General features: G+C 42.6%; 2 protein-coding genes across 3 annotated transcripts; both read right to left on the bottom strand.

The window, feature by feature from the left end:
- Positions 1–17,625: 17,625 nt before the first annotated feature.
- On the bottom strand, positions 17,626–61,412 carry LOC124033203 (hypermethylated in cancer 2 protein-like). 2 transcript variants are annotated; one of them, XM_046345169.1, is made up of 2 exons: positions 61,340–61,412; positions 17,626–20,359 (listed from the first exon to the last, which is right to left on the bottom strand). In XM_046345169.1, the coding sequence occupies exon 2, from the start codon at positions 20,323–20,325 to the stop codon at positions 18,577–18,579; it is 1,749 nt and encodes a 582-aa protein (XP_046201125.1). In that variant the 5' UTR covers positions 20,326–20,359; positions 61,340–61,412; the 3' UTR covers positions 17,626–18,576. The 2 variants fall into 2 exon arrangements, with proteins under 2 accessions (XP_046201125.1, XP_046201126.1); XM_046345170.1 differs by having other exon boundaries at positions 60,756–61,396.
- A 19,239-nt stretch (positions 61,413–80,651) lies between these two features.
- si:dkey-88e18.2 (interleukin-12 subunit beta) lies at positions 80,652–88,203 on the bottom strand. The gene is made up of 8 exons (XM_046345171.1): positions 88,017–88,203; positions 84,284–84,365; positions 83,727–83,963; positions 83,371–83,473; positions 82,831–83,021; positions 82,328–82,476; positions 82,107–82,217; positions 80,652–80,869 (listed from the first exon to the last, which is right to left on the bottom strand). The coding sequence occupies exons 2-8, from the start codon at positions 84,363–84,365 to the stop codon at positions 80,738–80,740; spliced, it is 1,005 nt and encodes a 334-aa protein (XP_046201127.1). The 5' UTR covers positions 88,017–88,203; the 3' UTR covers positions 80,652–80,737.
- Between the last annotated feature and the right edge of the window lie 44,726 nt (positions 88,204–132,929).

Raw genomic sequence — 132,929 nt, forward strand, 5'->3', positions numbered from 1 at the left:
AAAAAGAGTTTTAAAAACTTGTGTAAGCAGTTGGAAAAAACTGTAAACCATTTCAAATGATAAAACACAATTTGCAGATCTCACTTAAGACTTTTCAGCAAAACTCTAAACGCATTCTCATTCTCAAAACACATTCTGCACTCTAATGCACATGTCATCCATACTGGTAAACACAAGTGGCAACAATCAAATACAAATCGAGAACATGTCATTGATTGAACACCATTCAAAATGGATTTAACCTGTTTCAAATGATGTGACACACCCAATATAAGCCAGTTCAGAGAGCAAACCGGTTGAAGGAGAAAGTCTGAGAATGGATACTGTAGTACAGTGCATTGTAGGCTGTATGCTGTACAATGGATGAATTGTATGGCCCTGACGCTTTGTGCTTTCCATTTATTAACAGTACTGACAGCTCAATAGATTTTGACTGGTTGCAGGTTCATATCAACAAAGAACATTAATTACAGTATCACAGAGACAACGGACAAGTTTGTGAGATGCAGGGTACAGTATTGTAAAAATAGGGGTACAAGGAGGAGGAAGAACAAAATAGCAAAGAGCAAAGCAGAGTAGTAATTTCTGATCAATTTTGAGCTACTATGATAGAACCTGTTTTCGTTCATCAAAAGACAATTTCGGAAAAATATGAATATTTTTTTAGATTGAAAATGTACTTCTCCCTGAGAATTGTATGTTTTGAACAATGTGTTTTCTATTTTTCGGTGTATTGTTTACTGACTGCTTGAGAGTGTATATCGTTTTGATCACTTTGTTTATGATTTGAGAGCACAGTGTTTGATTTTGAACACAGGTCAAACTGTTTTGAGGCGAATGTTTAATTTTGCAACAGGAGTCAGAGGATATGTAAATAGTGCTTGAAGATGAGGTTTTGTGTTTAATTTTTCAGGAAATGGAGCAAGGTTTCAGAAATTGTGTTTTAGCAATTGAGAAAAACTGTAACATCTCTTTCTCAAGTGAGCCCTGGAGACCTGAAGCAAACAATAAGGTGCCTTTTCAATTGAGTGAAAGAAACATTGTGTCCCAAGTGGCACCTTATCCCCTATATAGTGCATTAGGTCCTGGTCAAAAGTAGTGCACTATATAGAGAATAGGGTGCTATTTGGGACAGTCAACCATCTGAAACACTTCTGTAGCCAGCATCCAAATAGGTTAATGATGATAACCACAACAATTACTGAGATGGATGACAAACTATAGCCTCCACTGTCTTTCACTAAGAGCAGAAAAATTATGTGCAATTTCATGTAGTGTGAGTGAGAGAGAGAGAGAGAGAGAGAGAGAGAGAGAGAGAGAGAGAGAGAATGTAATACAGTACCTTTTGGTAAATTAGCTGGCATTAGCATCCTCTGAAAGACACAGATAGCTGGGGAGAAGGAGAGCAGGTGAAAAAGCTCCCTTTGAATCATTTTGCCTCCATTGTTGCCGTTTTCACCCCCGGCAGCAGAGAGAGAAAAGATCCCATTATCCCAGCCCAAGCCTGTTCCCTCCGTTTAGCGTTTAAAGAAGGGGGAAATGAAGGGGTAATATTCTGATGGAAAGCAGGGCCTCTCTGTGGCAGCCTAGCGGTTTTGTGCCCACTGAAAGGAGTCTGCAGGCTGAAGATTCGTGGCGGTGCCCACCACCTGCTGAGCCTTTTCTCTCCCTCCTCTCTTTCTCTCCCTTTCACCGTCAAGCGCCGTGAGTCAGCAGACTATGGGTTCAATTCAGCCAGAGTCCTCAGGCAACAACAGAAAACAAGTGTATGACAAAAGAAGAAAGAGGAGAGAGAGAGAGATGGAGACATAGGTACTGTATTTTATTTTGCATTGAATTAAAGGGGCTACGGGGGGGGGGGGGTAAGCTGCACCTGGTTGTGTCTTAGAGGGGGTGCTTTGGGGGTTCAGTAAACATATACCCCGTTGACAGTGTTGTGTAAAGTGTCACATTTCATCTAACTTCTATGTGTAACACAAGGCCTTATTTGTGCGTTGTGTAAAGCCAGGAGAGGCATGTTGATAATTAATGTGTGTGCCTGTGTGTGTAAAATAAGTGTATTTAAATATGTGTTTGGTAGAGGGAGTATGTTTCGACCTTGTTTGTGGTGTGTAGAGAGAAAAGTGATGTTGGCCAAGACGGGTATGTGTGTGTATCGGCCTTGTAGCCCCCTCTGCCTGAAAAAAGACCTTGAGCTATCATCCGCCCTCAGCTCCGGACTGAGAACCCAGTGAATGTTTGTGACCGCCCATCCATGCCTCTGGTTTATTGAGGAGGGACTCAACTTTTATATAATAATCTCTCAGGATCAGGCCTGTATGAGGAGACTCAACTGCTACATAATTAACACTGTGCAATGCCACAACACACACAATCAATGAAATATCATCCAGCTAGAGATACACTGCCTGCAGTGCTTCATCTTTGTGCCCAGGAAAGTGCCTCCCTGGGGCATGCTCCACTCTCCCTCTAGGAGCACCAAGATAGTGGAGAGAGAGATAGTTGGATGGATGTAGAGCAGTGTTTCCCAACTGCGGTCCTTGAGTACCCCCAACAGCACACATGTTTGTTGTAGCTCTGGATAAAAACACCTGACTCGACTTGTCCAATAGAATCATGTGTGCTTGTCCGGGGCCACAACAAAAATATGTACTGTTGAGTTGAGAAGCACTGTTGTAGAAGGATGATTGCATTGATAGAGCAGAGCATGTGTCAGAAGGAATGGCCCCAGGAGCTCCATACAGGAGAGCTGAGGCATGGAGGGAAGGAGGGAGGAAGAGAGGAGAGATGAGCTACAGCTGGGTCTACATTTCTACTTCAGTCTGCCCTACCAGGGGTGGGATCTGACTCACACCATCACAGAGATAGCTGCTTCAGGTCTTATGCATTAATTAAACACCGCAATCAATAATTGATGGAGAGTACAACATAAAATATGTACTCTATACACAAGAGCAGAATATCAAACATCTACTTACGAATGATTGGTGCTGTCGAGCAGTTTTCCTTCAATTATAAAGGCAACTGGCTCAAACTGACTCAGCCTGTGTTGACCAATAGTGAACCATCTTACTGACCACTCAGCCTGTGTTGACCATAGAAATGTACAGAGGACTCTAGTGCCCGAAAGCCCGTTTCAGCATGGCTGAGTTGAGGACCTTCACCATTTTGAAGTAGTGATCCGGGTAGGACTTCCTATGGGTTAAGGAATGATCACATAATTCCATCCAGGTCATCAGGAGGGATCAGCCAGTGAATGATAGCCTACTCGTGAGCAAACATTCCATAACTGCAAGTGGCAGTTAACAACCTTGGCTTTTTACCTGTACAAACAACATACTACAGGTGGCAGTATGCACCCTTTTAGTTGGTTTACCAACTCGTAGTAGAAGAACTACTTCAAAATGGAAATGTCCTCAATGGTGCTGTCCGTGTGGTCACAGACGCCATAATGGGACAGATAAAACCTTGCGATCTCTATACACTGAGTGTACAAAACATTATATGCTCTTTGCATGACTTAGATTAATCCAGGTGAAAGCCATGGTCCCTTATTGATGTCACTTGTTAAATCCACTTCAATCAGTGTAGATGAAGGGGAGGAGACTGGTTAAAGAAGGATTTTTAAGCCTTGAGACAATTGAGACATGGATTGTGTATATGTGCCATTCAGTGGGTGAATGGGCAAGACATACGATTTAAGTGCCCTTGAACAGTGTATGGTAGTAGGTGCCAGGCGCACCGGTTTCTGTCAAGAACTGTGTCAAGAACCTGCTGGGTTTTTCACGCTCAATAGTTTCCTGTGTGTATCAAGAATGGTTCAGAATGGGCCAGCATCCTGTGGAACACTTTCGGCACCTTGTAGAGTCCATGCCCCAACGAATTGAGGTTGTTCTTGTCCACAAAAACAAACTGTACTTGGGAAAATGTAAGGGATTTAAATATTATCAGACACTTCTATACAAAGCCTACAGTTCCACTACCCTACATACGTATATACAGTACCAGTCAAAAGTTTGGACACACCTACTCATTCAAGAGTGTTTCTTTATTTTTACTATTTTCTACATTGTAGAATAATAGTGAAGACTTCAAAACTATAAAATAACACCTAACACCTGTAGTAACCAAAAAAGTGCTTAACAATTCAAAATATATTTTATGTTTGAGATTCTTCAAAGTAGCCACCCTTTGCCTTGATGACAGCTTTGCACATTCTTGGCACCAGATGGGATGGCGTATCTCTGCAGAATGCTGTGGTAGCCATGCTGGTTAAGTGTGCCTTGAGTTCTAAATAAATCACAGACAGTGTCACCAGCAATGCACACCATCACAAATCATCCTCCTGGGAACCACACACGTGGAGATTATCCATTCACCTACCCTGCATCCCACAAAGACATGGATGGAACCATAAATCTCAAATTTGGACTCATCAGACCAAAGGACAGATTTTCACTGGTTTAATATCCATTGCTTGTGTTTCTTGGCCAAAGCAAGTGTCTTTTTCTTATTGGTGTCCTTTAGTAGTGGTTTCTTTGCAGCAATTTGACCATGAAGGCCTTATTAATGCAATCTCCTCTGAACAGTTGATGTTGAGATGTGTCTGTTACTTGAACTCTGTGAAGAATTCATTTGGGCTGCAATTTCTTAGGCTGGTAACTCTAATGAACTTATCCTCTGCAGCAGAGTTAACTCTGGGTCTTCCATTCCTGTGGCGATTTCATCATAGCGCTTGGTGGTTTTTGCGACTGCACTTGAAAAAACTATCAAAGTTCTTGAAATTTTCCGGATTGACTGACCTTCATGTCTTAAAGTAATGATGGAATGTCATTTCTCTTTGCTTATTTGAGCTGTTCTTGCCATAATATGGACTTAGCCCTATTTGGTTAAAGACTATCTTCTGTATACCTTGTCACAACACAACTGATTGGCTTAAACGCCTCAAGAAGGAAATGAAATGTTAATGTATTCTAGGTGGCTCATGAAGCTGGTTGAGAGAATGCCAAGAAGGTGATACCACCCCACAGGATGCTCTCAACAGTGCATCTGTAAAAATGTATGAGGGTCTTAGGGGCCAAGCCAAATTTCTTCACCCTCCTGAGGTTGAAGAGGCATTGTTGCACCTTCTTCACCACACTGTGGATGGGGGTGTGCCCCCTCTGCTGTCTCCTGAAGTCCACAATCAGCTCCTTCGTTTTGTTGACGTTCAGGGAGAGGTTATTTTCCTGGCACCACTCTGCCAGGGCCCACACCTCCCCCTATAGGCTGTCTCGTCATTGTTGATAGTCAGGCTGTTGTGCCATCCATAAACTTGATGATTGAGTTGGAGGGGTGCGTGGCCATGTAGTCATGGGTGAGCAGGGAGTACAGGAGAGGCTTGTCCGGGAACAAGATATCGGTGTGACTGGTTTTCCCTTTTAAATCCGTTATTGTCTGGAGTCCCTGTCACCTACGTCTCGCATCTGAGCCATTGAATTGTGATTCCACCTCCTGTCTGTACTGATGTTTTGCCTGTTTGATTGCCTTACAGAGGGCATAAATGGACTGTTTGTATGCAACCATATTCTCAGTCACCTTACCGTGGTAAATGCCGTGGCTGAATTGAGGCTGTTCTGAGGCAGGGACATCACCAGAGTTTCATAACATTTGAGTCTCAGCCCTGAAGACCAGAAATGCCTTTTCTAACATAATTTCCTGCAATTGTAAGTCATTTTACATGACTGGAGACATTACAAGAATTTCATTAGGCCCATTATCCAAGATTGCAGTAGGATGTGTGTATTTGTCTTTGTCTTGTTCTGTGTCTTATCCCGTGTAAATACACAGTCTTTTTCATAAATATCTTAATCTCACTTTCTATCTATGAACTAAATATACTTTCCTACAACCCGCCTCACCCAATGTGGTACGGATCTGCTATTTTTATTCCTCAAAACTGGAACTTCCATCAGTAGCTAGCCAGCTACTAGTCTTTTTTAGCCACGGCTAGCGGTCTTCGCCTTTTTCCCGGTCATCAGCCAGTCTTAGCTCGGACAACACCTGCCAGTCTGCACAGCACGATATCAACCCAGAGCATATCGGACTGCTTCTCTCTACCACATCACCGGATTCCTGCCTCTCTGGATCATTACACCGGATCATCACAGCTCGCTCGCTGCGAACGAGTGGCTACTGTTAGCTAACGCCTCTGTCCCGAAGCAAGCACCAGCTAACCTTGAGCTAGCCTCGAGCTAGGCCCATATACCAGCTAATTCTAGGGCTACAATACCTCCTTTGCCAATTGGCCTGGACCCTTCATTGTCGACATGGAGCCTAGCCGATCCATCACAACTGGACTGCCGACGTGATCGCCCGACAAGCTATTCTGTTACAATGTCAACAAAGAACCTACTAGCCCCGGGCCAGCTAGCTTTTCTGAACGATGTGTCCCCTGCTCGTCTAGCGTAGCAGTAACTACCGAACGGCACCCTGACTCACCTATTACTGCTTTTTTGACCCTATGATCACTCGGCTACACAGCTGATGCCCCCTGGACAGTTTCAATAACATGGTACATCATTTTGTTTACCTGTCGGCCCCAGCCTCAAACTCAGCTCCTGTATGTACCTAACTGACCCGCTCGGTCCATTCATCTCAATTTACATGTTGTTGTCTTAGCTCTCCTGATCAACACCTGTGATTGCTTAATGCCTCTCTCTAATGCCAATATGCCTTGTGTACGTACTGCTGTCTTGGCTAGTTCTTATTTTATTTTTTCACTGTAGAGCCCTCAGTCCCGCTCCCACACACATGCAGAGACCTCACCTGGCAGCCAAGCCTAACAACACCCCTAATCAGCCGCGATCCCAAATAATACAAACCCCAATACGAATACAACATATAAACCCATGTCACACCCTGGCCTACCCAAACATATAACAAAAACACAAAAATACAATGACCAAGGCGTGACAAAATAGATCATTTCATTTGCGATTTTCATGAATAGTTAACGTTGCGTTATGGTAATGAGCTTGAGGCTGTATTCACGATCCCGGATCCGGGATGGCTCGACGCAAGAAGTTAAATAAAGGTGATGTTTTAAAATCTATCGATTTCACATGACTGGCCAGGGGTGCAGCCATGGCTGGACCTGGGAGGGAGCCAGGCCCAGCCAATCATTATGAGTTTTTCCCCACAAAGGGCTTTATCACAGACGGAAATACTTCTCAGCACGCCACTTTCTTGCTCCTGAGACGATCCCGCAGGTGAAGAAGCCGGATGTGGACTGGGCTGGAGTGGCTGCAGTTGTGAGGCCCATTGGATGTACTGCCAAATTCTCTAAAACAACGTTGGAGGTGGCTTATGGTAGAGAAATTAACATTCAATTATCTGGCAACAGCTCTGTTGGTCATTACTGCAGTCAGCATGCTAACTGCACGCTCCCTCACAACTTCAGACATCTGTGGCATTGTGTTGTGTGACAAAACAGCTAATTTTAGACCGGCCTTTTTTAGCCCCCAGCACAAGGTGCACCTGTGTAATGATCATGCTGTTTAATCAGCGTATTGATATGTCTCACCTGTCAGATGGATGGATTATCTTGGCAAAGGAGAAATACTCACTAACAGGGATGTAAACAAATTTGTGTCCCCCCAAAAAATGAGAAATATGCATTTTGTGCATATGGAACATGTCTGGGATCTTTTACTTCAGGAAGTCTGCAGATGCAGGTTGCATACAAAATACACCTATTGACTAACTGGAATGTTATTGCTGTCTGAATTATGTTTGGGATGCTCCAGTAGTGGAATGGTTGTTTTTCTGGTCGTGAAGGAGAGTCTGTGAAAGGGCTATCACAAACAGACCTGCCTTTAGATCTTTCCAATACCTCATTGGACTGTGGGCAGAGTTTCTTATGTTGAATGTGTCAAAAAGTAATGCAGGTCACACACCACATACTTATTTTTATTCATTTGTTAATCAGGTAGGATGGTAATTTGCAGCATGAGATGTGGATAATGATCTCAGGTTACAGTAAATGTTATTTAAAGTGTAGCTAGGTCATAGACTATGACTAAGACGTGTTTGTTGTGAGGGACATAGTACAGCTCCACACACATATACAGTGGGGCAAAAAAGTATTTAGTCAGCCACCAATTGTGCAAGTTCTACCACTTAAAAATATGAGAGAGGCCTGTAATTTTCAACTATGACAGACAAAATAAGGACAAAAATCCAGAAAATCAGGATTCTTAATTAATTGATTTGCAAATTATGGTGGAAAATAAGTATTTGGTCATCTACAAACAAGCAAGATTTCTGGCTCTCACAGACCTGTGACTTCTTCTTTAAGAGGCTCCTCTGTTCTCCACTCATTACCTGTATTAATGGCACCTGTTTGAACTTGTTATCAGTATAAAAGACACCTGTCCACAACCTCAAACAGTCACACTCCAAACTCCACTATGGCCAAGACCAAAGAGCTGTCAAAGGACACCAGAAACAAAATTGTAGACCTGCATCATGCTGGGAAGACTGAATCTGCAATAGGTAAGCAGCTTGGTTTGTAGAAATCAACTGTGGGAGCAATTATTAGGAAATGGAAGACATACAAGACCACTGATAATCTCCCTCGATCTGGGGGAGATTATCAAGATCTCACCCCGCGGGGTCAAAATGATCACAAGAACGGTGAGCAAAAATCCCAGAACCACACGGGGGGACCTATTGAATGACCTGCAGAGAGCTGGGACCAAAGTAACAAAGCCTACCATCAGTAACACACTATGCCGCCAGGGACTCAAATCCTGCAGTGCCAGACATGTCCCCCTGCTTAAAACAGTATATGTCCAGGCCCGTCTGAAGTTTGCTAGAGAGCATTTGGATGATCCAGAAGAAGATTGGGAGAATGTCATATGGTCAGATGAAACCAAAATATTACTTTTTGGTAAAAACTCAACTCGTCGTGTTTGGAGGACAAAGAATGCTGAGTTGCATCCAAAGATCACCATACCTATTGTGAAGCGTGAAACATAATGCTTTGGGGCTGTTTTTCTGCAAAGGGACCAGGACGACTGATCCGTGTAAAGGAAAGAATGAATGGGGCCATGTATTGTGAGATTTTGAGTGAAAACCTCAGTGTTGCCCAGCAACAGCCCCAAAACATCATTGCTCTAGAGGAGATCTGCATGGAGGAATGGGACAAAATACCAGCAACAGTGTGTGAAAACCTTGTGAAGACTTACAGAAAACGTTTGACCTCTGTCATTGCCAACAAAGGGTATATAACAAAGTATTCAGATAAACTTTTGTTATTGACCAAATACTTTTTTTCCACCATCATTTGCAAATAAATCCATTAAAAATCCTACAATGTGATTTTCTGAAATTTTTTCTTCTCATTTTGTCTGTCATAGTTGAAGTGTACATATGATGAAAATTATACAGGCCTCTCATATTTTTAAGTGGGAGAACTTGCACAATTGGTGGCTGACTAAATACTTTTTTGCCCTACTGTACATTTGATGATCCCTAGGCTTTGATGGACAGTAAAAGGGTTGAAGAAACCACTATCAAAGACCACTTGCAAAGACCACTATCTCACAATCAATCCCCAACCACCACAAACAATTGCATACAGCAAGTTTTACCATCCTAAGGTGCCTCTTGTTTGCCATAAATGGCATATGTCCATATACGGTTGCTGGGATTACTGCCTAGACCAATGCATGAGTCACCCCAGCATGAAAGCTCATTCCTCACATGCAAGTCCTTTTTAGGTGTCACATATGCTGTCCAGCCAATAGGTATATATGAGGGCAATGCACACAAGCAACTTCCAGACTTCATTTTGGATGTCAATTGGCCTCCTGACATGTGGCAGTCCAGTTCTATGGTGTCTCTGTCTCTAGTAACTGCCTGAGGGAAGGACTGACGGCTTAGTGGGCTTATCAAGGACAGTTCTGGGAGATTCCGGATGGCATTGACATTGGAGAGGTACAATTCCTCTGACATGTGAAGGCCCACTAAGTTGATGGCATTTATTGTCAATGAGTGTCAAGTTGCGTTGGTTCATTGTAGTGAACACCTGCCTTATGCACTTGTCATGTGTGGTTGCATCCTACTCATACACCATAACTGTCTCCAAGTCAACATATACAGTAACTTCAGGGCAGACAGCCAGGATAGTGGACATTATTGTCCGGAAGAAGCAATGTGCCAGCTCAACCCAAACAGGATAAGAATGTTCATCCCAAATGAAGGTCATGTTGGATTCAGGCAGACATATTGTACTAGCAATGAATCAAAGCTCACTTCTAAATGATAAGGAGGTTACTTAAGAGCTCAACCCTGGAGAGGCAAGTTGTAGAGCTAGTGAGAGGGTGTCAGAGCCGAGGATTGGATTCTCTTTCCATTCTTTTGAGCCTGCCAGTTGCCTCATTGATCCTCAAGCAGTCTGCTGAGTTTTTATACGGGCTATACAAAGGTGTTTGAGTGTATATGATGGGCATATTGGATTCCAAAAATCTGAAAAAAAGTCTAATTTAAAACATGTACATATACAGGTGAATAAACCACCATTTAATGGTAATGTGGCAGACATATTGGATTTGGAGTCAAACCTGAGGGAGGACCTAACATAATTGCAAGGGGGGCTAAACATAGAAAATCCACTGGAGAAAATACGTTTTAGTGCCGATTACAACATCAACAACAAAACAAGTGTAACTGTATGCCGAACCAATGAGAGCTTATTTGACTTGCGAAGTTGCCTATTGAACAGCTACTAAAAAGTGAAGTTTGCATAACAGTGAACTTTAACACTTTTTTTCAAAGCAACTGTTTTGATTATGCAAAGGTTGTTGCTTCTGCTCTTCACATGTCCTCAATATCAGCCCTAGCTATGGAAACACAATTACCCTAGTATAACACAAGGGTGAATACACTAGTGTAGCACTAGTGTTATAGTCGAAAAGCAGCATAAGTGTAGTGTTGAACAGCCATCCATCTCCTTACCCACCCAGGGCAGCCATCTCTATCACATTCCCCAGTCTGGCAGCTCCTCTGTAGGCCTTCCCAGACAAGCACAGGCAAGCCCTGACCCACCTGGGCAGGGCATGGAAATTCCACTAATTCCCACAGCTTCCTCCTAATGGGAACACTGGTGAGACACGTTGAAGATTAGGTTGCCCCCAAACACTGATACTGAGTCAGTTATTTGTAGATGCCTCTATTGGTCATGTTCAGAATTGGAGGTAGGGCAATCTGATCCTAGACCTGCACTTCAACCAAACTCAATGAAAAACATTTAGAGTTTGGTGCTTTTCACGGTTTTAGGAAATCGTCTTGAAAATTGGGAATATGATTCCAAATGAAAAGCCTGGGATCCAAACGTGCGCACTTGCCATGCAGAGGATAATTTGTGTATAAATCTTGAGTGCCCGGCCACCCCCTCCCCACACCCATTCCACTTCACACACATTGTGTTAGCTTGGCACTGGTGCTAGGTGGGGGCAAGATAGAAGGCTGGAGGACAGTGCAGGGGTATCGACAGAGCCATTGTTGCTCCCTGAGCCCATTCAGGGTTATTTAGCATATGACACCTCCAGGGGCACCACATTACAAACGGCACATATACAACAGCCATAAAAGTGCCAGCTCTCCCCTCTCCTCTTTTATTAAAAGAGGGAAGAGCAAAAAGAAAGAGGATGAAGGAGAGATGGAAAAAAGAAATAGCTGAAAAATTAAGGTAGGAGAACAAGCGGTTTGGAAGAAGGGAATGTGGGATAGAGAGGGTGAAACAGAAGAGGTGAGAGCCAAAGCCAGAAAGGAAGGCATGGAAGTCAGGAGGGGACAGAAAGAGTAGAAGAGAAGAGAGTTTGATTTCAGTGAATGGCCTTGCAGGCAGCCAAGAGCATGTGCCACACCTTTTCCATCAACCTACCACTGGCTTTATCTGATAGACCAGCCAATAGCCCTCAGCTATGACAGCCACACCCTGCCTGGGAAGTATAATGTGTGTGTGTACGGAGATAGGCCAGGTATACATACTGCAGCAGCTTCCATTGGAAGCTAAAGATCTAGCTTGCATCCAGGTTTTTATGTGCCACTTCTTCTTAGCTGACATGGAGAGGTCATAACTGTCATAGATGTAGGCCATTTCAACATTCTCTCCATGTCAGATAGACAAAAGCAATAATGGGGCTTTCAGAAATGGCTCCTAGTGAACACACACAGGTCCTTGGACTGCACACAAACCTCAAACCCTGAGGCAACGATCATTTTCTAGGTAGACAGAAAGACGTACATATACTCTATAGGACATATTGTTGAGTCCATATACATAAGTACATACTTCCCAGACATGTGCGTGCATACACATGCACAAAAACACAGACACACACACACCTTTAAATAGACAAGCCCACAGACAACAACAGTTTAAGACATACGACAACAACTTGGTTGGCTTTTCGATCAAGCTTTTAATGAAAAGATCATAAAATAACAGTTTATTTTTCTCACCACTGTATATTAAGACTGCAAGGTTGTGAGTGCTGAGGTCAGCTGTATTACACTTTTATGACACTGAGTTAGCGAGCCCCATCGCCGTAGCGACAGCTCTGACCTGAATACGAGCTCTCAGAGGAGTGGAGAGAAGGGCTCAGCCTGGGTGCTGCCGCTAGCAAGAGGTGGTCATGGCATTAGGCCGTGTGTGTGTGTGTGTGTGTAAGGGGGGAGGGAATGTTAGCCCTCAATTATTTATAGTCAAAGACCCTACATGTCCATTCCAGAACCTCTGAGCCCCTGGATCCTGATACATTATTGAACAGTGGCTGTTCATGGATCCGAGAGAAGCTTGATATACCTGCTTCATGGACAACTTCTTTAATCAAGTTTTCAAGTACTAGTTTAGCAGCTAATAATGTCTTTCCATCAACATGGAGTCATTTGACAAGACTAACAAACACTATTTCAAAAATAAGTGATATTTTGGTTACAACTGGACCGTAAAAAAAAAACGAGTAAAAAATACATTTGCATCTGCAGAAATGCTGAGATGTAAATGGCAAGTAAACACAGAGTTGAGGTAATCATTTTTTGTCCCTGGAGGTAAATACTAATGTCGAATATGTGGAACACACTGAAGTCACAGATATATGGGGAGAAATCACGATCACTAGCTTCGTTAGCCGCAGAGTCACGGAAGCTAAGGATGGGTCAAAGGGTGGTTGGTGTAGGGTTAGCTACATTGTGGGTATAGCGAGTGGTAGTAAAGCTTAGCGGTTAAAGATACACCTTGGCTTTATACACACTGTGGTGTGCCAGACGCCATTTTCAAAACTAGCTTTGGTTTAGTTTGATTCGGTAAATTGGAGCTACTCCGTAGACACAGCGCAGACCGGACCTGGTGAATTGACAGGGGACAACATCAACAGGGAGGAAAAATGTGAAACTAGACAATCGCATGGGTGAAACTACAGTAATACAAAGAGAGGTAACTCAGACAAGCTTTGAGTAGGGAAAACATCATGGTTTGAATTCCCAGAACTTTGTATAGTGTTTCTTAAAGCTTTGTAACACTGCATAATGATACTATATTTTTGAAACGCACAGAAACACTACAATGATGAGGTAAGAGAAACAGTAAACTGCAATTAATGTGAACCGATATGAGCGCGCCTGGACCTTCCGAGAGGGTTAAAAAAAACACTCTATAGACACAAACAAATCAAAAAGTCCAAGAAAAATGATAAGTGGTGAGTGGTTTAAGACAAAAGAAATGTACATCATAGAGATGACTCTATCGTTTGGAGAAAGAAAGGGGTGAGGTTGGTGAGGAGGAATAGGTTTTCTAAATGGCAGTGGCTTGGCAACACCCAGGCAGAGGATGTTTGTGAAGAGATACAATATATGGCCCACAGATGAGCCACGATGCCCGACAGACATCAACAGAGGTACACAAGGGGTTAAAGTTAATTGTTTAAACCCCTATGTCCAGCCAAACAGTGAGTAACTCCTCTTGACACCCAAAACATGTTGTTTGTTTTAGCTGAGAGAGAAGATACAAAAATGCCGTCGTCGTCATTTTGACATAAAAATGAATCTGTTCACCCCAAAACAAAAAGTCTACAACTTCACAGATTGTGGTTGATGGCTATGTTTTGTGTTTCATTTTTGTTTCTCCGCTTGAAATCCTCAAAATAAAATACAACCAAAAAGGGTCCTGCCTGAACCTCAGTCTCACACACTGAGAAAAGTCTTAGCGGAGGCAAGTGCAGGACCAGAGAAATAAATACATTCATCACTGACAACAATAGACATTTGATTAAAAAAAGAACACTGTCAATAAGTGTTTGCACCAACTTTGTATGAGGCAAGGCCAGCCATAAGATTGTGTTGCTTTTACAAATAGGCAGAACACAGGCAGCTAAGAAATCATCATCATCCTTTCCAAACATCAAATAAGCAGAAACATCAATAACATTCACAGTTAAAGGAAAGATTCACTCATTCTGAATGTTATATCGTATTTGTGCATCTCTGAGAAATGTCATTTAATGTGTATCGGACCTATTCGCCGTTCTAGTTTTGCGTCATATGATGAAAAACTATCCATACCGGCAGTATTTCTGCCTGCTTGAACAGTGAATAGCTCAGATACACATTAAATGACCTCGGGAATCCATAGAATATCGGTCAGAGATACACAAATACGATATAACATTCAAAGTGGATGAATCTTTCCTTTAAGACCCTAGCAAATAGACCTGCTCACATGCAATTAACAAATCCCAGTCGCTATAGTTTTCAATAATGTTTTTAAAGTCCCGAGGTACAGTAAGGCTGCATTTACACAGGCACCCCAAATTCTGATAATTTTCTCACTAATTTGTCTTTTGACCAATCAGATCAGCTCTTTTGCCAATAATTGGGCAAAAAAACCTGAATTGTGCTCCCTGTGTAAACGCAGCCTAAGAGAGTTCTAACGTCATCCCAGCCCTTCGCGCAACAGCAACACCCCCCCCCCCCACCCCCGTCCCGTCCCAACCCCCCAATCCCATCTTCTGAAGACGGTTCATAGGGCAGAGGGACAAGGTCACCCCAAAGCCAGCTGGCAGAGGGGGGCGATGCACCCCTAAAACTGCAACCCCCTCCCCAATTTAAATATGAAGTAGTCTGCCGCAGGGTTGACGCTGACACTGAAGCTTTTGTTTTGGCAGCAAAACCTCTGTGGAAAAAGCAAAAAAACACATACAACCACACCTCTGACTGGCCGAGCCTCAACTGAGGTCTGTAAAACTGTAAAAGTTTATGTAAACAATGAGATAAATACATATGTATCTTTTTTTGCCACACACTGTTCCATAATCATTCAAATGTGCTTTGGTTTAAAAAATAGTTTGTGGATTTGGGTATGAGCTTTTTTTTAGGTCTTAGTTCTTTGTACAACTTTGCGACTATTTCGGAACATATTATGATACTAACTAAAAAGTCGACTTTTGTATTGAGCTGCCCCGCCTTTTGTTAAGGCTCTTTGTGTTAGTTGAAAAAGTACCCCCCATTTTTAAAAATCTTTTAAATATGAAACTAGTGTTTTGGTTTTCCCATGAGTAAAATACAGAGAAATTGATACAATACTATGTCTTACAAATGTAGCTGAGAGTCCTACATTCATAGACGCAGAACAATCCCTGAAGTATTTGAGTATTAGTAGTAGTAGTAGTAGTAGTAGTAGTAGTATCGCAGTTTTAGTTCATATTTTTTTTGTTTTCGCCAAACTAATAAACGCTAGTTCGGCCGCAGCTGCAAAGACTTTGCAGAGATGGCTAGAGATCTTGCTGTACAAAAAGACCTTTTGAGCGTCACAGACATTACGCTGTACTGCTTAAGTGCTGACAAGAACAATAGCGTCTGAAGGCAATGCATCGTGGACTCCCGAATAAGTAAGAAGAGGTCACAGGAAAACAATTAATTACATGATGGATTTGAGGTTGGAGGGTGGGTGGTGGTGGTGAGGGGGTGGGCGTTACAAATACACACGTACCATGCAATCACTCAGCAGTAACTGCTTTTACCTCGGCGAGAACAGCAAAAAAAAAATTAAAGTAACATCTCAGAGTCCAAGACGCAGTTACCTTGAAACGATAACGATGCTTGTATGACTGCAGCTGCATCCCTACATGATGACATACCATTTCACAGACCAACCATGAGGATGAAGGAGGAATAGAAATGTTAAAAAAGATAGGTAAAAACCAAAATAATAGAGGAATGCCTATACCAAAAACTTGCACTGAAGTTTTCTCTCCCCCATAGTTTACCATAAGAGTCGGGACACACCGGACAAGCTAAGACAGACAGCTTGGGTTTCAGTGGAGAATGATTACAGTAGAGGGACATGCATGCCTCTTGTAGTAGTGTTTGTAATTTGTAGTACTATGCTAATAAATAAATATTCAATAAGAATGGCCCATATGGGAGGCAACTGGGAGTACAAAAAAAAGTACTAAAATGTATGCACTCACTACTGTAATTGGCTCTGGATAAGAATTGAGCTGTCCAGTGCATCCTTGCCTCTCCCTTTCTAATACAAGCTTTCAGAAGTCTGGCTCAATAAACTAACAAGCAAACTTAGAACTTCACATAAAAAAATGTCATTATTATAATTTCTATCATTTTTTCTTCTTTTTTTTTTGGTCTGAACAGAACACATAAAATGTAATCAAGTCCTGCTTTTAGGTCAGGGAATATAAAGTGATGAGAAGGACCCTTGTTACAAATAAAAATAAAGTTCAGGTAACATTGTAAACTCTACAGTTACTTTACATGTAAAGTTGATGTTAACACCAGCCCACCAATCAGCACAAGCTTTCCTCGCAAACCACACAGAAACTCAAGTCTCAAGAGTCATTGGTCAATAGTCCAACACAACTGTGGGTTTCAATTGTCTGGACCTAGAATACAATTCTTAAATGTTTTTTTCATACAGTAAAAAGACAAATCAAAGGTGAAATAATAAAGTATGCTATATATCTTATATCTTTTTTTTTTAACTTTGGTTATGAACTTGTCGAGCAAAATGTGTTAGTCAGCTCTGTTCGCCTTAACATTCATTAGATCTTTGGAACACTGTGCATCTAAACTCACTAACCACTATTTGCAAGAAAATACAGTACATTGTGGGGTGGGGGCCTGTTCATTGAGAAGAGCACCCGGAAAGCTATCTTTATGACAAGAAGTAAAAAAAGACAGTGTTGTTAACATAATGTTATGTTAACATGTACAAATCTAAAAAGCATGAAAAACCTGTGTTGAGAGATGGGCAGGTTAAAGCAGGTTAAAGCATTAGGGGAAAAGTTACTATCTACACACTTTATACAATTAATTACATTTAGTAACTTTCAACTAATCAACGTAGAGTTCATAAGAGTAATCAGAGGTAGCGAGTTCACAAGCCTATCGAAATAAGCTTTTCTTTTTTGTAAGGGGAGGAAAGCTATACTGACAAAAAATAAACGTACCCACCAAACGAGAAGTTCAGCCTACACCGACCCCCCCCCCTCCCCCACCCGTCTCTTCCCTGTTCAACTAACTGCCCCAACCCTCACCCCATATCCCCCTCCCCCAAGACGAAACATCCGAAGACCTTCCAGTTTAAACATTCACTGAAACATTACAGGTTCTTTGAGTAAAACAGGTACCTCCATTTAGTTTTGTTGTTATCCCAGGATGAGCTTTCATGGGCAAAATGACTAACCCCACCTCCCCTCTTTCTCTTACTCAGAGACCAGCTGTAGAGTGGAGACTTTAAGGTCAGTGTGTGTCTGGAGTAAATGAAATTGAGCCCCTCATCTGGAAACTCAGACATCAAACTTTTAGGTAAAGCATGGATATGACCAACAACATCGCTCCACCCGAATGCAGACATCCCCACTATCTTCAGGTTCACTCACATTAGCATTGGACATATACAGTAGCTGCTGTTTGGTTACAACAAAAACACATTCTTTGAAATTATTGCCTGTAGTGTACATCATTGACAGAGTGAATAATATTAGACCTGTCTAAATTAAAAGGAGGAATGGCGTAGTTGTTTGACGAATGAGGTTGGAGTATAGAGGGAACCCTGAATACCCCCAGAAGGGATCAGTTTGAAAAAGTCAAAGGCCTAAATACTCCCAAGTAAAGGTGTTGAGGGTGTATGAGAGGCATGAGGTGGGCCTGAGGTTACAACAGTACCCCATTCACATTTACAAGATATAAGAGAGACAACCACCGGTCCATGCCCTTATATCCACCATAGGTGACTTCAGAGAGAGAGGGGGAAGGGGAGGTACACTGCCCGTCTAGACTTCCAGAGGTGGTGGACATGCTGGGGTTGTTTTCCATGACCATCCTGCCACATGCTGACTCTGGACAACCACTACACACACTAAGCCAGGTGGTTGTGTATAGAAATCTATGTTTATGTGTGTGTGTGAGAGAGAGAGTGTGTACCTGTGTTTCTGCATGAGTGTACTTGTGCATTCGTTCAGTTGTGAGGTGGGGAAAAAAATGAAAAAGCATTCTTTGGCTTGATGTTGTGTTTTAGGAGGGTGAGGTGTGCATTCTCAGGTGGCTGATGAGGTTGCGTTGCTGGGTGAACTTTCCACCGCACAACTGGCATTCGTACGGCTTCTCTCCCGAGTGGACGCGCATGTGCTCCGTCAGGCGGTACTGGCGTGTGAAGCGCATGCCACACTCATCGCAAGCAAACGGTTTCAGGCCCAGGTGGCTCCGCATGTGGCGCGTCATAGTGCCTCTCTGGGTGAACATCTTCCCGCAGATGTTACATGGGAAGGGTCGGGTCAGCCAGTGGCTCTTCTCGTGCTGTCTCAGGGTCGCCGGGTCTTTGTAGCTCTTACTGCATACGGTGCACTTGAAGGGCCGTGGCTCGGAGATGCCGAATGTGGTGGGAGCCACGGGGGCCGAGAGGTCCTCAGCCTCTTCCTCTTTCACAAAGGCCCCTCCCTCCTCTTTGATGTAGAGCTCGTCCTCTGTGTGTGTCTCCACATGGGCGTTAAGCTGCTCCGAGCTGGGAAAGCCCTTCCCACAGGGGATGCACACATACAAGTTGTCCCCAAACGCTGGCTCAAACCCTTCCTGCCGGTACACATAGTTGGCGCTGTGGTGCCCTCCTCCCCCACTCTCTCCATCACTATGCCCGCTCTGGTCACTGTGCTCTTGCCCATTCTCCCCTCCTTCCTCCTCCTCTTTACACTGGAAGGACTGGTCTGAGGGAAAGCTGCACCTGCTGTCCCTGCCTACACCCCTGGATGAGCGGCCCTCTTTAGGTCCCACGATCACACCATTGACCAGGGGCGGGTTACGATCCTCAGCCTTCAGGCCAGAGGCCTCTCTCTTGGGCCACTCCTTTTTGCGGGCTACCTGGCGGGAGCTCTTGCGAGGCAGGGGAGCGTCTGGATGGGCCTGACTGTCTTCAGGGGCTTTGGGGGTGGGCATGAGCTCCATGGGCTCTGGGCCGGTGGTGTCCAGACCGGGCAGAGTGATGGTGGAATCATCCAGTGAGGCACCGTTGGTTGTGGATACAGAGGCAGATTGAGGGGAACCCTGTGAGTTGCTGTGAGGGCTGAGTGCGTCTGTTGTGGTACACGCCGATGGAGGGCTCTTCTTGGACAGGTCCAGCCCGAGATCTGTCTCCCTGCTGCTCAAACCGTTACTGAGGTTTCCATTACTACCACTCCCGCAGGTCCCATTCTTCACGGCGGTGCTCCCGATGAACATCTCATCATCCGAGAGCTTGTCCCCGAGGCCATCATCGGGCTGTGGCTGGTCTGCGTCGGAGGGGGCGAGGACGTAGTGGTTGTGGGAGGCGGTGAGGGCGGAGGACGAGAGGCGCTCGTTGTTGTGGCGCAGTCGGCTGAGCGGACCCGAGGTGGAGAGTTTACCCGGCAGAGGCTTGCCACCGCTTCGCTTGAGCTTCTTCCTGCACAGCGCGGCGAGGTCATGGAGCTGGAGGTAGCTGGCTGCGGTCAAGAGGGCACTGTAGTTCTGCTCATTACTCTGGTCCAATGAGGACAGGAGCTTCCCCGTGTAGATGAAGTCCAGGACTTGTCGGAAAACAGAGGGATTCACCATCTCTGTGTCCAGGTTGATGAGGTTGTCGTGGAGAACCAGGGACTTGAAGTAGATACTGCTGGCTGCTAGGATGTTCTTGTGGGCTCGGAACAGAGCGTTCTCCACCACGATGATGACGTCACACAGGAAGCCCTTAGCCCTCTGCTGGTTGAGTTGCAGTAGTATTTGTTTGGCATGATTTGGCAGTTCCATTTCCATCTTCCTTTTCTCTCTCTTCCTACACAAGCAACACCTGAAGGGGAGAGAGAGAAAGAGAGAGAGAGAGAGAGGCATGTTAGTGTTATCAAAAATAGGCCTAAGACCAGGGACGTTTTCCAATGCCAAAAAAAAAACTGAACAAAAGAAGCACACATGGAATATCTGTTTGAGCATGGTATAAAGTTATCAATTACACTTTGGATGGTGTATAAATAGACCCAGTCACTACAAAGATACAGGCGTCCTTCATAACTCAGTTGCCGGAGAGGAATGGTGACTTTAAAATAGTTAGAGTTTAATGGCTGTGATAGGAGAAAACTGAGGATGGATCAACAACATTGTAGTTATTCAACAATAATAGCCTAAATGACAGAGTGAAAAGAAGGAAGCCTGTTGTAACGTCGTTCTTCGTTTGTCGAAAGAGAGTCGGACCGAAATGCAGCGTTGTTGTTACTCATGTTCTTTAATGAATGAAATGACGATACATGAAAATAACGTAATATACAAAATACAAAACAACAAACGGAACGTGAAACCTATTACAGCCTATCTGGTGAACACTACACAGAGACAGGAACAATCACCCACGAAATACAAAGCGAAACCAGGCTACCTAAATACGGTTCCCAATCAGAGACAACGAGAATCACCTGACTCACCTCTCCTCTGCTCTCATCCTTCTAGATCTATCGGCTGCCTTCGATACTGTGAACCATCAGATCCTCCTCTCCACCCTCTCCGAGTTGGGCATCTCCGGCGCGGCCCACGCTTGGATTGCGTCCTACCTGACAGGTCGCTCCTACCAGGTGGCGTGGCGAGAATCTGTCTCCTCACCACGCGCTCTCACCACTGGTGTCCCCCAGGGCTCTGTTCTTGGCCCTCTCCTATTCTCGCTATACACCAAGTCACTTGGCTCTGTCATAACCTCACATGGTCTCTCTTATCATTGCTATGCAGACGACACACAATTAATCTTCTCCTTTCCCCCTTCTGATGACCAGGTGGCGAATCGCATCTCTGCATGTCTGGCAGACATATCAGTGTGGATGACGGATCACCACCTCAAGCTGAACCTCGGCAAGACGGAGCTGCTCTTCCTCCCGGGGAAGGACTGCCCGTTCCATGATCTCGCCATCACGGTTGACAACTCCATTGTGTCCTCCTCCCAGAGCGCCAAGAACCTTGGCATGATCCTGGACAACACCCTGTCGTTCTCAACTAACATCAAGGCGGTGGCCCGTTCCTGTAGGTTCATGCTCTACAACATCCGCAGAGTACGACCCTGCCTCACACAGGAAGCGGCGCAGGTCCTAATCCAGGCACTTGTCATCTCCCGTCTGGATTACTGCAACTCGCTGTTGGCTGGGCTCCCTGCCTGTGCCATTAAACCCCTTCAACTCATCCAGAACGCCGCAGCCCGTCTGGTGTTCAACCTTCCCAAGTTCTCTCACGTCACCCCGCTCCTCCGTTCTCTCCACTGGCTTCCAGTTGAAGCTCGCATCCGCTACAAGACCATGGTGCTTGCCTACGGAGCTGTGAGGGGAACGGCACCTCAGTACCTCCAGGCTCTGATCAGGCCCTACACCCAAACAAGGGCACTGCGTTCATCCACCTCTGGCCTGCTCGCCTCCCTACCACTGAGGAAGTACAGCTCCCGCTCAGCCCAGTCAAAACTGTTCGCTGCCCTGGCCCCCCAATGGTGGAACAAACTCCCTCACGACGCCAGGACAGCGGAGTCAATCACCACCTTCCGGAGACACCTGAAACCCCACCTCTTTAAGGAATACCTAGGATAGGTTAAGTAATCCCTCTCACCCCACCCCCCCCCTAAGTTTTAGATGCACTATTGTAAGTGACTGTCCCACTGGATCTGGATGTCATAAGGTGAATGCACCAATTTGTAAGTCGCTCTGGATAAGAGCGTCTGCTAAATGACTTAAATGTAAAATGTAATGTAAATGAGAAACGCCTCAGGCAGCCAAGCCTATACAACACCCCTAATCAGCCGCGATCCCAAATACTACAAACCCCAATACGAAAATACAATAACATAAACCCATGTCACACCCTGGCCTGACCAAATATATAACGAAAACACAAAATACAATGACCAAGGCGTGACACCTGTACAGAATAAAACAATTCCAAAACGCATCCTGTTTGCAACAAGGCACTAAATACTGAAAACAATGTGGAAAATGAATTCACTTTTTATATCCTGAATACAAAGTGTTATGTTTAGGGCAAATCTAATACAACACATCACTTAGTACCACTCAATATTTTCATAGTGGTGGCTGCATCATGTTATGGGTATGCTTGTAATCTTTAAGGACTGGGGATATTTTCATGATAAAAAATAAAAGGAATGAAGCTAAGCACAGGCAAAATCCTAGAGGAAAACCTGGTTGAGTTTGCTTTCCACCAGACACTGGGAGATGAATTTGCCTTTCATCAGGACAATAACCTTAAAGACAAGGCCAAATCTACACTGGAGTTACTTACCAAGAATACAGTGAATGTCCCTGAGTGGCCAAGTTACAGTTTTGACTTAAATCTACTTGAAAATGGCAAGACCTGAAAATGATTGTCAAACAACCAGTTTGACAGAGCTGGAAGAATGTTTGAAAGAATATCGTGTAAATTTTGCACAATCCAGGTGTGGAAAGCTCTTATAGACTTAACCAGAAAAGGCGCTTCTAAAGCATGTTCTGATTTAACCGTTTGAAGCGTACAAGAACATGGGTGTGATCATTCCACAGTGGTCCCTGCAGCATCTACTCAAACGGTTGTGATTAGATTACTTTATTACACCAATAGCAACAGAATTTGGAGAATGAATAGAGTGCATTTTCTGGACCCAAAATGTATTAAATACATAAATGAAACAATAAAGACCTTTACCATTACAAATGTAGACAGAGGACAGAAAAAAAGCTGACACCTGATATAATTTCGGCTGCCATTAAGGCGTACATTATAAAAACATACTACATTATAAAATCCATGTACACTAACAACAAAATGGCAGTGCAGAATGCCTCGTGAAAAAGGATAGAAAAGGATGTCCCCAAAACATGACCAAATAATAATGCACATTTACGCTGATCTGCTCACTCGTGGGCAACAACATTCAAACTGGATAATAACTAATTTTATAGATAACCACTACCAATGCAGTAAGAAAACATGGCAGAGAATAAACACAGAAAGAATGAAGAACCGTACTCTAAAAGAAAACTAAGACTTTTTGACTGACACGGATTACCTATTCTCTCCACCCTGTACAGTAAGCGTGGAAACCGAACTGCTAAAATCTATAAATTATAAATGAGGCGTGCTTGAGTTAGACCTTAAAGATAAGATGAAGGCAAGCCTTGAAATGAGTGATGAGAAAGCTGCGACACAGGAAAAATCAACTGTAAAGCTGAAGAGTACAGTCAATGTCATCGACACAGACGTTAATGAACTGAAAAGAGAGAACCAGTTGTTAAGAGAATACCTACTTGATATACAAACTGGAACAATGCGAAGAAAAATCTGGTGCTTTCCAGAATTAAAGAGGATGAAGATTCAGAGAGTATGGTGAAAGAATTCATGGTTAAAGAACTACAGATTCCAGGCGACACTGTCGACCAAATTAAACTCGAATGCGTACATTGTTTTGGATAGAGAGGACAGCGATACAAGTGCCCAATCATTGCCAAATTTGCATAATTTAATATAAAATAATAGATAAAAGCCTGGGAAAAAGACTGACCATTAAACTCGAACACGCACATCGTTTTGGACAGCGATACGAGCACCCAATCATTGCCAAATTTGAATCCTTTAAAGATGAAATAACGTTTAAAAGCCTGGGCAAAAGACTCGCCTGGCTTAAAATAGGCATGAACGATCAGTTCCCAAAGGAAATCGCAGAGCGACGCAAAGTACTGTATCCATTATTCAAAGGCAATAGACTGAAAGGGAGACGTGTAGTAGCTCTCGTTATTGACAAGCTATACATTGATAACCAACTGTTTTGAAACACCAAAACCACTCCATTGCTATTCTAAATCAAATGGAACATTCAATAATATTAATGGCAGGGATTGTAATAAAAAAATAATAATAATAATAAATAATAAAATACAACAATTAATAAAGAAACTATAAATACAGTATATTATTCAAGTTAGGGAATGTTGTAAAAAAATAATTGTATTCTATGTTTTATGTATAATACTTATAAATAGATAAAAGATATGACAATTCATGAAATAATAAATCCCCAAATACAAGGAACTGCAACACAAAATAACCCAAAGCCCAAAATTAGGCAGGAATCAACAAGGTAGAAATAAAAACACAACAAACAGAGGACATAAAAGACACAGTATGTGGGTATGTACTTTGGGCTTCGGGGTACTTTTGTGTTCCAGTTCCTTGTATATGTGATGGGAGTAAGGGGGTGTAGTAAGATGGGGTACCTTGTGTGTTTTGTATGACTGGAAAAGTGTGATGAGTTAAGTGAAAAGGTAAGGAAAATGGTTGCAAATGCCAGAGCCCATGTGTGTCTGCGAGCAGGAGTTGTGACAGACTGAGAGTCTTCATATTTGTGCAGATAAGGGACATACATTTTCAAATTAAAATACAAATATATAGTTTGTTTACTTTTGTCCTATCATGATGGAACGGTGTCAACCCCATATCCTAGATACCGATCTGAGCGACCTACCTATTAAGGAGAAGTCCTTATCCGTTTTATAGGTCTACTGCAAGTATCCTACGCAGCCATGACCGAAAGGTGAACACGGTCAGGACAAAGCAGCACCGCCCCCTCAAGAGTCTGAGCCTGCCTGGCAAGGTTGGTCCAAAAGCCAAAGACCCCGGATGGGTGAGCATAATGTACAAGGATTTTCTCAAAGCTGCTAATGAAAACCTTGATGACCTCGTACCTAGCCGGTAGGAATTCCAGTGGAGTACTCCACCCAGGTAGTGGCAGTGCTGGTAACACTGGCTGCAGTAACCCATGGGGAGGGAGTGACACTCTGACAATCAGAGAGGGGGCATATCATATTATTGTGGCCCTGGGGGCAAAGAATAATCAAACGGTCTGACTGCACAGAGGTGCTAGGGAAGATGGGTCTCAACGGGGGACCAGCGTGTGTGGGTGAAGAGGGTTATCCGAGCTCCATTAGCTAGTAGTAGACATTGGTTAATCAAATCTCCACATTCCTGCTCAATTTGGTAATTTGGCATGCCTTCTTAAACAGCCCAACTATAGAGAATTCACACAACAAGTGTTTTCTTGAGTTGGGCTCGGGGACGGAACAACTGTTGAACATTTAGGCTTGTGCTTGTGCGCGCATGTGTGTGTGTCAGGGGAGGGGTGAGTGAGCGTATGCATCCCACATATGTTGACAAAAATGTAGAATTCCTACTACCGGCCGTTGTTATGGGTAACAATCCTTCGTAGAAGTGCTTATATTATTACTTATATTATCTGTCAATTCTAGGAGTTTTTATGTATATACAGTGTCTTTGCCTAATTATGAAATATATGTATATATATATATATTTAAATCCTCAATCAATCTACACACAATAACGCATAATGACAAAGCAAAAACAGCTTTTTAGATATTTTTGCTAGTTTATTCAAAACTTAAACTGAAAAATCACATTTACATACAGTACCAGTCAAAAGTTTGGACATACCAACTCATTCAAGGGTTTTACTATTTTTACTATCTTCTACAATAATTGTGAAGACATCAAAACTATGAAATAACACACATGGAATCATGTAGTAACCAAAAAAGTGTTAAACAAATCAAAATATATTTTACATTTGAGATTCTACAAATTAGCCACCCTTTGCCTTGATGACAGCTGTTCAAAATGTTGTATCAAGACTGCCCCAATGTGCCTTATTGGTTTATTAATACATTTTCAAGTTCATAATTGTGCAACAATAGCATGGTATTTTAGCTACTGTAAACTGGACAGTGCATTTAGATTAACAAAAATTTAAGCTTTCTGCCCATATCAGATATGTCTATGTCCTGGGAAATGTTCTTATTACTTACAACCTCATGCTTGTCACATTAGCCAACATTAGATTAATCGCGCCGTGGGAGGGAGACCGATTCTGTAGAGTTTAAAGTAATGATGGACTGTCGTTTCTCTTTGCTTATTTGAGCTGTTCTTGCCATAGTATGGACTTGGTCTTTTACCAAATAGGGATATCTTCTGTATACCCCCCCCCCTACCTTGTCACAACACAACTGATTGGCTCAAATGCATTAAGAAGGAAAGAAATTCCACAAAGTAACTTTTAACAAGGTACACCTGTTAATGGAAATGCATTCCAGGTGACTATCTCACGCTGGTTGAGAGAATGCCAAGCGTGTGCAAAGCTGTCATCAATTTATATTTGTTTAACACTGTTTTGGTTACTACATGATTCCATATGTGTTATTTCATTGTGTTGATGTCTTCACTATTATTCTACAATGAGGAAAATAGTAAAAAATTAAGAAAACCTGGAATGAGTAGGTGTGTCCAAACATTTGACTGGTACTGTATGTAGATAGTGGACATGCAGAAAAATCTGGAGATTTTTGTCAATTCTGAATGAGTCTCAATAAGAAAGTGAGGAATCCGATTCTGAAAGTGACAGTGTGGAGCTGCCCCTTGCCCACCGACGAAGTCCCAGGACCCTCTGAAGATGCTGGTGGGGGCAGTGGATAAGGCGGACATGATTAACAGCTTTATGGTACAGTTGAAGTCGGAAGTTTACCAACAATTAGGTTGGAGTCATTAAAACTCGTTTTTCAACCACTCCACAAATTTCTTGTTAACAAACTATAATTTTGGCAAGTTGGTCAGGACATCTACTTTGTGCATGACACATGTAATTTTTTAACAATTATTTACAGACAGATTATTTCACTTATAAATCACTGTGCCACAATTCCAGTGGGTCAGAAGTTTACAAACACTAAGTTGACTGTGGAGAAGAAACAGCTTGAAAAATTCCATCAAATTATGTCATGGCTTTAGAAGCTTCTGATAGGCTAACTGACATCATTGGAGTCAATTGGATGTATTTCAAGGCCTACCTTCAAACTCAGTGCCTCTTTGCTTGACATCATGGGAAAATTAAAAGAAATAAGCCAAGACCTCAGAATTGTTTTTTAGACCTCCACAAGTCTTGTTCATCCTTGGGAGTAATTTCCAAACCCTGAATGTACCAAGTTCATCTGTACAAACAATAGTACGCATGTATAAACACCATGGGACCACGCAGACGTCATTCTGCTCAGGAAGGAGACACGTTCTGTCTCCTAGAGCTGAACGTACTTTGGTGCGAAAAATGCAAATCCCTCCCAAAAAAACAACAAAGGCACTTGTGAAGATGCTGGAGGAAACACGTAAAAAAGTATCTATATCCACAGTAAAATGAGTCCTATATCGACATAACCTGAAAGGCCGCTCAGCAAGGAAGAAGCCACTGCTCCAAAATCTCCATTAAAAAAGACAGACTACGGTTTGCAATTGCACATGGGGACAAAGATCATACTTTTAGGAGAAATGTCCTCTGGTCTGATTAAACAAAAATAGAACTGTTTGGTCATAATGACCATCATTATGTTTGGAGGAAAAAGGGCAAGCTGAAGAACACCATCCCAACCGTGAAGCACGGGGGTGGCAGCATCATGTTGTGGGGGTGCTTTGCTGCAGGAGGGACTGGTGCACTTCACAAAATAGATGGCATCATGAGGAATAAAAACGATGGGGATATATTGAGGCAACATCTCAAGACATCAGTCAGGAAGATAAAGCTTGGTCACAAATGGGTCTTTCAAATGGACATGACCCCAAGCATACTACCAAAGTTGTGGCAAAATGGCTTAATGGCAACAAAGTGAAGGTATTGGAGTGGCTGTACTTGTGGGCAGAATTGAAAAGGCGTGTGCAAGCAAGGAGGCCTACAAACCTGACTCAGTTACACCAGCTCTGTCAGGAGGAATGGGCCAAAATTCACCCAACTTATTGTGGGAAGCTTGTGGAATGCTACCCAAAACGTTTGACCCAAGTTAAACAATTTAAAGGCAATGCTACCAAATACTTATTGAGTGTATGTAAACTTCTGACCCACTGGTAATGTGAACAAGCTGAAATAAATCATTCTCTCTACTATTATTCTGACATTTCACATTCTTAAAATAAAGTGGTGATCCTAACTGGATTAAATGTCAGGAATTGTGAAAAACTGAGTTTAAATGTATTTGGGTAAGGTATATGTAAACTTCTGACTTCAACTGTATGTGCTCGGAAAACCACCAAATATTTGTCCATCTGATCAATACTGCTACCCTCAATGGCCACATAGTTCATTGCCAGCTAACAAGTGAGACGATTACTGAATGAGGTTTTTTGGAATTGGACATACAGTTCACATACAAATCAAATACAGCTCCAATTTGCAATTATATTGACAATATATCACCCACATCCGCACTGCCTCATCCTCCCCAATCCCTCATCCTCCCCAATTCCTCTCCAAACAGTATGTTGCTAGCATACAAAACATGGCTTCAATCTTCGGCAAGAAAGGTGTCCAGTTCCAGTTATGATATGGTTAAGTTACATATTGTTTGTGTATGTGATATCTGAAAGTACAGAATTAAAAGGAACTATTAGTAATTCAAATACAATCAGTATACAGCAATAAAACAATAGTATAAGGAAGTAACATAAAATATATACAAAAAATACGTTGCATTGACAATATGACACTTATGAATGATAACTGAAGAGCTCCACAAGGGGGCAGAAGTATGCTAAACAGGCCAAATGATTACACAGGCTAATGCAATGATCACGATAAGGCCAGGGCAGCTTCAAAAGATATAACACAAGCTAACACCATTAGCATTGTTTTACAGAACTAATGGAAGAATGTAGCTACATAAGAACAATTGTGTATAACAACACAAAGGTTATTAAATTAATACCATACGTGTCCATGGTTGTAGATGCATCCACACAAAATACATTAGGCTCCATAAATACAGTGTGCTACAGTAGAAATTACATTACACGATATACAGAAACTGTATTATGATAAGGTAATAAAGCACTTACTTTGATAGGAACGCACACATGTACAAATCTATTGTTAGTAATCTGTTCTGTTCTGACTGGAGATGGGCAAATGTCTCCATACTTGACCTTGGAAAACACTCGGGGAGTGCTTGGGCTCTCATCTAATATTTTCCTGCTCATCTAGCTAATCCACGCCATACTGGCTGGCTAGTAAGCTAGTAGTTTGACCCAGTGTAACAGAGTTCCCCATAGCATGCCTCATACGTAAATTGTCCGCCACAGTGTTATGGGCTACTTCGATGTGAATTAATGAGCCAGAAACGCACATCATTTCAAACTGTTCTATGAAAAAATAAATAATAATAAATAAAGTTGAAACATAGCCTATAGATAATTAGCATGGTTTGATAAGGTAAGATAACAATGTATACAGTAAGTCTAATGTCTGAACATCTCATGTTTGTTTAACATTTACATGTTTTGCACTCCATCTGAATGTAGAGAGCTAGCTAGCTAGCTAGCCAGCTAACTTTTGGCTAACGACTGATTTAGTTAACGTTAGCTAATATCAGCTAACCAGCAGGGACGAATAAAATGTATTTATAGCTAGCAGGAGTTTAGGGTTGTTGCTAGCTAGTTAACTAGTGTTTGTCTGGGAGTTCCATTTGTTGATGAAGCTAGCTAGCTAGATGGCTGGCTAGTAAGCTAATAGTTAACAACCCCAGCTAGCTAGCTAGTAATGAATAACCCCAGCCAGCTAGCTAGATACCTAACTAGCTAACAAGTTAACTAGCTAGCTAACACCTTGGCTAACATTCATCAGGCAACTGTGTCGTAGACAACTAGGAGTAGGCAAGGCAAGCCACTACCAGCAGAAAGGAGCCCGTATTTCCACAGTCAATATCGGTTGCTACCAAGCTACATTAATCACATTTCTCTACTCTACTTATTTGGTACAGGGCTCCTGTCTTTTGACCCAGTGTAACAGAGTTCCCTAAGGTGGATTTCATAGCTACATAGCTAGCTATTGAAATTGTGTTTTAATTCATGTTGACCTGGATTTACATTCATGCGTGTTAGGTGACATCTTGTGGTTGGTCGACAGTATTGCACCCCTTGACTTGACCGAATAAAACAAATTGAAAAAGCTACATCATCACGTGCTTTCTTTCCTGTTGCCTTCAGAGGGAAAAACTAGGCAGTTACACCATTTTTACAATTTTAAATGTTACCTTTAATTTAACTGGGCAAGTCAGTTAAGAAAAGAGTGTTATTTACAATGACGGCCTACCGTGGAACAGTGGGCTAACTGCCTTGTTCAGGGGCAGAACGACAGATTCTTACCTTGTCAGCCTGGCCCAACACTCTAACCACTAGGTTACCTGCCGCCAGCAGAAATCTAATTAGCATAATAATACAACAATCGCCACAAAAAGATGCTAGTTTAGCTACTGTAGCAGATACTGTGTCTGTTTAGTTTTTTGCATTGGATGTGTCTCAATCCACCGCATAAACCTATGTCGCCCTTCCGCATCTGCAGTGAAAGGTGACAGAGCTAGAGCAGAGTTTGTCAGACCATGAGACATCCCGAAAATTGGTCTTCTCACAAAATTTCCCTACAAACTATTATGAACAACCACTCTATGGAAAGATGAGACACTCACAAACACGGTCGTTTTTTTCTCTACGACGCTAGGCGCGTCTTTGGACTCGTCTGACGTCGGTACAGCCGATCTGCCAACTACTGTCTTGTAGCGTCTGAACAGTTTGGGCTACACACTAATATGACCCCTCCATGTACAGGTGAGACTCTCACAAACCTCTCAATTCTTATTAACCAATGCCAGTCACGTGATCGGGTCCTTCTCACAGGCCTCACAATGCCAAGTACAGGTGAAGACAGACACATTGTAGATGCAACGCCGACATTGTAGATGCTACTAGCTTATGTCAATCTACTACCCCCCAAAGTAGAAACGTTTACCTATTCTATTACCTTATTGAATTCCGAGGCGCAATTCAAAGATGTGGGGCTCCTGAGTAGCGCAGTGCATCTCAGTGCTCGAGGCATCACTACAGGTGAGACTCTAAAGGTAACCAGTGCCTGCAACCTGGCTCAGGTTTTCAGTCAACCTACCAGGGTAATTACAAACAGCACAGGAATTAAATCATCAACATGTATTTAACACATTTTTACTAACGCTGCAGATATTTGCTTTAAAGCAGTATCCAAATCCATAGGATGTAGTGATCACAATATATTAGCCATATCTAGGAAAACCAAAGTTCCAAAGGCTGGGCCTAATATAATGTACAAGAGGTTATACAATAAGATTTGTAGTCATTCATATGTTGATGGTGAAAAGAATATTTGCTGGTCTATTGTGTGTAATGAGGAGAACCAGACGCTGCACTTGACACATTTTTGAAACTACTTATTCCATTTACTAATAAGAACTGTAAAAACTGCTGTAAAATGGCTGTAAAAAGGTTAAATCACCTTGGATTGATGAGGAATTGAAAAATGGTATGGTTGAGAGGGATGAGGCAAAATGTATGGCAAATAAGAAACCATGTGACTTAACTAAATTAAAATTAAAATAAACTACACTATGAAACAAAGATAAAATATATAAAGAACAATAGTAAAAAGCTATGGGGCACCTTAAATTACATTTTTGGGGAAAAAAAGCAGACTCGGTTCCTTCATTCATTGAATCAGATGGCTCATTCATCACAAAGCCCACTGATATTGCAAACTACTTCATCACAAATGCACTACAGAAACACTGAAAACAGTAACTACACGAAATAAATCTACATTTCTCAGATGTTTCCAAGACCTCAAAAATGGTTAAGCGCCTAACATAAGTATTGATATTATTTGGCAGAGGTCTTTACTTCAACATGATTGTGTTTTCCCACATCCAAAAAATACTACAGTTTACTGTAGATTTATTTAACTGTAGTACACTGTCGAATACTATACACACACTGTAGTATCCCTCGATCATGTGTAGTACTTACTATATAATGTTGTAGTATACTGTAGACAGTATTATCCACAAAAAACACTGTAGTAAATACTACTGTAATGTCCGCAAAAAACACTACAATTTTAAAACTATAGCACATACTACAATATTTAATTTGCCCATCTCCCTTACCCATGTACCAAGTTGTGTCAATCATAAGTGAGAAACCTCCATGCCAAGAATAAACCATATATTGTTTTCCCTACAGGTTAATGAAAAGAGCAGATGCTCTAAACTACTCTGAACTATCTGATCCAGACCCCAGTTCTATTTACCCACAGGTTATGGAACATTTGCTCTTGTAGTATTTCTCCAGTAGATTTACTCAAACCTCCACTACTAAGTCAAAGAGAATAAAACCAAAACACCATTGTAAATACTAGTTATTTCTGCAAAAACACTACAGTAAATACTACCATATACTACAGCCTGCAAAAACACTATGGTAAATACTACAATATACTACACTCTGCAAAACACTAGATTAATTACTACATTATATACTAGTTATTTTACTACAGTATTTATACTATAGTTACCTGTAAATAAAATACTATATTACAGTAAATACTACAGTATTCACTGTAGTTTTTTGCTGGCTTTAGTCTGCAAAAACACTACTGTGAATACTACAGTAAAGTGTGCAAAAACACTGCAGTGAATACTATAGTATTTATTTAATGTGGGTTGATGTATTCCTAATACCTGGGTTGATATATTCTTCAGACTTTTTCTGGTATATGTTGTCTAAGACCTCTTTTCCACTAGCTTCACCACAAATCAAAGCCTTGAAAATGTGTATATGCCTTAATAAAAAATGTGACACCCAATTTGACATGCTCCTATGAACATTGCATGTTGGTGTTCATGGGTCCTTTTACATGGAAATGCCCATCTGCTTTCATACTGCTTTCTCTGGATCCCCTCCTCCTTCTCTCACTCTCTCGGTCCCTATGATTGTCGCCTCGCAGTTGGCCAATGCGTCAGTTACCCTCTGCCCCTAATGACTGAGCTAGGATCAGTTAACCCTACCATTAGGTATAATTTCAATATTCGAATAGTATCATGATTCATGATTTTTGTTGGTTATCCGGATATTTGAAACACAACCTGAGCACTGCTGCACGAAGGAAAGAGGCTGGAACTCTATTGCTGTGTGTGCAGCGAGCAGATGGAGAGAGAGAGGGAGAGACACCTAGCCAACTTGGCTACAGCCACCATGCTATTTATCATGCCATATAACAGTGCCTGTCTTGACTGGAATAACATAGGGAAGCTAGCTATCTAAGTTTACCAGGTAGCAAGGCTAACACATACTGCACTTTCTCCCCAGATAAAACAACAATCTGCCTGTTGGTTGCTCGTTGTAGCCTACTTCCTTCTCATTTGCCAATTTTTAATTCCATAATTTTCCTCAATCTTGTATTGCATCAGTGAACTTTCGCTACACTTGTTACACATTGAGTCTCTTTGCCGCTTTGATTGGCCAAATTAAACAACAAGCTACATGTGAATGGGGAGCACCGTGAATGACATAAATCAGGAGCACCGGGCATGTCATAAAAACTACATTGAAAAGTTTAGTTGTTATATTAAATTAATAATTGCATGGTATATCCTTGTATGTAATCCTTGTATTTTAATTTAATTTAAAAAAAAAACATTTTCAGTGTTAATCAGGCTATAATAGTATTTTTGCACAAAAATGAAAACTCACACAAATATTTGAATACTAACTTCCATTCAGATATTCTAACATAAAACATTATAAGCTACTCAGGGCCCTGGATCGGCAGATAAAAGTGATGTGATAAAATGATGTCCAGTACTCAACTCACTGACAGGGTGAAGCAGAGAAAGAAATATGGCTCTGCAATGATGCCAGCCAGGTCTCACTCACACGCAAACATGCACACACACCTCTGCAGGTTTTATGGGGGAATTCAAGAGGATATACTATGTAAAAGGAGCTGGGCTCATAGTGCAGAAACCAGCTCAGGAGAAAAAAAAATAGCCCTCCGCCACCCCCCTCTCATTTTCCCCCCTCCCTACTGGCTCTCCCCCTGGTCCCCCCCCTTGCTGGATTCCAGGGAGCTGGTAATGGAATACGGCTGATCTATATGCAGCAAAGGTGGGACATGTGTAGACCAAGCTCCCTCTCTCTCTGGAGCTGCCCAGGGAAACATGGTTTATTCCTACCACTGGGGACTGAGGGGAGCGGTAGTAGGCCAGCACCAGAGCAGCTACCATTTGTGAAGACAATGCATATACACTACCGTTCAAAAGTTTGGGGTCTCAACGTCAACAGTGAAGAGGCGACTCTGGGATGCTGGCCTTCTAGGCAGTTGCAAAGAAAAAGCCATACCTCAGACTGGCCAATAAAAAATAAAAGATTGTGTGTGCTGGCCTACAAGGCCAGCATTCCAGAGTTGCCTCTTCACTGTTGATGTTGAGACTGGTGTTTTTTGGGGTACTTTTTAATGAAGCTGCCAGTTGGGGACGTGTGGGGTGTCTGTTTCTCAAACTAGACACTTAATGTACTTGTCCTCTTGCTTGGTTGTGCACTGGGGCCTCCCACTCCTCTTTCTATTCTGGTTAGAGCCAATTTGCTCTGTTCTGTGAAGGGAGTAGTACACAGCGTTGTACGAGATCTTCAGTTTCTTGGTAATTTCTCGCATGGAAAATAGCCTTCACTCAGAACAAGAATAGACTGACGAGTTTCAGAAGAAAGTCCTTTTGTTTCTGGCCATTTTGAGCCTGAAATCGAGCCCACAAATGCTGATGCTCCAGATACTCAACTAGTATAATGAAGGCCAGTTTTATTGCTGCTTTAATCAGTACAACAGTTTTCAGCTGTGCTAACATAATTGCAAAAGGGTTTTCTAATGATCAATTAGCCTTTTAAAATGATAACCTTGGATTAGCTAATACAACGTGCCATTGGAACACAGGAGTGATGGTTGCTGATAATGGGCCTCTGTACGCCTATGTAGATCTGCCAGTTCCAGTTACAATAGTAATTTACAACATTAACAATGTCTATCTACACTGTATTTCTGATTGATTTGGTGTTATTTTAATGGACAAAAAATTATTTCAGAAACTAGGACATTTCTAAGTGACCCCAAACTTTGAACAGTAATTTATATACTGTTGAAGTCGGAAGTTTACACACACTTAGGTTGGAGTCATTAAAACCCGTTTTTCAACCACTTCACACATTTCTTGTTAAAACCACTTCACAAATTTCTTGTTAACAAACTATAGTTTTAGCAAGTCAGTTAGGACATCTACTTTGTGCATGACACAAGTCATTTTCCTAACAATTGTTTACAGACAGATTATTTCACTTATAATTCACTGTATCACAAATCCAGTGGGTCAGAAGTTTACATACACTAAATTGTATCGCGCCAGTCTGGTTTTTTCACCCTGGGCATTGCCTGTACCCTATTGGGGAAATTTTGGTGAAATTTATGGTTGTATTTCTTGACGGTATTTTGCGCTTGTCACTTTTGCCAGCTGGCTTGAGTTGTAACTGTTTGCGCCCGTCTGTTATTGCTCTTGGCAAACAATGTCGCCTGATCACCTATCTCTGCTCTCCTGCACTTGACTCGAATGACCAGCAGCGAAAGCTCTGACAGATAAGCTGTAGATAGAATATATTAATTTATAAGACTTGATCATAAAAAATATTTGTTCATAAGAAAGGCCTGAGCTCAAAGTCAATATTCAGACCAAAGTTTGTAAATAGCATATCCAGTCGGCCTCCCTCTATAGGCCTCCATCTAGGATTTTGATGTTACCGCCTCTCCTTGGCAGAGCAACATGATCAATGAGAGGGAGAAGGATGGTTAGCTTCAACAAAATGAGCTGCTATATTCAGTGTTCTTCTTTTTGTTTGTTTTTTCTCCCCAATTTCATGGTATCCAATTGGTAGTTACAGTCTTGTCCCATCGCTGCAACTCGCCTACGAACTGGGGAGAGGCGAAGGTCGAGAGCTGTGCATCTTCAGAAACACAACCCAGCTTCTTGACACAATGCCCACTTAATCCGGAAGCCAGCCACACCAATGTGTCAGAGGAAACACTGTACACCTGGCGATCGTGTCAGCGTACATTGCAACCGGCCCGCCACAGGAGTTGCTAGACCACAATGGGACAAGAAGATCCCTGCCGGCCAAACCCTCCCCTAACCCAGACGATGCTGGGCCAATTGTCCACTGCACCATGGATCTCCCAGTCAAAACTGGCTGTGACAGAGCCTGGACTCAAACCAGTCTGTCTAGTGAACAGCTAGCACTGCGCCACTCAGGAGGTGCTGGACAGTCAGTGTTCTTACACCTGATAGAACTGCGTTTTTCTATTTATTTTTATTTTACCTTTATTTAACTAGGCAGGTCAGTTAAGAACAAATTATTATTTTCAATGACGGCCAAGGAACAGTGGGTTAACTGCCTGTTCAGGGGCAGAACGACAGATTTGTACCTTGTCAGCTCAGGGATTCAATCTTGCAACCTTTCGGTTACTAGTCCAATGCTCTAACCACTAGGCTACGCGTTGAGTCTACTACTAAAGAGGGAGGCCTACTGGATATGCTATTTAAAAACATTGAAGTTGTCCTGATATTTCTTATACCTATCCATGCCTTACACAATCAATAAATGTGCAGCCTTTCAACATGAATAAGCTACAATCTTTTCTGCAGATAATCCAATGGCTATCAGTCTACCGCACACGGACAGACACACAAACATGAGCAGGTAGCCTAAATAAACTAGTAAATTGAATATATAAAACCATTAAATGAAATAGCTCAGGTCTTGAAAATATGGGCAACCTTTTTCCCCTTATTATCCACAGTGTGCATTAATGAGGTGATTTGAGGATTTGACTGTCGGTTTTTCCTCCCTGTACTCTCTTTCATTCAGTCTATTTTCACATGAGCAAAGAATGACTCAATGTTTCAGAAACTCACTTTATATAGAGTAAGGGCCATCACCCTTCCCGATGCATCCTCCTCCTCTCCCACAAGTAGCCTATTGTACCCCGTGGCATGTGCAGTGTGGCTCGTTTTCAGAAAGGGAATATGTATGCCCTTTTGTCACAAAATGATATTGGAACATTTGGTTTGATGAAAAGGGACCCCCCTGACAGCCATTTAAGATAATAAAATGTAAATGTATGACATTTTCATTTATGTTGGTCAGGAACTAAACCCTTCAAATATTCACAGAACAAAAAATATAAACACAACATGCAACAATTTCAAATATTTTACTGAGTTACAGTTCATATAACGAAATCTGTAAATTGAAATAAATAAATTAGGTCATAATCTGTAGATTTCACATGACTGGGAAAACAGATTATGTTGGTCACATATACCTTAAAAAAAGGTAGGGGTGTGGATCAGAAAACCAAGTCAGTATCTGGTGTGACCACCATTTGCCTCATGCAGCGCTACACATTTCCTTCGCATAGAGTTGATCAGGCTGTTTATTGTGGCCTATGGAATGTTGTCTCACTCCTCTTCAATGGCTGTGTGAAGTTGCTGGATATTTGTGGGAACTGGAAAACTCTTGTACACGTCCGTCCTGAGCATCCCAAACTTGCTCAAAGGGTGACATGTCTGGTGAGTGTGCAGGCCATGGAAGAACTGGGACATTTTCAGCTTCCAGGAAGTGTGTACAGATCCTTGTGACATGGGCCCGTGCATTATCATGCTGAAACATGATGTGACTGGGGCTAATTAATGACACGACAATGAGCCTCAGGATCTCGTCATGGTATCTCTGTGCATTAAAATTACCATCGATAAAATGCAATTGTGTTCGTTGTCCATAGCTTAATAAGCTTGCCCATACCATAACCCCACTGCCAACACATTACATTTACATTTAAGTCATTTAGCAGACGCTCTTATCCAGAGCGACTTACAAATTGGTGCATTCACCTTATGACATCCAGTGGAACAACCACTTTACAATAGTGCATCTAAATATTTTAAGGGGGGGGGGGGGGGGGTGAGAAGGATTACTTTATCCTATCCTAGGTATTCCTTAAAGAGGTGGGGTTTCAAGTGTCTCCGGAAGGTGGTGATTGACTCCGCTGTCCTGGCGTCGTGAGGGAGTTTGTTCCACCATTGGGGAGCCAGAGCAGCGAACAGTTTTGACTGAGCTGAGCGGGAACTGTACTTCCTCAGTGGTAGGGAGGCGAGCAGGCCAGAGGTGGATGAACGCAGTGCCCTTATTTGGGTGTAGGGCCTGATCAGAGCCTGGAGGTACTGAGGTGCCGTTCCCCTCACAGCTCCGTAGGCAAGCACCATGGTCTTGTAGCGGATGCGAGCTTCAACTGGAAGCCAGTGGAGAGAGCGGAGGAGCGGGGTGACGTGAGAGAACTTGGGAAGGTTGAACACTAGACGGGCTGCGGCGTTCTGGATGAGTTGTAGGGGTTTAATGGCACAGGCAGGGAGCCCAGCCAACAGCGAGTTGCAGTAATGCCCCGTCCACAACACGGGGCACTCTGTTCACAATGTTGACATCAGCAAACCGCTCGCCCACACAACGCCATACATGTGGGTCTGTGGTTGTGAGCACGGTTGGACGTACTGACAAATCCTCTAAAAAGACATTGGAGATGGCTTATAGTAGAGAAATTAACAATTATCTGGAAACATGTCTGGTGGACAATCATGTAGTCAGCATACCAATTGCAAGCTCTCTCAAAACTTTAAGAGATTGGTGGCATTGTGTTGTGTGTGACAAAACTGCATATTTTAGAGTGGCCTTTTATTGTCCCCAGCACAAGGTGCATCTGTGTAATGATCATGCTGTTTAATCAACTTCTTCATATCCCACACCTGTCAGGTGGATGGATTAACTTGGCAAAGAAGAAATGCTCCCGAACAGGGAAGTAAACAAATTTGTGCACAACATTTGAGAGAAACAAGCTTTTTGTGCATATGGAACATTTCTGGGATCTTTTATTTCAGCTCATGAAACATGGGACCAACATTTTACATGTTGCGCTTATATTTTTGTTCAGTGTATATATGGAGGCTGTTTATTATAAAAAATGAAGGGGTTAAATACATGTAAAAATATATATATATATTCTAAATGAAATAGTAAAATTATCCTTGGTATGACCTTCTAAAAATAATTCCATATAGCTTAGTAGAACGCCCCTCCCCCGCCCCCGGCTTAGACAAGGCTTAGAGTCTTATGGGTTAAACATTATTATTGCACACAGAGTGAGTCCATGCAACTTGTTAAGCACATTTTCACTCCTGAACTTATTTAGGCATGCCGTAAATACTTATTGACTCAAGGCATTTCAGATTTTAATTTAAATCACTTGAAAAAATGTCCAAAAACTTAATTACACTTTGACATTATTGTGAGTGGGCCAGTGACACACAATCTCAATTTAATCCATTTTAATTTGTCTGTAACACAACAAAATATGGAAAACATCAAGGGGTGTGGATACTTTTTGAAGGCAATTGACACAGGTATTTAATACGCAACATAGAGTGTCATTGACTGGAACAAAATATAATTGTATGAGCTATACATCTGTGTACCAGCATTTTTGTAGTCCCCTACTAGCTAGCTAGATAGGGCTGTCCAGTCCCAGAGAGGCAGTCCATTCTGCATGCCCTCCTGACTTCGATACAATGTGTCATCATGTATTTGTGCATGCACGCGGGTAACTGTCACAGCTATCTTGCTAGCTACCTTAGCTAGCTCATTATTTATGGATTATTTATGGATTTTTAAAATGTAAATTGTATTATATTTATGAATTAAATTATGACTAGAAACGGAGGAGTTATGTCACATATGCAGCCAGGGCTGGGCGATATGGCCAAAATCTCTTATCCCAAAATAGGTCATTTCATATCCTGATAACGATACATATCACAATATTAAGTGTGTAACAAATATAAAATATTAATGCATAAAATCTAAAAAGGTAAATTGAAAACATCTCAACCATCTTAACATCTTAACCATTTGGTTACCTGTTCAGGAGTCTTATGGCTTGGGGTTAACAATTTTCAGGGCCTTCCTCTGGCACCGCCTGGTGTAGAGGTCTTGGATGGCAGACAGCTTTGCCCCAGTGATGTACTGGGCCGTACGCACTACCCTCTGAAGTGCCTTGTGGTCGGAGGCTGAGCAATTGCCATACCAGGCAGTGATGCCATCGGTCAGGATGCTCTCAAATGTTGCAGTTGTCGAACGTTTTGAGGATCTCAGGACCCATGCCAAATCTTTTTAGTTTCCCGAGGGGGAATATGCTTTGTCCTGCCCTCTTCACGACTGTCTTGGTGTGTTTGGACCACTCTAGTTTGTTGTTGATGTGGACACAGAGGAACTTGAACTTGAAGCTCTCAACCTGCTCCACTACAGCTCCATCAATGAGAATGGGGGCGTGCTCCTTTTCCTGTAGTCCACAATCATCTCCTTATTCTTGGTGACGTTAAGGGAATGGTTGTTATTCTGGCACCACTCGGCCAGGTCTCTGACCTCCTCCCTATAGGCTGTCTCATCGTTGTCGGTGATCACTGTTGTGTCGTCTGCAAACTTAATGATGGTGTTGGAGTCGTGCCTGGCCATGCCGTCGTGGGTGAACAGGGAGTACAGGACGGGACTGAGCACGCACCCCTGGGGAGCTCCAGTGTTGAGGATCAGTGTGGCAGATATGTTGCTACCTACCCTCACCACCAGTGGGCAGCCCGCCAGGAAGTGCAGAATCCAGTTGCAGAGGGGGGTGTTTAGTCCCAGGTTCCTTAGCTTAGTTATGAGCTTTGAGGGAACTATGGTTTTGAACCCTGAGCTGTAGTCAATGAATAGCATTCTCACATAGGTGTTCCTTTTGTCCAGGTGGGAAAGGGCAGCGTGGAGTGCAATAGAGATGGCATCATCTGTGTATCTGTTTGCATATATATTAGGCCTATATATTTTTTTCCCATTATAGTTGAGATCGACGTGTCTCCTGTCACGGATGCCATGGTTGCCCTTAGTTTGAAGATGTAATCTGGCGACAGGTGTTTTTTCCATTTCCTTAGCTAACATACTCAAATTCCACTGAACTCTGTCCTCCAGAAAGTGGAGAGCAACACTTATGCAGTTGTACTACGCGAAACATAAAAAAATCTGCGTTAGACAGGATTACCAACACATACTGGTCAGCTCAAATAGACAGAAGAAGGTAATGTGGCAGACCAATCCAAACTCATCTCTCGGCACGTCCAGCCAACTCAATATCTCAGCCAATTATGTCTAGCTGGAGGGTTGCCTGCTTTTTCTGTGGCTAAACCAAGTAGACTCGTAATTTAACCATTTTATTCATATTTACAGATTGCATACAAGTTTGTTATTAAAGTATCCTGTAGCACAAACTCAAAAATGTTCTGGGACACTGTAAAGTCCATAGAGATATAGAGCACCTCCTCCCAGCTTCCCAATGCACTGAGGCTAGGAAACACTGTTACCACCAATAAATCCACTATAATTGAGGATTTCAATAAGCATTTTTCTACGGCTGGTCATGCTTTCCACCTGGCTACCTTTAACGGTCAACTGCCCGACACCCCCCACAGCAGCTCGCCCAAGCCTCCCTCATTTCTCCTTCACCCAAATCCAGATAGCTGATGTTCTGAAAGAACTGCAAAATCTGGACCCCTACAAATCAACCGGGCTAGACAATCTGGACCCTCTCTTTCTAAAATGATCTGCCAAAATTGTTGAAACACCTGTTACTAGCCTGTTCAACCTCTCTTTCGAATCATCTGAGATTCCCAAAGATTGGAAAGCTTCTGCGATCATCCCCCTCTTCAAAGGGGGAGAAACTCTAGACCCAAACTGCTACAAACTGCTACCCTAACCTGCCGTTCTAAGTCTTCGAAAGCCAAGTTAACAAAAAGATTAGCGACCATCTCGAATCCCACCCTGCTATGCAATCTGGTTTCAGAGCTGGAGGCAGTGCATTTTGAAAACATATACTTGGCCTCCTGATTGGGGCGGCAGCGTAGCCTAGTGGTTAGAGCGTTGGACTAGCAACCAGAAGGTTGCGAGTTCAAACCCCCGAGCTGACAAGGTACAAATCTGTCGTTCTACCCCTGAACAGGCAGTTAACCCACTGTTCCCAGGCCGTCATTGAAAATAAGAATGTGTTCTTAACTGACTTGCCTGGTTAAATAAAGGTAAAATAAAATAAAAATATAAAAAATTGGCTCAGCGGTCTAAGGCACAATTGTGCACCACCCATGAGGTGGTGCACAATTGGCCTAGAGTTATCCGGGTTAAGGGAGGGTTTGGCAGGCCGGGATGTCCTTGTCCCATTGTGCTCTAGCGACACCTTGCGACTGGCCGCGCACATGCATGCTGACTATTGGTGCGGCTGGCTTCCGGGTTAAGCGAGCAGTTGCCTCTATCGAGGCCGTACGGGAGTTGCAGCGATGGGACAAAACTGTAACTACCAATTGGATATCATGAAAAAGGGGGTAAACATACTTAATTGTTTGAAACCTGAAAGTTTTACTACATACACTATAGGAACAACAGTATGTGGACACCTGCTAGTTGAACATCTAATAAATAAAATCATGGGAATTAATATGGAGTTGGTCTACCCCTGTGGGGACTTGCTTCCATTCAGTCACAAGAGCATTAGTGAGGTCGGGCACTGATGTTGGGAGATTAGGCCTGGCTCACAGTCAGCATTCCAATTCATCCCAAAGGTGTTCGATGGGGTTGAGGTCAGGGCTCTGTGCAGGCCAGTCAAGTTCTTCCATACTAATATTGACAAACCATTTATGTAGGGACCTCACTTTGTGCACGGGGGCATTGTCATGCTGAAACAGGAAAGGGCTTCGCCAAACTGTTGCCACAAAGACTTAGGCACAGAATCGTCTAGAATGTCATTGTATGCTGTAGCGTTAAGATTTCCCTTTTCTGGAACTAAGGGGCTTAGCCCGAACCATGAAAAACAGCCCCAGACCATTATTCCTCCTCCACAAAACTTTATAGTTGGCACTATGCATTCGGGCAAGTAGCGTTCTCCTGGCATCCGCCAAACCCAGATTTGTTTGTCAGACAGCCAGATGGTAAAGTGTGATTCATCACTCCAGAGAACGCGTTTCCACTGCAATGGCGGTGAGCTTGACAACACTCCAGCCGACACTTGGCATTGCGCATGGTGATCTTAGGCTTGTGTGTGGCTGCTCGGCCATGGAAACCCATTTCATAAAGCTCCCAACGAACAGTTATTGTGCTGACGATGCTTCCAGAGGCAGTTTGGAACTCATTAGTGAGTGTTGCAACTGAGGACAGACTATTTTTACGCACCACACGCTTCAGCACTTGACATTCCTGTTCTGTGATCTTTCGCGTGTATTACCACATCGCAGCTGAGCCGTTGTTGTTCCTAGACGTTTCCACTGCGCAAAAATAGCACTTACAGTTAAGTAAGCTCTTGCAGGGCAGTAATTTGACGAACTGACTTGTTTTGAAAGGTGGCATCAATTTGATACACCTGTCAGCAACGGGTGTACCTGAAATAGCCGAATCCACTAATTTGAAGGGGTGTCCACATACTTTTGTATATGTAGTTTATTATGAGGCATGTCTAATCTCGCTTCAAAGTCCAACCAAAGGTGCAGGCAACTATTTTATAAAGAGGTTTTCAAATCGAATTTCTTTCATTGTCCAGTAGCCATATTAGTCATATTAGTAACACATGCTAGTTGTTGCAAATTTAGATCTCCCCTTTGTCAAAATTTCTAACTAACATTCTGTCAGATTAAATGCTAATTACATTATGCACATAGCCTACTGCCTTGTGCGCATTGCTTCACTTATAATGTGAAGAAATAATAGTTGACCAATATTGTATGCTAAACGTTCTGATCTGTTACATAAGCCTCGTTGGTTTTTAATGTTTTTGGGATATAGCCTAAGCCTAATGGTTGTATGAATTTGGGATATATCATCCCACAACTGCCCCAGAGTCCTTTTGGAATAGGCTTATCGAGAACAACACGCTGACCAATAGAATAGGGGGATAGTAGATTCAACTAGGCTAGTGATTTTGCTGTTTGTTTACTCGTCTTGTTGGCTGAGGAAAAGTAAATGTGGGCAAATATTCTAACATAGTTTCCATTATCATCTACCTGCGCCGTTACTTCCTCTATTTCCTTTATTAGTCTCTTTCGAACTAAACTGCTTTTGTTTTAATGAGTATTGTTTTGAATGGCCTTCAAAAGCACATTTAAAAGTGTCCCATAAAATGAGGGGATCTGCTGTACCTATGTTGGGCAAAAAAAAAGTCAATAATGAATTATTTTGTCTTAGTTAAGAACAAATTGTCATCCAATAGGCTTTGATTAAATTTCCAACATCCCTGTCCATGTGGAAATTCTGTAAGACTTATATGGAGGCCAATTAGCTGTGGTTGCTAACAGGCAGTCGCATGCACCCTCCCTAACACACTCCCTAACCAGGCTCATCATTGATGACGTTATCAGAGCGCGCAACAGAACAGTGTACTGCCTTCACTCGGTTCGTTGATTTTTTTGAAGTAGTTTTCATTAAATAGGTTATTGGTTTAATTGTATAGTAAGATGGAGGACTCATTGCACTATCAACGCTGCAGGAGCTGTATATACTTTGCCTTGTTCCGGGATGAAGTCGAAAATCCTGGCTTTCAGTGCATCAATTGCCTGCTCACGGAGGGCTAAAGAGAAGAAGTCGCTATGCTGGGAATACAAATAGCTGATATCCACAGGCCACTGGGAAAGCCAAGATCTGCTATTTTCTCGTTTTCCTCCACTCTGAGGGCTGTGCTTCACGCTGGGAACGATTGGAGTCTCGCCTTCGGGCAGTTTATCTTCAGTGGACTGGCCGCTGCTCGGAAGTGATCGCTCACCGACGGAAAATGGAGTCAGATGGACCTTTGTTTCTGAATCGCGGGATGATCCTCTCCTTTCGTCCTCCTTTCGTCCTCCACTTTCTGAACCCTCTGTGGTGACGGGTTTCATGAATACCTGTACACATTGTTTTCCTGGAGCTAGGGTATTGGATTTATTAGAAGTCATGCCCACCATCAAGAAACAGATTCCTGCTTTGAAAACGGTTGTGTTGTTTATTAGGTCTAATGATATTATGCGTGTGAAATCTGTAAAGCTAAGAGACAATTTCTTACAACTCTTGAAGAATACTCAGAAATTTGCAGGAGTGTTTTAGCCGTCTTTGGTCTAGAACAGTGGTTAATGTGTCTGACAAAGGACTTGGGCATGTCCTTCGTCAACAATTTGGACTTTCTGGATTAGGCCTGGCTACTTTGTGGAAGACTGAATTCACCTGGGTGAAAATGGCTCCTGACTGTTGTCATGAAACATTGGAAAGGTTGTTGGTCAACTAAATTGATATAAAGACAATATTAGCATTACATGTAAGTCAGTTTTTACCATCTACTCTTTGGTCACTGTGAGAGTTCCACATGTTTTATCTGAAAGTGGTGACATACCTAGTGGTACTAGCCGGAGAAATGTCATTGCTATTCCTACTTTGTTACTTTTCTTAATGGGTATAATCCAATATTTGAGTATCCTGTTGTTCTGAAATCTCAAAGTATTGAAGCTCTGTACTGTACGTACTAACAAAAGGAGGTATTTGGACATAAATGACGGACATTATCGAACAAACAAACATTTATTGTGGAACTGGGATTCCTGGGAGTGAAGATCATCAAAGGTAAGTGAATATTTATAATGCTATCTCCGACATGGCAGATATCTGTTTGGGTTGTTTGGGTCTCTGAGCGCCATACTCAGATTATTGCAAGGTGTGCTTTTCAGTAAAGTTTTTTTTTTAAATCTGACATAGCGGTTGCATTAAGGAGAAGTGTATCTATAATTCCATGCATAATAGCTGTATCTTTTATGAGTATTTCTGTAAATTGATGTGGATCTCTGCAAAATCACTGGATGTTTTTGAACTACTGAATGTAACGCGCCAATGTAAACTGAGATTTATTTACATACATATGAACTTTATTGAACAAAACATACATGTATTGTGTAACATGAAGTCCTATGAGTGTCATCTGATGAAGATCATCAAAGGTTAGTGATTAATTTGATCTATATTCCTGCTTTTTGTGACTCCTCTCTTTGGCTGGAAAAATGGTTGTGTTTTTCTGTGACTTGGCTCTGACCTAACATAATAGATTGGTTTGCTTTCGCTGTAAAGCCTTTTTGAAATCAGACACTGTGGTTGGATTGACAAGAAGTGTATCTTTAAAATGGTGTAAAATACTTCTATGTTTGAGGAATTGTAATTATTCTGTTGTTTTGAATTTGGCGCTCTGCACTTTCACTGGCTGTTTTCATTTCGATCCCCGTGAGCAGGATCTCAGCCCAAAGAGGTTAATATTCGTAGTTATTACCTAAAATTGATAACGTGCCTCTCAAGCAGACCCTGATATTGTTAATGTATCTGAGACCTGGCTAAATGATCGATCCTGGACTCTGACGTTGTTATGGATGGTTACAATGTGTTTCGCGCTGATAGGAAAGGCAAAGTTGATGGTGTTGCTATTTACACAAAGAATCCTCTTTCTGCGTCTCTGTTAATTAAAGGCTACTTCCATTCCTAAACCATTTCAATTGTTGGCGTTAAGTCTTCAGTTGTGTTCAAACTCAAAAATAACAGTTCTAGGAATCTATCGTCCACCTTCCACCAAGAAGTGTGTACTCAACGAACTCACTGATTTAATTGCCATTTTTATTACCCCAGAGGTGTTGATCGCTGGAGATTTTAATCTTGCATGGGGAACGCAGGATGCAGATTGTCTAAATTATTTTTGCACTAATCTAAATTTGACCCAGCTGATTTCAAGCCCACTCGTCCAAACTTAAAAGGACCTACAAAATCGACTTTGATTGACCTCATATTTACAAATACTCCAGAGAAATATGCTGGGAGTGGGGTATTTGCTTTGGATATTAGTGACCACTGTCCCATTGCATGTGTCAGGGATATACGGATATCCAAATCTCATTTTATCACCAAGATACATTTTTTACATTTTGATGAATAGGTCTTTTTTTGTGACCTTTATTTTGGTGACATTGATTGTATTGCATCTATACCTGACACAGAGTTGGCTCTGAACCACTTCTCAAATGTTTTCAATTGTATTAGGCGTACTAGTCGGTCATATTCTAGATAAACATGCTCCCCTTAAAAAATGTCGAATTATAAATCGGTCTTGCCCTTGGTTCAGTCCAGAGCTATCTGAAGTCATACTCAACAGAGATGCTGCCTTGGCCAAAGCTAGATTCACAGACTCGGGCCCAGACTGGCAGTCTTTTAGGCGGTTGAGAAATCTGTGTATACCCCCAGTTAAAAAAGCTAAATCAGATTATTATGTTAATACACTATCTGAATGTACAGGGAACCCAGCTAAATTTTGGAAAGCTGTTAAATCACTGAAGGGTTGTAATCTCCTCTTCTCTCCCACAATAAATTAATTTAGATTCTGGCCCTATTACTGATGAAATTGATATCATTAATGCATTTAATCACCATTTTATCTCTACAGGCTTTATATTTGAATGTATTTCAAAGCCAGCTCTTGAAAATAGTAGTTTGGATGTAGATGGTGAAAATCTATTGAATGATACTAAAAATGCTAGTCAGGCGTTTTCTTTTTCAGAAATTCACTGATAAAGAGGTCCTGGATGCTTTGTTAACATTAGAGAAAAGAAATCCACAGGGGCTGATCATTTGGATCCTGGTCTGCTTAAGTGTGCAGCACCCCGTATTACTGGCTCAGTAGCCCACATGTTTTATTTAACGTTGTTGTCAGGAAGTATTCCAAAAGCATGTAGATCTGCATATGTGCTGCCACTGCATAAGGGGAGGATACAAATGATCTGGACAACTATCGCCCCATTTCAAGGCTACCTTGTTTAGCTAAAGTTCTTGATTCCTTGGTTAATGTACAAATTCATTCCTTTTTATCTGATAATTGTATTCTTAATATAAACCAATCAGGGTTTAGGCCTGGGCATAATACTACCACAGCAACCAGGCTAGTTGTTAATGATCTTGTCAATGCCTTGGATGCTAAAAAGAGCTGTGCTGCCTTTTTCATTGATCTGTCAAAGGCGTTCGACACTGTTGATCATTCTGTTTGGCTGAAGAAATTATCAAGAGTAGGCCTTGGATATACAGCCTGTTTATGGTTTCAGAATTATCTTAGCGACAGAACACAGGTCATCTTGATAGATGGGGTTAAATCACAATTTCTTGAGATTCAAAAAAGTGTTCCTCAGGGTTCGATTTTGGGTCCATTACTGTTCACTTTATATATTAATGACATAGAAAACACTGTTAATTCTTGTAGCTTTCATCTCTATGCAGATGACACTGTTTTGTATTCCTGTGCGACCTCAGCGCAGCAGGCCATTCGTGAACTTCAGCATTACTTTGATTCAATTCATCTGAGAAGCTAAGATCCAAGATTGTTTTTTATATCGAAATAAATCATGCCTTAGTATTAAAAATAGAAGAAAGATTGTTCAAGCAATGTTTCTCCCTGTATTGTATCTTGGGAAATTGTTTACATTCATGCGGCAACCTCTGTTTTAACCTCCCTGGGCTCGAACCAGCAACACAACAACAACAGCCACCATCGAAGCAGCGTTACCCATGCAGAGCAAACAGCCACTCCAAGGCTCAGAGTGAGTGAGGTTTGAAACGCTATTAGCGCGCGCAAACTAGCTAGCCATTTCGCTTCGGTTACACCAGCCTCATCATCTCGGGAGTTGATAGGCTTGAAGTCATAAACAACGCAATGCTTGACGCACAACGAAGAGCTGCTGGCAAAACGCACGAAAGTGTTGTTTGAATGAATATTTACACGCCTGCTTCTGCCTACCACTGCTCAGTCAGATACTTAGATACTTGTATGCTCAGTCAGATTATATGCAACGCAGGACACGCTAGATAAATATCTAGTAATATCATCAACCATGTGTAGTTAACTAGTGATTTTGATTGATAGTTTTTTATAAGATAAGTTTAATGCTAGCTAGCAACTTACCTTGGCTTACTGCATTCTCATAATGCAGTCTCCTTGTGGAATGCAACGAGAGAGAGGCAGGTCGTTATTGCGCTGGACTAGTTAACTGTAAGGTTGCAAGTTTACATCCCCCGAGCTGAGAAGGTGAAAATCTATTGTTCTGCCCCTGAACAAGACAGTTAACCCACCGTTCCTAGGCCGTCATTGAAAATAAGAATGTGTTCTTAACTGACTTGCCTAGTTAATTAAAGGTATAAAAATATATATAAAAAAATAAAAATACATTTAATCGGCGAAATTGGTGTCCAAAAATACCGATTTCCGATTGTTATGAAAACTTGAAATCGGCCATTCCGATTAATCGGTCGACCTCTAGTACAAATCATCTCTAACTTGTTAACAATTTCTGCTAGTTAGTTTTTGCTATCATGTGAGTTTTAGCTTGCTTGAGCCTGCTAACTGAGGAGTGTTAAATTCACCTGTTTCCATACATGTTTCATTTTAAAACATGTATTATACAAAGGAGGTGTTTAATCTAACTGCTTAACTATGTATCTATACATGGAATTGTGTTTGGTTTATTTTTTACTCATTTTTTTCTAATCTTTACAGGAAAATACCACGGGCACTATCTGATGTGTGGAGATATGTCACTGCAGCTAATGTAGATGGATAAGCTGTGTACATTTGAAAATACTGTGCCAAATTATATGTGAAGAATGTAACAAAGAGGCAGTATCATCTGGCCAAGTGCATAAAGTTCCCTCAGTGCTCACAACAAGCAACCTCTGACAAAAGTTCCTCTACTTCTATTTGAGGTGAAAATGATGAATCAGACACCTTATTGACAGCAACAGTTCATGGTCCTCCTGGAATCAGTAGTTTTTTTGACTCCATGGAGGAACGTAGTCAGAGAAATGCTGATGAATGTCTTGCTCGAGCTGTGTATGCAAATAAGTTTCACCTCAGGCAATGTGTATTGGAATGTGTATTGTTAGGGGTTTGGACAATTCACGATATATATATATCTCGATTTCTTGTTTTACTCTAAACAAATTTAAAAAGGCTACGACATCATTCTTAATTCAATTTTCTTTATTAAATAAAAAAATATACAAGTCCTCGAGGCCTATTTGTGCAACACAAATGCACACCACATACCCACACGTCTATTCTATTGTTTAGGAATGTTTTGACCACTAGCTGTTAAATATTTTGATTGAAAATGTATTAATTAAGTTCATTTGTTGTTATAACTAAAACTGCCTGTGGTTATTTGCTATTGGATTGGCAGAATGACACAACTACTAACACATTAGCCAACAGCTGGCCTGAACATAACTTTTTTGAAGGCACTTTATTCATCCAATGTCACACTTACCAATGGCGAGGTGAAGCTGTGCCCAAAGCACTGCAGGCGGGTCCAGTTTTTCAAGCGCAATGCTTTTATCATGTTGCTCCCGCTGTCACTTGTCATGCACACCAGTCAGTTATCGATCATCTTCCACGATGCCAGAGAGTCATTGAGACCCTGGGCTATTACTTCACCCGTATGATCATTGGGGAAGTAAGACGTCTGAAGGCAGACATTTTGCAATTCCCAGTCTTCCCTTATGTAGTAGACTGTCAAACTTAGGTCTGGCTCTGCCGTTCTGCTCGACCATAGATTGGCTGTGGTGGAAAAATAAGAAACACTTGCCAGCTTCTCTGCGACTGTTTCGTGGGTAGCAGTGTATAATCGCGGCAGGGCTTCCTCCGTTAAATACTTGTGGCTTGGCAGCTGATATTTCTGGTCAACTGTACCTAGCAGCTCTTTCAAGCCTGGCTTTTCTACTGTAAAGATTGGGACCATATCTTTCGCTATGTAATAGGTCATTGCATCCGTTATCTCCTTCCACCTCAAACTTTTCTTGTCATAAGGGATTACGTTTGAAAAGGATGCGGCTATGGTAGTTAGTCTTTTAGCAGACATTTTGGGAATCGGGCGACTGGAATCGGCATTGCGTAATCTCACACATTTCTCTCTTTCCACCGCGTGTTTCAGTTGCAGGTGATTGAAGAGGTTGGTTGTGCTGCTGCTTTTTGTAGCAATTGTCTTTCGACACATCTTGAACATGACATTCGTTTGCTGAACCTCAGACCTCTTAAACCCGAACCACTTCCATATTACTGAAAAAACATTGCTGCCCTCTTTGTTTGTGATTTCATCCTCAAGAGAGGCTGAGCTGCAAGCATTTCGCTACACTCACATTAACATCTGCTAAACATGTGTATGTGACCAATACAATTTGATTTGAGATGGCTTTCCCTCTTTCCATTTTGGTGAAACTCTTACTGCCGCTACACTTCTCTGCCGTGGTTACAATTTGTGAAAGGCTGTCTAGGGTTATGATTGGTGGATAACCTCTGTGCACGTGTTGGCATGCAATTGGTACATGATTTGACATTGGGCTGACAGAGAAGAGACAGTGTGACGCTGCGTTTGTAAAATGTTACAACACTATAACAGAACCTTCATTCCTGTGATACAGGCATTTTAAAACATAAACTTGGTATCGTACAACTTCGATATATCGCCCAGCCCTAATTGGAAGAGATTTCTGAATGTTCTTCGCCCAGCATATACCCCTTCAACCAGACTTGCTTTATCTACTCATTTGCTGGATGCAGAGTTCAACAGAGTTCAAGTGAAGTTCAAGAAAATCATAGAGAAAGCAGACTGTATTGCAATCATCTCTGATGGGTGGTCGAATGTTCGTTGGCAAGGAATAATTAACTACATCATCTCCATCCCTCAACCAGTATTCTACAAGAGCACAGACACAAGAGACAACAGACACAACAGTCTCTACACTGCAGATGAGCTGAAGGCAGTCATCAATGACCCTGGACCACAGAAGGTATTTTCACTGGTGATAGACAATGCTGCGAACATGAAGGCTGCTTGGTCTAAAGTGGAGGAGTCCTACCCTCACATCACACCCATTGGCTGTGCTGCTCATGCATTGAATCTGCTCCTCGGGGACATCATGGCACTGAAAACAATGGATACACTCTACAAGAGAGCCAAAGAAATGGTTAGGTATGTGAAGGGCCATCAAGTTATAGCAGCAATCTACCTCACCATGCAAGGTGAGAAGAATAAGAGCACCACATTGAAGTTGCCCAGCAACACCCGTTGGGGTGGAGTTGTCATCATGTTTGACAGTCTCCTGGAGGGGAAGGAGTCTCTCCAAGAAATGTCCATATCACAGTCTGCCGATATGAACAGCTCCATCAAGAGGATCCTCCTGGATGATGTATTTTGGGAGAGAGTGGTAAAGCAGCCTGAAACTCATGAAACCTATAGCAGTAGCCATTGCATGGATTGAGGGAGACAATGCCATCCTGTCAGATGTTCAGACTCTGCTTGCAGATGTAAGATAAGAAATCCGTACTGCTTTGCCCACTTCACTGTTGCTCCAAGCAGAGGAAACTGCAGTTCTGAAATACATAAAAAAGCATGAAGACTTCTGCCTGAAGCCCATACACGCCACTGCGTATGATCATCCTCACGCTGAGCATCCTCAGTTCAGCTCAGTTCAGAAGAACCCCTGGTCACTTTAATAATGGAACACTGGTCACTCCAAGTATGCTGGCAAGAGCATCCTGTCTGGTGCAGAGATCAACAAGGCCTATGGTGTCATCAACACTGTGTCTCACCACCTTGGCCTGGATGAGGGCAAGGTTCTTGGCAGTCTAGCGAAGTACACTTCCAAGCAAGAGCTTTGGGATGGAGATGGCAGTCGTGCCAACATATCTGGAAGGGACTTTGTGGATCTGAGGATCTTTTCTCTGTTGCCTCCATCATCCTCCAAATCTCACCAATATCAGCTGCCTCAGAGCACAACTGGTCCTTGTTTGGGAACACACACCAAACCACTCAACAGGCTAACCAATACAAGAGTTGAAAAATTGGTGGACATCCGTTCAAATTTGATGCTTTTTGAGTCTAACAACAAGCCATCCTCAACAAGGTTGGAAAGTGAGAGTGAAGATGAGGCCTCAGAGTCTGATGTTCAAGAGGTGGACATTGAGGAGATCCAGGGAGAAGAAATTGAAGCCTGAGAGTAAGACAACCAAAACTTTAGTTTCTAGACAATAATTTTACAGATGTATGTTGAAAAAGTTTTTATGAGATGCGATGGATCATTGGGGATAATTTAATATTCATTTTCTTTTGATGTTCAGTGAAATCATCCCGTGTGAAGTGTCAACTCATTTAATTAAAGTTAAATTCGTTACTACAATTTTTCTCTATTGGAATGATTTAATCATTTGCAATTATGTCTACTTATGATAAGGTAAAAAGTTTATGTTTCTGTCTCCATGTGATATGGTAAATATATCCAATGCAAAAAACATCTTTATTTAAACTGTATTAATATTCATTTGCATATATTTCCATAAATTCCCATATTTATTTATTATTATTATTTATTTATTTTTATTTTTTTTACCTTTATTTAACCAGGCAAGTCAGTTAAGAACACATTCTTATTTTCAATGACGGCCTGGGAACAATGGGTTAACTGCCTGTTCAGGGGCAGAACGACAGATTTGTACCTTGTCAGCTCTGAGGTTTGAACTCGCAACCTTCCGGTTACTAGTCCAACGCTCTAACCACTAGGCTATTCCTGTTAATTCCCACAGAAAGTTTCCACTTCTGAATATTCTGAATACAACCCTATATGGGAACTCCTGTTGGAAAAGCATTCCAGGTGAAGCTGGTTGAGAGAAAGATGTCATCAGGGCAAAAGGTGGCTATTTGAAGAATCTCAAATATAAAATAGATTTGGATTTGTTTTACACATATTTGGTTACTACATGATTCCATATGTGTTATTGTATAGTTTGGATGTCTTCACTATTATTCTAGAATATGCTAAATTTGAAAGGGTGCAAATACTTTTTCACAGCACAGTACATTCAGTGCTGTCAGAAAGCATCCATTCCCCTTGACTTATTCCACATTGTGTTGTTCTTTTCATTTAGGTCATTATTTCTGAAATCACTACAATGTTGTTGATCCATCCTCAGTTTTCTCCTATCACAGCCATTGAACGCTGTAGTTGTTTTAAAAATCACCAATGGCCACATGGTGACATCCCTGAGCAGTTTCCTTGTCCTTGAAGCTCAGTTCAGAATAACCCCTGGTCACTTTAATAATGGAACACTGGTCACTTTAATAATGTTTACATACTGTTTTACTCATTTCATTGGTATATACTGTATTCAACTGTATTGTAGTCAATGCCAATCTTAACATTGCTCAACCTAATTTTTATATATTTCTTAATTCCATTCTTTTATTTTTAGATTTGTGTGTATTGTTGTAAATTATTAGACACTACTGCACTGTTGGAGCTAGAAACACAAGCATTTCGCTACCTCCACAATAACATCTGCTAAATATGTGTATGCGACCAAAAAAATCTGATTTGATTTGAGGGCTATTGTAAACGGGCTATAAAATCCTTCATAAAATCCAAATCCTTAAGAGGAATTGTATAGCATTTGGGAGAATAAATACTAGTGAACAGGTGCAGTGACCTCAGTGTTTTACTCCTGGGGGGGATCACTTCATTTACAGTGCCTAAGCGCTGGTCCGGGTGACACCCCTCCAATTAAGCCCCCGTTTCCAATATGGTCAGCCACGATGAACACAAATAGAGAGAAGCCCACCACAAACAGAGCCCTGCCCAGGGAGGAGCAGGCAAAGAAAGGAGCCCCATCCATTTCATCACCGCTTATTCGTAAACCCCAGACAGATGTGCCACGTGGTTCAGCGAGAAAATAAAGGATATGCGTGTCCCCTCCCATTTTTCCCTCACACTCACACACACAGAGGGGTGACCCAGATCTGAGATGTGGGGGTATGTCACTGCTTGATTGACCCCAAAATCAGTTTGGAAGAAATGTTCATGCCTCAAAAAGGCATGCGCCGACATCGAACTCGGCCAATCAAGAACATTCACTGTCTTCCTGGTAAACAACTCCAGTGTAGATTTTGCGTTGTGTTTTAGGTTATTGTCCTGCTGAAAGGTGAATTCATCTCCTAGCAGACTGAAACAGATTTTACTCTAGGATTATGCCTGTGCTTAGCTCCATTCCGCCTATTTTTTATCCTGAAAAACTCCCCAGTCCTCAACGATTACAAACTTGCTTGAAAATATGGAGAATGGTACACAGCAATGTGTTTTATTGGATTTCACAATAATTGTATTGTATTCAAACATAATGGATTCAGGACAAAACGTGAATTGCTTTCCCACATTTTTTGCAATATTACCTTAGTGCAGTTTTTCCCAAACTCTGTCCCCGGTACCCCAAGGGGTTTTACCCTAGGAGCCATTCAAGTCTGTAACTGTTTTAAGTTACCGTTGGCCTCTTGGTGAAATCCCTGAGCAGTTTCCTTCCTCTCCGGAAACTGAGTTAGGAAGGACACCTGTATCTCTGTAGTTACTGGGTGTATTGATACACCATCCAAAGTGTAATGAATAACTTCACCATGCTCAAAGGGATATTCAACGTCTGCTTTTTTCATTTTATCCATATACTTTTTTAAATTGTCTTTATTTCACCTTTCTTTAACCAGTTAGGCTAGTTGAGAACAAGTTCTCATTTGCAACTGCGACCAGGCCAAGATAAAGCATAGCAATTCGACACATATAACAACACAGAGTTACACATGGAATAAACAAAACACAGTCAATAATACAGTAGGAAAAATAAAACAAAGTCTATATACAGTGAGTGCAAATGAGGTATGATACGGGAGTTAAGGCAATAAATAGGCCATGGTGGCGAAGTAATTACAATATAGCAATTAAACACTGGAATGCTAGATGTGCAGAAGATGAATGTGCAAGTAGAGATACTGGGGTATCTACTTGAGGTCGACCGATAAATCGGAATGGCCGATTTTCATAACAATCGGATATCTGTATTTTTGGGCGCCGATTTGCCGATTTAAAAAAAAATACTTTTATTTAACTAAGGCAAGTCCGTTAAGAACACATTCTTATTTTCAATGACGGCCTAGGAACGGTGGGTTAACTGCTTTGTTCAGGGGCAGAACGACAGATGTTCACCTTGTCAGCTCGTTGCACTCCACAAGGAGACTGTCTGTTACGCGAATGCAGTAAGCCAAGGTAAGTTGCTAGCTAGCATTAAACTTATCTTATAAAAAACAATCATAATCACTAGTTAACTACACATGGTTGATGATATTACTAGATATTTATCTAGCGTGTCCTGCGTTGCATATAATCTGACTGAGCATACAAGTATCTAAGTATATGACTGAGCGGTGGTAGGCAGAAGCAGGCGCGTAAACATTCATTCAAAGAGCACTTTCTTGCGTTTTGCCAGCAGCTCTTCCTTGTGCGTCAAGCATTGCACTGTTTATTACTTCAAGCCTATCAACTCCCGAGATGAGGCTCATGTAACCGAAGTGAAATGGCTAGCTAGTTAGCGCGTGCTAATTGTCATATTGTCAGTACATATAAGAACATTCAATAGTCAAGGTTAATGAAATACAAATGGTATAGAGGGAAATAGTCCTATAATTCCTATAATAACTACAACCTAAAACTTCTTACCTGGGAATATTGAAGACTCATGTGGGCCGAACCGACCCACTAGAGAGACGGGCTCTGGTGCTTTAAGGAATACCTAGGATAGGATAAGTAATCCTTCTCAGCCCCCCCCCCCCTTTAAGATTTAGAATCACTATTGTAAAGTGACTGTTCTACTGGATGTCATAAGGTGAATGCACCAATTTGTAAGTCGCTCTGGATAAGAGCGTCTGCTAAATGACTTAAATGTAATGTAAATGTAAATGTAAAAGGAACCACCAGCTTTCATATGTTCTCATGTTCTGAGCAAGGAACTGAAACGTTAGCTTTTTTACATAGCACATATTGCACTTTTACTTTCTTCTCCAACACTTTGTTTTTGCATTATTTAAACCAAATTGAACATGTTTCATTATTTACTTGAGGCTAAATTGATTTGATTGATGTATTATATTAAGTTAAAATAAGTGTTCATTCAGTATTGTTGTAATTGTCATTATTACAAATAAAAATAAATAAATAAATTGTCTGATTAATCGGTATCTGCTTTTTTTTGGTCCTCCAATAATCGGTATCGGCGTTGAAAAATCATAATCAGTCGACCTCTAGTATCTACCAATAGGTTCCCTTCTTTGTGAGGCATTGGAAAATCTCCCTGGTCTTCGTGGTTTGAAATCCACTACTCGACTGAGGGGCCTTACAGATAATTGTATAAGTGGGGCACAGAGGTGAGGTAGTCATTAAAAAATCGTGTTAAACACTAGGTAACTACACATGGTTGATGATATTACTAGATATTATCTAGCGTGTCCTGCGTTGCAACTTATTATGTGACCTGTTAAGCTCATTTCTACCCCTGAATTTATTTAGGCTTACCATAACAAATTGGTTGAATACTTATTCACTCGAGACATTTCATTTTTAATTATTTTGTCAAATATTTCTAAAAACATAATTCCACTTTGGCATTGTGGGATGGTGTGTGTATGCCAGTGACACAACATCTCAATTTAATACATTTCAATTCAGGCTGTAACACAACAAGATTTGGAAAAAGTCAAGAGGACTTTCTGAAGGCACTAAAGAGTTTTGTTCATGAAGAAGGATTTGTTTGTTAGGTTGACTTTGATCATGTGCACCTGCTCTTTAGTTTTCTAGCTAGTTAATGTTAACTTGTTAACTGAGCCAGATAGTCACACGCACTTCATATGAAACGACTGGAGTGTTAAGTGCAGCACAATGCACACATGTTTACAAATGCTTTACCAAGCTAGCTAGCTAGCAAGATGAAGAAATACTTGAATTAACTCTCCATTAGCCCATACTGCCAGTGCCAGTTAGTTAAACGATTAGCATCGCCACTTTTTTACATCTTATTAAAAAATAGTTTTTTAGGAACTCAGTCTGGGTTCCAACTTTGTGCCAGTTGCACATCTCTGATTTAAATGAAGCAAATCGGATGTAAAACCATTGTGAACAACAAAAATGAACTGCCGACACTGGGCAGAGGTGCTAAGTATTGTCTGCAGTCAGATTTCTCAGTGTGTCTGAATCCTTAGTTAAAACATTGATGTTTCATAAACCAGTCTTCAGCAGAATGCCATCCCTCATATTGAAAACCATAATGCCAGATTCAGCCTTATAGCACTTATTACAAAGCAAAGAACAGTAAATAGCACATGATGCAAAACACATAATTGAGGTGGTTTTCGCTCTATCTTGAAAACTTGACTGCTGACATACACAATTCTTAGGAATTGTATAACATATACTTTTTGTGTAGTATTCCTTTAAGTTTGTCAGAAATAATTCAGGCAGTAGAGATGTATTTAATGGACAGCTGATGTGTATCCATGCAGTGTTGCAATCAATCGACAAAGTTATTACCTACAGTGTATCCGCTACACACTAATGTGTGTGTGTGTGTGTGTGTGTGTGTGTGTGTGTGTGTGTGTGTGTGTGTGTGTGTGTGTGTGTGTGTGTGTGTGTGTGTGTGTGTGTGTGTGTGTGTGTGTGTGTGTGTGTGTGTGTGTGTGTGTGTGTGTGTGTGTGTGTGCGTGCACCCACGTGCACCCGCATGACCAGCGCTGCGATATCCACAGTAAGGGACAGAGGGCACGTTAGGGTAAAGATTCTTATGGTCCCACTAACAGATTCCTCTCCCCTTTACCTGCCTTCAAAGACTGCACACCCTGCAGGCTATCAGCACAACATTCCAAGGACTGTTTCCTCTCCTTAAACAACAACCCTTCCCTGAGGAGGTTTAGCCACTGAACAAACCACACGACCCAGGCAGGAACAAATACAGTGTTGCACGCACCAGCTAAGCACAATCCATAAGTCCCAGGCCAACATGTCAGCAGAACATATAGCCTAAGTCCCCTTCTTACAGCCCCCACACTGTAAACCATGACCACAATGTACACAGAACACACTGCCTGCCTGTCTGCCTGTGTGTGTGTGTGTGTGTGTGTGTGTGTGTGTGTGTGTGTGTGTGTGTGTGTGTGTGTGTGTGTGTGTGTGTGTGTGTGTGTGTGTGTGTGTGTGTGTGCGTGTGCGTGTGTGTGGTGGTAAGTTAAAACAGAAAGTACTAGCAGCAGTAGCCGGTCAAAAGGAGTTTGTGCACGCAACACCCACCCACCAAAGCCACTTCATGGGCCTCTGTATAACTACACAGTAATAACCCTATGTTACTCAGGAGAGATGACCTAACTTCCTGTCCACTCACTATCAATGAAGAATCAGCATGCAAGCCTGTAGAATAGATGCATCATCAGCTACATTGTATTTTTTTGTTCAGAAAATGCAGCTTTACATGACCACATCATGTATACCTCGTTGCAATTATACACCATGTATAGCCTACCTGGGACAGGCAAAATCTTAGTTTGCTTAAAATGAAAACAGCTACCAGAACGCAATAGCTGACATTCCAGCTATTGATTATCTCCGTGCCCCTTTAACAACACAAGTCACCTGAGTAGGCAGGGCTCACGGTGCACACATATTAGCCTACACAACTCAAAAATATCTCAGAAGAACTGGTAGCATAGCCTAGATACATTGGCTATGATTAAACAACATTTAAAAAGTAAACAACCCATTTTGTTTGCTTTAAAAAAATAAAAATAAAAATAAATGTTCAATTGACTGAAAGGGTGGTTAGACATTATGCAACATAAGCCTGGCTACGGTAAAACAACGGAACCTGCTTGGCTACAATGTAAAGATATACATTCGCGGACTGCCACAAAGCTTGTCGATGTATGCAGCTGTAGAGCCTTCACATCATCATAAAAGCTTCACTAGTGTAGCCTATTTATATAGACAACACTGCGAGTAAACGTAATATGTGTTATCGTTCATCAATTAAAGTGCAATGTTGTATCAATAAATGGGCTATAAGATAGATAATGTAAACAATGCTGTGTTTAGCATCATGTAAGGCATGGGCCTACATAAAATGTACAAACGTAAACAGGAATGATAAAAGCTCGTCAAAATATAAATCTGCCACCAAATTCGATATTGTACGATTTAGGAAATGAACGTGACCATGAATGTGTAATGAAACCTACCTTAATCAAATAATTGCATCCATAAAATGGGTTGTGATCAACATAGCCTCGAAGTCCAAATATGAAAACGGCATTCCCATGAGAAATCCAATGCCTATAAAATGGCATGTACAATCGAAATAACAAATGTTTTTAAAGATGAGGGAGAATCGTAGTGCGCAAAAGCTAAACTAATTGCATTGAGATCCCTCCTTTCTTTCAGGTTGCCAGCTAGTTTACCCAAGCATTAAACAGTGGCAGGCTATCATCGGGTGCAACCAACATTGCGAAATAACATACATTTAAACAATGTTATCGTATCTACAAAACCAAAAACGGTAGAAAATTCATGCTGCGATCGACAGCGGGTTTTCAAAGATGTTCATGCAGACAAAAAGGGAGCTGACATCTTGCCAAGCTGGTAGAGCCAGTATAGGCACCATAAGCGAAGCCCTTTTTGTTGGCACGCGATAGAAAGCCACCACAGCGAAGATCATTTGCGATTCACACCCCTTTGCGCAATCAATCCGTTCACAACCAACAATAAACCTGCACTAGCATACTATCCCACGCATCGGAGAATAAGATAAATAACGCGTAGATACCTTTTTACATCGGTAGAATCGTTCTCAATGTACCATCCTCTTGCTCATCTCACAGCCTTCGGGACGCCATGTTTCAAGCTTGTGACGTTGGGCTTTCTCACCCCTGACCCAAATTTGAATAGAAGCCAAATAAGAGCGGAGGAAAAGGAGACAACATCGGGCTCTTTCCTCGTCGGTGTTACATGGCGGTTTGCGGAGTGTCGGATTTATCAACACGAAGCCCCTTCACAATGCAGCTCGGCGTAGCATAATAATGTTTCCCATATATGCAGGCGATTAGATACTGTGAACCTGGTCTATGCGTATCACCCACCTTGGTGCAGCGCTTCTTTGTAATCACATCTGTCGACTTGTAGTCATATACCTTGATTAGCAATACACGTATTCTATTTATCACACTAAGGCCGTAGACAATTTAAATGAAGCAATGTCATACTTTTGTGTTTTGCAATAGTTGTGTAGGCCTAGTTGCAAATGAACCCTACATGCTCCAAAACTCAATCGTAACATGCATGTGTAATAAGACGTTAATAGTGTTATATTGACTGGACATGACCAGTAGGCCTATAACGTCACCAATAGATCAATGCATATTATCATCGTGGTTTGTTTAAATTAGGTTATTTTCAATTTCAGGGGAACCGTGGCAGGCTTTGTGGGCAATTTCACACAGCAATACAAAAGCGAATGAATGCTTGGGATTAGGAGACCACTCTGGTGAGTGTGTGGTTTTCATTTCCTTATCACTATTGTGATATTGTAGGCCTGCAGACAATAATAATATCTGTTCGTATTGTAGGCCTACATAACGATAGCCGACTAAACTCAACTCCGTGATTTAAAATGGAGTTGAGCGTTGTGGGCGGACTGGAGCTCCAACGTCACATGAAATTGTGTTTTTATCACAAGCAGTTCACAAATTTCAGCACCCAGAGAATAGCCTGCTATTATACAAAACCAAGACTAACATAACTACGGCCGAAATAGGCCTATAAATCCAATATAATATATGTATGTATATATATATATATGGCCATTGCAATAGACAAAGTTTACGCCTACTCTAACATTTTGACACTTTGCCTTGATTTTGCATGTTTTTTTTTATTAGCGTGCACATTGAGTATTTAGTCTGTAAAGGGTCCCTTACATAATATTTTAGCCACCAATGGAAATCCCTGGCACCATATGTTCTGAACGGAAGTGGGGTATTCTATTGGCCTCACCTCATAGCACACATCAAATGGCCATCAAATGACTGTGAATGAATCTTTATTTTTTGCCATTAATAAGATCCATGTATATGTAATATGTTATTATTCAAATGAAAACAAAACTACTGAATTAGTCGTTCATTTCTCTCTGGTAAAATTTACATACACAAAAACAAATATTTTTAATCTGTTCCCAAATGCAATATATTTCATATATATATATATATATATATATATATATATATATATATATATATATATATATATATATATATATATATATATATATGTGTGTATATAATCTCTAGAATTAGTCAATAACAAAAAAATAACTGTGTAGTCTTACAACTCTATCATAGTTTTATACAACTGCAACCCCTGGCCTGATTTTATATTATTTGGGGTACTTTAACATTTGAAACTTTAAAACATTTCTTGTTTTTGTTTATTTTGTTTATTTTAATGTTATTTTATGTTTCTTTGGAGAAATATGTACATGTGTAGTGATGTCCTATGTTTTTTTGTTTGTTATTGTATTGTAATTTGAAAGGTAATTAAAAAAATAATAAAGAAAAATAAATCAAATGGACACTTCAGATTTTCTGAAAAAAACATATCTTGAGACAGGCACACTGAAACTTTGCTGTTTGAAATAAGTGAAGAATAGAATAGCTGCAGACATTTAATCCTTTTAGTCCTAGTTTATTTTTACCTTTACTTAACCATGTAAGTCAGTTAAGAACACATTCTTATTTTCAATGACTGCCTGGGAACAGTGGGTTAACTGCCTGTTCTGGGGTAGAAAGACAGATTAGTACCTTGTCAGCTCGGGGGTTTGAACTCGCAACCTTCCGGTTTCTAGTCCAAAGCTCTAACCAGTAGGCTACCCTGCCGCCCCAAATGACCTGTCAAGGTATTGTAGCCTAAAGAAAAATAAAAAATTGGCTACTAATAAGGACTTTAAAGTTGGAAGGTGCCACAATAATGTCATTTTGGGAGTAGCCGAGTGAACAGGGCCTTTCATGCAGGCCTAGCCCATTTTATGGCTCGGTTGCCATTAAAACTGCATCCAACTATATAGTCCCACGACTGAAGCATTGACGACAGGACACAACTTCCTGTCGGAGTCGTTTCCTAAAACAACTTAGGAAGATAGTGATGATGAATACCGTGAATATGTTTGCATTCACCGGGATATGGCGGCTGGACTCCTCTGTTTTCTCAATTGGGAGTTAAGAATTCTGATAACTAGAAACAGATTAGAGTATTTTCTTTGTCTTCTTTTTTTATCAATAGCCAAACTAGCCAATCAATAGCCAAACTGTTTTTCCTACGATTGTATTTTGAAATATTGCGATAGACCTAGACCTACACTATTTAACTGCTTTTCACTGACCACTGCAACACAATAATTAGCTACTTGTTGGGCTCAGTAGTGGAAAAACGTCCAAATTGTCATACTTAAGTAAAAGTAAAGATACCTTAATAGAAATGACTCAAGTGAAAGTCACTCAGTAAAATACTACTTGAGTATAAATCTAAAGGTATTCGTTTTTAAATATACTTAAATATCAAAAGTACATGTAATCACTAAAATATAATTAAGTATCAAAAGAATAAGTAGATGTATTATTAATTTCAAATTCCTTATATTAAGCATACCTCAAGGCACAATATATATATTACTTACTTATGGATAGCCAGGGGGAACACAGACATCAGATCAGAGGCAGTATGGATGACCAGGGATGTTCTCTTGATAAGTGTGTGAATTGAACATGCCAAATCATGTTCTCTGGTGTAGTATTTTGAATGATGGTATTTATTTATGCATAGGCACAAGTAATCATATAGTTCATTTTGACAAATTTAATTACATTTACTTTAGGGGAAGCTTATCTTAGCATTTTAATGGGGATTGGAATGTTTTTAGTCTACTTTTTCATTTTTGGTCTTGAGCGCCATACTCAACTGAAGTCCCTAACTAAGAGTGCTGATCCACGATCAGTTTAGCCTTTTAGATCACAATTTAAAAATTGTAAAGGGGAGATCAGCACTCCTACTCTGAGAAGCTGATATGCCTAAAACATGCAGATACAAAGAAGATTAAAATCACAGTCTCAATATTATCAATAGGCCTATCTTCATTTTTAGATAGCCTTTAAGTGAAATGGGTTTAGCATAGGCTATGATAAGAGGAATTATGTTCAATAATTGCAATATTTCATCTTCAAACATGTAAAATAGATATGCACATGAAAATAGTTATATATGTGAGCTGATTAAAAAAATATACAATGTTATCCTTGTAGCCGTTGTCATTATGAGAACTATAAACTATAAATGTTGAGCCGTTTGAGGCCATTTATATTACTTTTAGTATTCTAGTAACAGACCAATCTGCTATGGCCCCATAGTAAGAATAGATCTTCATTTAGATTAATTAGGCCTTGTCACACCCTGATCTGGTTCACCTGTCCTTGTGATTGTCTCCACCCCCTCCCCAGGTGTCACTTATTATCCCCGGTGTATATATCCCCGTGTTTCCTGTCTCCCTGTGCTAGTTCGTCTTGTTTTCCAAGTCAACCATCATTCTTCCTTGCTCCTATTTTTCCCAGTCCTCCTGTTTTGACCCTTGCCTGTCCTGACTCCGAACCCGCCTGCCTGACCACTCTGCCTGTTCTGACTACCAGCCTGCCTATCCCCTTGTACTGGTTTTGGACTCGGATCTGGTATCTGACCCCTGCCTGGCCTGACCTCGAGACTGCCTTTCGTCTGGTACTGTTTGGACTCTGACCTGGTTTATGAACTCTCGCCTGTCCCCGACCTGCCTTTGCCTACTCCCTTTATTATAATAAATATTGGAGCTCTTACCATCTGCCTCCTGTGTCTACATTTGGGTCACGCCTTGTGTAATGGTTTGCTACTCTCATCATTAGGTCAAAACGTATTGGCATTCTTATGGAATTTTACATTGTAATGTACGCATTGTAATGTAAGTTTCTAGTTCTCTGTTATATACAATGTTATCCTATTAACTGTTAATATCATTTTAAATCAGCTCACATCCATTGTACATGTTTTATGATGAAATATAGCAATTATATGTAAGTCGCTCTGGATAAGAGCGTCTGCTAAATGACTTAAATGTAAATGTAAATATCAACTTCACAAATTAGTGATTCGGACAGCTTATTGGGCACATTCGTACCACAATTCTGTGAATAATTTAACATATCTGGCACACCTGGCTCATTTGGTTGTGTATTCTACATCACTATGAATATTTTAAGATATTTTTAATCATAATACAATTATATTTTATACAGGTATGATCATGTGAAATTGTCCATTAAGACCCATTGAGTTGTTTGGCGGCCATATTGGATAAAGGCTTCTGTGGGGTTGATGCTTGAGTTCTGTGATGTCCCTGTATATACACATCTTTTTAAAATCCTGTTCTAGCTGTGTGTGTGAAATGTGGTGCCTCTATCTAACCAAATTCTGAATCCAAAAACATAGCTGCCCGATTACATGGTAAGCTTCTAAAATTCTAATGTCAATGGCACATGCATGATTTTTGAACAGCAGTTGTAACTAATGCTTTCAAAGTTGGTTATATTCTAAATATTTTTTTACTTTTCAGAACCACTCGTCAAACAAAGTTAAAAATGTATCAGGATTTCATTTTTAAAATGATGTATATTCTGATATGTACCCTAGAGCAGTAGTTCAAATCAAATCAAATCTTATTTTTCACATGCTCCAAATACAACCTTACAGTGAACTGCTTACTGACAAGCCCTTAACCAACAATGCAGTTTTAAGTGTTTAAAAAGTATTTACTAAATAAACTGAAGTAAATAATGAATAAATACAAATAAAATAAAATAAAAATAAGAAAATAGAAAAATAACAAGTAATAACAATAAAATGACAGTAACAAGGCTACCGGTACAGACTCAATGTGCTGGGGCACAGGTTAAGCAGAGATAATTGAGGTAATGCTTTCCACTCCGGTACCGCTTGCCGTGCGGTAGCAGAGAGAAAAGTATATTCCTAGGGTGGCTATAGTCTTTGTTAATTTTTAGGGCCTTCCTCTGACACCGCCTGGTTAGAGGTCCTTGCTGGCATGAAACTTGGCCCCAGTGTGTCTCCGTTGTCTCGATCACGTTGAGGGAGAGGTTGTTATACTGGCACCACACTGCTAGGTCTCTGACCTTCTCGTTAAAGGCTGTATCATCGTTGTCAGTGATGAGACACCAAACGTAATGTTGACGTTGGAGTCTTGCTTGGCCATGCAGTCATGAGTGAACAGGGAGTACAGGAGGGGACTGAGCACACACCCCTGAGGGGCCCTCGTGTTGAGGATCAGAGTGGCAGATGTGTTGTAACATACACTTACCATCTGGGGGTGGCCCGTCAAGAAGTCCAGGATCCAGTTGCAGAGGAAGGCGTTTAGTCCCAGGGTCCTTAGCTTAGTGATGAGCTTTGAGGGCACTATAGTGTTGAACGCTTAGCTGTAGTCAATAGCATCCTCACGTAGGTATTCCTTTTGTCCAGGTGGGAAAGGGCAGTGTGGAGTGCGTCATCTGTGGATCTGTTGGGGCGGTATGAAAATTGGTGTGGGTCTAGGATTTATGGTATAATGGTGTTGATGTAGGCCTTGACCAGCCTTTTAAAGCACTTCATGGCTACAGATGTGAGTGCTACTGGTCAGTAGTAATTTAGGCAGGTTACCTTGGTGTTCTTGGGCAAAGGTACTATGGTGGTCTGCTTGAAACATGTTGGTATTAGAGACTCGGTCAGGGACAGGTTGAAAATATCAGTGAAAGACACTTGCCAGTTGTTCAACGCATGCTCTGAGTACACGTCCTTATAATCCGTCTGGCCCTGCGGCCTTGTGAATGTTTACCTGTCTAAAGGTCTTACTCACATCGGAGTTCGTGATCACACAGTTGTCCGGAACAGCTGGTGCTTTCATGCATGGTTCAGTGTTGCTTCCCTTGAAGCATGCATAGAAGTAATTTAGCTCGTCTGGTAGGCTCGTGTCACTGGGCAGCTCGCGGTTATGCTTCGATGCACTTATTGATGAAGCCGGTGACTGATGTGGTGTACTCCTCAATGCCATCGGAAGAATCCCAGAAAATATTATAGTCTGTGCTAGTAAAATTATCCTGTAGCTTAGCATCTGTGTCATCTGACCACTTCCATATTGAGCGAGTCACTGGTACTTCCTGCTTTAGTTTTTGCTTGTAAGTAGAATTCGAGCCTACCTGGGCTCGAACTAGGGAACCTCTGCACACATCGACACTCAGCCACCCTCGAAGCATCGTTACCCATCACTCCACAAAAGCCACAACCCTTGCAGAGCAAGGGGAACAATTACTTCAAGGTCTCAGAGCGAGTGACGTCACTGATTGAAACGCTATTAGCGCGTACCCCGCTAACTAGTTAGCCATTTCACACCAGTTACACCCGACTTGAGAAAATAAAATATACACAGTGAGATGTTTGGCGAAATAGACCGGCATGCCTCTCCATAGGATGGGGGAGCTCAGTGTTCCATAGGCAAAAAGTATTTTGGGGCTAGCATTTGATGACAACTGAGCTAGCTTCCCAGAATGACATAATTAGAAAGAGGAGATTCTCATGATTAAATTGGTGTCCGACTTGAACTAATCAAAATATACACATTGCGAGATATTTGGCGAAATAGACAGACATGCCTATATTTCCCCCATAGGAAACAATGGGAAGACCGCAGAGTTCCAATATTATTTTTGTTGTTTACATTTGAACTATAAAACAAAGTGAGCAGGTCTCATTGCCAACAATAGCAAAGCAGGCATTGTTATGTTCAACAATAAGCTTGGAATAGAACGTTCAGAAGGCGAGTTGGTGCCACAGTGCTCAATAGAACTAATGGCAGGGTGAAAGATGTACTTAAATAAGGCTTGTTTTTTCACGATTATTTCAAAACGACGGCAAACAGCTGGGAAATATGGTTATATTATGAAACTGGGCTCCACGGCGGATGCAATGAACTAGATTTTATCAGAAAAGAACAGTAGCCTAATAAACAAATAACCATGTTTTGTTAATAAAATAAAGATAAAAGGATACTCTTTCAAAATGCAGATGTTGATTTAGTTATGGATCTATAATGAATTACTATGGGAATAAATATCACTGATTTACATAAATATTGGAACAAAGTTGTCTAATGAAGGCAAACAAATTCAGAATCCTCCAATCCTGTAGCCTACTTGTCACGCCTTGGTCATTGTATTTTGTGTTTTTGTTATATGTTTGGGTAGGCCAGGGTGTGACATGGGTTTATATGTTGTTTTTCGTATTGGGGTTTGTAGTATTTGGGATCGCGGCTAATTAGGGGTGTTGTATAGGCTTGGCTGCCTGATGCGATTCTCAATTGGAGTCAGGTGCTTATCGTTGTCTCTGATTGGGAACCGTATTTAGGCAGCCTGAGTTTTGCTTTGTATTTTGTGGTTGTTTGTTCCTTTCTCTGTGTTGTAGTCACCAGATAGGCTGTAATTAGTTTCACGTTCCGTTCTGTTTTTTTGTATTTAGTTCAGTTATTTCATGTACCGCGATACTTTCATTAAAGTCATGAGTAACCTACACGCTGCATTTCGGTCTGACTCTCTTCATTCAACAGACGAACGCCGTTACACTACTCCCGACAATCACATTGTACAGCGCCAGATTTTCTATTCCATCCTAATGGAAACACCATAATATTAAATTAATTAATTAAGCCAAATTTCTTCATATCAATCCCATATACTATGATATTACAAAAATGGTTTTAAGGCACATGAAAGTTCACATGTTCGAAAAGGCATTTCTGCCAGAAAAAAAAATAAGCTCAAAAGGCTCTCCTGTGAAGTTGTGATTTGCGACATAAGCATAGTTTCCTGAATTGGGTCACATATAATAATGTGCAACTTTTACCTTAAATGCTTTTGTATTTTACCCTTTTTTCTCCCCAATTTCGATCGTGTCTCATCACTGCAACTCCTCAACAAGCTCAGGAAGCGAAGGTTAGTCATGCGTCCTCCGAAACATGACCCGCCAAACCGCGCTTCTTAACACCCGCCCACTTAACCTGAAGCCAGCCACACCAATGTGTCGGAGGAAACACTGTTCACCTGAAGACCAAGGTCAGCCTGCAGGCGCCAAGGAGTTGTTAGAGCACGATGAGCCAAGAAAAGCCTCCCCCGGCCAAACCCTCCCCTAACCCGGAGGATGCTGGGCCAATTGTGCGCCACCCTATGGGACTCCTAACCACAGCCAGTTGTGATACAGCCCGGGATCGAACCCGGGTCTGTAGGGAAGCCTCTAACATGCATTTCTATTTCACTTCAGATATCATGATATGTGAAGAGAAATAGAATGGTAAACGCAGAGATCAGATTGGCTCCACCAGGCTAGGTTTTGAAGGTGAATTTGGCAAAATCTCAAACTATTTGACCTTTGACTAGGTCAAATGCCACCAACCTGATTTAAGTGTCCTCCCTGTTCTATTTATAGGAATGCTCACAGCAAGGGCATGTCTGCGTGATGATGAGGGTTCCTTTGCTGGTCTTCTCTATGTTGCATGTTTGGCTGCAAACTGAGCATCACTCGAACAACTGCAGCAGGCAATCCTCATAAACAATGTACTTCCTCATCTTATGATGTGGTGCTGACTGGGAGGTCCTGTGACAGGGTGACACAACAGACAGCAAAGTGGTACATTGCATTTTGATATAAAGAAAGGGAAAAACTTTTGATAATGCACTTCACAACCAAAATGACCCTATTATTTATATCTGCTTGGCTGGGTAATCAACCCACTAGTTTATCAAACCTGATATTTTTTAATACAACTTCTAACATAACACACATTATCGTTGTTGATGAAGCCGTCTATGTCATCAGGGCAGTAACTCAGGTCAAGCTAATGCTAGGTCATCACTAGTTACCACAAACACAAAGTCATAAACCCCATTTCTACTATTTATCTTCTTAAAGTGTGATTGTTAACATAACCCTAACCTTAACCACACTGCTAACCTTATGCCTAACCCTAACTTTAAAAAAATACCAAAAAGTATTCATAAAATCAATCATTAGTAACAGAATGTCATCTGAATACTTTATGAATACTTTTTTTACGTAACATTGCAAAAATCAGAAACTTTCTGTCCAAAAATGATGCAGAAAAATTAATCCATGCTTTTGTCACTTCTAGGTTAGACTACTGCAATGCTCTATTTTCCGGCTACCCGGATAAAGCACTAAATAAACTTCAGTTAGTGCTAAATACGGCTGCTAGAATCCTGACTAGACTGGCTTCCTGTCAAAGCAAGGGCTGATTTCAAGGTTTTACTGCTAACCTACAAAGCATTACATGGGCTTGCTCCTACCTACCTCTCTGATTTGGTCCTGCCGTACATACCTACACGTACGCTACGGTCACAAGACGCAGGCCTCCTAATTGTCCCTAGAATTTCTAAGCAAACAGCTGGAGGCAGGGCTTTCTCCTATAGAGCTCCATTTTTATGGAACGGTCTGCCTACCCATGTCAGAGACGCAAACTCGGTCTCAACCTTTAAGTCTTTACTGAAGACTCATCTCTTCAGTGGGTCATATGATTGAGTGTAGTCTGGCCCAGGAGTGGGAAGGTGAACGGAAAGGCTCTGGAGCAACGAACCGCCCTTGCTGTCTCTGCCTGGCCGGTTCCCCTTTTTCCACTGGGATTCTCTGCCTCTAACCCTGTTACGGGGGCTGAGTCACTGGCTTGCTGGGGCTCTCTCGTGCCGTCCCTGGGGGGGTGCGTCACCTGGGTGGGTTGATTCACTGTTTTGGTCGGCCTGTCTGGGTTTCCTCCCCCCCCCCCCCCCCCCCTTGGGTTGTACCGTGTCGGAGATCTTTGTGGGCTATACTCGGCCTTGTCTCAGGATGGTAAGTTGGTGGTTGAAGATTTCCCTCTAGTGGTGTGGGGGCTGTGCTTTGGCAAAGTGGGTGGGGTTATATCCTTCCTGTTTGGCCCTGTCCGGGGTGTCCTCGGATGGGGCCACAGTGTCTCCTGACCCCTCCTGTCTCAGCCTCCAGTATTTATGCTGCAGTAGTTTATGTGTCGGGGGCTGGGGTCAGTTTGTTTATCTGGAGTACTTCTCCTGTCCTATTCGGTGTCCTGTGTGAATCTAAGTGTGCGTTCTCTAATTCTCTCCTTCTCTCTTTCTTTCTCTCTCTCGGAGGACCTGAGCCCTAGGACCATGCCCCAGGACTACCTGACATGATGACTCCTTGCTGTCCCCAGTCCACCTGGCCATGCTGCTGCTCCAGTTTCAACTGGCCTGGGCCCTAGGACCATGTCCCAGGACTACCTGACATGAGGACTCCTTGCTGTCCCCAGTCCACCTGGCCATGCTCCTGCTCCAGTTTCAACTGTTCTGCCTTACTATTATTCAACCATGCTGGTCATTTATGAACATTTGAACATCTTGGCCACGTTCTGTTATAATCTCCACCCGGCACAGCCAGAAGAGGACTGGCCACCCCACATATGCTCTCTCTAATTCTCTCTTTCTTTCTCTCTCTCGGAGGACCTGAGCCCTAGGACCGTGCCCCAGGACTACCTGACATGATGGCTCCTTGCTGTCCCCAGTCCACCTGACTGTGCTGCTGCTCCAGTTTCAACTGTTCTGCCTTATTATTATTTGACCATGCTGGTCATTTATGAACATTTGAACATCTTGGTCATGTTCTGTTATAATCTCTACCCGGCACAGCCAGAAGAGGACTGGCCACCCCACATAGCCCAGTTCCTCTCTAGGTTTCTTCCTAGGTTTTGGCCTTTCTAGGGAGTTTTTCCTAGCCACCGTGCTTTTACACCTGCATTGTTTGCTGTTTGGGGTTTTAGGCTGGGTTTCTGTACAGCACTTTGAGATATCAGCTGATGTACGAAGGGCTATATAAATAAATTTGATTTGATTTGATTTGATTTCCCTCTGCTCAAACCTTCTCCAACCTATCTCCTGATTCTGCCTCCTCAACCCTCCTCTCCTCCCTTTCTGCATCCTTTGACTCTCTATGTCCCCTATCTTCCAGGCCGGCTCGGTCCTCCCCTCCCGCTCCGTGGCTTGACGACTCATTGCGAGCTCACAGAACAGGGCTCCGGGCAGCCGAGCGGAAATGGAGGAAAACTCGCCTCCCTGCGGACCTGGCATCCTTTCACTCCCTCCTCTCTACATTTTCCTCCTCTGTCTCTGCTGCTAAAGCCACTTTCTACCACTCTAAATTCCAAGCATCTGCCTCTAACCCTAGGAAGCTCTTTGCCACCTTCTCCTCCCTCCTGAATCCTCCTCCCCCTCCCCCCTCCTCCCCTCTCTGCAGATGACTTCGTCAACCATTTTGAAAAGAAGGTCGACGACATCCGATCCTCGTTTGCTAAGTCAAACGACACCGCTGGTTCTGCTCACACTGCCCTACCCTGTGCTCTGACCTCTTACTCCCCTCTCTCTCCAGATGAAATCTCGCGTCTTGTGACGGCCGGCCGCCCAACAACCTCCCGCTCGACCCTATCCCCTCCTCTCTTCTCCAGACCATTTCCGGAGACCTTCTCCCTTACCTCACCTCGCTCATCAACTTATCCCTGACCGCTGGCTACGTCCCTTCCGTCTTCAAGCGAGCGAGAGTTGCACCCCTTCTGAAAAAACCTACACTCGATCCCTCCGATGTCAACAACTACAGACCAGTATCCCTTCTTTCTTTTCTCTCCAAAACTCTTACATTTACATTTAACGTGCTCTTATCCAGAGCGACCAAATTGGTCAGACATCTTGAACCCGTCCTTGGTCAGCTCTCTCTCAGAATGACCTTCTTGATCCAAATCAGTCAGGTTTCAAGACTAGTCATTCAACTGAGACTGCTCTTCTCTGTATCACGGAGGCGCTCCGCACCGCTAAAGCTAACTCTCTCTCCTCTGCTCTCATCCTTCTAGACCTATCGGCTGCCTTCGATACTGTGAACCATCAGATCCTCCTCTCCACCCTCTCCGAGTTGGGCATCTCCGGCGCGGCCCACGCTTGGATTGCATCCTACCTGACAGGTCGCTCCTACCAGGTGGCGTGGCGAGAATCTGTCTCCTCACCACGCGCTCTCACCACTGGTGTCCCCAGGGCTCTGTTCTAGGCCCTCTCCTATTCTCGCTATACACCAAGTCACTTGGCTCTGTCATAACCTCACATGGTCTCTCCTATCATTGCTATGCAGACGACACACAATTAATCTTCTCCTTTCCCCCTTCTGATGACCAGGTGGCGAATCGCATCTCTGCATGTCTGGCAGACATATCAGTGTGGATGACGGATCACCACCTCAAGCTGAACTTCGGCAAGACGGAGCTGCTCTTCCTCCCGGGGAAGGACTGCCCGTTCCATGATCTCGCCATCACGGTTGACAACTCCATTGTGTCCTCCTCCCAGGGCGCTAAGAACCTTGGCGTGATCATGGACAACACCCTGTCTTTCTCAACTAACATCAAGGCGGTGGCCCGTTCCTGTAGGTTCATGCTCTACAACATCCGCAGAGTACGACCCTGCCTCACACAGGAAGCGGCGCAGGTCCTAATCCAGGCACTTGTCATCTCCCGTCTGGATTACTGCAACTCGCTGTGGGCTGGGCTCCCTGCCTGTGCCATTAAACCCCTACAACTCATCCAGAACGCCGCAGCCCGTCTTGTGTTCAACCTTCCGAAGTTCTCTCACGTCACCCCGCTCCTCCGCTCTCTCCACTGGCTTCCAGTTGAAGCTCGCATCCGCTACAAGACCATGGTGCTTGCCTACGGAGCTGTGAGTGGAACGGCACCTCAGTACCTCCAGGCTCTGATCAGGCCCTACACCCAAATAAGGGCACTGCGTTCATCCACCTCTGGCCTGCTCGCCTCCCTACCACTGAGGAAGTACAGTTCCCGCTCAGCCCAGTCAAAACTGTTCGCTGCTCTGGCTCCCCAATGGTGGAACAAACTCCCTCACGACGTCAGGACAGCGGAGTCAATCACCACCTTCCGGAGACACCTGAAACCCCACCTCTTTAAGGAATACCTAGGATAGGATAAAGTAATCCTTCTCACCCCCCCCCCCCCCTTTAAAATATTTAGATGCACTATTGTAAAGTGGTTGTTCCACTGGATGTCATAAGGTGAATGCACCAATTTGTAAGTCGCTCTGGATAAGAGCGTCTGCTAAATGACTTAAATGTAAAATGTTAAATGTAAAAAGAGATGTCAGATCTCAGTTCAGCACTGTTGCTACTCTCTGTAGGAGTGGCCGTCCTGCAAAGATGCCTGCAAGAGCACAGCACAGAATGCTCAATGAGGTTAAGAAGAATCCTAGAGTGTCAGCTAAAGACTTATAGAAATCTTTGGAACATGCTAACATCTCTGTTGACGAGACTATGATACGTAAAACACTAAACAATAATGGTCTTCATGGGAGGACACCATGGAAGAGGCCACTGTGGAAGAGGCCACCATGGAAGAGGCCACAAAAGTGCACCTGGATGTTCCACAGTGCCACTGGCAAAATATTATGTGGACAGATGAAATTACAGTTGAGTTAGTTGGAAGGAACACACAACACTATGTGTGGAGAAAAAAAGGCACAGCACACCAATATCAAAACCTCATCCCAACTATAAAGCATCATAGTTTGGGGCTGCTTTGCCACCTCAGGGCCTGGACAGATTGCCATCATCGACGGAAAAATGATTTCCCAAGTTTATCAAGACATTTTGCAGGAGAATGTTAGGCTATCTATCCGCCAATTGAAGCTCAACAGAAGTTGGGTGATGCAAGAGGACAACGACTCAAAACACAGGAGTAAATCACCAACAGAATGGCTTCAACAGAAGAAAATACGACTTCTGAAGTGGCCCAGTCAGAGTCCTGACCTCAACCCGATTGAGATGCTGTGGCATGACCTCAAGAGAGCAGTTCACACCAGACATCCCAAGGATATTGCTGAACTGAAACAGTTTTGTAAAGAGGAATGGTCCAAAATTCCTCTTGACCATTGTGCAGGTCTGATCCGCAACTACATAAAACGTTTGGTTGAGGTTATTGCTGCCAAAGGAGGGTCAAACAGTTATTAAAATCCAAGGGTCCACATACTTTTCCCACCCTGCACTGTGAATATTTACACGGTGTGTTCAATAAAGACAATAAAAACATATAATTGGTTGTGTTATTAGTTTAAGTAGACTGTGTTTGTCTATTGTTGTGACCTAGATGAAGTTCAGATCAAATTTTATGACCAATTTATGCAGAAATCCAGGTATTTCCAAAGGGTTCACGTACTTTTTCTTGCCACTGTATATATATATGCATAATTTAACATAAAATCCCTCACCAACAGTAACTGTAGAACCAGTCAAGCTAAAGACACCAAAACAACTTTAAGATGTTCAGTCTATCCCAACTTCACATTCTTAAAACTTTGAACAACTTTAATTATAGAAATTGACTTTAATTATAAACATTTGCATAAATGAACATAGCTAGAGACACCATTTTCTTCAGGAAACGTACTTTTCTAGTTGAATTATTTATTTTATACAGTCATTATTGCTCTTCTTTATCAAAAGTGTTTATCATTTCAGACCCCACTGTATATATACAGTATACAAACAAGGAAACAGAAGTGAGAGGCGAAAAACACATAACCATTTATTTGAATATGTTGGTAAACCATTGTATAAAAGTGATAATGCCCTTTTTGTAAGTTTTTTCAGATAGTTATTGTGAAAAAAGGTAAGTATATTTAAGGGATAATGCCCTAGAAGTCAGTGTTTGGAGGATACAGTTGAAGTCGGAAGTGTAACGGCCGTTGGTGGAAGAAGGAGAAGAGGACCAAAGAGCAGCATGGTACGTATTCATAATGATTTTAATATAGATGAATACTTGTACAAAAACAACAAACTGACAAACGAACAGTTCTGCAAGGTGCAACAAAAACACTAAACAGAAAATAAATACCCACAACCCATAGTGGGAAAATAGGCTGCCTAAGTATGGTTCTCAATCAGAGACAACGATCGACAGCTGCCTCTGATTGGGAACCATACCAGGCCAAACACAGAAATACAAAACATAGAATGCCAACCCCAACTCACACCCTGACCAAACTAAAACAGAGACATAAAAAAAGGAATTAAGGTCAGGACGTGACAGGAAGTTTACATACACCTGAGCCAAATACATTTAAACTCAGTTTTTCACAATTCCTGACATTTAATCCTAGTAAAAATTCCTTGTTTTAGGTCAGTTAGGATCACCACTTTATTTTAAGAATGTGAAATGTCAGAATAATAGTAGAGAGAATGATTTATTTCAGCTTTTATTTCATTCATCACATTCCTAGTGGGTCAGAAGTTCACATAGACTCAATTAGTATTTGGAAGCATTGCCTTTAAATTCTTTAACTAATTATGGTGCGCGTAAAGATGGTGGCAGGTGTGCGTAATAATGAGTAAACTGGTGACAGCAAGTGCTAGAAAGAAGGAGCGGGAGTAGACGTGTGTAACACTTGTCATCCGGGGAAGGAGAGGAGGACCAAGGTGCAGCGTGGTAAGTGTGAAACAAAAACACTAAACAGGAAGCAACCACCCACAAAACACAATGGAAAACAGGCTACCTAAATATGGTTCTCAATCAGGGACAACGATTGACAGCTGCCTCTGATTGAGAACAATACCAGGCCAAACACAGAAATAGAAAATCATAGACAAACCAACCAACTCACGCCCGACCATACTAAAATAAAAGACAAAACAAATGAACTAAGGTTAGAACGTGACAGTACCCCCTCCCCCCAAAGGTGCGGCCGCAAAACCTGAACCTATAGGGGAGGGTCTGGGTGGGTGTCTGTCCACGGTGGCGGCTCTGGCGCGGGACGTGGACCCCACTCCACCATAATCTTTCTCCGCCTCCTTAACCGCCTCCGTGGCCTCTTAAGAGCGGTGACCCTCGCCGCCAACCTCGGACTGGGGACCGTAGCCACGGGTCCCGTATGGACGGGAGATTCCATCAGCGGCGGAGTGAAGGACGACTCCGGCAGCGCCGGACAGGCGTGAGACTCCGGCAGCTCCGGAGTGAAGGGCGGCTCTGGCAGCTCAGGACAGACTGGCGGCTCTGGCAGCTCAGGACAGACGGGAGACTCTGGCAGCTCAGGACAGACGGGAGACTCTGGCAGCTCAGGACAGATGGGAGACTCTGGCAGCGCTGGGCAGGAGGAAGGCTCTGGCAGTGCTGGACAAGTGGGAGCACCTGTAGGGAGAAGACGGAGTGACAGCCTGGTGCGGGTGGCTGCCCCCGGAGGGCTGGTGTGTGGAGGTGTCACCGGATAGACCGGACGGTGAAGGCGCACTGAAGCTCTTGAGCACCGAGCCTGCCCAACCTTACCTGGTTGAATGCTCGCCGTAGCCAGGCCAGTGCGGCGAGGTGGAATAGTCCGCACTGGGCTGTGCTGGCGAACCGGGGACACCCTGCGTAAGGCTGGTGCCATGTACACCGGCCTGAGGAGACGCACTGGAGACCAGATGCGCTGAGCCGGCTTCATGGCACCTGGCTCGATGCCCACTCTAGCCCGGCCATTACGAGGTGCTGCAATGTACCGCACCGGGCTATGCACACGCACCGGGGACAACGTGCGCCTCACGGCATAACACAGTGCCTGCCCGGTCCCTCTCGCTCTCCGGTAAGCACAGGGGGTTGGCTCAGGTCTCCTACCTGACTTAGCCACACTCCCCGTGTGCCCCCCGAATAAATCTTTGGGGCTGCCTCTCAGACTTCCAACCGCGCTGCCTCCTCATACCACCGCCTCTCAGCTTTCGCTGCCTCCAGCTCAGCCTTGGGGCGGTGATATTCTCCAGCATGTGCCCATGGTCCCTTGCCGTCCAGAATCTCCTCCCATGTCCAGGAGTCATGCGCTTCCGGCCGCTGCTGCTGCTGCCCGTTTACCACGCTGCTTGGTCCTTTCTTGGTGGGTGGTTCTGTAACGCTTGTCGTCTGGGGAAGGAGAGGAGGACCAAGGTGCAGCAAAACACTAAACAGGAAACAACCACCCACAAAACACAATGGAAAACATACCTACATATGGTTCTCAATCAGGGACAACGATTGACAGCTGCCTCTGATTGAGAACCACACCAGGCCTAACACAGAAATAGAAAAACGTAGACAAACTAACATAGACAACCCACCCAACTCACGCCCTGACCATACTAAAATAAAAGACAAAACAAAAGAACTAAGGTCAGAACGTGACAACGTGACAGGCCCGTTTGCTTCCATTAAATTCTTAGTGAATATAACATTGTTACATTGACCTGTAGTTACAACTGTGATACTAGTTTGTGGTTTGTGTAATCACACATGAAAATGCTTACACATATGAAATTTGCAAACAAGCGGAAATAAATCGTTTTAAGCTTCTCCTTCGTCTGGAATGAAATACCATTGAAGTGCATGGTTTTAATGCCACCTGTTATGAAGGGGGTTCCTGCTCAGAATCTCTTGGTCTTTCCTGGGGTACTCCTGCCTGGTGATGGCCTCAGTAGTGACCACTAGGGGAGCAGTCTCCTCAGTGTAGGTTGAAAGGGAATGGGTGAGTGTGGCTACGCAAGCGCCAGTGTGTGTCAAATCAAAGTTTATTGGTCGCATACACAGTTTAGCAGATGTTATAGCGGGTGCAGTGAAGTGCTTATGTTACTAGCTCCTAACAATGCAGTAAAATGTCAATCAAGTTTACAAATAATACCAAATAAATTAATCAAGAAACCAATCAAGAAACATCAGAATTAATCTAATTAACAACCCAAATATCTCTGTAACAGTAATCCAAATGCGTTCTATCCATATGTACACCAGAATAATTTTCACAAGATATTAAACGAAGAATGGTATGAACAGCATTAGATATATTAGAGTGAGCTATATCAATATTCCAGTACATAAATACATATGTGGTGTGTATAATTAGTAGAAATATTAGAATGAGCTATGTCGAGAAATACACAGTGTGAAACAGGAAGTGTACAGTGGTTGAATGTCTCAAGAACATGCAGTGTGTGTGTGTGTGTGTGTGTGTGTGTGTGTGTGTGTGTGTGTGTGTGTGTGTGTGTGTGTGTGTGTGTGTGTGTGTGTGTGTGTGTGTGTGTGTGTGTGTGTGTGTGTGTGTGTGTGTGTGTGTGTGTGTGTGTGTGTGTGTGTGTGTGTGTGTGTGTGTGTGTGATAGCTTTCTTTATATAAAATTACTTTAAAGTATTACTTATGTCGTTTTTCTGGGGTGTCTGTACTTTCGTTTTGTATTTATATTCTTGACAACTTTTACTTTTACTTCACTACATTCCTAAAGAAAATAATGTACTTTTTACTCCATACATTTTCCCTGACACCCTAAAGTACTCATTACATTTTGAATGCTTAGCAGGACAGGACAATGATCCAATTCAGGCAGGTATCAAGAGAAAATCCCTGGTCATCCCTACTGCCCCCTATCTGGTGGACTCACTAAACACAAATGCTTTGTTTGTAAATTATGTCTGAGTGTTGGAGTGTGCCCGAAGCTCTCTGTAAATAAAAAATAAAATGGTGCCCCCAAATATAATAAGCTTGTCTTACTCTATTGTTTGTAAGCAAGTGTAATTGTAAGCAAACACGGTTTAGCCTCGAAACATAGTTAAAACTACATAGATTGTCAGCTATAGACAGCTCTGTTTCTGAATTTTGGAGTGGTTACATTTCTCCAGCCCCATCACTCAGCCTGTACACCAAGACAGTGGCAGGTGTCCATTTTGTTTTGGTTTGAACTACAGATTGCCCCTTTAACAACCTGTATGTGTTGATACATTGATGTTGTGATCTAATTTACACAGTAGATAAAAAAATAATTTCTGGTCACATTCATCAGATTAGCATTTTCATCTGAACTTTGCAGGAGTAAAACCATGTCTGCATGAGGACCATCCACTCTATAGACAAACTACATGGATGTAGAAAGTCCATAATCATCACTACTTTTTAGGAACATGTTGAATATTACATTTTATTGACATATTTAACTGTCTAGATCCCAGAAACACATAGTGATACGACAATAGAGACGCACGATGTCCGTTATTCATTAGCAGTGAATGCAGATCTCGACTTAGTCTTGGTCCTCTTCTTTTCTCCAGTCTTGCAGCAGATGCTATCTTTTCCTTTGCGTTTCTCTTTGCATTTCTCCTCCTTTTTGCCTCCCGTAACCACCTGTAATAAGGTAAATGGTAGAGTGTTTCCTATCCATAAGCCAACCAGATGGTTATTTTGTTTGGGCACCTCATTCAAGAAACACAACAAAGATCACTTACTCTACAAAACTTGTAGGAAATATTTCATCTGATGTGTGTGTGTGTTTGTCTGTGCGAGTGTGTTGTGCGTGCGGCAGAGGAGGATGGTGGGAGATGAATATAGCAGGATGGGCTCAATGTAATGGCTGGAATGGAATGAATGGAAAGGTATCAAACACATCGACTTCTATTACTCTGGCCATTAGCAGCTCTCTCTCTCTGTGTGTGTGTGTGTGTGTGTGTGTGTGTGTGTGTGTGTGTGTGTGTGTGTGTGTGTGTGTGTGTGTGTGTGTGTGTGTGTGTGTGTGTGTGTGTGTGTGTGTGTGTGTGTGTGTGTGTGTGTGTGTGTGTGTGTGTGTGTGTGTGTGTGTGTGTGTGTGTGTGTGTGTGTGTGTTTCTTGGTCTAACAGGATGTGATGGAATAAGTGTGAATAGGCTACCCTTCACATTGCGCCACAGTACACAACACATTAGCCCAGAAATGACTCAGATGCTACATCAGTGTCTATGTAGCAGGCTTATCCATGAGACTAGTGTAAAATGTTTTGTGGTTAAATTATATAGAGTATTTTTGCTTTCTTCCATTTCTTGATTACTATACAATCATCAAGTTCACGTTTAATATGTTACAATAATACCAAACATCAACAAAAACACATATACTGTATGTACACCTCCCAACACATATATATATACATAGTATACAGTATACAAACAAGGAAACAGAAGTATGAGGCAGGAAACTCACAGCTCTTTTAATAGCAATAGTTGTGACGTACAAAGAGACAGAGCCAAACCATCAGCCTACACAGAAAAAACACCACAAAGATACATTGATAAAGGGACAGATATCACATCACACACTTGTACACTGTAAACCAGGATTGCAATGGTGCTCAGGATAGAGGTTGTTGTTAACCCTTTTGTAGCTTTCTTCAGATAGTTATTATGAAATAGATAAGTATATAATTCAATAAATATGTCAATAATTACCATTTTGAAGATTTACATATTTGTTAGAAGGCTATGATAACCAGTGCCTGAAGAAATAATGGTAGCTTACGTTGGAGGGCGATAGTAGAAATGAAGTGATACTGTAAAAAGCATCTGCTAAATGTCATATATTATTCTATTATTATCATATCTTAGTTGGTTACATTTTTCCAGGGGGTCCACTGGCTCCAGGGGGAAGGGACCAGGGGGTCTCTGGAGCGGGCCCTCAGCTTACTGACCCCTCTCGGTATGAGAGGATTCATAGAGTGCTCCTCCTAGAGAGCGTAAGGCAAAGGAGAGAGTTATGGTTTCATTCCAAAATTCCAGTGTGTGTCAATGTGTGCATAACCTTGCATGTGTGTGTGTGTGTGTGTGTGTGTTGTACCTTTCCGTTGTCTTTAAAAATGTATCCTATCTGGTGCTCCAGAGGGAAGTAGCTGGGCGGACAGTTCCAGGTGGCTGGCGGTTCTACTTTCACCTTCAATCTCTGATCCATCACCTGGCACTTCATCCCTGCAGGACTGTCTGGCTGGACTGTGGACATGTATATAATAGGCAGGGGTATATTTATTAGTGCACAATGCAGCAAAAAGGTTGCTCCGAAGCGAAACATTTTACATTGGAAAAACGAAAACAAGCATATAGGACAAATTCACGTAGATTTCAGGTCCATTTGCTTCCGTTAGCTTCCTTGTGAATTCAACATTGTTACATAGACCTGTGATACTTGTTTTTGGTTTGGGTAATCACACATAACATTCTTACACACATGAGATTTGCAAACAAACGGAAATGAATTGTGTTTTAAGCCTTTCCTTACTCTGGAAAGAAGTACCATGAAAGTACTTGGTTTTAATACCACCTAGGTGGATAGGTGGATACACTCACCAATGTCGTGTAGGTAGAACCTCTTAGTCTTCCTGAGGTACTCCTGCCTGGTGATGGCCTCAACAGTGACCACTAGGGGAGCGGCCTCCTCAGTGTAGGGTGAAAGCGAATGTGTCAGTTCAAACTCCAACCCTCCATCTTGGAGGCTGTTCGTTGGGTACACCCAGGTGCAAGATTCCTGGCTGTCAGTACTGGAGACACATACAGAGGTAGAGTTTTAATTTGAGGGAGTTTGCTACAGCAGGAAAATAATCCTGCAGTGACAGGAAATGTGAATTTTTATGTGGATTCTAATTAATGGACATTTTAATTTCAAAGTGGAAATTACAAACTTTAGAAGCCTTGTTAAAACTAATAGACTTTAAGTTTGAAATTCTCAGTAACAAAAGAGTGCTCAAATTAATATCCTACATCTGTACAGTGCACATCAGATTAAATAAGAATGTCTGTCTGTGTCTGAATAAAAACGATGAAAAAGGCTACGTTTGTATGTGTGTGTGTGTATGTGTGTGTGTGTGTGTGTGTGTATGTGTTACTTACCAGTCATGGCCCAGCCCAAGACGGACAGCTGTGAATTCACTGTGGGTCCAGCTACAGTTAAAGGTGCAGCCATAAGACTTGGCCCGACAGCTGATTAAATAATCTACAGAGAGAGGCAGAGCATACACACACACACACACACACACACACACACACACACACACACACACACACACACACACACACACACACACACACACACACACACACACACACACACACACACACACACACACACACACACACACACACACACACACACACACACACACACACACACATACAAACATGAACAACCAGACATGTGGTAGAGACATGTGGGCAATAAACTCTCTCTCTGTCACAAACACACACACCGTCCTGTTCCTCTGGGTCCTTCAGCTCCTCCAGTAGATAGATGGATCCTAGTTTCTTGTCTCCATCCCAGCAGCTGTATTCTCCATACCAGTCCACCTCATTCAGTATCAGGTTACGGCCTTGGACCTGAGCTTTGTCTAAATCCTCAGTCTCTCCCTCGTACTTCCACGTCATAGCTCCAGAGAATGCCGTGGGACATGTCAGAGTCACCAAATTGTCCCCCTTATCAACCATGTCTACAGGGGCGCACACACACACACACACACACACACACACACACACACACACACACACACACACACACACACACACACACACACACACACACACACACACACACACACACACACACACACACACACACACACACACACACACACACACACACACACTTCAATTAGATCCACAATGGCTTCAATTAGATCCACAATAAAACACTGAGAGTACAGTATACATAAAGAGATACAGGCAGAAACCATTGATACTTACAATCAGGAACACACACAGCTCAGAGATGAAGAGAGAAACACACACACACATACAAACACACACTCACAGAGTTCATGGAAGGAGGTGACCCCATTCACTCTCGGTAGAATAACACAGAGGAGCATGATGAGCCATGGTACGACAGTCATCTGGAGAGGAAAGAAAGTACAGGGGGGAGAGAAAGTCACACCGTATACAGGAGTAGGGTGAAGATGACTGTAGAGATACTAATCTAACATCAGTTTACTGTTTCACCCTAATGGTTAGGGTTAGGACATCTGGAGAGTAAGCAGACCACAGATCAGTTTACTGTTTCACCCTAATGGTTAGGGTTAGGACTTCTGGAGAGTAAGCAGACCACAGATCAGTTTACTGTTTCACCCTAATGGTTAGGGTTAGGACTTCTGGAGGGTTAACAGACTATAGATCTGTGCCTATGGGAAGCCTTTACCTGGAGTTACATGGATTTATCCTATTCTAATCATAATTATATGACAAACTAGCCAGTACCTAATCTGAACTTGTTTTTTGGGGAATTCATTAAAGCAATTTGCTCCACTTGGCCTACATATGGCATTATTTATACCAGTTACTCAATGTGATTAATTATTGGAAGGAAGTACAAGAAACTTTATTGTTAAAGCATTATAATTCTTAAGTAAATAATAGCTAACAAACAGGACTGACTACGCAGGACTGTAAAATAAAACATAGGCATATCTATATTAACCCTGTGAGATAATATGGATTGGATAATGTTTATATTATTATACTAATACAATTGCTCAAAGAAATACATTTTGTTTAATAAAAAATATCTAAAAAAGATAGGAGTCAAAATTATTGGCATCGCTGTATTCAATTTTCTAGCCCACTCCCCTTGTGAGGATAAAGACACTGAGCCTTTTTCTAAAATGTTTTATGAGCTTGGAGAACACATTGAGTCGGCAGGTGTCCTAGTGGTTAGAGTGTTGGACTTGTAACCGAAGGGTTGCAAGATTGAATCCCAGAGCTGACAAGGTAAAAATCAGATGTTCTGCCCCTGAACAAGGCAGTTAACCCACTGTTCCTAGGCTGTCATCGAAAATAAGAATTTGTTCTTAAAACTTCTTAGGGCTAAGACCCCTTTTTTCTCCACTTCCTGTCTGAATGACATGCCCAAAGTAAACTGCCTGTTGCTCAGGCCCTGAAGCATATAATTGGTACCATTGGAAAGAAAACACTTTGAAGTTTGTAGAAATGTTAAAATATTGTAGGAGAATATTACACAATAGATATGGTAGGAGAAAATCCAACCTGAATTTTTTTTGAGAGAGACCATCCTCTTACAATGGCAAGTATAAGGGCATACTGAAAATTAGCTCCGTGGATGCCATTCCTATGGCTTCCACAAGGTGTCAGCAGTTTTAGTAGGACGCAGTCTTGGAAATTTGTGTTTGCGCGTGCCTTGAAGACAGGACCTGCTAAAATCGGTTTCCTATTGAACATACTTCTTTCTGTAAGAAATTATAGTTTGTCTACATTTTAGCGTATCTGAGGAGTAAATAGAAACATATTTTGACTTGTTGAAACAAAGTTTAGGGGTAGATTTTTGGATTCCTTTCTCTGCAAGTTGAATGAGTGGATTACTCAAATCGATGGCGCCAACTAAACAGACTTTTTGGGATATAAAAAAGGATTTTATCTAACAAAACGACACTACATGTTATAGCTGGGACCCTTTCAGAGGAAGATTTTCAAAAGGTAAGTGAATATTTAATCGCTATTTGTGAATTTGCCGGTGGAGAAAATATTTTGACGTGGGGTGATGTCCTCGAACAATCGCATGGCATGTTTTCGCTGTAATAGATACTGTAAATCGGACAGTGTAGTTAGATTAACAAGAATTTAAGCTTTCAACCGATATAAGACACTTGTGTGTACCTAAATGTTTAATATCCATCATTTTTATGATTATTTATTTGAATTGCGCGCCCTCCAGTTTCACCGGAAGTTGTCCCGGTAGCGGGATGCCTAGCCCCATTAACTGACTTGCTTAGTTAAATTAAGGTAAAAAAATATATAATTAATTGGAAGGGATCTTAGACAATTCCTCCATACAGAAACTTTCCAGATCCTTGATATAATGTGTCTGCTCTTATGGACTGCCCCCTTCTAGTTTCAAACCATAGGTTATCAATGATGTTCAAGTTCCAGAGATTGAGATGGCCATTACAAAAAGTTGATTTTGTGGTCAATTAACCATTTCTTTGCAGATTGTGATTATAGCCTGGGGTTATTTTCTTGCTGGAAAATCCACTTGGCAACCAGGTGGTAAAGTTGGTAAAGTTCATGATGCCGTTGACCCTAATATGTGGAAGTAAAATAGCACCTTAACATCAAAGATTCACCAGCTTATTTTACAGTTGGTGTGAGGTACTTTTCTGCATATGCTTCCATTTTTCGACTCCAAATCCACCGCTGGTGTGCATGGCCAAGAGCACTATTTTCATGTCATCTGTAGCTCAGTATTTGTATTACTTATTTTATGCCGTCTTTTTTGTTCATCTTTAATTGTGGACCTGACTGTAGCCATTCGCTGAAAAACATTACACACCCAGACTCCAGAAAGAGGTAGAGCAGGCAAACTCTGATATAAAGTTTGAATTAGGAACCTTGGATATGCTCTCAAATATAATAGATCATCATACAAACATACCAAATATTAGAAACACCTTCCCTGTGGAACGCTTTAGACACCTTGTAGAGTCCATGCCCAGACGAATTGAGGATGTTTCAATATTAATATTGAAAACATCCTCAATTCATCCGTATTGAAAACATCCTCAATTCGTCGGGGCATGGGCTCTACAAGGTGTCAAAAGCGTTCCACAGGGATGCTGGCCCATGTTGACTCCAATGCTTCCCAATGTCGTGTCAAGATGGCTGGATGTCCTCTGGGTGGTGGACCATTATTGATACACATGGGAAACTGTTCAGCATGAAAAACCCAGCAGCGTTGCAGTTTTTGACACAAACCAGTACGCCTGGCACCTACTACCATACCCCGTTCAAAGGCACTTACATTTTTGTGTTGCCCATCCACCCTCTGAATAGCACACATACACAATCCATGTCTCCTCCCCTTCATGTTAATATAATAATAATATAATAATATATGCCATTTAGCAGACGCTTTTATCCAAAGCGACTTACAGTCATGTGTGCATACATTCTACGATAACAACATTAGACCATTAGACCATAACAACATTAGACCATAACAACATTAGACCATTAGACCATAACAGCATTAGACCATTAGATCATAACAACATTAGACCATTAGACCATAACAACATTAGACCATAACAACACTGATTGAAGTGAATTTAACAAGTGACATCAATAAGGAATCTTAGCTTTCACCTGCGTTCACCTGGTTAGTCTATATCATGGACAGAGCAAGTGTTCCCAATGTTTGTATCCTCAGTGTATAAAATATATCACGTTGTGATATAATCGTTGGGTAGGATTTAGCCTACTGAAGGTTTGCACCATGCCAAAAGTTTGTAACTGCTTTTTTCCTAAAGGGGAATTAAGCCTAATTAAACACAGAATATAGAATTTCAATTAAAAAAGTTCAATGCAAACTACAGTACGGCCTTTGATGAGCCTACATGAACACAGAAAATTAGCTATTCATTGAATGCAAAAAAAAGATTTACTGAAATGTAATAACCTATGTTTTCAGTTCTAATTAATACATTTCCCATTGAATTGGTTCACAGCCCATAAGTTTGCTCAGGTCTTGCGCTTACCGTTATGCTGAAGTTGCGCTGGTCACGTTGATAAATTGTTGGCAGTCTGCTCGGTCAAGCTTGTCACAAAGAGTCAACTTGAGTTTCTCTAATTTTTTGAAAGTCCTTCTGTTTTATATGTTTGGCTACTGTGTGCTATTCAGCCTCTGCCCACACATCTTTGCCACGGACTTTTGGAAGATTAGAGGGTGGGTGGGGATTTGGGGGAGGATGAAGTTGGGTGCAATTCATAAGTAAACTATTAGTACTAGTAGAACTGTGTGTGCACGTGTGTGTGGGTATGTGTTGGTTTGTGTGTACGTACACATGCACCACAGTTCCATCTGAGATTAGGATCTTTAATGGTGTGACGTGTGAGGGAGTTGTAGCGATGGTCGTCAACAAAATATTTTCAGAAGAAAACCCTCCAGTTCGGGGCACTCCCTACACCCACCCCATACTCCCCTCTATCATACAGCAATGTCATCTCTCCTTGCTTTCTTTTTTATGACCAATATTTCATTTATTTTGTTCCTTTTTTGGTCAGGGATACAGCAGGTACAATATTCATATTCACATCAGATAATATTTACATATATTATTCAATTTTCCATTAAATATTTTCTATATATATTTCACCTGAGCTTCTTTCATTTTCTCTTCTTTAGCATTCAACACTTGTGTCATACATAGATTAATTTGCAAGTCAAACTAGTTTTTGAGGAAACATGTCCACATGAGGCTTTTTATCTTTTATCTCTCACAGTACAGTTTCTGTCTCAACCTTATGAGGTTTATTTTAGATGGGTGGAACTAGAGAACTAACTACTGACCCCAAACACACACACATATGCACACACACACGTACACACACACATTAAATCATCATTCACATGTTCAATGTCTATGGGTCTTTTGTTCAGAGAGAACTCCACACGTCCCACTACGACATTATATTTTTATACATTCATAGTTTGCGTGTGTGTGTGTGTGTGTGTGTGTGTGTGTGTGTGTGTGTGTGTGTGTGTGTGTGTGTGTGTGTGTGTGTGTGTGTGTGTGTGTGTGTGTGTGTGTGTGTGTGTGTGTGTGTGTGTGTGTGTGTGTGTGTGTGTGTGTGTGCACTTTCACCACAGTTCCATCTGAGATTAGATCTTTAAATTTGTGACGTGTGAGGGTGTTGTAGTGATTCTCGTCAATCAAATATTTTTAGAGGAAAACCCTCCGGTTTGGGGCACGGTGTGCACACAAGGCCTGCGCCAAAATTAATCAGTTGGATGGGCATTTGCATAGTATTTTTCACAGGACCTCCACATTTTCTTAACGGGTTTTATAGTGAAGACATGTAAAAATGCCTTTTAATGCGGCATGAACACAACCGGTCATGTTTTCATCTGATTGTAAAACAAATCACTTCATAAGTGGTGCATGAGTTTCAAGTTAAAACCTCTTGCAGCCCCTCCCCCCTCCTTTGTGCAATTTCCGCTTAAGACATACCCACATCTAACAGCCTGTAGCTCAGGCACAGAACCAAGGATATGCATATTCTTGGTACCATTTGAAAGAAAATACTCTGAAGTTTGTGTAAATGTGAATTGAATGTAGGAGAATAACACACAATATATCTGGTTTAGATAAAACAATAAAAAAAACATGTTTATTTTTTTATTTTTGTATCATCATCTTTAAAATGAACAAGATAAAACAAACATTCAGATAGGATGATGGGGACAATTTTAGTGATAAATATAAGAGGGCAACAGTACTTGTGCAAAGTTTCAGAATGATAACTTACAAAATGTGTCATGTTTTGTCATTAATTATCATGTCTTGTCCCTGTGCTTCCCCTTCTATTCGTTTCCCTCTGCTGGTCTTATTAGGTTCTTTCCCTCTTTCTATCCCTCTCTCTCCCCCTCCCTCTCTCACTCTCTCGCTCTCTCTTCTCTCTATCGTTCCGTTCCTGCTCCCAGCTGTTCCCATTCCCCTAATCAATCATTTAGTCTTCCCACACCTGTTCCCGATCCTTTTCCCTGATTAGAGTCCCTATTTCTCTCCTTGTTTTCCGTTCCTGCCCTGTCGGATCCTTGTCTATATTCACCGTGCTGTGTCTATGTTTTGCCCTGTCGTGTCGTGTTTCCCTCAGATGCTGCGTGGTGAGCAGGTGTCTGAGTCTGCTAGGTTCAAGTGCCTTCCCGAGGCAACCTGCAGTTCTTGATCAAGTCTCCAGTCTGTTCTCGTCTTTACGAGTAGTATTATGCCTTTTGTTTTGTTAAGTATCTTACTGGATTAAAAACTCTGTTTTCGCCAAGTCGCTTTTGGGTCCTCATTCACCTGCATAACAGAAGGATCCGACCAAGGAATGGACCCAGCGACTGCGACTACAGAGGCTCGTAACACTGCCGTCAAGATCCAAGGAGCCATGCTCGGCAGACACGAGCAGGAATTGTCTGCTGCTCGCCATGCCGTGGAGAACCTGGCCGCTCAGGTTTCCGACCTCTCTGGACAGTTCCAGAGTCTTTGTCTCGTGCCACCTGTTACTTCCTGGCCTGCCGAGCCTCCGGAACCTAGGGTTAATAACCCACCTTGCTACTCCGGGCAGCCCACGGAGTGCCGCTCCTTTCTCACCCAGTGTGATATTGTGTTCTCTCTCCAACCCAACACATACTCTAGCGAGAGAGCTCGGGTTGCTTACGTCATTTCACTCCTTACTGGCCGGGCCCGAGAGTGGGGCACAGCTATCTGGGAGGCAAGGGCTGATTGTTCTAACAATTACCAGAACTTTAAAGAGGAGATGATTCAGGTTTTTGACCGTTCAGTTTTTGGTGGGGAGGCTTCTAGGGCCCTGGCTTCCCTATGCCAAGGTGATCGATCCATAACGGATTACTCTATAGAGTTTCGTACTCTTGCTGCCTCTAGTGACTGGAACGAGCCGGCGCTGCTCGCTCGTTTTCTGGAGGGACTCCACACAGTGGTCAAAGATGAGATTCTCTCTCGGGAGGTTCCTTCCAGTGTGGACTCTTTGATTGCTCTCGCCATCCGCATAGAACGACGGGTAGATCTTCGTCACCAAGCTCGTGGAAGAGAGCTCGCGTCAACGGTGTTTCCCTGCTCCGCATCGCAACCATCTCCCTCCTCTGGCTCAGAGACTGAGCCCATGCAGCTGGGAGGTATTCGCATCTCGACCAAGGAGAGGGAACGGAGGATCACCAACCGCCTGTGTCTCTATTGCGGATTTGATGGACATTTTGTCAATTCATGTCCAGTAAAAGGCCAGAGCTCATCAGTAAGCGGAGGGCTACTGGTGAGCGCTACTACTCAGGTCTCTTCATCTAGATCCTGTACTACTATGTCGGTCCATCTACGCTGGACCGGTTCGGGTGCTACATGCAGTGCCTTGATTGACTCTGGGGCTGAGGGTTGTTTCATGGACGAAGCATGTGTTCGGAAACATAACATTCCTTTCAGACAGTTAGACAAGCCTACGCCCATGTTTGCCTTAGATGGTAGTCATCTTCCCAGTATCAGATTTGAGACACTACCTTTAACTCTCACAGTATCTGGTAACCACAGTGAGACTATTTCTTTTCTGATTTTTCGTTCACCTTTTACACCTGTTGTTTTGGGTCATCCCTGGCTAGTATGTCATAATCCTTCTATTAATTGGTCTTGTAATTCTATCCTATCCTGGAACGTATCTTGTCATGTGAAGTGTTTAATGTCTGCCATCCCTCCCATTTCTTCTGTCCCCACTTCTCAGGAGGAACCTGGCGATTTGACAGGAGTGCCGGAGGAATATCATGATCTGCGCACGGTCTTCAGTCGGTCCCGAGCCAACTCCCTTCCTCCTCACCGGTCGTATGATTGTAGTATTGATCTCCTTCCGGGGACCACTCCTCCTCGGGGTAGACTATACTCTCTGTCGGCTCCCGAACGTAAGGCTCTCGAGGATTATTTATCTGTGTCTCTTGACGCCGGTACCATAGTGCCTTCTTCCTCTCCGGCCGGGGCGGGGTTCTTTTTTGTTAAGAAGAAGGACGGTACTCTGCGCCCCTGCGTGGATTATCGAGGGCTGAATGACATAACGGTTAAGAATCGTTATCCGCTTCCCCTTATGTCATCAGCCTTCGAGATTCTGCAGGGAGCCAGGTGCTTTACTAAGTTGGACCTTCGTAACGCTTACCATCTCGTGCGCATCAGAGAGGGGGACGAGTGGAAAACGGCGTTTAACACTCCGTTAGGGCATTTTGAGTTCCGGGTTCTGCCGTTTGGTCTCGCCAATGCGCCAGCTGTTTTTCAGGCATTAGTTAATGATGTTCTGAGAGACATGCTGAACATCTTTGTTTTTGTCTATCTTGACGATATCCTGATTTTTTCACCGTCACTCGAGATTCATGTTCAGCACGTTCGACGTGTTCTACAGCGCCTTTTAGAGAATTGTCTCTACGTAAAGGCTGAGAAGTGCTCTTTTCATGTCTCCTCCGTTACTTTTCTCGGTTCCGTTATTTCCGCTGAAGGCATTCAGATGGATTCCGCTAAGGTCCAAGCTGTCAGTGATTGGCCCGTTCCAAGGTCACGTGACGAGTTGCAGCGCTTTTTAGGTTTCGCTAATTTCTATCGGCGTTTCATTCGTAATTTCGGTCAAGTTGCTGCCCCTCTCACAGCTCTTACTTCTGTCAAGACGTGTTTTAAGTGGTCCGGTTCCGCCCAGGGAGCTTTTGATCTTCTAAAAGAACGTTTTACGTCCGCTCCTATCCTCGTTACTCCTGACGTCACTAGACAATTCATTGTCGAGGTTGACGCTTCAGAGGTAGGCGTGGGAGCCATTCTTTCCCAGCGCTTCCAGTCTGACGATAAGGTTCATCCTTGCGCTTATTTTTCTCATCGCCTGTCGCCATCTGAGCGCAACTATGATGTGGGTAACCGTGAACTGCTCGCCATCCGCTTAGCCCTAGGCGAATGGCGACAGTGGTTGGAGGGGGGGACAGACCATAAGAACCTTGAGTACATCCGTTCTGCCAAACGACTTAATGCCCGTCAAGCTCGTTGGGCGTTGTTTTTTGCTCGTTTCGAGTTTGTGATTTCTTACCGTCCGGGTAGCAAAAACACCAAGCCTGATGCCTTATCCCGTCTGTTTAGTTCTTCTGTGGCTTCTACTGATCCCGAGGGGATTCTTCCTTATGGGCGTGTTGTCGGGTTAACAGTCTGGGGAATTGAAAGACAGGTTAAGCAAGCACTCACGCACACTGCGTCGCCGCGCTTGTCCTAGTAACCTCCTTTTCGTTCCTGTTTCCACTCGTCTGGCTGTTCTTCAGTGGGCTCACTCTGCCAAGTTAGCTGGTCATCCCGGTGTTCGAGGCACTCTTGCGTCTATTCGCCAGCGCTTTTGGTGGCCGACTCAGGAGCGTGACACGCGCCGTTTCGTGGCTGCTTGTTCGGACTGCGCGCACACTAAGTCGGGTAACTCTCCTCCTGCCGGTCGTCTCAGACCGCTCCCCATTCCTTCTCGACCATGGTCTCACATCGCCCTAGACTTCATTACCGGTCTGCCTTTGTCTGCGGGGAAGACTGTGATTCTTACGGTTGTCGATAGGTTCTCTAAGGCGGCACATTTCATTCCCCTCGCTAAACTTCCTTCCGCTAAGGAGACGGCACAAATCATCATCGAGAATGTGTTCAGAATTCATGGCCTCCCGTTAGACGCCGTTTCAGACAGAGGTCCGCAATTCACGTCACAGTTTTGGAGGGAGTTCTGTCGTTTGATTGGTGCGTCCGTCAGTCTCTCTTCCGGGTTTCATCCCCAGTCTAACGGTCAAGCAGAGAGGGCCAATCAGACGATTGGTCGCATACTACGCAGCCTTTCTTTCAGAAACCCTGCGTCTTGGGCAGAACAGCTCCCCTGGGCAGAATACGCTCACAACTCGCTTCCTTCGTCTGCTACCGGGTTATCTCCGTTTCAGAGTAGTCTGGGTTACCAGCCTCCTCTGTTCTCATCCCAGCTTGCCGAGTCCAGCGTTCCCTCCGCTCAAGCGTTTGTCCAACGTTGTGAGCGCACCTGGAGGAGGGTGAGGTCTGCACTTTGCCGTTACAGGGCACAGACTGTGAGAGCCGCCAATAAACGCAGGATTAAGAGTCCAAGGTATTGTTGCGGCCAGAGAGTGTGGCTTTCCACTCGCAACCTTCCTCTTACGACAGCTTCTCGTAAGTTGACTCCGCGGTTCATTGGTCCGTTCCGTGTCTCCCAGGTCGTCAATCCTGTCGCTGTGCGACTGCTTCTTCCGCGACATCTTCGTCGCGTCCATCCTGTCTTCCATGTCTCCTGTGTCAAGCCCTTTCTTCGCACCCCCGTTCGTCTTCCCTCCCCCCTCCTGTCCTTGTCGAGAGCGCACCTATTTACAAGGTACGTAAGATCATGGACATGCGTTCTCGGGGACGGGGTCACCAATACTTAGTGGATTGGGAGGGTTACGGTCCTGAGGAGAGGAGTTGGGTTCCGTCTCGGGACGTGCTGGACCGTTCACTTATTGATGATTTCCTCCGTTGCCGCCAGGGTTCCTCCTCGAGTGCGCCAGGAGGCGCTCGGTGAGTGGGGGGGTACTGTCATGTTTTGTCATTAATTATCATGTCTTGTCCCTGTGCTTCCCCTTCTATTCGTTTCCCTCTGCTGGTCTTATTAGGTTCTTTCCCTCTTTCTATCCCTCTCTCTCCCCCTCCCTCTCTCACTCTCTCGCTCTCTCTTCTCTCTATCGTTCCGTTCCTGCTCCCAGCTGTTCCCATTCCCCTAATCAATCATTTAGTCTTCCCACACCTGTTCCCGATCCTTTTCCCTGATTAGAGTCCCTATTTCTCTCCTTGTTTTCCGTTCCTGCCCTGTCGGATCCTTGTCTATATTCACCGTGCTGTGTCTATGTTTTGCCCTGTCGTGTCGTGTTTCCCTCAGATGCTGCGTGGTGAGCAGGTGTCTGAGTCTGCTAGGTTCAAGTGCCTTCCCGAGGCAACCTGCAGTTCTTGATCAAGTCTCCAGTCTGTTCTCGTCTTTACGAGTAGTATTATGCCTTTTGTTTTGTTAAGTATCTTACTGGATTAAAAACTCTGTTTTCGCCAAGTCGCTTTTGGGTCCTCATTCACCTGCATAACAAAATGAGTGTGCTTACATGACATTTATCATGAAGTCACCCAGGTGTCCCACACAAGTAGCGCAAATGTACCCAAGTGGCCAAATTGGTGAAGGTATACATTTTGAAACAAATTACTATATACAAAATACCAAAATGGTATTCTGACACCCCCCCCCCCCCCCGCCCCCAAAAAAGAATTGAGGGGAAAAAAAGAAGGAAAAAAAGTATTATTGATTTAAAAATATATGAAAAAAATATATATATACATTTATAAAATGGGTAGCGAATGACTCACTTTACGCTGAAGCTTACTACATGGGTTGGTCTTGCAACACATAAACATGGCGTATTGCCGTTTAGCTCAGCTCATTGGCTATCTACCCAGCTAGATTTCAAGATGATCAGTGATCATTGGGTTAAAAGACAGTCAATCAACAAAACAGCGGGCAAATCATTGGTGCACAATGATGTCATGACTTGTTGTCTTCAAATCGGTTTCTTTCAGTCAATACGTCCCGCGAAATGCCCCATCAGGTTTGATTGTGTTACAAATGAACCAGTTGATTGCAGTGAAACCAAACATGACTGGAAAAGTCACGTTCTGTGTGGGTTATTTACCTGGAATGTGTCGTCGAAAATGGAATGAGACGGAATTCACGACACAAGCGGTTTACAAAATGTTTCGTGTTAGGCTATAAAAACAGATTTTATCAAACAAAAGATCATTCATTGTGTAACAATGAGCATTGGAATTCCAAACAGACGAAGATCATCAAAGGTAAATAATTTATTTGAATGCAGTTTGTGATTATGTTAAGCCTGTGCTGGTTAAAAAAAAATTATGGGGCTCTATGCTCAGATAATCGCATCGTATTCTTTCTCAGTAAATCCTTTTTTTAAATCTGACAACGCAGTTGGATTAGCAAGATTCTAGGCTTTCGATACATGTGATACTAGTATTTTCATGAATGTTTAATATGACTATTTATGTAGCGATCACCGTATGACGTGGAATTTCAGCCCGCTAGCGGGTTCCGTGCACAGAGAGGTTAAGACACTAACAGCTTATAGATGGTAGGCAATTAAGGTCACAGTTATGAAAACTTAGGACACTATAAAGAGGCCTTTCTACTGACTCTGAAAAACACCAAAAGAAAGATGCCCAGGGTCCCTGCTCATCTGTGTGAACGTGCCTTAGGCATGCTGCAAGAAGGCATGAGGACTGCAGATGTGGCCAGGGCAATACATTGCAATGTGAGATGCCTACGACAGTGCTACAGGGAGACAGGAAGGACAGCAGGTCATCCTCGCAGTGGCAGACCATGTGTAACAAGACCTGCACAGGATCGGTACATCTGAACCTCAGACCTGCGGGACAGGTACAGGATGGCATCAACAACTGCCCGAGTTACACCAGGAACGCACAATCCATCAGAGCTCAGACTCTCCGCAATAGGCTGAGAGAGGTTGGACTGAGGGCTTGTAGGCCTGTTGTAAAGGCAGGTCCTTACCAGACATCACCGGCAACAACGTTGCCTATGGGCACAAACCCACCATTATTAGACCAGACAGGACTTTTTATTTATTTAACCAGGTAGGCAAGTTCTCATTTTCAACTGCGACCTGGCCAAGAAAAAGCAAAGCAGTGCGATACAAACAACAACACAGAGTTATATATGGAATAAACAAACATACAGTCAATAATAGAAAGGTCTATATACAATGCGTGCAAATGAAGTAGGATAAGGGAGGTAGGCAATGAATAGGCCATATTGGTGAGATAATTACAATATAGCAATTAAACACTGGAGTGATATATGGGGCGGCAGGGTAGCCTAGTGGTTAGAGCGTTGGACTAGTAACCGGAAGGTTGCAAGTTCAAATCCCCGAGCTGACAAGGTACAAATCTGTAATTCTGCCCATGAACAGGCAGTTAAGCCACTGTTCCTAGGCTGTCATTGAAAATAAGAATTTGTTCTTAACTGACTTGCCTAGTTAAATAAAGGTAAAATAAATATGTGCAGAAGATGAGTGTGCAAAGGAGCAAAATAAATCAAATAAGTAACAGTAGTGGGGTGAGGTAGTTGGATGGGCTATTTACAGATGAGCTACATACAGGTGCAGTGTCTGTGAGCTGCTCTGACAGCTGGTACTTAAAGCTAGTGAGGAAGATATGAGTCTCCAGCTTCAGTGATTTTTCAGTTCGATCCAGTCATTGGCAGTAGAGAACTGGAAGGAAAGGCGGCCAAACGAGGAGTTGGCTTTGGGGGTGAACAGTGAAATTTACCTGCTGGAGCGCGTGCTATGGGTGGGAACTGCTATGGTGACCAGTGTGTTGAGATAAGGCGGGGCTTTACTTAGCAGAGACTTATAGATGATCTGGTGCCAATGTGTTTGGCGAGGGCCAGCCAATGACAGCATACAGGTCGCAGTGGTGGGTAGTATATGAGGCTTTGGTGAAAAAACAGATGGCATTGTGGTAGACTGCATCCAATTCTCTGAGTAGTGTGTTGGATGCTATTTTGTAAATGACATCGCCGAAGTCAAGAATTGGTACGATAGTCAGTTCTACGAGGGTATGTTTGGCAGCATGAGTGAAGGATGCTTTACTGCGAAATAGTCAAGTCGATTCTAGATTTAATTTTGGATTGGAGATGTTTAATGTGAGTCTGGAAGAAGAGTTTACAGCCTAACCAGACACCTAGGTATTTGTAGTTGTACACATATTCTAAGTCAGAACCGTCCAGAGTAGTGATGCTGGACAGGCGGGCAGGTGTGGTGAGCGATCGATTGAAGAGCATGCATTTATTTTTACTTGCATTTAAGAGCAGTTGGAGGCCACGGAAGGAGAGTTGTATGGCATTGAAGTTCGTATGGACGTGTCCAAAGAAAGGCCAGAAGTATACAGAATGGTGTCGTCTGCATAGAGGTGGTTCAGAGACTCACCAGCAGCAAGAGCGACATCATTGATGTAAACAGAGAAAAGAGTCGGCCCAAAGATTGAACCCTGTAGCACCCCCATAGAGACTTCCAGAGTTCTGGACAACAGGCCCTCCGATTTGACACACTGAACACTGTCTGAGAAGTGTCCGACAGTTGGTGGGTGAACCAGGTGAGGTAGTCATTTGAAAAACCAAGGCTGTTGAGTCTGCTGATAAGAATGTGGTGATTGACAGAGTTGAAAGCCTTGGCCAGTTTGATGAATACAGCTGCACAGTATTGTCTCTTATTGATGACGGTTATGATATCATTTAGGAGCGTGGCTGCGGTGCACCCATGACCAGCTCGGAAAACAGATTTGCATAGCGGAGAAGATACGGTGGGATTCGAAATGGTCGGTGATCTGTTTGTTAACTTCGAAGACCTTAGAAAGGCAGGGTAGGATAGATATAGGTCTGTAGCAGTTTGGGTCTAGAGTACCTCCCCCTTTGGTTCCTAACTTCCCTGAAAAGTTGCATATCGCGGGGGCTATTCGATTTTAATGCAGTACGCCATACAATGTTTTTGTGCTGGTCAAGGGCAGTCAGGTCTGAAGTGAACCAGGGGCTATATCTGTTCTGGTTCAACATTTTTGGAATGGGACATGCTTATTTAAGCTGGTGAGAAAAGCCCTTTTAAAGAATAACCAGGCACCATCTACTGATGGAATGAGGTCAGTATCCTTCCAGGATACCCGGGAAAGGTTGATTAGAAAGGCTTGCTCGCTGAAGTGTTTTAGGGAGCGTTTGACAGTGATGAGGGGTGGTCATTTGACCGCAGAACCATTACGGATGCAGGCAATGTGGCAGTGATCACTGAGATCCTGGTTGAAGAGGGCAGGTTGGTTAGGATGATATCTATGAGGGTGCCCGTGTTTACGGATTTGGGGTTGTACCTGGTAGGTTCATTGATAATTTGTGTGAGATTGGGGGCATAAAGCTTAGAATGTAGGATGTCCAGGGTGTTAACCATGTCCCAGTTTAGGTCACCTAACAGCACAAGCTCTGAAGATAGATGGGGGAAATCAATTCACATATGGTGTCCAGGGCACAGCTGGGGGCAGAAGGTGGTCTATAGCAAGTGGCAACTGTGAGAGATTTGTTTCTAGAAAAGTGGATTTTTAAAAGTAGAAGCTCAAGTTGTTTGGGCACAGACCTGGATTTTAAGACAGAACTCTGCAGGCTATCTCTGCAGTAGATTGCAACTCTGCCCCTTTGGCAGTTCTATCTTGTTGGAAAATGTTATAGTTAGGGATGGAAATGTCAGGGTTTTTGGTGATCTTCCTAAGCCAGGATTCATGCACGGCTAGGACATCCAGGTTGGCAGAGTGTGCTATAAAACAAACTTAGGGAGGAAGCTTCTAATGTTAACATGCATGAAACCCAGGCTTTTATGGCTACAAATGTCAACAAATGAGAGCGCCTGGCGAATGGGAGTGGAGCTAGGCACTGCAGGGCCTGGATTAACCTCTACATCACCAGAGGAACAGAGGAGGAGTAGGATAAGGGTATTGCTAAAGGCTATAAGAACTAGTCGTCTAGTACATTCGGGAACAGAGAGTAAAAGGAGCAGGTTTCTGAGAAAGGTAGAATAGGTTCAAGGCATAATGTACAGACAAAGGTATGGTAGGATGTGAATACAGTGGAGGTAAGCCTATGCATTGAGTGACGATGAGAGGCAGCTAGCGGGCCAGGGATAGCAATACAGGCAGCTAGCGGGCCCAGGATAGCAAGCTAGCAGAAGGGCCTTAGAGGGATGCTGCGACGGAAGAAGTCAGTTATAGCCCCCTCGTGCTGTAACGTCGGCAGACCAGTCATCGTGGATCAGCAGGGCTCCGTGTGGTGAAATTGTCCAGGCCAATTGGAAAAATAGGTATAGTGGCCAAAGAATTTGTCCGGTGGGCCTCTTAAGTTAGCAGGCCGTGGCTAGCAGACTAGCAGATGGGCATTTAGGGAACGTTGCGATGGAGGAGTCAGTTGGAAAAAAACCTCGGTTGAAGTACGTCGGTAGTCCAGTCATGATGGGTTGGCGGGGGTCCAGGACAATTGGCAAATAGGTATTGTAGCCCAAGGAGTGGCTGATGGACCTCTTCGGCTAGCCGGGAGATGGGCTTAGCAAAGGCCAGCTCCAGGCTAGTTGGTTCTTGCATTGGGACACACAAGTTAGCCAGGAGTGGCCACTCGGATAGCAGCTAGCTAGCTTTCATGATCCAGGTGAAAAGGTTCCGAGCTTGCAGTAGGAATCCGGAGATATGGAGAAAGTCCGATTTTCTCTGGTTTGAGTCGCTCTGTGCAGACTGGTGAGAGTTGTCCAGGTTAACGGTAGCTGATGACCGTTAGCTGTGGTTAGCTACTAGCAAGTAGCTAGTTAGCTGGCTAGCTTCTGTTGGGGATTCCGGTTCAAAGTAAAGAAAATAGCAGATCCATACCACATTGGGTGAGGCGGATTGCAGGAGAGCATGTTGAAGTTGAGGTTAAGAAAAATATCAAAAATATATGCAGAGAAAAATGATATAAAAAGATGTATACACAATTTATACACGGAACACGATAAGACGACGACAAAAGACGTCTGACTGCTATGCCATCTTGGAATGCCATCTTCACTGACGAGTCTCGGTTTTGTCTCACCAGGGGTGATGGTTGGATTTGCGTTTATCGTTGAAGGAATGAGCGTTACACCGAGGCCTGTACTCTGGAGCGGGATCGATTTGGAGGTTAAGGGTCTTTCATCGTCTGGGGCCGTGTGTCACAGCATCATTGGACCAAGCTTGTTGTCATTGCAGGCAATCTCAACGCTGTGCGTTACAGGGAAGACATCCTCCACCCTCATGTGGTACCCTTCCTGCAGGCTCATCCTGACATGACCCTCCAGCATGACAATCCCAACAGCCATACTGCTCATTCCGTGCGTGACTTCCTGCGAGAGTGTTCTGCCATGGCCAGCGAAGAGCCCGGATCTCAATCCCATTGAGCACGTCTGGAACCTGTTGGATCGGAGGGTGGGGGCTAGGGCCATTCCCCCCAGAAATGTCCGGGAACTTGCAGCTGTCTTGGTGGAAGTGTGGGGTAACATCTCACAGAACTGGCAAATCTGGTGCAGTCCATGAGGAGGAGATACACTGCAGTACTTAATGCAACTGGTGGCCACCCCAGATACTGACTCATACTTTGATTTTGAACCCCCCCCCCCTTTGTTCAGGGACACATTATTCAATTTCTGTTATTCACATGTCTGTGGAACTTTTTCAGTTTATGTCTCAGTTGTTGAATCTTGTTATGTTCATACAAATATTTACACATGTTAAGTTTGCTGAAAATAAACACAGTTGTAACGGGGTTCTTCCTGGGAAGGAGAGGCGTAACAAAATGCGGCGTGGTTAAAATTCATGGTTCTTTTATAAAGAAACTATACATGAATAAACTACAAAAACAAGAAACATGAAAACCCGAAACAGTCCCGTGTGGTACAAATACTGACACAGGAGACAATCACCCACAAAACCCAACACCAAACAGGCTAACAATGACTAACACCTGCCTCTGATTGAGAAACATATCAGTCCAAACACAGAAACAGACAAACTAGACACACAACATAGAATGCCCACTCAGATCACACAGTGACCAAACAAAACATAGAAACATACAAAGCAAACTATGGTCAGAGTGTGACAACAGTTGACAGTGAGAGGACGATTCTTTTTTTGCTGAGTTTATTTTCAATGTGCGGGACTAAATTGAGGCTATGATTAAGAAGTTGGAGCTCTTTTCTGTCATCATTAACAAGGACAACTCACAGGTCTTTCCATCATTATATGAATTTTGTTTGTGCAAATGAATTCAAGCTTACGGACAATGTCAAATGTGATATCTCGAAGCACCTGAGTGAGTTGGGTGAGCAATTACCCAGGTTCTTCCCCGAAACGGATGACATGAACAACTGGATTCGTTATCCCTTTCATGCCCTGATATCTGAACAAGAGCCTGATCAAATTTGCAACAAGCAGTTCTGTGAAAATTTAATTTTATCAGAAGCCACCGCCTGATTTCTGGATTGGGCTGTGCTAAGAGTATCCTGCCTTGGCAGATAGCGCTGTTAAGAAAAGGATGCCCTTTGCAATCACGTGCTATGTGAGTGGATTCTCGGCCAACACTAGCATGACTGTGTGTGAAAAATGATTTAAGACTGAGACTCTCTCCAATACAACCCAACATTGCAGAGTTACAGTATGTGCATCCTTTCAAGCACACCCTTCTCATTTTGGATAAATAGCGTGCCCAATTTCAACTTCCTGCTACGCATGCCAAGAATATAAGATATGCATATTATTAGTAGATGTGGATAGAAAACACTCTGAAGTTTCTTAAACTGTTTGAATCATGTCTGTGAGTATAACAGAACTTATGTAGCAGGCAAAACCCTGAGGACTAACCTTTCAGTTTTTTTTTAGGTCTCTGTCTGTTCAGTGAGTTCTCATGGAGAAACGATATTTCTTAGAAAAGTGTTTTCAGTTCATACCGCTTCTACTGGATGTCACAAGTCTTTGGAATTTGGTTGAGGTTATTCCTTTGTGCAATGAAGAAGTATCGCCATCTAGGAACTGCGTAACACTGTTGAGTTGCGCAAGACTTGAAAAGTAGCTTGGTTTGTTGTCTTAATGTATTGAACACAGACAGACCCGTCTTCAATTTGATCGATTATTGATGTTTAAAAATACCTAAAGTTGTATTACAAAAATAGTTTGAAATGTTTTGGCAAAGTTTACAGGCAACTTTTGAAATATTTTGTAGTGACGTTGCACAATTTGGAAGCTGTTTTTTTCTGGATCAAATGCGCCAAATAAATTGACATTTTGGATATACAGTGCCTTGCGAAAGTATTCGGCCCCCTTGAACTTTGCGACCTTTTTCCACATTTCAGGCTTAAAACATAAAGATATAAAACTGTATTTTTTTGAAGAATGAACAACAAGTGGGACACAATCATGAAGTGGACTGACATTTATTGGATATTTCAAACTTTTTTAACAAATCAAAAACTGAAAAATTGGGCGTGCAAAATTATTCAGCCCCCTTAAGTTAATACTTTGTAGCGCCACCTTTTGCTGCGATTACAGCTGTAAGTCGCTTGGGGTTTGTCTCTATCAGTTTTGTACATCGAGAGACTGAAATTTTGTTCCCATTCCTCCTTGCAAAACAGCTCGAGCTCAGTGAGGTTGGATGGAGAGCATTTGTGAACAGCAGTTTTCAGTTCTTTCCACAGATTCTCGATTGGATTCAGGTTTGGACTTTGACTTGGCCATTCTAACACCTGGATATGTTTATTTTTGAACCATTCCATTTTAGATTTTTCTTTATGTTTTGGATCATTATCTTGTTGGAAGACAAATCTCCGTCCCAGTCTCAGGTCTTTTGCAGACTCCATCAGGTTTTCTTCCAGAATGGTCCTGTATTTGGCTCCATCCATCTTCCCATCAATTTTAACCATCTTCCCTGTCCCTGCTGAAGAAAAGCAGGCCCAAACCATGATGCTGCCACCACCATGTTTGACAGTGGGGATGGTGTGTTCAGGGTGATGAGCTGTGTTGCTTTTACGCCAAACATAACGTTTTGCATTGTTGCCAAAAAGTTCAATTTTGGTTTCATCTGACCAGAGCACCTTCTTCCACATGTTTGGTGTGTCTCCCAGGTGGCTTGTGGCAAACTTTAAACGACACTTTTTATGGATATCTTTAAGAAATGGCTTTCTTCTTGCCACTCTTCCATAAAGGCCAGATTTGTGCAATATACGACTGATTGTTGTCCTATGGACAGAGTCTCCCACCTCAGCTGTAGATCTCTGCAGTTCATCCAGAGTGATCATGGGCCTCTTGGCTGCATCTCTGATCAGTCTTCTCCTTGTATAAGCTGAAAGTTTAGAGGGACGGCCAGGTCTTGGTAGATTTGCAGTGGTCTGATACTCCTTCCATTTCAATATTATCACTTGCACAGTGCTCCTTGGGATGTTTAAAGCTTGGGAAATCTTTTTGTATCCAAATCCGCCTTTAAACTTCTTCACAACAGTATCTCGGACCTGCCTGGTGTGTTCCTTGTTCTTCATGATGCTCTCTGCGCTTTTAACGGACCTCTGAGACTATCACAGTGCAGGTGCATTTATACGGAGACTTGATTACACACAGGTGGCTTGTATTTATTAGTCATTCATTAGTCATTTAGGTCAACATTGGATCATTCAGAGATCCTCACTGAACTTCTGGAGAGAGTTTGCTGCACTGAAAGTAAAGGGGCTGAATAATTTTTGATTTGTTAAAAAAGTTGTTGTTGATTCTTCACAAAAAAATACAGTTTTATATCTTTATGTTTGAAGCCTGAAATGTGGCAAAAGTTTGCAAAGTTCAAGGGGGCCAAATACTTTCGCAAGGCACTGTATATGGACGGAATTAATCGAACAAAAGGACCAATTGTGATGTTTATGGGACATATTGGAGTGCCAACAAAAGAAGCTTGTCAAAGGTAAGGCATGTTTTATATTTTATTTCTGTGTTTTGTGTAGCACCTGCAGGATTGATATATGCTACCCTCTTTGTTTACTGTTGTGCTATCATCAGATAATAGCTTCTTATGCTTTCACCGAAAAGCCTTTTTAAAATCTGACATGTTGGCTGGATTCACAATGAGTGTAGATTTAATTTAGTATCTTACATGTGTGATTTAATGAAAGTTATATTTTATATAATTTTATTTGAATTTGCTGTGCTGCATTTTCCCTGGCTTTTGGCCATATACCATAAGAAGTTTAACCTGTGGTGAGTTATTCACAATTTTGGATGAACAAATAAGGTTTTATATGTAAGATGGTTAAATAAAGAGCAAAATTATTGATTATTATTATATTATTATTATTTGTGCCCTGGTCCTATAAGAGCTCTTTGTCACTTCACACGAGGCGGGTGTTGAATGTGTTATGGATTTATTATGGATAAATTGATAAACAATATCCCCATTTTAAATAGAATTGTATCTAGGTAAACGTATACTCTGTATGTTTAATAGACAATATGAGTTCATAAGAAGAAATTGTGTGACAGGAGAAAGGAGTAATAAAATGTTAAAGAACACCATTCCAACTGGGCAGGAACAAATGGGTTGTGCTCTGTGTAAACACATAAGTTCGTTAGCCTATGGTTGACCCAACCTGAAACTTAGCTCTGGGGTTTTTAAATAAGGCAGTGAGTGCATTCCTAGGGTTGCTGTCAATTAAAACTGTCAGTTCAGTGGTGATCGATAATGTTGAGGGGTCAAAAGTTATCTGGGAGTGTGTTAGTAAGTTAGAATGAACTTTTCACCTTACTTTGTCCTGTCGAGAGGAGGGGGTTCGGTTAAGGCAGTAAAATGACATCATGATCTGTATTTAAACTGATGCATGTGTTTGAGTGGTAGCGCGCTCCGAGAATAAATTATTATTACCTATTATTTAAAGACTGGTCTGCGTCTATTTTATGCAAACAAGAAATCTTACAAATTCTCATAAAATAGATGAATGGCTTTCAATTGATGAAAGCACATTGGCATAATTAAATTATACTAACAGCGGATCGTGACAAAAACTCACATTTGTTCTTATGTTTAACTTGTTGAGTGTAGGGGGCAGTATTTTGATGTTTGGATGAAAAATGTACCCAAATTAAACTGCCTATTTCTCAGGCCCAGAATCTAGAATATGCATATAATGTTCGGATTAGGATAGAAAACACTCTACAGTTTCCAAAACTGTCAAAATACTGTCTGTCAACAGAATTGATATTGTAGGCAAAAACCTGATCTATTTCAATCTATTTTGAAAGTTCCCTGTTCTATTGCATGCCTTACCTCCATTTAAAGGGATATCAACCAGATTCCTTTTCCTAAGGCTTCCACATGGCGTGAACAGTCTTTAGAAATAGTTTCAGGCCTTTAATCTGAAAAATGAGCAAGAAAGATCAGATCGCAGTGGATGGCTGGGGGCCAGCAGCGTTTTGCATGCGCCAACAGAGTGGAGTAGACATTTTCTCTCCCTCTCCTATTGAAGAAGCTACTGTCCGGTTGAAATATTATCGATTATATATTGTAAAAACAACCTGAGGATTGATTATAAAAAACATTTGAAATGTTTCTACGAACTTTACGGATACTATTTGGAATTTTCATCTGCCCCGTCGTGACCACTCGAGCCTGTGTATTCCTGAACATAACGCGCCAACCAAATGGAGGTATTTTGGATATACAAATTATCTTTATGGAACAAAGGGAACATTTATTGTGTAACTGGGAGTCTCGTGAGTGCAAACATCCGAAGATCATCAAAGGTAAGCGATTCATTTTATTGCTTTTCTGACTTTCGTGACCAATCTACTTTGTTGCTAGCTGTTTGTAATGTTTTGTCTGCTGAGAGAGATGTCCTTACATGAACGCTTGGTATGCTTTCGCCGAAAAGCTTTTTTGAAAGCTGACACGCCAGATGGATTAACAACAAGCTAAGCTGTGCTTTGCTATATTGCACTTGTGATTTCATGAAAATTAAATATTTTTAGTAATTTAATTTGAATTTGGTGCTCTTCAATTCAGCGGATGTTGATGAAAATGATCCCGCTAACGGGATGGGTGCGCCAAGAAGTTAATAAATGTATCGTACAGTGTGTGTGTGGCAGGCTTACAATGATGGCAAAAAACAACATTTGAAAGTGCTCTGACCCTGGTGCTAGAGGGTGTACCCAGCTGAAGGTTGAATGTTTGAAAGGGTAAGGGACTATAAAACGTTTGGGAACCACTGTTGTACTGTATTTGTTTATCAACATCTTTATGCTTTCGTTAATAAAATAATGATAAAAAAGACTAAATGCAGATGTTTATTTCAACTACTGTACATCTCAGCTACATTTTAGTTGCACTTCTCCACGACCACGGGTAAAATCTTGGTGAGATCATTGTATTTTTTGCATTGTTATATCGTTTCTCAAACCAAAATGTCTTGATGGCCTTCACTAGTTCATCTTTGCTTGTAAGGCTTGGAAAATTCACATTTTCAGTTGATACCAAACAAATTAGATCGGATTCAAATCAGGAGACCTACGTGTAGCAATGAAAAAAACAATGATGGACAATGACGCATTGAAGAGAGAGAGTAATGAGATCTATGCCAGGCACACCTGTGAGCTTTAGGACTCCACCTCCGACAGGCAGAGACAACAAACGTGGCAGGTTCGTCAGGTTGTCGATTCACCCTGACTTTTCCATCCCTCTTCTGACAACAGAACTTGACGAACTGCTCACCAGGCACAGCAAGGGCCGTCCGGACAAGGTTATGCTATTCCAAGGATGTGTAACCGAAGGAAGATATCACAAGTGGAGACAAAACACCAACGGGAATGGATCCCGAGGCAAATGTGGCTTACCAGTGAACCTCCAGGTGTTCATCATTAATACTGTGTCTCAGAATCTTCTGTCCATGTTTGATGCAACCCAAAAAAGCATTAAAGACAGAGTTAGCTTCTTATGGTTGCGATGCCGTTAACGGGATCAACATCCGGGGGAAATTTCAGAGCGACAAACTAAAAGTACAACATCGTAACATTAAACATTCTTGAAAATTCAAGTGTCTTACATACTTCAAAAGATGTGAATCTTGGTAATCAACCTGCATTTTCCGAATTAAAATAGCTATTACAGAGAACAAATGCCATGCTTTTGTTTGAAGAGCGATCATCAGTTTTGACACATGACAGTTTTGACACATTCACATCTGAAGTTTTTTTTTATGACTTACATTCTGATATCTTGCTCTTATTTCTCCTCCTGAAGTGCCATTTTCTTTGATAAAATCCATTTTTATAGCCTAACACGAAACATTTTGTAAACCGCTTGTGTCGTGAATTCCATCTCTATCAACTTTTGAAGAAGCATTCGACGTAATTACACACAGTAAACAATCATTTATCTAGTCATGGTTGGTTTCATTGCAATCCTCTGGATGTTTGCAACACAGCCAAACTTGATTGTTCTTTTTTTGGGGCCTATTGACCGAAAGGAACTGATTTGAAGACAACGACCAACGACCTCATTGCGCACCAATAATATTAGCGAAGTTTCATTGATTGACTGTATTTCTGCCCAATGACCATGGATCTTCTTGAAATCTAGCTTGGTAGATAGCAAATGAGCTGACGTAAACACCAGTATGTGATGGTTATGGGTTGGACCACCATCCCTTGTTTGTAAACACACGTGTAACGAACTTCATTTGCCATTGACCATCAGACTTGTTGCAGTCATGCTCGTTACACACAGCAGTATTTTGGAAAGTAGTATTTTGGAAGCAGTATTTTGGAAAGTGTTTTTTCAACGATTTCATTGAAGACCGTGGCGAATAAATCAGGAAAAGCGAAGTCTAAGTCTAAGTATACAGATTTGCACCAGATTATAGAAGAAATTGATAGAGAAAGTGAGACAGATGTGTTGTTTGAAGAATCTTTGAGTGAGCATAGTTATGATTCAAAAACCGAGGAGATGTTTCTGCAAGGGGACGACATAATACTGGAATGGTAATTGCTAATGTATTTTTTATTAAACTGGAATTTTATATTTCCATATGAATTAGCCATTGGGTGCTGTTGGGGGAGGGCAGGCCCACAACAATGGCCAGAGTTGAATGGAACAGCACTTCACCTTAGTGACTGTTCCCTCTGCTCTATACAATACATATCTGTTTATTTGAAGTGATGATAAAAGGCTCATACATAACAAATATTATTTTTAATGATTTCTTTCACAGTGATAGCGGCTCCGACTGGGAGCCCCCGGTGCCAAGGTGCCCATCTCTCACTGAAGCGGGTTTATCCAGCCGGGCCCCTGCTGTCTCCGGCTCCACACCTACCCCCTAATACAGCCCCATGCAACTTTTTCAACTGTTTTTCACCCCAGCAGTTGTTGATTCGCTGGTGTGTAATACAAACAAGTATGGGGCTAGGAAGCAAGCAGGAAGGAAAGAGGCATGGAAGCCCATTTCCATGTCAGACCTTTTCTGCTACCTTTCACTGGTCATTTACATGGGGCTGGTGAAGTTAACCTCTTGCTTCTACCTGGCACGCAGGTGTCCCATCTAGAGCTCTGGAAATGCAAATGCGCTATGCTAAATGCTAATAGTATTAGTTAAAACTCAAACGTTCATTAAAATACCCATGCAGGGTATTGAATTAAAGCTACACTTGTTGTGAATCCAGGCAACAAGTCAGATTTCTAAAATGTTTTACAGCGAAAACATAGCACATATTTATGTCAAACCACCACCGCAGACATAGCTCATTAGCATAGCCAAGTAGGAAAAAATATGCAATCAACAAACGCAGGATTAAAAAACAAATAATTTCACTAACCTTTTGAAATCTTCATCAGATGACAGTAATATAACATGTTACACAGTACATTCATTTTTTTCAATAATCTGCAATATATATCCATAAATCTCTGTTTACAATGACGCATCGTTCAAAAAATGCTACTAAAATGTCAGGAGAAATTAAATAGCTCCGGCAGATAACGTCAGCTAACAAGGAATACACATCATAAACTTTGACTAAATATGCATGTTTTACATATGTATAGGAAGATACACTTCTTCTAAATGCAAACGCTGTGTTACATTTATTTTTAAAGTTACAGTTTGCGTTTACTAGGCTATACTAGGAATCGGCGCTCCAAATGTATCATTATGCCTCCTCTATCTTGGAGTCGACAGAAACCCAAAATTAACACATAAATATTCCCTTACCTTTGCTGTTCTTCCATCAAAAGACCTGGAAGGGATTATACTTACCAAAACAGCGTTTAGTTTTCAAGTCTGCGTCTTTCGGTTCTCAAAATAGCCACTTTTCGGTCGAAATGTTGGCAAAATTCAAGTGGATGTGCACCAAAACGTCGAAATTATATATTATATGTCGAGTAAACTTGTCAAACTATGTTCATAATTAAGCTTTAACATGTTATAAAGGTGTACAGCAATTGTGAGGACGAAGCGAAACACACACGTCGTTTAATCGATCCTGAAGAAAAGAGAGAGCGGGAGCAGAGCGCGCATAAACGTACACTTTTTTTTCGCGTGACCGAGACCTTTCGGCACGCTCAACATCTCGTGAGCGTGCGATTGTCACAATGAGAAGCCCCATTGAAAGCAGGCTTCGCGCTGAACACGTAGGAACTGTTCCCAGAGCGGTAGTTGTTTGGGAAGGCGTTTAAGATGACATCAAAGTTGGGCCAACTTTTTCCATGACAAGAGAGATTTTGGGAGAATGCATGCCCTGAGACTTCTGCTTTACATAGAGACAAAATTTAAATGGTTTTAGAAGCTTTAGAGTGTTTTCTATTCGATAATATGTTTTATATACATATATTAGCAACTTTTGACAAAAATGTATCCTGTTTTATATGGGTACCCAATTCTTCCATTAGGGGCAGTAAACAGGGCTAGGCTTAAGAGGTTAAAAACCTTAAAGGATTACTGGAAAACATCCCCACTCTATCAACTGCCTTCCCCCCCCCACTGTCATGTCCTCTACAGGGTTTATAAATATCTCACGGGCACTTCACATCAGTGACCCAGAAGTTGATGAGGAGAATGACAGGAGGAGAGGCACCACAAGGTTTGACAGGCTCTGCAAAGTCAAACCTCTCTACCCCAGCATGGTTGAGGCCAGCAAGATCCTTTTTCAGCACCCGCCCAGAACTTGTCCATAGATGAGAGGATGGTAGCCTCAAAGGCCAGAATTGGCCTAAAACAGTACATGCGTAACAAACCAACGAAATGGGGTTACAGGCTGTTTGTTTTGGCTGATTCTGTGTGTGCATACACATGCAATTTTTTTGTTTATGAGGGGAAAAGCAGTTTTGCGACTGGTAAGGGACTGGTAAGTCACGATTCCGTGATGGAGTTATTGGATTTTCAACTGCTGGGGAAGGGCTACAAACTTTTTGTGGACAACTTTTACACAAGCCCTACCCTGTTTGCAGACCTGAGGAAGCTGGAGGTGTGGGCTTGTGGCACCATTCGGACCAACAGTGTAACGCTCGTCTGTGGTGGAAGAAGATGAGGACCAATGCACAGCGTGGTAAGTGTCCATATTGATAGTTTATTATCATGAACACAAAAACAAGATAACGAGAACGAACTAAATGAAACAGTCCTGTACGGTGAATACACAAAACAGAAAACAATCACCCACACCACACAGGTGGGAAAAGGCTACCTAAGTATGATTCTCAATCAGAGACAACTAACAACACCTGCCTCTGATTGAGAACCATACCAGGCCAAACACAAAAACACCACATAGAAAAAGGAACAACCCACCCAACTCACGCCCTGACCATACTAAAACAAAGACCTAACAAAAGAACTAAGGTCAGAACGTGAAAGTCCCCCCCCCCCCCAAAGGTGCGGAATCCGGCCGCAAAACCTAAACCTATAGGGGAGGGTCTGGGTGGGGTGTCTGTCCACTGTGGCGGCTCTTGCGCGGGACGTGGACCCCACTGCACCATACTCTATCCGCCTCTTAACCTGCCTCCCTGGCGCCTTTCGAGCGGCGACCCTCGCCGCCGACCTCGGACTGGGTCAGAACGTGACAAACAGAGTGGTCTTTCCAGAGACAAAGGTAAATGACATGCCTAGGCGGGCTGAGCGGGGTACCATGCAATGGATCCATGAAGATGGCCTGCTGTTTGTGAAGTGGATGGACACCAGAGAGGTGGTGATCCACTATCCACAAGTTCTTCAGTGGCGATCACGTCAGGCTTGTGAAGGACGCTACTGGGGCATGGACCCCCAAAAATGTCCTCATTCCTGCAGCTATCAAGGACTACAACAAGAGCATGGGAGGTGTAGACCTATCATACGCACTGATAGGGTACACAATGTTCTCCATAAGACAAAGAAATGGTACAAGACATTGTTTTATTGACATTGCTGTGGTGAATTCCTTCATCCTGCAGAAAGAAATGGCGAAGAGCTGTGGACAGCCCCCCATCTCACAGCTATTCTTCAGGGCGCTGCTCATCCGGGAGCTTGCTGGCTATGGCACAAAGTCCACTGCATCACATTCTGCCCCCTCTACCTCTGCCCCCTCTACTCCTGCCTCCAGTGGTGTTCATATTCCAAAGTTCTGCAGGCATGACTGTGCCTCAGGGCCAAAAGGGCACAGCATGGAGAAGTTGATGTGTTCTGTGTCGCATGAAGTCCCCCATCACCTGCACCGCTTGTTCAGTTTGCAAAATATTGTGTAGAGGACTAAGGGTCTTCCAAAGGGTCTACCCCTGTTTTTTTGGGGGGGGTTCAAATATTTTTTATATTTTTTTTTGTGTGTTAGAATTGCTTTTTTATATATTGTATGTAGTTATTTGCACTGTTGTATATAGTTATATATCATTTCACCAATTCGGCCACTTTGGTACATTTGGTCAACTTGTGTGGGACACCTGGGTGACTTCATGCTAAATGCCATGTAGCTCACCCATTCCTGAAGTTATCAGTCTGAAACTTTGCACAACTACAGTTGCCCTCTTGTGTTATCCATCAAATTATCCCCAGCATCCTATCTGACTGTGTGGCTATTGTAGTACATGTGAAAGATGATGCTACAGAACATGTATGCTCTTTCTTTCTGTTTTCTTCCACCAGGTCTACTGTGTTATATTCACCTACATTCAATTACCATTTTCACAGACTTCAGAATGTTTCCATTCAAATGATACCAAGAATATGCAAATATAAATAATGTGCCATAGAAATCTGTGCTGTGCTGTGCTGCAGTACGACTCAACTTTTAAAGGAAGAACCACTGTAGGTGTATCCAAACTTTTGACTGGTACTGTATATCGGATCTACCTTTTAATTTTTAGGGATAGGCTTTCCGCTAGCGACCCACATCAACAACATCCGGTGAAATTGCAGAGCACCAAATTCAAAATACAGAAATACTCATAATAAACATTCATAAAAGATACAAGTGTTATACATTGGTTTAAAGATGAACTTCTTGTTAATCCAGCTGCTGTGTCAGATTTAAAAAAGGCTTTACAGCGAAAAGATACCATACAATTATCTGAGGACAGCGCCCCGCTTACAAAAGCATACAAACATTTTCATGCCAAGTAGTAGTCACGAAAGTCAGAAATAGCGATAAAATGAATCACATACCTTTGATGATCATCATCTGGTTGCAGTCACAAGAGTCCCTGTTAGACAATAAATGTTTGTTTTGTTCGATGAAGTCCCTGTTTATATCCCAAAAACTCAGTTTTGTTGGCGCGTTTTGTTCAGTAATCCACTGGCTCAAAGGCGGTCACAACATGCAGACGAATACATCCTAATAGTACTGGTAAAGTTTGTCGAAGCATGTCAAACAATGTTTATAATTAATCTTCAGGTTGTCTATTGTCTAAATAAGTGATAATATTTAAACAGGACAATAGCGTATTCAATAGAAAGGAAAAACAATGAAGGGTGCGCAATCCGTCAAACCAGCTCTGCTTCATTCTACAGTCCACTAACAAAATGGTCTCATTCTTCCTCATTTTTCAGAAAACAAGCCTGAAACAATGTCTAAAGACTGTTGACATCTAGTGGAAGCCATAGGAACTGCAATATGGGTCCTAACCCATTACATATTGTTTTGGCATTCAATTGAAAAGTACCCACATCAACAACAACAAATCCACAGGTTTTCTCCTGCCATATCAGTTCTGTTATACTCACAGACATTATTTTAACAGTTTTGGAATGTTTTCTATCCAAATCAAACCCATATCCACATCCTAGCTTCTGGGCCTGAGTAACAGGTTGTTAACTTTGGGCACCTTAGTCATCCAAACTTCCAAATACTTCCCTCTATCCCCAAAAAGTTAACTTAACATTTGTTAAAAAGCTGATGCACAGTAACTCACTGCCTTATGACAAATAATGTACACAAAATGCTCCAGACTGGTTTTAGACCCCATTATAGTACTAAAGCTGCACTTGTTAAGGTGGTAAATTATCTTGTAATGGCGACAGACCAAGGCTCTGCATCTGTCCTCATGTTCCTAGACCTTAGTGCCACCATCAATCACCACATTCTTTTGGAGAGAATGAAAACCCAAATTGTTCTACACGGATAAGTTCTTGCCTGGTTCAGATCTTATCTGTCAGAAATATATCAGTTGTCTCTGTGGATGGTTTGTCCTCTGACAAATCAATTATAAGTTTCGGTGTTGCTCATCGTTCCGTTTTAGGAGGACTACTATTGTTTCCACTATATACAGTGGCAAGAAAAAGTATGTGAATCCTTTGGAATTACCTGGATTTCTGCATAAATTGGTCATAACATTTCATCTGATCTTCATCTAAGTCACAACGATAGACAAACACAGTCTGCTTAAACTAATAACATATAAACAATTACATGTTTTTTAACACACCATGTAAACATTCACAGTGCAGGGTGGGAAAAGTATGTGAACCCTTGGATTTAATAACTGTTTGACCCTCCGTTGGCAGCAGTAACCTCAAACAAACGTTTTCTGTAGTTGTGGATCAGACCTGCACAATAGTAAGGAGCAATTTTGGACCATTCCTCTTTACAAAACTGTTTCAGTTCAGCACTCTTCTTGGGATGTCTGGTGTGAACTGCTCTCTTGAGATCATGCCACAGCTTCTCAATTGGGTTGAGGTCAGGACTCTGACTGGGCCACTTCAGAAGTCGTATTCTCTTCTGTTGAAGCCATTCTGTTGTTGATTTGCTGTCCAGGCTCTGGGGCAGCAAAGCAGTCCCAAACCATGATGCTCCCTAAGGCCCTAAAAATGGTCAAAGACACCAGCCACCTAAGTCACAGACTGTTCTCTCTTTTACTGCATGGCAAGCAGTACTGATTCACCAATTCTGGAACTAACAGGTCCCTGAACAGCTTCTACACCCAAGCCATAAGACTGCCAAATAAATAGTTAAATAGTTAACCAAATAGCTACCTGGACAATCTGCATTGACCCTTTTTGCACAAATTTTTTTTACTCATCACATATGCTGCTGCTACTGTTTACTATCTGTCACTTTATTCCTAGTTATATGTACAGTACATATTTACCTCAATTACTTCATCCCCCTGCACGTCGACTCAGTACTGATAACCCTTGTTATAGCCAAGTTAATAATAATAATAATATATGCCATTTAGCAGACGCTTTTATCCAAAGCGACTTACAGTCATGTGTGCATACATTCTACATATGGGTGGTCCCGGGGATCAAACCCACTACCCTGGCGTTAAAAGCGCCATGCTCTACCAACTGAGCTACAGGAGGACCACATAACTGAAAGTTATCATTATTCATTGTGTATCGACGGTTACATTTATTATTACGTGATTTACTTTTCTGTTATTTCTCTATTTTCTTTCTCTCTGCATTGTTGGGAAGGGCCCATAATTAAGCATTTCACTGTTAGTCCAAATCTGATGTTTACGAAGCACGTGACAAATGAAATGTGATTTGATTTGAATGTCACAGTTGTTTCTTGTTGAAGAGGCATCAGCTAATGTTTGCTAATGCTAGCTATCCTCTTCATCCACATTTACATTTACATTTACATTTAAGTCATTTAGCAGACGCTCTTATCCAGAGCGACTTACAAATTGGTGCATTCACCTTATGACATCCAGTGGAACAGTCACTTTACAATAGTGCATCTAAATCTTAAAGGGGGGGGGATACTTATCCTATCCTAGGTATTCCTTAAAGAGGTGGGGTTTCAGGTGTCTCCGGAAGGTGGTTTCTGAATTAATTTGTGACTGTTTCTTTCACACTGAAAAAATAAGTGAGCTAGATTTTGTTTGTGTATTGCCATATGTCAATATCATAGCCAAGTTTGTCACTGGTATGACAAACTTGAAAATATCCTAAAGCTACCCAGCTAGACAGTGATAGCCACAAGCTAAAACCGGGGAGAGAGGGAGGAGAGAATTGTCTTTCTGTTTCATCCGCTGATGGCTTGATAATGTTCACTCAAATATGTTTTTCCACATGTACATGATTATATTTTTATTCTATGAAGATTGTAATTGTGTCAATATGTTGTGGATATTGTAGAATAATCCTCACGCTGTTTTCCGTACTAAAACGTTAAGTAAAACTTGTTGCACACCAGTTTACCTACGGTAGGCTACAGATGTTTCACCGTGTGAGTCATAAAAAACGATCTTGCGTTCGGGCCTTTCCGGACATAAATTGTACAATTGTAAACTAAGAAATAACGCATGTACTGTATATTAGTATATTTACACCTGAAACTACATCAATAGGGTCCATAATCTGCTACCTGTACATTAACGTTCTATATTTGATGTTTGGAGAAACTAAACGATACTGAACAGGAATAGTCAACCTAGGGTGTAGAAAAACACTTTGGAATTTGATGTTTGGCGAAACGTGGATAAACTTCTAATTATGCGGTGAGACTGTGAGAGCTTGTTGTGTTATGGGCGTGCACACAGTTTGTGTAGGGGTGCGAGTGACACATTATCTCTGTCAGATTTGTCTTTCTAGTAAATTCTCTAGTAAATTTTAGTTCCCCAAACTAAAAATAAACATAGAAGTTGAATCAGAGTCATACTGAGCTCTCTCTACCCCCTCCTTCTTTCTTCCTCCCCTCCTTCTTTCTTCTTCTCTCCTCCCTCATTCTCTCTTCCTCTCCCCTTTGTCTCACTTTAACCGTTCTCCCTCCCTTGTCTCTCTCTTCTTCTCCCTATAATCACTTTCCCTCTCCCTCTCTCTCTCTGTCTGGTTTGCACATGGCATAATACAATGCCAGCTCTTGTATGACTAGATTGATATTTGAGGGCACCCATACTCGAGAAACTCACCTTCCGCTTTTTTGTAGTAGTACACAGGCCTTGCTCTAGCAACTATGAGGGGCTTGTAGTACCTACCATGCCCAAGTGAGGGCACCACATCTATACATAATTGAGGACTGCATCAACTGTGTGTGTGCGGGCGGGTGCATGCGTGTGTCGTGTGTGTATAACTTCCATTGATTGCTGTTGCATAGCAGAGTTTACACAGGGGTAATTGTGGAGTCGTGACCTTTGTAAAGCTTCTCTTTGGTCCGCTTAGTGCCAGGAAGCCCCAACACTTATCACATGCTCTCAGGAATGTTAGAGCACGCACACACAGGCACAATTTTTTTAATTGATGCACTCCTCTTCATCCCTCTGTTTCCCTTTTCCTGATCTCTATTATTCACACTTCTTCTTCTAATTTTACCTCTCCCTCTCTTTTCTCTCTCTCTCTCTCTCTCTCTCTCTCTCTCACTTAACTTATCTGTTATGTTGTCTCATTATCATCGCCTGTTCATTCAACCTTTTTCTCCCTCTCTCTGATTATTCCTTTCTATTCTAATCCATGTTTATTGACTTCAGTTCTTTTGGGGTGACTGCTGACAGCCAAACTGTCTGCAGGAGGGAAGTGAAGCTGAGCTGAATGGACTTCTACAATGCAGGTTTCACCATCGAGCTCTGCTGAGGTGTTACAGTAATTGTCGCGCGGAGGGGAACAGGTGAACCCAAGAGCAGACTCAGACTCAGAGACTGGGATGAGGTAACTGAGGTATTTATTGAAACACTGGGGTGAAATGGGGTGCAGGCCAGGGGAAGCTTGGGCGGGTTGCAGGAAGCCAGGTACAGAGACTGCGGCTCATCACTGTGTTCACCATTCTATTTCACCTCAAATTGCATGACACCTGAAGTTTAATAGAAAGGTGAATGCTGCGATCAGGTTGGTTCCACCAGGGTAATCATAACCACCATTGATAATGGGGTGGCAGGGTAGCCTAGTGGTTAGAGCGTTGGTCTTATAACTGGAAGGTTGCAAGTTCAAACCCCCGAGCTGACAAGGTACAAATCTGTCGTTCTGCCCCTGAATAGGCAGTTCACCCACTGTTCCTAGGCCGTCATTGAAAATAAGAATTTTTTCTTAACTGACTTGCCTAGTTAAATAAATAAAGTGTGTGTGTGTGTGTGTGTGTGTGTGTGTGTGTGTGTGTGTGTGTGTGTGTGTGTGTGTGTGTGTGTGTGTGTGTGTGTGTGTGTGTGTGTGTGTGTGTGTGTGTGTGTGTGTGTGTGTGTGTGTGTGTGTGTGTGTGTGTGTGTGTGTGTGTGTGTTGCCCAGCCCCAAAACATCACTGCTCTAGAGATCTGCATGGAGGAATGGGCCAAAATACCAGCAACAGTGTGTGGGAAAACCTTGTTTGACCTCTGTCATTGCCAACAACGTATTGAGATAAACTTTTGTTATTGACCAAATACTTATTTTCCACCATAATTTGCAAATAAATTCATTAAAAATCAAACAATGTGATTTTCTGGATTTTTTTTCTAATTTTGTCTGTCATAGTTGAAGTGTACATATGATGAAAATTACAGGCCTCTCTCATATTTTTAAGCAGGAGAACTTGCACAATTGGTGGCTGACTAAATACTTTTTTGCCCCACTGTATATGGAGCCAGCACATGGAGACTTTCAAGATGATGTGAAGACTCCAGTCCAGACTGACAGACGGGCTTGAAACTGATGTCTCTGAATGGAGAGAGACCTGCCACTCAGCATTACAATTTTACAAGACACAACTTTTACTTGTATTGTCTTTTTTTAATTATTGAATTGTATTGCATCTGGGGAGGGAGAAACCCTGTATATCCTGCACCAAGAAAAGGGAACTCCTGGACACCACACCGTAATGAACACAAAGGAAACAGAGGGCTGGTTTCAAGCGCTAACGGACCATAGGAGGAGGCAGGTAGCTGGGTCCAGGGGCAGGCAGAAGGTCATATATGGTAGGTCCAAAAATGGCAACAGTACAGGCAGGGAATAGGCAAAAGGATGATGACATGCAGGTGTGTGAACAGGTGATTAGAATTCCAGTGATTGGGATCTGGAGAGTGAGCTGGAAAGTGGGCTGCGTTCTGGGGATCTGAGTGTTTGGGAGTGTGAGTTGGACACTCCCTCCCCCCTCCATGGGCGGCTCTTAACAGCCCAGGAAGCTGAGCAGGTGCTTTGAGTCAAGGATGGAATAAGCCGGCGCCGAGGTGAGCCACAGGATGAAGGAGAGGGCTAACCTCACAGGCTTGAGGAGGGACATATGGAAGGATGAGTAAATCCGGTAATGGCGGGGCAACTGGAGACGATAGGTGTGTTATTTTGAAAAGACCAGTGAACTGGGAACTGACATTTTTCAGGGGTCACGGAGCCGGATGTCCCAGGAAGAAAGCCACACACGTTGCCCGATGTGGAAGAGTGGAGTAGGTCTGCGACGCCTGTCAGCGAACCATTTCTGGGAGAGGGATGCTTGATGGAGGTGCCGATGTGTGATCTCCCAAACCTGATCATGCCGTCGAAATGCCTCATCGACGGAAGGCACAATTTCAGGCTCGGTCTCCCATGGGAACACGGAGGATTGGTACCCGAGGACATACTGAAAAGGAGTGAGAATGCACCAGGGAGTTCTGTGCGTATTTGGCCCAGCCTAGATTGTGACTCCACTCGTGTGGTTGGTGGGTGCAGTGTTGGCGAAGGTACTTCCCTATTTCCTGATTCAGATGTTCCATCTGACTGTTGGTATGGGAATGGTATCCAGAGGATAGGCTGATGGAGACCCCAATCGGTCGCAGAATGCTCGCCACACCCTGGAGACAAACTGGGGTCCCCGATCTGAAACAATGTTTTCTGGGATCACATACAGGTGAAACACCTGTTGGAACATGTACTCTGCTATTTCCATGGCATTGGGTAGATGCGGAAGGGGGATGAGTCGGCAAATCTTGGACAACCAGTCCACTACAACTACAATAGTCGTGAAGCCCGAAGAGTCCGGCAGATCAGTGAGGAAATCCATGGCGATGTGAGACCATGGTCTGTGTAGTGAAGTAAAGGCTCGAGCTTACCGGTAGATAGTTGGCGAGGGCTATCGCTTGTGCCCATGCACAGATGGGACAGGAGAGAACCCAATCTCAGATGTCTGCTGTTATGCATGACCACCAGAACTTGCGTGTCAGTAACTTCTTGGTCCGGGTGATTTCGGGATGGCCAGAACTCAGCGAGTTATGGCACCACAGCATTTGTTGGGGTTCGACGGACGCCGGAACGTAGGTCTTACCTGCATGGGTGTTGGGAGGTGCTGGATCATGGCGTAGGGCCTCTTGGACAGCTGATTGGATTTCCCACTGTATGTGTCCCACGACGGTAGACAGAGGCCGGATGGGCTCGGGAGCTGGGTTAGAGGAAGGGGAGTCAAATAGACAGGATAAGGAATATCAGCCTTCAAATGTTTCTTGCCAAGGCAGATATGTGATGGTGAAGTTGATGCAGGTGAAGAAGAGTGCGCAGCGAGCGTGTCTGGGGTTGAGCCTCTAAGCACTTCTTAAAGTACTCCAAACTGCGGTGGTCAGTAAGGACAAGGAATGGGTGATGAGCTCCCTCTAACCAGTGGAGCCACTCTTTGATAGCCAGCTTCATGGCGAGCAGCTCTCAGTTCCCGACATCATAGTTTCTCTCAGCAGGTGACAGTTTCTTGGAAAATAAGCCACATGGGTGTAATTTGGGAGGTGCCCTGACCCGCTGAGAGAACCTTGGAAGCATCCACCCCCAAAGAACAAAAGGAAGGGTAGGATCTGGCTGCCTAAGGATGAATGCAGAGGTGAAGAGGCGTTTCAAGGTCTCAAATGCAGTAAGGGCGATGTCGGTCCATTGGAGAGTATGGATTTTTTGGCTGGTGAGAGCTGAGAGTGGAGCGGTTGTGCTGCAGTTTCACATGAACCGGTGGTAGTAGTTGGAGAACCCTAGGAACCGTTGTAATTCCTTTACGGTGGAAGGTTTGTGCCAGTTAAGCACGGCCATGACTTTGCCATGTTGACCCCTCCTGGTGTCAGCCCAAACCCTAGGAAGGTTACCGTAGTAACATGAAAGGTGCTCTTCTCAACTTTGACATAAAGATGGTGGTCCTGTAGCCGTTGGAGGACCTGTTGCACATGCTGTACATGTTCTGCAAGGGAGTGAGAATAGACCAAGATATTGTTAATGTACACAATGATGAACTGGTTGATCATCTCCTGATAGACTGGAAGACTGCGGGAGCATTGGTGAGACCATAGGGCATAACCAGGTATTCGTGTGACCCCTAGCGGTGATGAACGCCGTCTTCCACTCATCCCCACTTCGGATATGGACCAGGTTGTAAGCACTTCGTAGGTCCGGTTTGGAGTAGATGGTAGCCTGTCCAACTTGTTCTTGTGTGGCTGGAATCAGAGGAAGAGGGAAGCAATTCTTAATGGTAAGGTCATTGAGGGGTCGGTAATCGATGCAGGGACGGAGACTACCATCCTTTTTATTCACAAAAAAGAAAACTAACTGGATGCAGCCTGGAGATGTGGATGGATGGATTAATCCCATGTCGAGAACCTCTTCTATATAGGTGTCCATAGCCTCAATGTCTGGGATGGACAAGGGGTAGATCCGCCCCAGGAAGGAGGTCGATCGCGCAGTCCTCGGTGTGATGAGGGGGCAGAATGGATGCCTTTTTCTTGCTGAAGACACTCTGGAACTGGGCATATACAGGTGGGATGTGGGTTAGAATGGAAGACTCCGATCCTTCTACAGAGGCTCGACAGGGTAGACTGAAGCAGTTCTTAAAACAGGCGGGAGACCATGACAGCAGTTCCCCTTGTCGCCAGGAGATGGCAGGGTTGTCAAGGCTTAGCCAGGGGTGACCGAGGATGAGGGGTTCTTTAGGTGAAGAAAACTGAATGACCTCAGAGTGAAGGATGCCAATCTGAAGAGTGATACTTTCGGTCATGCGAGTCACAAGACCAGTTCCGAGAGGTTGTCCGTCCAGTACATTAATCCCAAAGGGATAATTAACAGGGATTACTTTGACTCTTAACATCTTTCAGCTAGGGGGCACTATTTTTATGTTTGGAAAAATAAAGTTCCCAATGTAAATGGCCGATTTCTCAGGCCCATATGCTAGAATATGCATATAATTAACAGTGGGTTAACTGCCTTGTTCAGGGGCAGAATGACAGATTTTTTTCCTGGTCACCTCAGGGATTTTATCTAGCAACCTTTCGGTTCTTTTGCCCCATCCCTCTCAAGCATACCGTTTTGAACTCCTAATCAATCCATGGGGATTTAACAGTTTTACAAATTTTCATAATGGGTGCGTGCTTATTATTAACTGGGATAAGCAATTTCATAAAAGTGCAGCACACCACAGACCAAAATATTATTTACATCAACAACACAAGAATTGTTACAGAACTTCTTGTATGACCTTTAATACACTATATTAGGCCCAGCATTTGGAACTTTGGTTTTCCTAGATATGACTACTATATTGTGGTCACTACATCTACAAACAAATATATGGAGCATTAGTAAAGATGTGATCAATACATGTTGATGATTTCATTCCTGTGCTGTTTGTAAACTACCCTGGTAGGTTGATTGATAACCTGAGCCAGGTTGCAGGCACTGGTTACAGTTGGAAGCTTTCTTGATTTTTCTTGAGTGGGCAGCCTGATGAAAGCCAGAAGGACAACCATCTCTGCAGCGCTCCACCAATCCGGCCTGGAGTGGTCAGACAGAAGACACATTTCTGTATTTTCTGTAGATTTTATAACCATGTATTGCTACTACCGTATCATCAAAAGTATTATTTAAGTGAGTTTCAGAGATTGTCCGAATATGAATGTCATGTCACCTGTTACTAGCAATTATTGATTTCATGAACCTTGTTTCTTAAGATACATATGTTAACATGGGCAATTTTAACACTTTTCTAGGACTCTTGCTTTACTGGGAAGCTTAGCAGAGGCAGACATGCAAAGGTTACTTATGTTAGTGCAGGGTGAGCTGCACACAGCTAGAACACAGCTAGGGCACACAACCTCAGTGCTAACAATATAACTCTGGTTCGTCTCTGGTTCGTCTTTCCAGCTCTCTCCCTCTCCCTTTCAATGACTCAGCGTGAAAGGGAAAAATGTAATGCTCTGATCCAGTGGAAACGTCATAAAATAGACTTCTTATCAGTGCCTGACTTGGAGTGAAATAGGTTCTGGTACTCATTTTGGGTGCTGGTACTGTTTATATTTAGGTGCAGCTCACTGGCTCAGTAAACTCTGAGGGCCCCGAATATTTTATGCAATGTTGCTAGTTTCGGGCCAGACCCAAGTTAATAGTTTATACAATGTTTCAAGTTAGTTGCCAATGTGATTTATAGGATAATTATTTTTATCATGATATTTTCTACCTCCAGGCTGGATGTGTTTTATTTGTTTGCTTTATGTAGGCTAGTTTTGTATGGTTGGTAATGGCAATAGAAGTTACATTTTAGGTTTGTAAAATGTTAATTTAGATTTGGGTAAAATGTTGATTAACCAGATGATGAGAAATGAAACCGTTATTAGAAATTAAGTAGAACTGTTTCATGAAAATGTGCATATAAAAACCATAACTGGCACACGGATTGGTAGAAATGGTAAGATAAATTGGCATTCCACATGAGAAAGGTTGCCGACTCCTTGTGTAGCCTATTAATGGCAACTTTAGGAGAGTAATGGCAGAATCTGCGAAAGCCAGCAGGAGTGGGAGAAGACTAGTTGGGTCAGGTAAAAAATCAAATGTGTTTGGTTATCTATATCTCTGGTTATCTAGCGCTCTCTTGAGGCATCTGTCACGTTCTGACCTTAGTTATTTTATTATGTTCCTTTTTCTATGTTTTGGGATTTCTGTGTTTGGCCTGGTATGGTTCTCAATCAGTGGCAGCTGTTTATCGTTGTCCCTGATTGAGAACCATAATTAGGTAGTTTGTTTTCACTTTTGAGTTGGGTGTGATTATTTTCTGTTCAGTGTTTTTCCAGCACCATTCAGGACTGTTCGTTTGTTGTTTTATTTATTGTTTCAGAGTTCAATTACTTTATTAAAGAATATGGACACTTACCACGCTGTGCATTGGTCCGATCTCTCTTACTCCTCGTCAGAGGAAGACAACGAACGTTACAGCATCAAACTGTGAGATCAAAGCATCAGACAAGCTCAATGCATATAGTTGATTTTATTAAAACACATAGGGTGTGTCTATATGGAAAAATACACATTTAAAAGTTTTGAGCAATTGATTGGTCGAAAGAAGAGAGGACTTTCAGAGGACTAAGATTTTTTTTGTCGGGGACAGCACTAATCTGCACATCTAAAATCCTACTATGTAGATGGAAAATTTGTGCTGGGGTGGAGGAATTTTCTGGATTGCTCAACTAGATGATCAAGACAGTCTAGGGTACTGTTTTCCGATAGAGGTGACGTATATAGGACTGTAATTCTGATTCTAATTTTCCAGAGGAAAGTTAAAACCCTCAGCTAAGAGGTCACTGAGGTGGACCAACAGTGATAGGGGGATCATCTGAAAGGGACTGACACACAGTGATGTAACGTAAGGATTTTGGGCACTGACCAGCAGAGCATGATTTCTAGATTCAGGTCCTAACTCTGTGGCATGCTCTGTTTGTAAAGGCAACATTTCACTGCTTGTCACGCCTTGGTCAATATGTTTTGTGTTTTCGTTATATATTTTGGTCAGGCCAGGGTGTGACATGGGTTTTGTGTTGTGTTCGTATTGGGGTTTTATTAGCATTGGGATTGTGAATGATTAGGGGTGTGTCTAGTTAGGCTTGGCTGCCTGAGGCGGTTCTAAATCAGAGTCAGGTGTTTCTTGTTGTCTCGGATTGGGAACCGTATATAGGTAGCCTGAGTTTCACTTTGTATTTTGTGGGTGATTGTTCCTGTCTCTGTGTAGTGTTCACCAGATAGGCTGTAATAGGTTTCACGTTCCGTTTGTTGTTTTGTATTGTATAGTTATTTCATGTATCACGCTTTCATTCATTAAAGATCATGAGTAACAAACACGCTGCATTTCGGTCCGACTCTCTTCCTTCAACAGACTAACGCCTTTACAGAATCACCCACCACTCACGGACCGAGCAGCGTGTTAACAGGCAGCAGCGAAAGGAGGACGTTATGGACGGTAGAGGCATGGAGTATACGACGTGGGAAGAAATCGACAGGTGGGCGGCCGACCCAGAGAGAGTGCAGGAGCCCGCCTGGGATTCGCTGCAGCAATGCGAAGAGTGCTATAGGCGAATGGAGTCAAAAAGGAAAACACGGCGGCGCAGAGCGAAACCCGAAAGTCACCCCAAAAAATATATTGGGAGGGGGCTCAGGGAGAGTATGGCTGAGTCAGGAGATAGACCTGAGCCAACTCTCCTTGTTTATCGTGAGGAGCCAAGGAGGAGACCAGAACCAGAGCCGGTGTTAGAGGTGAGCGAAGCAGAGACTGTGAAGGAGTTAATGGGGTAAGTGGAGTGGAGAGTAATGAGGGAGTTGCTAGCTTGGTGCTATAGATACGATATTCGTCCGACGGATCGTGTCGGGGATTTGATAGCACCTGAGTTAGCGCTCTATACTCAACCTGAGGTGCGTGTTAGTCGGCTGGTGAAGTTGGTGCCAGCCTCACGCACCAAGCCTCCTGTGCACATCCCTAGTCTTGCACGTCCTGTGCCTACACTGCTCTCAAGATCTCCAGTACGCCTTCACGGTCTAGCCCATCCTGTGCCACCTCCACACTCCAGTCCTCCGGTAGCAGCTCCCCGCACCAGGCTTCCTGTGCGTGTCCTCGATCCAGTACCACCAGTTCCAGCACCACGCACCAGGCCTTCAGTGCGCTTCGCCTGTTCAGCGCAGCCAGCGCTTTTCTCCTCTCCTGCGCTGTTGGAGTCTCCCGCCTGTTTTGCGCAGCCAGAGCCTTTCTCCTCTCCTGCGCTGCCGGAGTCTCCAGTCTGCCCAGCGCCGCCAGTGCTCCCAGTCTGTCCAGCGCCGCCAGTGCTCCCAGTCTGCCCAGCGTCGCCAGTGCTCCCAGTCTGCCCAGTGTCGCCAGTGCTCCCAGTCTGCCCAGCGCCGCCAGTGCTCCCAGTCTGCCCAGCGCCGCCAGTGCTCCCAGTCTGCCCAGCGCCGCCAGTCTGCCTAGCGTCGCCAGTCTGCCCAGCGTCGCCAGTCTGCCCAGCGCCGCCAGTGCTCCCAGTCTGCCCAGCGCCGCCAGTGCTCCTAGTCTGCCCAGCGCCGCCAGTGCTCCCAGTCTGCATGAAGATGTCAGTCTGCATGAAGCAGCCAGAGCTGTCAGTCTGCATGAAGCAGCCAGAGCTGACAGTCTGCATGATGCAGCCAGAGCCGTCAGTCTGCATGAAGCAGCCAGAGCTGCCAGTCTGCAAGGAGCTGCCAGTCTGCAAGGTGCTGCCAGCCTGCATGGAGCAGTCAGAGCTGTCAGCCTGCATGGAGCAGTCAGAGCTGTCAGTCTGTATGAAGCAGCCAGAGCTGTCAGCCTGCATGGAGCAGTCAAAGCTGTCAGTCTGTTCGAAGCAGCCAGAGCTGTCAGTCTGCATGAAGCCGCCAGAGCTGTCAGTCTGCAAAGAGCTGTCAGTCTGCATAGAGCAGCTAGATCCGCCAGTCAGCCATGATCTTCTAGATCTGCCAGTCAACCAGTCTCTTCCAGATCTGCCAGTCAACCAGTCTCTTCCAGATCTGCCAGTCAACCAGTCTCTTCCAGATCTGCCAGTCAACCAGTCTCTTCCAGATCTGCCAGTCAACCAGACTCTTCCAGATCTGCTAGTCAACCAGAATCTTCCAGTTCCGCCAGCCAGCCAGGATCTAACGGAGCTTACTACCTGCCTGAGCTTCATCTCAGTGCTGGGATTCCTCTCAGTCCCGGGCTGCTTCTGTCCCGAGCTGCCCCTCTGTCCCGAGCTGCCCCTCTGTCCCGAGCTGCCCCTCTGTCCCGAGCTGCCCCTCAGTCCCGAGCTGCCCCTCAGTCCCGAGATGCCCCTCAGTCACGAGCTGCTCCTCAGTTATGTGGGGATCTGGGTGAGGACTATTAGGCCATGGTCGGCGGAGAGGGTGAATTATCCCAGGACGCGAAGGGGAGGAACTAGGACATTAATGAAGTGGGGTCCACGTCCCGAGCCGGAGCCGCCACCATGGACAGACGCCCACCCGGACCCTCCCTATGGTTTTGAGGTGCGTCCGGGAGTCCGCACCTTAGGGGGGGGGGGGTTCTGTCACGCTTTGGTCAATATGTTTTGTGTTTTCGTTATATATTTTGGTCAGGCCAGGGTGTGACATGGGTTTTGTGTTGTGTTCGTATTGGGGTTTTATTAGCATTGGGATTGTGAATGATTAGGGGTGTGTCTAGTTAGGCTTGGCTGCCTGAGGCGGTTCTAAATCAGAGTCAGGTGTTTCTCGTTGTCTCGGATTGGGAACCATATTTAGGTAGCCTGAGTTTCACTTTGTATTTTGTGGGTGATTGTTCCTGTCTCTGTGTAGTGTTCACCAGATAGGCTGTAATAGGTTTCACGTTCCGTTTGTTGTTTTGTATTGTATAGTTATTTCATGTATCACGTTTTCATTCATTAAAGATCATGAGTAACAAACACGCTGCATTTCGGTCCGACTCTCTTCCTTCAACAGACGAACGCCGTTACACTGCTGTGTCAGGCTAGTTTGGCACATTATCTACGAGCCCAGTTTTAAAAGTTCTAGCCTTGGTGTAACAATGTGCTGGGTTCGTTGTCTGAGTCAGGCGCAGGACACAGGTTTGAGGAAAAACACAAAAGTTTTTACTCAAAATATTAATACAAAAACGGAATATCTCCAACAAGGAAACATCACGTCATGAGAAAACCCTCCAACACACACGGTAACACAAAAATCACAGACAAAACAGAAAGGTAGACGAGAGGTTAAATAAGGAACATAATAAGGGAATAGAAATCAGGTGTGTGTAATCAAGACAAAACAAAAGGAAAAAGGAAACATGGATCAGTGATGACGAGAAAGCTGGTGATGTTGACCGCTGGAACGCCGCCCGAACAAGGAGAGGAGCCGACCTCAGCCGAAGTCGTGACACGTGGGCTGGGCTATCTTAATTAATAATGATCTGCTCCTTTTTTTAAATTTTTGTCTAAAATGACATACCCAAATCTAACTGCCTGTAACATAGGCCCTGAAGCAAGGATATGCATATTCTTGGTTCCATTTGAAAGGAAACACTTTTAAGTTTGTGGAAGTGTGAAATGAATGTAGGATAATATAACACAATAGTAAAAGATAATACAAAGAAAAAATGTATTATTCCAGCCCAGCTGCAATTTAGAATTTGGCCACTAGATGGCAACAGAGTATGTGCAACGTTTTAGACTGATACAATGAACCATTGCATTTCTGTTCAAAATGTTGTATCAAGACTACCCAAATTAGGCTAATTTGTTTATTAATAACTTTTCATGTTCAAAAGTGTGCACTCTCAAACATTTACATTACATTTAAGTCATTTAGCAGACGCTCTTATCCAGAGCGACTTACAAATTGGTGCATTCACCTTATGACATCCAGTGGAACAGTCACTTTACAATAGTGCATCTAAATCTTAAAGGGGGGGGGAATACTTATCCTATCCTAGGTATTCCTTAATAGCTCCAATAGCATGGTATTATTTCACTCTAGTAGCTACTGTAAATTGGACAGTGCAGTTAGATTAACACGAATATAAACTTTCTGCCAACATCAGATATGTCTACGTCCTTGTTAATGTTATTGTTACTTACAACCTCATGCTAATCGCATTAGCCTACGTTAGCTCAACCGTCCCGTGGAAGGGACACCAATCCCGAAGAGGTTTTAATTTACATCCCTGATGACATGTATAACTGACTTCAAAGGTCACTTGATTAGTCATGTACAAAATATGCATTTGTGAAATTAAACTGTTTATGTGTTTTGTACGGGGAAAATGCAGGTAGCTAGCGAGCCAACATATAAAACAAAAGATAAAACAGTGTATCATATAAAACATTATTACAATTCTGCATATCTACAATACAAAATGTTTGATACCACCGTACAACATTATCACAATGCATCCGTATGCATGTGTCTGTACCTTTGTGTGTGTCTCTTCACAGTCCTCGTTGTTCCAATAGGTGTATTTTTACTGCTTGAATCAGTTACCTGATGTGGAATAGAGTTCCATGTAGTCATGGCTCTATGTAGTACTGTGCACCTCCCATAGTCTGTTCTGGACTTGGGGACTGTGAAGAGACCTCTGATGGCATGTCTTGTTGGGTATACATGGGTGTCTGAGCTGTGTGCAATATTTGAAACAGACAGCTCGGTACATTCAGTTTGTCAACACCTCTTCCACTTTGAGCCATGAGAGATTGACATGCATGTCATTAATGTTAGCTCTCCGTGTACTTTTAAGGGCCAGCCATGCAGCCGTGTTCAGAGCCAACTGCAATTTTCCTAAGTCCCTCTTTGTGTACAGTAGTGTAGGTGTGACAAAACTAGGGCCTGTAAGGACATGCCTTGTTGATAGTGTTGTTAGGGCAGAGCAAAGCTTTATTATGAACAGACATTTGATCTAATCTCAAAACTAAATGTTTTGAGATTATGCTGTGGCATTTAGAGTTCATTTGTGGTTTAGTACGGTGCCCTGCCACACTGCTTCATTGCTCCAGACCAGCGGAAGGGGGAGTTAGAGCACTGATTATGCTTTTGGGTCCCAAGGTGCTAATGTGTCTCCGACTGACAATGAATGAGTGATATAAGCCAAATAGAAAATTAGAATTGAGCACGACTTCAACATTGAATTTCAATTAACTGAATGATGAGGATGAAGAAGGTGATTGAATTTAGAACAATAGTGTAATAATTGCTATTCTTCTGTCCTGCACACGCACCCTGAAAAATACACTTATTTTTTTGTTTCTACTCGTCAGTATTACTTACTAAAACTGTTGTTACACTAAGGTTTTTATTCTAAGAGATACGAAAATGTTAAATTATATTCCATGATATTCTTAAAATATATGTGCTGACTGAACATAAAAAAGTGATGTCTGCTAAATAATCAAGTTGATGGAGCAGTCATATAGCCTCGGCACCTACTGAGTGACTCAGTCATTTAGCCTCGGTACCTACTGAGTGACTCAGTCATATAGCCTCGGCACCTACTGAGTGACTCAGTCATATAGCCTCGGTACCTACTGAGTGACTCAGTCATATAGTCTCGGCACCTACATAAAGCTGAGTGACTCAGTCATATAGCCTCGGCACCTACATAAAGCTGAGTGACTCACTCATATAGCCTCGGCACCTACATAAACCTGAGTGACTCACTCATTCATGGCGTTGGATCAAAATAAAGTACCAACATTCTTTCTGATAGTCTTTAACGAAGAAATGTTTTGGTTATCCTGACCTGGATACAATGTATTATATATATATATATATATTATAGTCTCTAAATTTGTAAGTCGCTCTGGATAAGAGCGTCTGCTAAATGACTTAAATGTAAATGTAAAAGGAGAAATATTACCACTGTCTCTTGCTCATGTCATTTTCCATGTAGAGTATTTTCCACTAAGCATCAATTAGTTTACCTTCATTAACCTACTTTGTTCCAATATTTCTGTCATTCAGTGATATTTATTCTTTAAAAATTAATGGAAGAGGCAAGTGGAAGGGGGAGAAGACAGCATTGGGGACTGGGGACAGGCACCTTGGTTGCATGGGGACTTGTGCTGTATTCCTCTGAACATGCCATGAATGCATATCTCTCTGTACATTCTTCCCTGAAACTTTGATTTTCATTACCCACCTTTCTTCTTGATACTTTTTGAGAGCGACATTTTGTTTTGCAATCAAGCAAATTGATCTGAACAAATGTTGACATTGAAGAAAGTAGTGTAGCATACAGTAGGTTACGTAGACCTGTTTTTCCCACCAATCGACATTGAAAAGAGGCATTGTGATTTTGTGAGTGCAATCAGATTATTATCTTATTGTCACTGAATTTATTATGTATTAATCATGTGTTAAACATGTTAAAAACCTCTTTTAAAAAAACTCCCCCTCCTTTGTGCAATTTCCGCTTAAGACATACCCAAATCTAACAGCCTGTAGCTCAGGCACAGAACCAAGGATATGCATATTCTTGGTACCATTTGAAAGAAAACACTCTGAATGTTGTGTAAATGTGAATTGAATGTAGGAGAATATAACACAATAGATCTGGTTCAGATAAAACAATGAAAAAAACATATGTTTTTATTTTTATTTTTGTATCATCATCTTTAAAATGAAAAAGATAAAACAAACATTCAGATAGGATGATGGGGACAATTCCAGTGAAAAATATAAGAGGGCAACAGTACAGGTCCTCCGAGAGAGAGAAAGAGGGAATTAGAGAGAGCATACTTAAATTCACACAGCACACGGATAAGACAGAAGAAGTACTCCAGATATAACAAACTGACCCTAGCCCCCCGACACATAAACTACTGCAGCATAAATACTGGAGGCTGAGACAGGAGGGGTCAGGAGACACTGCGGCCCCATCCGATGAGACCCCGGACAGGGCCAAACAGAAAGGATATAACCTCACCAATTTTGCCAAAGGTCTACACAATATTGTGCTGCTGATGCCAGGTGCCATAGCAGTCTCTTTCTGCTGTAAAGCAGAGGGTCACCAAGCATGTGGCGCAGGTGATGGGGGACTTAATTTTGCAAAGAACACAGCGATGCCTCCATGCTGTGCCCTTTTGGCCCTGAGGCACATCCATGCCTGCAGAAATAAATTTGGGCAGATGAACATCACTTGTGGCAGGAGCTGGAAGAACCAGCTTCAGTGGGGGATGGAAACCTTGGCCCTTGGGGCTGCCATTCGGGGGTCAGTGTCACTGTGAAAGAAAGTGTTCAGTTAGAATAGTTTCACAAATGAGCCCTGTATCAAAAGGTATAATAAACAGATATATAACAGTTGAATATATATATAGTTGAATAGTTGAATATATATATATATTTGAATATATATATAGTTGAATATATATATATATATACACATATATATATATAGTACAGGGAACATAAGGTTGAATATATTATTATGACTTGCTAGATCTACTGTCTCTTTTATATTATGACATTTCAGCTAGATCTACTGTCTCTATTATATTATGACAGACCAGCTGTATCTACTGTCTCCATTTCACTTTGGCCATTGTTGTGGGCCTGCCCTCCCCTCAACAGCCTCAAATAGGCTATTTCATGTGGGTTGGGATGGGGCGGCAGACACACGCATCTCACATTTCATGACATTACATGTTTTTATATTGCTTCTAAAATAAATTTAAAAAACACAAATAATATTTTATATTATTAATTTCAAACAAGGGCATTAGCATGATAAGAACTTACCAGTCCAAAACGATGTCCTCTCCCGTTCAATAAATATTACAGAAGTTTACTAAGGGTTGGTAACAGGCTGATTGGTTGGCTATTTGAAACAGTAAAGAGGGCTTTACTTAGGTGGGGGAATGACTTTTGCTTCTCTCCAAGCCTCGGGGCACACACTTTCTAGTAGGCTTAAATTAAAGATGTGGCAAATAGGATTGGCAATATCCTCCACTATTATCCTCAGTAATTTTCCATCCAGATTGTCAGACCTCGGGGGCTTGTCATTGTTGACAGACAACAAGAAATTTTTCACCTCTTTTTTCTTGCCTTTCATGATTTGGTCAGATATACTGTGATGTATCGTGTCAACATTTGTTACTTGCATGTCATACCTAAGTTTGCTAATCTTGCCAATGAAAAACATCCTTAAAGTAGTTGACAGTATTAAGGTTTTGTGATG

The sequence above is a fragment of the Oncorhynchus gorbuscha genome, linkage group LG04, assembly GCF_021184085.1.
Source record: "Oncorhynchus gorbuscha isolate QuinsamMale2020 ecotype Even-year linkage group LG04, OgorEven_v1.0, whole genome shotgun sequence".
Taxonomy (NCBI): domain Eukaryota; kingdom Metazoa; phylum Chordata; class Actinopteri; order Salmoniformes; family Salmonidae; genus Oncorhynchus; species Oncorhynchus gorbuscha.

Excerpts from the sequence above, each read along its gene's own strand:
- LOC124033203 (XM_046345169.1), bottom strand. The coding sequence starts at position 20,325 with ATGGAAATGGAACTGCCAAATCATGCCAAACAAATACTACTGCAACTC.
- si:dkey-88e18.2 (XM_046345171.1), bottom strand. The coding sequence starts at position 84,365 with ATGACTGTCGTACCATGGCTCATCATGCTCCTCTGTGTTATTCTACCG. Across the intron at positions 82,477-82,830 it reads GTTCTACCTACACGACATTG|TCCAGCCAGACAGTCCTGCA; the intron begins GTGAGTGTATCC and ends ACATGTCCACAG. Across the intron at positions 80,870-82,106 it reads AGTGGACCCCCTGGAAAAAT|GTGGTTACGGGAGGCAAAAA; the intron begins GTAACCAACTAA and ends ACCTTATTACAG.